The 124410-nt window shown below is 37.4% G+C and overlaps 5 protein-coding genes across 6 annotated transcripts; 2 read left to right on the top strand and 3 right to left on the bottom strand.

The window, feature by feature from the left end:
• Window positions 1–3189: 3189 nt before the first annotated feature.
• ptger2a (prostaglandin E receptor 2a (subtype EP2)) lies at window positions 3190–22627 on the bottom strand. Of its 2 annotated transcripts, none has more exons than XM_030157655.1 (4): window positions 22477–22627; window positions 22099–22177; window positions 19676–20597; window positions 3190–6417 (listed from the first exon to the last, which is right to left on the bottom strand). In XM_030157655.1, exons 3-4 carry the CDS (start codon window positions 20570–20572, stop codon window positions 6112–6114), a joined length of 1203 nt encoding a protein of 400 aa, XP_030013515.1. In that variant the 5' UTR covers window positions 20573–20597; window positions 22099–22177; window positions 22477–22627; the 3' UTR covers window positions 3190–6111. The 2 variants fall into 2 exon arrangements, with proteins under 2 accessions (XP_030013515.1, XP_030013506.1); XM_030157646.1 differs by having other exon boundaries at window positions 21964–22177.
• nid2a (nidogen 2a (osteonidogen)) lies at window positions 20163–96902 on the top strand. Its single transcript, XM_030157633.1, has 47 exons — window positions 20163–20231; window positions 27123–27573; window positions 28571–28756; window positions 30482–30598; window positions 39235–39336; window positions 40650–40789; window positions 41167–41299; window positions 41395–41733; window positions 43384–43495; window positions 44719–44758; window positions 44857–44966; window positions 45153–45286; window positions 45400–45511; window positions 46977–47177; window positions 49363–49590; window positions 58404–58550; window positions 59395–59523; window positions 61774–61899; window positions 63207–63343; window positions 63432–63537; window positions 63934–64061; window positions 64501–64606; window positions 64694–64818; window positions 64904–65009; window positions 67248–67381; window positions 67471–67576; window positions 67709–67842; window positions 67922–68027; window positions 70567–70700; window positions 70782–70887; window positions 72346–72479; window positions 72587–72686; window positions 73238–73371; window positions 74645–74750; window positions 74955–75094; window positions 75183–75288; window positions 76655–76788; window positions 76909–77014; window positions 81126–81255; window positions 81344–81444; window positions 82907–83079; window positions 84317–84446; window positions 84541–84712; window positions 89759–89916; window positions 90570–90693; window positions 90767–90879; window positions 95938–96902. The coding sequence occupies exons 2-47, from the start codon at window positions 27361–27363 to the stop codon at window positions 95946–95948; spliced, it is 6069 nt and encodes a 2022-aa protein (XP_030013493.1). The 5' UTR covers window positions 20163–20231; window positions 27123–27360; the 3' UTR covers window positions 95949–96902.
• A 4442-nt stretch (window positions 96903–101344) lies between these two features.
• rtraf (RNA transcription, translation and transport factor) lies at window positions 101345–105210 on the bottom strand. Its single transcript, XM_030158758.1, has 8 exons — window positions 105071–105210; window positions 104537–104661; window positions 103527–103626; window positions 103188–103268; window positions 103002–103090; window positions 102829–102897; window positions 102678–102726; window positions 101345–101997 (listed from the first exon to the last, which is right to left on the bottom strand). The coding sequence occupies exons 1-8, from the start codon at window positions 105129–105131 to the stop codon at window positions 101843–101845; spliced, it is 729 nt and encodes a 242-aa protein (XP_030014618.1). The 5' UTR covers window positions 105132–105210; the 3' UTR covers window positions 101345–101842.
• Window positions 105211–105861: 651 nt separating this feature from the next.
• On the bottom strand, window positions 105862–108199 carry sap18 (Sin3A-associated protein). Its single transcript, XM_030158819.1, has 4 exons — window positions 108005–108199; window positions 106675–106784; window positions 106467–106589; window positions 105862–106157 (listed from the first exon to the last, which is right to left on the bottom strand). Exons 1-4 carry the CDS (start codon window positions 108074–108076, stop codon window positions 106001–106003), a joined length of 462 nt encoding a protein of 153 aa, XP_030014679.1. The 5' UTR covers window positions 108077–108199; the 3' UTR covers window positions 105862–106000.
• A 4775-nt stretch (window positions 108200–112974) lies between these two features.
• LOC115436085 (gap junction beta-2 protein-like) lies at window positions 112975–118026 on the top strand. Its single transcript, XM_030158806.1, has 6 exons — window positions 112975–113094; window positions 113762–113933; window positions 115647–115799; window positions 115896–116041; window positions 117577–117783; window positions 117884–118026. The coding sequence occupies exons 2-6, from the start codon at window positions 113763–113765 to the stop codon at window positions 117978–117980; spliced, it is 774 nt and encodes a 257-aa protein (XP_030014666.1). The 5' UTR covers window positions 112975–113094; window position 113762; the 3' UTR covers window positions 117981–118026.
• Window positions 118027–124410: the final 6384 nt, after the last annotated feature.

Raw genomic sequence — 124410 nt, forward strand, 5'->3', positions numbered from 1 at the left:
AGAAACAGAAGAGCAGGAAATTAAAAAAAAAAAAACACTTAATGAAGACAGAGTCATAGGATGTGTATTCAGTGTCTAATTTCTGGTCCTGCTAATTAATCCATTAAGTGTCTGTTAGAAGCTGTGTTGACATGAACTGTAATTTTCTACTAGTAATCTGAGTAATACTCCATTCACAGTAACCCATAAAGACCCAGTGCTACTTTTGTGGCATTTCCCAAATTAATTTTTTTTTTATTTTTAACCTTTCTTAAGTGATTTGTCACCATAATTGTAATATTATCTTCTTTATCGTGCACTTATTTCAGTGAAAATCAGGTATTTTCCTACATTTCATTTTACTGATCATGTAGATGTTCATAAAAGCTCAGAGTAAAGTTGGAGGTTATTATATCAAAACAGAGAAAACTAAATAAAAAGTGACTTTTTCCAGCAAAAATACCAATAGCTGAACATAGAAACAAGTACCTCTATCCACTGTCATTGATCCAACACCATGGGTTTTACTGGTGAATCAGTCTTGTAGAAGATGACAGTGTTTCCACGTTCACATGAGTCATATCTGATGACCATGAAAAGATGACAAACTGTATTTTACACCAATTATTTACATGTATGATAGGATTAATGGATCAACAGATATTAAACATTTTACATTAATAGATGGTTTTGGTTACTGGTGGATGTTTGGGCCTTTATGGGTGAAAGATGTCACATGTAACCCTATCAGTCAGAAGACTGTCTGAGACTTTAAGGATTGTTGAATTACTGGATGGTGAAAAGGCTCAGAACCAGAGATTTTTATGCAAATTTATCATAAGACAAAATAATGGCAGGAACAGCAGGGGTGTAACCAGTGGTAATTGCAAATTCACATATTGAAAGACCTCCATAAGGCAGTTGGCATTCTCTATAAAAGGCTCTCAAATGTGAAACTTCTTTGTTTGTTTTTGTTTGTTTGTTTGTTTGTTTGTTTCTTTCTTTCTTTCTTTCTTTCTTTCTTTCTTTCTTTCTTTCTTTTCTCTACTAAAAGCCTGACTAAAGACTGGAGATGGAAAGTAGCAATAGCTATGTCTTTATGTGAATCATCAGTTACTAAAGCTTGTTTGTAACAGGTAGAAGTTTTACTATGTACTTCACTTTGTCCCTATCAAATAAATTTTATAAAGAAATAAATAAAATACAGATGCACCGGGAAATTCTGTCCTGATGCCAATGCAAAATAATTCAGCCAATAGTTGATGATGACACTGATACTATTTCCTGTTGAACTCACTTTTTTGTGCCACAGAAAGAATGAAATCTCCATTATAAACAAACTAACTGCAGTCTGGCAAGCCTCCACTACATTGTATTTGAATAAGCACAAAGTTAATCTTACAGATCTATGTAAAAACCTTTACTATAAGTTAGTGGATAAACATTGGTACTGTCAATGGTGAAATGTCAGCTGTATATTTTGTTAGTCAAATAGGCCAAAACTGTTGATACAGACGCCAGTACTCAGTGTCTTATTTTGTACATACTAATACATCAGCACTTTTACCCCCAGCTGTGTGTTTCACCTCCCAGTACTTTTATTCATATATTAGACAAAAGTCAGCAATGAAACACTGAATTCAGGTTTTTCTCTGCTAACAGGGCTGAGATACAAAATAATAATGACAAAAGCAATAGAATAGAATAGAATAGAATAAAACAGAATAGAATAGAATGCTTTTATTGTCATTATACATATGTACAATGAAATTTAATTTTTAATGTAATTTTATTTTGTGACAACTATTGCCGTAAACATTTCTGTCTCATCTTTAGTGTTTTATCATCTAAAACGCTTACTAAGTCCGTCAGATTGTTATTTAAATTGTCTTAGTTATTCTACATCTAGATTTCTGAAATATTTATCATATTCTGACCATAAATATATTGTTTCAAACCATCAAGTAACCATGTGTTTTCTTCAACTCTCACTCAGGAAGAAAAATCAGCCTGTAAACTTAAAAGAAATATTGATTTGACATTTGTCGTAATAATTATTTACAACTGACAGGAACATTTATATCATGATAATATTTCAAAGCAACAGGTATATCAAGTCCTGCATGCTGTAGGTGTGACATGTCCCAATATTTTTGTTCATATTGTGTATTTGAGTGTGTATTATGTAAGTGACAAACAAACTTGATTCTGAGTCTTGATTGTCTGATATATCTTTACATCGGAAAAAGTTAGTTATATAATTGTTGGAAAAGATAAATGAAATGATTAATGAAAAAAGTTGCAAAACCATGAGTAATCTGTTTGCAGCTAATTTGACCCTTAAGCAGGTAGAAGCACTGTGCATGACAAAACGGTCAAAAAAAGTACATGTATCGAACCACTTATTATAAGATGGAATATCTAATTACGATGATTTTAATTATGTTAGAGGTATATTGTTGACATCTACTGTGGTCCAAAACTGCATAACTACATTTCAGTTTTACAAGTGGGCTCTTCACTTCCTGTGTGCTGCATTTGTCTGTTGAAATGCTACAAGTTCATGTTTATCACATTGGCCCGTATGGTTGAAAACCACAGAGCAGTGAACCTTTGTTTCAGAGTACTGTACAACATGGCATGAACAAAGCAGCGAACTTCAAAACATCGTAGAGGGAGTAGGTGTATGGCAGCAAACTGGTACAGAAACTGTAATTTAAAGATTGTGCACATTGAGTTTTCTGCACATATGGAACCAATTGACACAGTGTGTGTGTGTGTGTGTGTGTGTGTGTGTGTGTGTGTGTGTGTGTGTGCGTGTGTGTGTGTGGAGGAAAAAGGGTTAAAGCAGGTCAGACAGAATATTTGAGGGATGAGATGTTTATTTATACAAGCACTCACTCACTCACACACACACACACACACGCATACATACATGCTCACACACTTCACCGTGCTCAGTGCTTTTAGGTTCTTTTACAGTACTTTATAAATACACAACACAACAGGTAGCATTCTGGTTTAACATTGCATTTCAAGGCTGCCTGAGACCCACAAACATACACATACACATAATAAAACACATCAAATACACAGGAAGTCATAAGTCACTGTCGTAAACACTGAACATTCAACAATGTACAACAACAGCAGAGCCATTAACCGGCTGTTCTCACAACACAACAGCCCAACAATGTCGTCAGTTTTGTATTTTTCTCTGACTTGTTTTACATTTTGTTTTTCTTTTGACAGCAAAATTAATGAAGAATAGCTGAGAACTTCTCCTTTTTCACACATTTCCTGGCAAAACTTTTTTAGCTGAGTCTGGGTCTCTACAAGTCCCTCCGGATTTTTAGGTGCTGAAAGATTTACAGCTAAATACTCCATAAAATCTGTTGTAGCTTTTTTTTTTCTTACCACAGAGTTGAGTCCTGCTCGGATTTGATTTATTTAAAAGGAAGAGGCACCGTAGTGGTTCCTCATAGCCCTGTGTAATTTAGCTTTGTCTTGTGTGTATCAGTGTGCATCGTAAAACAACACACTACCTGCTAAGTGTCTCTCGCCCAATGTCAACAGCTCTCTGGAAAGACCTGTCCTAAAAAATGCACCGTTAGAAGTTCCATTGTGAAATAAGGCTGTTCTATGCTGCACTGCCGTAGATTTCTTCATTATAGCAAAACATGGTCCATTTTATAAGGTACACACATTTTACTCTGAATCTCCACTTTACTATAGCACTGCCCATACAAAAGAGTCACAAATTAGGCTGTAGACAATTTATAAATCATCACTAAGCCATTATAACACATTAGAAAAAGGGCAACAGTGGCCTCTTCTTTGCCAAACTGTGTGCCCACATTATTTTTACAGTACTTTGTTTTTACTTGCGCCTCAAATTTCATTGGCTACTGAGAGTATTTTGGCTCCAACAGCAGCATCAGCTTCATCTGATGAAGATGAACCACCGTTAACATACATTAACAGTCCAATATAACATTCAAAATCAGAAAGTCAGTTCATTCACTATGGCACAAGATTGTGTTTTTTCCTTCACAACAAGGCTCTCTTTTTACAGTTGTAACAAAAAATGTTTCAACATGTTGACTGGTAAATGGATAAGATAAAGTTTGCTAAGCAATTATCAAGAGTTGGGATTTAATAAAATAAATCAATAAAAATGGTGGTGATCGATAGTACTGGTCAAATAGTGAGCCCCTGCAGATCTACTTTACTCACATGATCAAAACTGCGTTACAACTTAATAGCCTATGATGTATTTACAACCTAATTAGCAACTAAATGAATAAAACTATTTAATTGTACATTCATTTTTTAAAGTGGAACCAGTTGGGACTTTAATGTCTTACTCAAATTCACTCTTACCACTCCTGATCACCAAACCACTGATTTCAGCGACAGTATCAGGGAAAAAAAGAGCATTACATGCACTTGATGTCCAACACAGACCCAGTGTGAACTTTGTTGTGACAGGAGGTAGTATCTGCTCTTTAAGTACCAACAACTACTTCCTACTTCAAGAGTCACAAACTTTACAGTTAGATCCATACTGGGAAGAATACATATGAACTCAGCTGCTGTTGTTTGTCCTTATATCATATTAAATGCTACACTGCACATGTCAATAGAATTGAAATGTCTTTTTTTATGTCTTTCCCTTCTCCTCTTCTATTTTGGTATTTGTCTTTCCCTTCACGACCCTGAGTAAAGCCTTCTGAATATCTTGTTTACCAAAATTCAGTGTGGGCTTCTTGCCTTTTGACCTTTTTCAGTGGGATTTTGGCAGGAGTGGCCAAGGGGAAAGCATACCAAAGGGCAAAGAAGTCAAAGGTTTAGAGGGGCCAGAGTCGATAAGATGATGAGCCATGACCACAGAGTTCACAGAACAGTCAATGCCGATCTGAAGTATTTTTAACCTTGAAATCCCCAAGAAATCAAATTTGATGTCTTTTTGTCATATGCTGGGTAATATGTCCCTTACCCCAACATCAAACCCAAATATGACAAAAAGCCAATTTGTCATTGATCTAAGTTTTTGAGTCCAGAATGCAATACATACACACCTCATTCTGCACTAAGAGACGTGCAAATTTTGCCTCCAATTACACAATTATTATTTCCACCACAGAGGATATATGATCTAGCTAGCAGTCACGTGTCATCACTGGACCATCAGTGCTCCACATGTGGAGCTGACCCGTCAGAGCAGGTTGGCTGCACCAGATTCCTGTTATTTCATAACACAGAAGTATGCAAACCAGCTATTTTGTGGGGATGTGAATCAAATTTATAAGCCACTTGTGCATCTGTATCTGACTCGGAAAACATTTCTTTATAGTAAAATGACCAGTAAAAATCTTATTCACCTGTTCTTACTTTAGCCATATGGTACCTGCTGTTGTAATTGTGTTTGATTGTTCGACATGAAAATACAGTTTTGCTTTCTTCAAACTGATTTCCATGAGGGTTTTTTTTTCCTTTACATGATGACTCTCTGTGATGAGATGTTTCATATGTCTCATCATTCCCAGGCTCTTTTAGGTACCAACATCAGATCAGCAAGGCCTTCAGTCAGCCATGAGCAAAACCTTCACCTTCATTGTTTGAACTGGGTGGGACACATTTCCATCAAGGTTGAAGGGTATGCTATCTTCTGTCACGTCTCCTTGAGCAAAATTCTCCAACTGGTCAGCTTATATCTTTCTCTTGTTGCCGTACAAAGCAAGTGTTTGCAGTCGGTTTGTCCATTTAAACTCAGAGGCAAAAAGGAGTGTCTTTCTCCTATTAGCACTCTTTAGCTTCAGGTCTTTGTTCATTATCATAAAATACAAGCAGCAAGTGAGGCAACGTGTTTGGCCATAAAGTCAGTATGCATTGACATGCATGTACTTGTTGAAATGCTAGAGATGAAAGGAAACCACCACTATATGGCAAGAGACAATCATCAGCTGATACTAAAGGTCGGTGTTTTTTCATAAAAACACCAAAAATAAACACCACCTACATGGGAGAGATGTTGTGACACATGAAACACATGTGGGTGTAACATGCTATCCAATCCTCAAGCTTTCAAGAAGTCCAATAAATACTATAAACAGTTAGGTGGTGCTAAGGTCATAGATTGCACACAGTCTGGGTTGTAACAGGCTCAGTGCATTCCACTGTTGGCTGAGTTAGATCTTGTTGAGCAGGAGTGTTCTCTTTAGGAGCCACAGACAATTTAAACAGTGAACCCCTGGAGCCTCCCAGGGTTAGTTTGCAAAGTGAGGACCAGAAGCAGTGCACCACATTGCGGGACAGAAGGATGAAGACCCAGGGGTCAATGATGGAGTTGACAGAGATGAAGCGAAGGGCAATCAGGTCCAGACCATGGGATTCCTTACGATTTACATCCCCTGCTGAGTTGATGTACACCCGGACCTGGGAGACAGAGAGTCACAGATAGAGAGAGCAACAAAGAGGAAAGATTTAAAGTTAGATTAGCGACCAAGCAACTGGCGTAATCCTTCAGCTAACACCCTCCATGACAGCAATAACACACATCCTTGCATCCTTGCTAACATCCTGCTCATAAATCCAACACTAAAGCCAGTCACAGCAGTGACGCATAAAGATGAAGCTGCAGCATTGGACGTGTTTAGAATAGGGCCCATTTTGCAGCTTCATGAGCAGAAAATGAAATGCATGTGAGAAAAAAAAATGTGGGCAATCTTGCTAACAGCTCAGCTTGCAGTTGAAAGATTAACTGCACAGCTCCAATCATATAATTTGCATACCACAGTAAATGTGAATTAGAGTATTTGAGAGGTGACCTCTGCAGCAAAAAAATCCCTCAAATGGATCTTCTCACATAGTGCAGCTGTCCCTCTCATTTCAGTGTAAACAGTCCTTCACACACAGGATGTTTGCAGCAGACAGAGTGGAGTTTTTATTCCAAGAGGATATTTGAATTACCCAAAGACCATCACTGTGTTTGCTTTTCAAACTGAGGCCAACACTGGCGGCTCATAAATATGTGATGCGTACATGTGTGTATTTTGTGGTTTAGGAGATAGAAGTGCCCTGAAGCTAACACTACTTCCCATGTTGACATTCAGCTGAAATAAAACCACTTCAATTCACAGGAAGGCTTCTTTTGTCATGTCATTTGCTTTTCAACAGAATTAAGCAGATTGTGTCACTAAATACACAGCCCTGCTGTCAAACCTTTCCTGTGTCACAGATATTCATTCTAACAGCCACAGCACCAGTGCTTTCATAGTAGTTTATGGAGAGCATTGCATTATGGCTGAACTGTAGCTTGAAGTACTAATGTTGCTAAACTGAGCAGTTTTTAGAGTCCGTCATTGTTCAGTTGGTCCCCTTTAACCTGCTGAGTTTGTATATTTTTTGCTGCCACAGAGGAAATAAACGGCAGTAATGACGCTTTCAGAAGAAATGACGTACAACATTTTGTTAGTGTAGATTTTACACAGCTGTTTTACCAAAGCATGTTTTTGGAAGCCATGGTGGTTAGGCAGTTGAAATGTTCAGAAACCAGAATATTAAAGAAGAAAAGATTTTGAGAAGATCACAGATACACATGAATATTTTACTATTGTATAGTAAGTTTAACAAATAGTATATTTCAGCAGTAGATACTAATTCAGAAAAAAATGTGAACAACTATTTCAGGATGTCAAAGATTGAATAAATCTGCAAAATAAGATGAATCTAGTTTTGTGAATTTGTATCCAATGTCTTAAAACATGATAATGATGTGCTGAATTTGTTGAAAGATCTGAGACAATGTCTTAAGCGGACAAAATTTTTGGATATTATACTTAATGGATGAGTATTTACAGGCAAAACTTGTCAAAAATCAGATGAGTAAAGTGGCAGATATTTTCTGTATACTTTTACATAACAGTGTGCTGCAAGAATGATCTTTTATGTTGATATGAAAAGTGAAAAAATATTTCCAGGGCATTATAAAACTCTCAAATTGGACTATGGTGTTCTAGAACAGTGTAGGGAATAAGTATCGCTGTCACATGATCAATTAGAAAAGTGTGGACATGATGTTTACTCCATCAATGAGCAGCTTCTTCAGCCAATGTCTAAACATCGGAATAATATCTGTCCAAAATGATGCAAAACTGCTGAGTTTTTAGTCAAATAAAAATGAAAAAAATCCATTACAACACTGACAAATCCTTCCAAACCCTTATAAAACTGGGGTTCTACCTCAAAAACAAAATCAGATAGTTTCTATGTTGATACATACTAAGTAAACCGATCGCTTGGAAATTAAGGGGGAAAAAAGCATTCATAAAAACTCGTTCAGTGTTGAAATTAATGCACTGGAATATTGTACGTGATGATTCGACAGAGCACCCGTGAAACTGCAAATTTACAGCCTTTCACAGGATCTCTCATAATAATCACTGTAACTCTTAGTAGTCTTTGGTTTTGTTCTCTGGAAAAAGTTTTACAATACAACTTTATTTGCACATGGAGTCCCGGAATTTGTAGCCAAGGCATGGACGTCCCTGGGAATAAGGTGCAAGGTTAAGAATCGGCGCATTAATACAATCCATGGAAGCTGTGACTCGTCCACAGGTTGAAATAGTCCTGCTTATGATCTCTCTGGGGTCGCAGAGGAACAATATGCCGTTGAAAAGCAGAGAAGTGACCTTACAAAAGCCCACTGAGGAAATCGTCTACTTTTACAGACATGGCACTGCTCCACTCGCTCCCTTCTCTCAAACTTTCCACCTATTATCGCTCTGTTTCAACCTGTTTTCTGACTGTTTGGGGGGTGTTTTCTCTGAATTTCTCATCATCTGCTTCCTTCCTTGTTCACACTCTAACTGCTTTTTTCCATTGTGAATTGGCTCAGGTTTAACTCCTTTAAAAATTTACAATCCCCCTGCTTATGTAAAGTTCCTGTTGCTTTATCATAGTTAATCAATTCACACCGGTATTACATTTCAAGAGGACAGAGCCCTGAATGAGAAGCATCCAGTAGATATTGGCCAAAATTTCTATGTCATAATTTATAGACTGGCTTATGGCTTTAAGTACGCTCTCTCTCGTCTCCACTGCATGTTTTTGTCGAGTCTCTTCACCAGGTTTCACTCATGCATAAACACAATTTTAGGCTCATACAGAGGTCAAAGCAAGTCTGGGCAAGTCACAGATGAGTCTAGAGGAGGAAGAGCAACACCTTCTGTCAAATACAGAAGTATTTGCCCACACTTTGGATTTTTCAAGAGACAATTTGATAAGACTCTGATATTCTCTGCTGTTATAAAGACGACAGAAACACTATTAGTTAATGTATATTTTGCAATGAAGGCTTAATTTGTTCTTATTGTTCCTTTACTCTCAACAGCTACCAGTGACCAAAAGTATCTACTGATCTGAAAAGTTTAATAACATCTGAACCATTAACCCTATTAATACATGTAAATAATTCAGGTAAAATGCAGTTTCTCAGCTTTTCATTATCATCAGATACAACACATTTGGGTTTTCAGAGGCTCCGTAGTGAGCATGAAAACACTAGGGGTGTAACAGTGCATTAATTTGTACCGGACTGTTTTGGAGGTGTACCAAACGAATGTAACCTGTAGCCATGTAGCCTATGTGAAGAACGCAAACACTTGCCTTAAGTTTCCACACGAACTTTTAAGTGGAACGCATACAACATGAGCAGGGTGGCTGCAAGCGGAACCCATGTGCAATATTTGATATCCTAGACTGATGTCTGAGCAGTCGACGCACCATACTCATGCTGAACGTGAACCAGCAGCTCAGAGCAGTGTCACAAGTACAAAACCAGAGCTGGAAGACCCTCCATGTTCTCTAAGGTCTCCGATGTGGAGCATTTTGGATTCCCTGTCAGTTATGTCAATGGAGAGAGACAAATCGACAAAGCAAGAGCGGTGCGCCGGCATTGTTTCGTGACGACCGGTTATCAGTTACGTCTTTTTTAAATGAAATTGGTCTCCTTCACCGTACCAAAAACGTATCGAAAATGTATCGAACCGAAGACCCCTGTGCCGAAATCGTACCGAAATGAAATTTTTCTGTACCATAACACCCCAAGAAAACACAGTCATCTTCTGCAACTTTGATTCACCAGTAAAACACAAGTAGTCTGACAAATGATAGTGATTTAAGCTAAAAATGTTTTTTTCTGTTTTGAAAATATAACCTTTGAATTTACTTTATGAATGAATCTACATGGTCAGCAAATTAAATATAGGAAAATATCAGATTTTCACTAAAAAATGCAAAGAGCAGAAGACAAAATTATAATAAATGGTGATAAATCACTTAGGAAAGGTTAGATGGAGAGCAAAATTCATCTGGAAGTCACCATAAAAATAGTTCTGGATCTTTAAGGGTTAATTTTTTTCACTGTTGGCTTTAGTTTTAGTTTTGAATTGTACTACAATAACCCAGGATTGTGTTGAATTATTGGAAATGCATATGCAGCAGTGATGGAGACCTTCATTCTTCGTCCCTAAATAATTGTTGCAAAGACTGACCATTGATTCAAAGCTGGTCATTAAGAATGTTGCTTCAAGGCACATCAGCAGAAGCTGGTTTGATGGATAAGAAAGTGTAAGAAAGTGGTAACACAAGTGATTACATAATCCCCTTTGGGAAAGTTATATCACTGTAATAATAAAATCTGAACTTATGAAAGAAAGAAAACCAAATGATGTAAACCTGTTTTTTTTTTCACACTAAGTCATGCTCACTACGATTAGTAACTTTCCATCCCATGTGTGGAAAACAAAAACAGAGTGGTTGGAGGGATTGTGTGTGCGTGTTAGGGCAGAGTTTTCAGTTTTTGCCATGAAATGCGACTCACACTCTCAGCCGCTCTCTTCTGTTCTCCAACAGGAAGTGTAATAAAAGCGTTAATGTGAAAAGTCTGTCAGCTGCTGATGCAAAGAGAACAAAACAGACTGCTCTGCCAGCATGAAAATCATGGCAGGAGTAGTGGATTTTAGACACATTAATGAGTTTTGTAATGTGAGAAAGCCTTTTACAATATATGTCTGGGCTTTAACTTTAACACCTGTTTGTAATTTTAAGCTTCCACCCTTTAGCGTTTGTTGAATAGTGCATCCTGTTTTGATATATTGCCAAAAATACCATACCATTGGCATTTCCTGTGCTCAAATACACGCTGCACTCGTCTGGTCACCTGTTAGATAACCATAGCAATACCCTCTGATGTGAAGTGAATGCGTTTGGAAATCTATCTGTGCTGTTCGACGTCTCTTTCTCATTCACCTGCCTCTACCTCCCCATCATCATTTCTCTCTTGTCGGTGCCAAATGGCTGCTCTGTGGCCTCTTCAATTTTTAAATGCAATCATAGATAACCGGAGGCACATCATCCACCACCACATCATCAACCCACAGTTTCATATCTGTACAAAAATGCACAAAAATGTAATGTGATCTCGCTGTACGTGTGTGTGAGGTTGTGTCTGTGTGCTTTCCTGACCTCAGGCTGCGGTATCGCATTGCTATCGAGAGTGTTTATATAAAACTCTTAATAAATTATGCATTCACAGTAGTGTTTTGTGTGTTCCATAAGAAGGTTGTTGAGATGTTTCTGCTGCGGAGTTGGTTTTTCTTTTAACATAAAATATATAAATTCAGTTATTTCAGGTCAGTCAATCAAAAAAAAATATTAAAAAACCCAGTACTGAGGTGGTGTTATGAAGCAGTGGGGATCATGGGAGATATTTTCATCAACCTGCAGTTCCAAATCTCATATGACTCAGATGAAAATCACCTTTAGAGACAAAATATTATATACAAGTGGGACTTATATCCATGATTTGTCATGTATTCTGATGAAATAAACACGAACAAAATTAAATGTGAAGAATAGTAATGTCATTAACAGGTGACCAAATGAAACAGGCTCATTATTAGTCATTAATTGATATTTTAATGCTATTTTATATCTTTGAAGTCAAAGGCCAAACTCCCTCAAGCACATTCACTTAGTATGTGCGTTGAATGATCTATGGTAAAAGGTTTTCTACATCCTCCTGCAGGGCGACACATGGAAATGTCTGCCAGAAAGTGAATGTGGCCATTCAGAGGAAACATGAGAAGACTGGGGAGATGAATGTGACAGCCACAAGGAAATAACTTCAGAAAGTTTGATATATTTATCCTTATATTAATAGAAATCCATCATAGAAGTCTGAAAAGTCTAAATGTAGCTTCTATTGTTTACGGAATACATTCATTTTATTGCTGTTTTCTCTATTATGTTGCAAATGAGGCTTTTCCTCCATGTTTCTGTTTTCTGATCAAGGTTGAATGACTTAATGAATATGTTAAACCCTGAATTTGGCCACTTTTCAAATATAAAGGTGAAGGTATACGATTATAGAGAAGGGACAACATTAGCCTCAGCCTAATACCCTTTTGCCATTTCACTCTCTTTCACTGTCTGTCCTTGTTTATCCTTCCTGTACATGACTCATCTGTTTTATTCCACCTCCTGATGAGGCAGTGAAGGAAGCCAATGTGGTGAACTGATACCGACGTCCTTTACTGAGACGTCCTGACTAATTGTCAGCCCGTGCGCAACATAAGCCGCAGACGTAAATGCATTCTTCACTGAAGTACAGACCTGCATTCTGGATTGTTTTGTCTGTGCATATGTTCGTCACAATATGCACAGACAGACTAAAGTGTTGTCTTATTTTCATATCCATTTAGGCTGCGGAGACAACAATAAAACTAATGGATAAGTCCCGTTAAGTACATAAAGTATTTAAAGTAATGAGTGTTTGTCAGGAGTCGAAATTACAGAAAAGAAAAACGTTGACAGTAAATAAACCTGAAAACTGTACTTAAATGCAGTTATTTCCCACCTGAGCATAATTACATATAGACAAAAAGATGAGAGATATGAATGGCTGTTGAAAACACACTTTTATCTGTAAGCATATTCTAAATATAGTTGAAAATGCATGGCTAGTTCATGAATTGTTAATCATGTTTTAATAGCTGTAGTAAAACCCATAAATGTGTTGTAATGGAATAAAAGCTAAAACCAAACTGTAGACTTTACTCTGATGAGAACTGAGTCGTTTTGTGGTCTGCGTTAGATTAGCGATGCTATTAAAGCTCACGAGACAGAATTTTGGTAAGCGCAAATGAGGGTTATGACTGCAGTTGAAGCCACAGTCAGAGTACTTTAAGCCTTTACTGCCGTCTAAATGCGGCGTCACATGCTATGAAGGACCTCATCGATTTCCTGTTTCGATGCTAAAAGGTCAAACCCAGGTACATCTCACCTAAATATCTTCGCTCTGACTGTCCTAATGTATCGAATGCAGTCGATGTCGAAGTTAGTTATCGAGGTTATCAGATTAAACATCCCAAGTTGAGATCTCATCAGTCTCCAGGATGCAGCTCTCTCTGGGTATTCTGCTATACGGGGGTCAATTTCATTAAAATGTCATTGCTGTCCATCATCTAATAAGGATAGTTAATGTTTATTAGATTCATCTCCAAATTAGGCATCAATCACTGATAATATTTTTTGTGGCAGCACAATTTGAACCTCATTTATGATTATAGTTTCGTGGCCAGATACACTTAATGTCTCCTTATTTCTGCTCAAATTGTTTCCTGGTGTTTCTGATCAATTTGTGATATTCCAGGGTCATTAGTGGTTTCACATAGTGGACATACAGTGTAGTGTTTGTATGGTTTCACACAGGCATCGGAGGCTCTAACCCCTCGTCCACATGCTGGGTGATAAATTCTATATCAGGGTTTTTCCTAGGTTTATAGGGGGGTTAGTGGCTGTGGTTGTGGTGGAGAGATTAGTGTGAGATTTAAGGGTCCAACCCAAAGAAAATGTTATGTTACTGGACTATAAACATTATTTTTTCCATTTTTTAGTTGTGTTCATTGACTGTCTGTCTGTCTGTCTGTATCTATTGTAGGATAGATATGTAATAATATGTAATATGTAATTTAAACATTAACAATGGGGTATCTGGTGTAATTTTGTCAGTTTCCATATTGGTTCTACTTCAATTTGCCTTCTGTCATGCCTAAAATGCCCCAAAAACTTTACAATGACAGAGAAAACCTTCCTTTATTGATAAAAAAAATTTAAATCATGTAATTATTAACCACTTTTAAAGGAGTGATATTATGCTTTTTTAAATGGAATTATGCATTTTAAAACATTTTCCCTGTGGTCTACATAAACTGTAAATTCTATTCTTATTTAATTCAGCTCCACAGGTCCATCTTCAACCCTATGTCTGAGTAATGACACCAGAAAGGTCATTTTGAGTGCTGGCCCTTTGAATGCAAATGAGCCACTTCACTCCCCACCCCCTCCAAGCTGTTGACCGTGCTTTATAATAATCGGTAATTGGCTCAAAGTTTGGACATATTTTCAATATGGACTACGTCGGAAGTCTTGATCTTATATGTGCAAATGTCATGATGTAACTAGTTAAAAAACATAAATTAAGCAGGAATTAAAATGGGTTGTAGAAATCCACTCGATTTTTGTCGTAATGAACATAAAGATAACTTTGCAGCACACTTTTTGAACTGTTAGGGTCCCCAAATTCAAAAATAAATGTGCCAAAGACAAATAAAAGTGGGTTTAGTAAAATATGACCCCTTTAAGAGTTATGTGACATGGTATTACTGCGGTTCTGAAATGAAAATAAAACTCCTTAATGCTTTTTTTGAGGGTTTGAGCATACACAGGAATTTGCAGTGAGTCCTAAACACATCACTCCATGTTACTAGTGTCATGTAGCCAGACCAATCTTCGCACTTTGTCTTAGCGCCGTGCCAGTGCTGCAGACAGCTCCATATGAATCCATTATTATCATTACAGAATTGGGCAAAAGCCACTCCGACTCATTTCTTATTCCTTACACCAATCATTTTGGGTAGCGCTAAGCCCAGGGTGTAATGACGTGAGGGTGCCAATATAGTGAAGAATGTTGGATTATGGGATGTAGGGAGATGAGCGCTCGCATAAAAATGGCAAAATCCCCTTGAAAGAAATCAAGTAGACCTGTGCTATTGTCTGTCTTGGCATGAAAGCTTTGAGGCTGTTTGTTTTATAGAGGGGAAGGAAAAGGCGTATTATTGGTCCAATAGATGAATTATACTACTTCCTGTGAGTCAGTTGAACATTAGCATTCATTTATCATGTTCATGCCTGTTCTTCGAGGGCAAAACACTAAATATTTATGTTTTCACATCCAATTTCTTCACTTAAATGTCGACCTTTGAGTGCATTTATTGTAAAATTTTGATTTATGTTTCAGCCTAAACTCACAAACTGGACAAAACACGTGTAATCTGAATATACAAGCACTTTTTTTAAAACCAGGTCTTACACAGTCATGGTGTGATATCTATATTCACACAAGAAGTATCAGAAATAACCAGCTGATCTGCTGTGAATGGCACTGATATTGCGTTTCCTGTGTGCGACTTGGCATCAGAGCAGCCCATAGTCTATTGTATTATTCATGAATAGAGACTTTTCCACTAAATGCCACAAGTGAGCTCAGACAGACAGAGATCAGATGGCATAACATTTATTATGTTTGCTCTGTGTGATATTATGGCTTTTTTCTGATGTTTATATCAGTGGAACACTTTTAGCCGCAACCTGCAGCTTTATTTTATAGTTGCAACATCAACTCATTCACTGTATGTTGAAAATATCAGAAAGCAAAAAGGCTGATGGGTCATTCCACCTCAATTCAACAAGTGCCTCCTGCTTGACCATCTTAGATTTGCTTGAAATTTTTACCATGTAAAGTTCAACACTTAAAAACACCTCAGCCAAAATTTCAGATTGATATATCAAATACATTTGAAGAAAAAAATTCATGAACAGGGTACCCCTCTTGCCGTTTTTGGTGCATTTCGCGATTGTCTTAAAATGTAGCAAATTTTAGAGTGCAATATCTCAGTAAGTTTTCTAGCTAAATGCATGAAATTTTCAGCAAAAAATGACTACCACATATAGATTGCATATGTATATTCTCAATAACATTGTCTTTATTGGGACTGTGGTATGACCTTGTGAAATCTGGAAAATAAACTTGAAACTTTTACGAACCCCTATATTTATTGACCAATTAAACACAAACCAAATATGATGTATTGCAAATAATTACACATCCTTTTACATAAGTATATAGAGTAATCAGATCAGCATTTATTAATGGGTATGATCCTTTTTTGTTGTTTTTGTCATAATAAAATCGCAAAATAACATTTTTCATTAATTTTCACTTTCAAATACCACAGGTATGACAAGGAGTACCAACCAAAAGAACTTATTTTCTGAAAGACCATCACATATGCTTACAAAATGTAAAATTTCATGATGGTTCTAGGACTCCAACCTAGAACCATCGTGAGTCCTAGAACCATCATGAATTTTTTTTTTTTTCATGAGTCCTAGAACCATCATGAAATTTTACATTTTGTAAGCATATGTGATTATGTGATTGTGTTTAATTGGTCAATAAATATAGGGGTTCGTAAAAGTTTCAAGTTTATTTTCCAGATTTCACAAGGTCATACCACAGTCCCAATAAAGACAATGTTATTGAGAATATACATATGCAATCTATATGTGGTAGTCATTCTTTGCTGAAAATTTCATGCATTTAGCTAGAAAACTTACTGAGATATTGCACTTTAAACTTTGCTGCATTTTAAGATGATCGCGAAATGCACCAAAAATGGCAAGGGGGGGGGGGGGGGGGGGGGGCACCTTCAAGAATTTTTTTCTTTGGATACATTTGATATATCAGTCTGAAATTTTGGCTGGGCTAGTTTTCATGGTTGAACTTCACATGGTAAAAATCTGAATCAAATCCAAGATGGTCGAGCAGGAATTTTTTTCTAAACCCGTTGAATTGAGGTGGAATGACCCTGATGTCTCTTTAAAGCAGATTTTGACAGATTATTGACACTAGATGTTATGAACTGGACTTGTCTTAGCTTCGAATCTCTAAAAGGCTTTTGTGAGAACAGAGTTTATGAAGTTCCTCTCATTTTGCCGACCACAAGATCTGTGATGTTATTGATGTTATTAAAGTGTGCAAGGCAGAACTGAACTGTGAGCACAAATGAGAGTTTCAAGACACAAGTGAGATGAAACGACTTTTTCACAGTAGTTAAGTACTTTAAGAAGCTAAAATAGGCATGAGATCACAGGATTTCCACAGAATTTCTCAAACGAAACAAGTATGTCTCAATTGTTTGTTTCGTTTTAGTTCTATTTAAAACTGTGTATGTGTCCATTTATCATGCATGTTTGTTCATACTTAACCTTGGGTATAATAGGTCAAACTAAAGCTAGAGCTGCAGAGCATCTGTTTTATATGATGTTTTTAGTCAATTACAACTTTATGGACTCAACTTACAACTACACAATTAATCTATTTCCTCTTGTTTTAACTGCCCTCACAATGATATTTGAGGGTGTTAAACATTACTCTGTTACTGTGCTGACTTGTATTTAACCCTTTCATGCATACTGGTCACTCCAGTGGACTGCTATTCTACATCTGTTCTCTTGTATATTCATGGGTTTTGTTGTTTTAGTTCCATATCAGCCGACACAGTGGATGTTCATGCACCATCCCATAATAATACACTGACGTTCACACCATCACTGTAACTTTGCTGTTCGTGATAAACCTGATCTGCAGTAATATGTTTGAGTGTGAATCAATCACTAATAAAAATTGGGAATATGATAAAATGTTAGAAAACATCAGATTAGCTGCATTAAAAATGTTTTGATTTTATAGTTTTCACACAGTATATCACTTTCTCATATTGCATTCTCTGCGTCAAAAAATTAAACGCATGGTGTCCAGCGGATTGGACATTATTGGAACTCCACAAAAAATTATGAAAGTAGATTTGTTTCTTTATTGCTTTAACCAAAAAAAATATTTTCAATAAAAAAAACAAAAATTTTAATCAAAAAATAAAATAAATAAATAAATACTTAAAGCAAAAAAAAAAACAAAAAAAAAATGTTTTCAATCAAAGAAAAAAAGTGTTCAAAGTAAATTTTTTGGATCGGAAACTTTTTTTTTGCATTCAAACACTTTTTTTTTTTTTGCATCCAAACACTTTTTTTAATTGAATTTTTTTTTTAGTTAAAGCAATAAAGAAACAAATCAACCTTCATAAAAAATAGGTTCAAGAAAAAAATTCAATCGCTTTGTTTTTTCATGCCTAAAGAGGAATAAAAACACAGGAAAAAAATCTAGACTAAGGTTCTCATCATTCATGCATGAAAGGGTTAAGTTTCTGACAACTCCAGTTTTATTCTCAACATTTTAAGACAAATATCTATAGTTTCTATATGTTCAAAACAGACATGTTACTTTAGTTTTAGTTTTGTTTCCCAACTTAAAGACCATTTCCAAATTACATAGGACAAAAACATGGAGAAGATGTATATCATACGACACAAAAACAACCTAGAGACGTAACAGGATGAATCAGATAGCAAGGAAATTACATCATATTAGTTTGAATCTGTCGCTGACGTTGAAAGTTGATTTGCACATTGTAGTAAAGTTCATGTTCGTTATTGTTTATTTTAATTGCCAGTTTAATGGTTTTCACTTCACTTTGCGTACAGCCAATAGAAAGGCCCCCCCCCCAACTGAACAACCACCACCCATGGACCCTGTCAGAGCAGTACCCACCTTACCTCAGTGCAACACATGCACCTTGTTTTTCTTAATCTGCCCTGTACATATCCTATATTACCCATATACAACCTTATTTGTTGTAGAACAGAGTTAACTTTTTGTAGATTTCAGTAGTTCTAACTGTATTTTAATTTTAATAGCATATGTATATTTAATGTTTTATTCTGGAGCTTTTGCACATGCCTACATTTTTCGTCAGTATTTTGTGTGATATTTTTATACAGTCCTATTTGCACTGTTTTTGCTGCTAAATACAGTCGCGGAAAAAATTATTAGACCACCCCTTGTTTTCTTCAATTTCTTGTTCATTTTAATGCCTGGTACAACTAAAGGTATATGTATTTGGACAAATATAATGATAACAACAAAAATAGCTCATAGTAATTTAATTTCAGAGCTGATATCTATCCATTTTCCATGGTTTTCTTGATAACCAAAATTACTTCAGTTCTTACATCAATATCTATGGTATTGTACTGCCAAAAACAGTGCTTTTAGGCATTCTGTGTTTTCTTTCTGTCAGTTTTAGTCACATGATACACACAGGAGTTAGTACTTGATTGCATAACCACTGTTTCTGATGACTTTTGATGGTCTAATCATTTTTTTTCTGACTAGAACAGAGCTGCTAAACTGATTTTCATTGTTCCTGTGACAATAAAGATCTATTCTATTCTATTCTATTCTATTCCATTCTATTCTATTCTAAATATACCAACCCTTTTTACACCATGATTTGAACTTATACTTGAGTAAAGAATAAGTCTACTTTTATCACCTCTGAGCATATTAGCTGAAAATGACCAAAAGTGATGCAGCAGGATTAGCTCAAAAACTACAATCATGTGAGTGTGAATGCATTTGTGATCTGATGTGTGATATCTGCTGTGATCTTACCACTAGGGGTACTGTGCAAATGATGAAGATGATGGTCATGAAGACCAGCTGAATGAGATACTCCACCTCCTCGGCCATGGACGTCACCCTGCGGTCACTTCTGGGTCTTACGTTTGCCATCGCAGAGCCGCCGTTCCTCTTGCGACGCTGGTACATCTTAAACAGCTGGTACACCACAAATAGGTTGCAAACCACAATGGCCAGCACCAGCCCTAGCATTATTGTGGCATACACTGTGGCATAGATCCGGTGCCTCTTTTGAGTTGAGTTCATGTCAAAGAAGCACCATGTACCAGGGCAGTATTGTACAAAGTCACCGAAATTGAAAATGAAAGGAAGGACACAGAAAAGTATAGATGCTACAAAAAAACATCCAATTATGATGCAGCCACGCTTTTTGGTAATATACTGACTGTATTTGTAGGGGTACCCGATGGCCAAACACCTCTCCGCTGCCATGGTGAAGAGGATACACAAGGTGGTCAGGCTGAAGAATGTCATAGTGAAGCCAAAATATTCGCACAAAAACCTAGAATCAGGCATCAGCCCCACCAAGGTAATGTTCAACGAATATGACAACTGCACCACCGGGCTGGTCATGCAAGTCCCAGATAGGTCTGTAACCACTAGTATTCTGATCAGCACGTGAAACAGTCCATACATCCGCGTGCCCCCAGCTTTCATGTCTCTGCGTCGGCGGATTTCCAGTATCACAAGAGCAGCCACGTTGCCAAAGATGCCGAGCGCGAACATGGCAGCGCTGATGGCCGGGCTCCTCTTGGAGCTAACATGGTGCTGGTCATGGCATATGTCTTCAGGTGTCTCTACTGGGATGTTAGAGTTGTTGGACATGATTGGAAAATAGTCCCTGCTTTCAAAAGAAGTTTTAAGAAGCATTCATACGTCGTTGTCTCCTGCCATCCTGAGTAAAGGAAAAGAAAAGGAGAGAATATGTGAGATGATGAGCTTTTTTTTTTTTTAATTCAAGAAAGGAAAAACAATATATGATGTATTTTAGATACAGTGTCTTGACTTGCTACAAAATGCCCTTTCTCCCACCCTTCCCACATACATGCAAACTACCACTGAACATGGAAAACAAAAAAAAAAGGGGGGGGGGGGGGCACAATAAAATAAATCATGATATGGGTAAATTAAATGAGGAACACTTTAATGCTTTATTTCAAGCTTACAGGGTATATGATGCTATGGAAGGGTGTTGGGCCTATCAAAATACAAAATGATGATGACTTTTAACACTCTACATTGTATTACTAACAATCGGTATCACTTTATAACAAAAAGTTTATTATAACAAGATACAAAACAAAAAAAAAAACATGTAATCTGTCTTTTCTGGCCTGGTGCACTGTTGACCATAAAGTTGGAATAATTTAGTTTTTTCAGACTCATTCCTCTTTTTATTCCTATTTATACACATCAGTAAGCACCTTTGTCCAAGAGTCCCATAGTTACATTTTATCTATCAAGAATAAATCACATTATCACAATCATTTCTGCATATAAAATCAGCTAAAAGCAGCATCTGCTTTTAGTAGCTCATCTATAGAAGTACACTGATCCCATACAAAAACCTTTTAAGGCAAACAGAGGATGTGATCTTATAAGAGATGATACTGACTGACGCAGCTGATGAAGTGCACCAGCCCATAAAAATCACTTATTTGTACAATTTTTGCAACCTCTGTGTTCATGTTACCCTCAGAGCTTCACTAAAGACTTGCCAGTATCAAAAATGAGTTGAACATCACATTTACAGCAACACATTTTCTCGCTCGCATAATTAGTTGCAGTGCATGTTTCTAATATTTCATCTGGGAGCAACTTTTGTTTGTACTGATTCACTTGTGCAAAATGAGATGTTTGTTAGCTTCTCTTTGCAACTGTGTCTGTGTCTAAATGTGCTGATACATTCCTCCTCCTCTTCTCATAAAAGGGAACAGTCAGTCCTACACAGAAAAACACATACAAATCATACTGAAACTCAGAATTGTTCCTGTTTGGTGTTTTGCGGTCTGCAGAACTCGTGGCATTCTGACAACCAGCATGATCCAAGTTCTCATGCTGAATTTTCTGCTCAGCTTGGAATCCCCGCTGAATCACCAAAAACGCAGCGTGACAATCATCTCGTTCACTTTATCTTACTTTCACAGCAGCTGTTACATTAGTCAGAAACACGTGGGTCCAGCTACATGACGCTCCACATCTGCTCCAGTTGTGCGACTGTATGTGTGAACGTATGCGTAAAGATCGGATTAGTGACTTACCTACTGCTCTGTCCACCGTACCACCTGTCCTCTCTTAGTCAAGCCTGCTGGGGTCACCGGATCGGACGTAAAATCCAAAGAAAAACACGTAGGGATGATATACTATCCGCTGGCTGCCGCGAAACAAAAACTAACCTTTGGCAGATGTTTCCCCGTGTCGCGTCTGTGCGCTTTTGTGCAGACTTTGCGGGTGGTCAAACTGATCTAAAACAGCCTGTTAAAGTAGATGAGAAATAAAAAATAATGCAAATTAATGTTAATCTTACGAGTTATAGTATGATAATGAGCGCATGACTGAGAAAAACAAAGCGTCAAAGTTAAGAAAAATGACGTAGATGCTGTTTGATGTGTTTAATATACGCTGAGTTAAAGCCTGAGAGTTGGAGACATAGAATATTCCACTAAAGTGTCCAAAGTGGACCCAGTTTACAGCAAAGAAACTAATTAAAGTTTTGCGTCAGGGTAAAAATGCGCGGCGCGTCAAACCAACTTTACGCATCATGACCCGCTCACCTTTGGCTCAAGTCGCTCCCTGGAGTGTAGACTTTTGTGTCCTTTTATTTCCAGTCCAGTCTAAGTTACATGTCGCGGGGATGTGTGGCAATCCGTGGCGTGCTTTGTTGGTGAAGCCGGACCGGTGTGGAGGTGAGCTGCGCAGAGGGCGAGGCGCACGGAGCAGTGAGGACGCGAGAGGCATGAATGGACTGATACGAGCAGGGTGGCCATGACGTCACACGGCATGCGCACACCCAACTCCTGCATATTTAATGAATGTCACCTATCGAAAGTGCGAGAGATAAGAAGAAAGATGCAGAAAAGTACCCAGAATGCTCGGAGTAGGGTTTGACGACCTCTGATCCTTATAGGTGGATGGATGGATGGATGGAAAATATTTAATTCAAGATGGAAACACACATTTTTGAAGTACGATTTTCTACCCAAACCAAGCCAGCAGCCAACCATTGAAGTAAAACAAGAAAAAACTCATAAATTAAGTATTATTTTTTGTTAATTATTAAAGATGCTAGGACTATTGTTTAACCAATGTCATTAAGTGATAATTATTTTTTTAAAGAGCATAAAAATATGAGCTCAGGATAAAGTGGACACCTCATCTATGAGCATGTTTGTTTCAGTTTTTCTTGTTCATATATTAGCATTATGGTGAAATCTGCCATATGTGTGTGTGTGTTTTTTTCTTTTAGAAATATTATCATGATAGTAGCAAAAAAAAAAAGAAAAAAATATAAAAACAGGCCAGTTTTTAGATCAGTAAGGTCCAGTCCCTCATATCTGATGACCACACAACCCTTTGACTGCACCCAAGCAAAAGTCACATATTTAAGCATATTGTGTATTTAGAATTCACTGGCATTAATCACCTTGTATCCTGTATTAGATGATTTTAATTGATTTTCAGTAATTGAATTCAACCCCATAGGTCTTTGTTGTAATGTAGATATCATTTTATTCCACTGATTTACTACCTCCGAAAAACAAACCTTAATTTTGCTATTTTTTTGGACACTGACATGTTTTCCTCTTGGATTTGGGGCTTTAGCCTTTCTAGCTGTGTTGCCACTGTAATGAACTGAGGGTGTTTACAGTGTGTGTCTCCATGACCTCCATTCTGTACCTCAAAAAAAAAAAAAAAAGTATTGATGAATATCTGGAATATGTAGGCCCTCAGAGAGGTTATACATCAACCTGAGGTTGTTAGCAAAATTGCTTTCCACTCTATATTTCCACAGACAGTTATTCTAATAATAATATTTCATCCTTTTTCAAAAATAGAATAAATGATGAACAAGATCCTAAAAGGGTTGTGATGTATCCTGAAAGCCCTGAAATGACAATTACACTTGAGTGCTTTTATTCAGGTCCATTAATGTACTCCTAATTGTGACATATTGCTCCTTTGCCATCACTTATTCCTCTCTGGTTCTCTCATCAGTCCGTCTTCCTTGCCATTTATGTCTCCCTCCAGAATGACCTCAGTCTTGACTGACTCAGATTTGATAAACACCGCTTTTCTGAGCTGAAGCAGTCAAAAAGTTGCATATATTGATTTTTCAGGTTGTTTTTATGTTATGTTACTCTCTAGGTCCTTTCCTTTTTACTTTACTGACTTTATTACTTTCCTTTCCATTATTCCTCTCCTCTGAGTTCTATCCTTTCTTAACAAGGCAGTAGCAGTGGGTGTTTACATGCCGTTAGCCTCATAGAATAATTGCCTAAGTCATATTTTTTTCAGGATACAGCCAATGATGCAAAATGAAGCAGCAGTGTTAGGAGAGTAAAGTTACACAAATGTCACAATTTTGCCAAAAATATAACTTAGGCAATAATGTGAAGAGGCTCATGTTTCGATGGAATTAGTTCTGTGACTTTGTGTTAGAATGTAAATAGTGACACATTATACATATTGGTCATTGATTTTAGGAAAGTGTCCCTTCAATAGAAATGAATTAAATGCAAAAATCCATAGGTTAAAATTCAGACAACAATCCAACCCTTTGAAGCCCACTGATCCACTGTGAGTATTGATCGAGGTGACAGGGTGACGTTACCTCTGTTCTTTATTTAGACACAGTGCAGTTACACACAAAGGTTTGTACTGTATAGTCTGCTCTGCTGTAAACAGCCTTTGTTGAATGGTTGTCAAGAGAGAAAGGGATGATGAGTGCTGTTTTCATTGTTAATGCCGGGGTCTCTCATTTTTAACTTCTTTATGTCAACAAAGACAGTTGTGTGTATTGTACATGTGTGTATGTGTATGTGGACTCTGTCTGAATCACTGATGAGGTCACAGATTTGGATGAACTGAGACTTTATGTCACAACTATGAGTCTAATAACATCTTATAACAGTATGGATTATAAAATGAAGCAGTGACTCACGGATTGACACAGATGATTGACTGTAATTATACTGTTATTCATAATATAATTGATATAATAATTGTATACTTGTTTATTTATTACTGTATTCTGCCTCTTATTAAAACCACACTCATATCATTGTGAGTGTGCCACTTACATTTATGGTATGTTCACTGATCACGGTTCTATTGCTGGATACTGATGGTGTAAGAGAGTCTGAACAGGACTGTATGTGTTTTATCAGCTGATTTAAAATGTTTACAAAGTTATTTTAAGAATGAGCTCAAGTGTCTGTACTCTCTGAGGAAACACAATTAACTTTACACCCAAAACACTTACACCAGGGGTGCCCAACCCTGGTCCTCGAGGGCTACTATCCTGCATGTTTTAGATGTATCCCTCTTCCAACCCACCTGATTCAAATGATAGGCCTATCATCAGGCTCTGCAGAAGCCTGATAATGACCGTCAGGTGTGCTGGGAGAGGGATACATCTAAAACATGCAGGATAGTAACCCTCGAGGACCAGGGTTGGGCACCCCTGACTTACACACACAGTATTTTGTTGTGATTCTGTTTGTTTGATTGAATGATCGCCTTTCCTTTGGGTCCACCTACTGGTTTTTCTGTGTAAGTGCAGCTGTTTGATGCACTTTGCTCATAAATGTTACTAACTACTTTTTCTCGAGTACCATACAGCTTCACTATGAACATTTTACTCCACATTAGGCCTAGTATACTTATATTACACCTTATTAGTATTATTTGAGCCAGCCACAACTATTTGGCAGAATTATGATATTAATCATCTGTTTTCAACTATAAGAAAACAAAACAAAAATTCCATATTTCCGTCATTTTCATCATTTAAAAACATCTCATTGCAAGATTCTTCACATCTAACAGATCATGTTGTTATTAACAATTTTTTAATATTTGTAATAGTCAGCAATAGGATTTGTAAGTTTAATATATTTATCTAACAATGGTGATTTCAGTTTCCAAAATAAACTAGAAGCACTCGGAGAGCGCAGACCTCCGCCAAGGCTGATCAGTGGGCCCCCCCCACCCCCGATCACCCCCAAAAGTTAATAATTTCTTCCTTATCCCATTTCCAACAAACCCTGAAAATTTCATCAAAATCTGTCCATAACTTTTTGAGTTATGTTGCACACTAACAGACAGACAAACAAACAGACAAACAAACCCTGGCAAAAACATAACCTCCTTGGCGGAGGTAAAAAAAAACAAGCATAAATTTCCATTTATATATTCCAGTGTTCACTGACCTTAAATGGTTCGTCATTCTGTGTATGATTGCACTATTGCTCTTATGCTATACATTTGACATACAGTGCAGAAAAAACACTGATGACTATATTTGACTGAAAGTCATTGTGACAGCCATGCTCTGTGTTACTTTGTTTTACTTTATACTTTTACTGCATTACATTTTAGAGTGAAATATTTTATTTTATTATTTTATTTTATTTTATTTTATTTTTTACCAAATTGTAACTTTTTACATACAAAAGCCATATATACTCATAGAATGCAACATACTATCCCATTAATGTACCACCCTAATTGAAAAAAAATGGGATTCTGTGTAAAATTTTAATGAAAACATGCCACAATATGCAAAATTAAACAACTTTGGGGTTTTACACACTGCATAATATTCCTGTGTGTGATTGGTTTTTCACAGTGGTATCATTTAACAGCATTTCAGACCTGTAGACATCCTGGAAGGTTTTGACTTCAATCTGGTTCTCAGATTAGGAGAAATATTTCCTCAGTTGATTCGGAGTCAACTGTCGGTCTCCAGTGACCAGGAAAAAAAATCTATCTGGCCTCAAAGGACTGAAAAAAAAAAAAAAAAAAAAAAAAAAAAAAGATGCTTCAATTCTCTTTACAGACACTAGATGGCGGTGTACACAAGGCGAAGACTCGGAGTGATGAGCAATGTATAACTCAAGAAAAACGACATTAATCAAACAAAATAAAAATTAATTTAATGCGGAAAAAGAAAAGTCAAGGTTAATTACATATCTGGATTATTCACTACAACTTAACAGAACTTGATGACTAACATAAATATCTATCTTTTTTTTTTTTTTTTAAAGAGCAATTATGGTGCATATCTGTCTTATATACGTGTCTTTGTGGCTGTGTGTGTGCAGAAATTATACAATGTGTCTTTTTTATTGTTGTGAAACAGATAGAGTTACATCCGGATTAAAAATGCTCCATTTGTCCTGTCTCTAATTGGAGCCAGATGTTACCTCCAGCGTCGACCTGCTGTCACTCAACCCACCTCTGGCCAATCAGAGCAGGCTAAACTCCGCCGGACTCCGCCCCCCTTCCGTCCCTCCGGAGTATGAGCGCAGAGGAGGAGTGTGAGCCGGACTTCTTCTCCCTCTTTCTGCTGCTGTCTCTGTCTGAGTCCATCTGTACCCCTGTCCTTCTGCTCTCCTCTGACCGCGCAGAGCTGCAGGAATCAGGCCGGCTCTACAATGGAGAGAGGGCGACTGTTGGCCGTGGCTGTGCTGCTGTGCTGCTGCTCCTGCAGCCTGCGTGGGGCTACAGCCATCCAGAGGTCTGATATGTTTCCATATGGCACTTTAAGTGGAGATTTAATATTGGCAGAAGGCGACGATGAGACCTCCAGAGTGCTGTCCCTGCCCAAACCCCTGTACTTCTACGACTCCTCCTTCACCCAGCTCTATGTAAGTACATCTTTATTAGTAGGAGCATTAATCATGTGCATGGTTGGAATTAATGTTAACAGTTTAATGTCATCATATAAGCCAGTGTTTGTGCAGGAGGATGCATTAAAGCTGAAATAAAGTGGAAGTTATTTCCTTATGCAAACATTTACACATTACAGGTGATGTGATGCATGCCTCTGTGGGCTTATTCTCCATAGTGGTGTTAAACAAATGGGAGTAGAGGATAGTAAAAATGAAAAAAAAAAAAAAAAAAAGGAGGCCAATAAGTTCATTTCATAATATGATGTTACTCTTTCCATTTCTCTGACTTCTGTGTATTCCAAAGCTATACAAATTATCCCCGTTATGTTTGCGTTATATTTCAGCAGATTGCGCTCCTATTGCGCCAAACTAAACATATTCTTCCACTTCAGCATGTATGAATATAAACATTTCAAGCGTGTTTAATGTTTAGGAAAAGATATCGCAACGCATTAGACGCAGAAATCAACAGATGTTGGGCGTCAAAGGCATGTGAGGGGGGGTCATTTGACCTGGTGGATTCTATATATCTCCATAGAATAAGCTCATATGAGGCTGTAATGGGAGTCTGAAGTGCTGGAAACACTAAATAGTGACTATGAAACATTACAATCCCAGCTTTACTTTACATACAGTCACTTTTTTACTGTAATAATAATATATTAAAGTAAAGACAAGTGTGTTTCAGTGCAGGCTCAGAGATCAGTGAAGGAGCCCTAGAGGGTGTTGAGGAGGTTCCACTTGTTTATGGGGGGATTCTACAGGTTCATTATGTGGTTAATGGAGTCCATGCTGGGGCTCCAGTGGTTTTTATTGGAGGATAAAGGTTCATTAGGAGGACCCGTGTTACTCATTGGTGGCTCAGGTATATTTTAAGTGGTTTCTTGTGGATTTAATGTCCAAAACCTTGTGCTGTGATCATATCAGGGATGTGGTCCGATTACTGATCACATCTCTGTCTCTGTCTGTCTAGGTGGCCACTAATGGCATCATATCAGCCCAGGACCTGCCCATGGAAAAGCAGTACGTGGATGATGGATTCCCCACAGACTTCCCTGTGGTCGCGCCGTTCCTCGCTGACATCGACACCAGCGGAGGACGGGGACAGATTTACTACCGGGTGACGGAAACCCCCAGTGTGCTCAACAGGGTGGCCCAGGTTTGTGTCTAGTAGACAGAGGAAAAATTCACATCTACACCAGACATTCTGGTTTCACCTCAGAGACCCTCACCTTCACCTACATCAGGAGTAGGCAACCTGCGGCTCCAGGGCCACATATGGCTCTTGGGCCCTTTTCCAGTGGCTCAGTGTAGCTTTGTCAAAAACCATATGGAAATGAATAACACTTTTTTTGTACACATTTTGCCATAGCAATAAAGTGATTCTGATGTTATGCAGTTGTAAAAATGTAGACTCTGCTCCAAATAAATTTAAAAAATGGTAATAGTAGCAAAAGTAGACTATTTTTTAGTTTTACTGAAGGTATTCATCTGTATTCACCATTAACAAGAAAGCCTTCACTTACCAGTTGATTTTTGCATCAAACAAAAATAATAACAAATATCCCTAGTCACTTTTCCATTGACCCTCAAATTGTGTGAATATAACTTGTGCATAGAAATTTAACAAATGGAAAAACGACAATTTCGCCAAAACTCTCGTTTTTCGATTAAAGGTTTTTGCACTGACAAGAGGTGGTTTTTCAGACATTACAACAAGTGAAGAAGAAGAGTTTTAAAAGAAACATGATATGTGTGGACACACCAGGAGACCAAATCATTTTTAATTTAGTACTGGATACAGGGGTAATGTATAATAATAAGGAATATATCTGTAAATCAACACAATATTTACCTTCGTGGAATGATTTCTCGTGTCATCTTGCGACAATAAATAAACAAATCATCACATTTGTGATTTAATGGAAAAACCGACATTACGCACTTCTGTTTTTTCGACATTTAGTAAATATAGGTAAAGTTTTCCAATGGAAAAGTGACTACTGTTTTCTTTTGTCATTTCTTTGTGGTTCTGTAAATGCACCGAAACTATGATTTATTCTCCACATGTTCTGTACAAACTAACCCGAAAGAGCTTCTTAAACAGTCACCAGTTTGAGGAAAGGTATAAGGGTATCTTTTGGCCCCAGACAGTTTTGTTTTTCTTTTTCTGTCCTAAAGTGGCTCTTTAGAATGCAAAAGTTGCCGAGCCATGACCTAGATACTGAACTGTAATGTGCATGTTATTAGGCTTAAATATGCTAGTTACTCTGTTGAATATTAAAGTGAAACACAATCTCAACTACAAACATGGCTCATAAGTAACCCGAAAACTGACCGCCCAGAAGGATGGAGCAGGAAAGAAGATAATAATTAGACAATTTATCAAAAAGGGGTAAAACATTTGATCATTGGACGTCCATAAGTAGATCCTCCACAGCCGTTTAGTCTTGATTAATTAATTGTTCAATGTAGAAAAAGTCAGCAAATGAAAATTATCTTAACATGACATCCATTAATTGGCTTGTTTGATCCACAACCTGACTTAGACAGGAGTAAATGAATCAGAAAATATGACGCGAAATCAGTGAATTTAAGATTTCATATTTCAGACATTACTCACTTCTACTTCATTTTCTGTCACTCTCTTGAAACTGTGGGTTTGATCGGTCACTGTCCAAATTTTAAGAGAATCTAATCAATCAGAGTGATAGATATGAATGAAATTGCATGTGGTTAACTATAGATCTGGTTTCTTCTCTTTCTCAGTTCTTCATCCATTAGTTCAATCCAATGTAGACCTCCTCCTCCTTTTTTCTTTCCTTCCTATCCTCCTTCATTCATTCACTCTTTCATTCATTCATTCGTTCATTCATTCACCCAGGAAATCCATCGGGGATTCCCAGATGCACGGTTCACACCCACTCACGCTGTGGTGGCAACGTGGGAGAACGTGGCAGCGTATGAAGAGCAAAGTCGGACCACCGGACCTACAAACAAGGTAAGATGGATAGACGGATGGATGAGGGATCACTGATGAATAGATGAACAAACGAAAGGTGGTGTTTTATTTTATCACAGTGTCTTGTAAACAGCCCACATATCTGTGCTGTGGTTCAAATTCCTGGAAACTGTGCATCACTTGTAATCTCCCTGGGGTGGGGGGCCTATTTGTAATCCCCCTTCCCCTCCTAATCTGCCTCTTAACCTTTGCAAGGGGTCAGAGGTCATCTTTAAAGGTCATCAAAGTGCCCCGTCATCCGTCTCGTTACCCCCTCCTCCCATTCACACGCATGACACACAGGTAGATGCAAGCCACAGCATTTCACACGCCTCTGGACTTCACTCCTTCCTCCCACAGTTACCAGTTAATAATTCGGTTTCTCCATTAAATCCCTCAGTGATGCCGCTTCCTGCTGTGTGCCTGTTTATCGCTTCGGTGTGAATGCGGCGCCTGCAGCTTTGTATAAGATTCGGAAAGACCCCAAGCAAAGCAAGGCGCACAACTTGTCGATCAAACGGGGCTTTGTTGTTCCTGGTTTGTAACGTGTGGGATGGAGGGATGAAGGGAGTGGTGGGTTTAACAAAAAACCCCAGGGGATCTCTGTTTGCTTCTCCCTACCTCTTATCTGTGTTTGGCTTTATTTACAGTCTGCTTTGTTTAATAACAGCCTCTTAATTAGTCGTTGACTAAAAGCTGAGCATTAGTTTAGTTAAGTCATCTTCTATTATCTATAAGAACGTCTGTCATCTGCTGGATACAATTAAACTGAGAAAAGCACTCTTTCTTTCTTTCTTTCTTTCTTCTTTCTTTCTTTCTTTCTTTCTTTCTTTCTTTCTTTCTTTCTTTCTTTCTTCCTTTCTTTCCTGCTTTCTGCCTGTCTTTGTCTTTCTTTCTCATTCTTTCTTTCTTTGTCTGTCTGTCTTTCTTTCTTTTTTCAATTTCAGTGTGCTTTCCTGTCTGTCTTTGTCTTTCTCTCTCTTTCTTTGTATGTCTTTCTTTCTTTCTTTTTCTTCGTATGTCTTTCTTTCTTTCTTTTTTCAAATTCAATGTGCTCTCCTGTCTGTCTTTCTTTCTTTCTCTCTGTCTTTTTCTTTGTCTTTCTTTCCATCTCTTGCTTTCTGTCTGTCTTTGTCTTTCTCTCTTTCTCATTCTTTCTTTCTTTCTTTCTTTCTTTCTTTCTTTCTTTCTTTCTTTCTAATTCAGTGTTCTTTCCATGAATTAAAGGACAAAAATTACAAAAAATTCCAGACATACAGAGACAAAAGAAAGTACAGAGTAAATAAGACAGGTAAAAGAAAACTATCATTAATTATTGTTTAAAAGAAAATACAGAAATGACGTAGCGATGCAACTGAAAGCACAAAAAAAATATTTTTCTAGCTCAGTTTGAGTCCTGTTATGCCTGACAGTCTAAATCAATGTCAAAACTGAGGTTCAAATATTAGTCACATTATAGCCTTTGCATTTGGTCCAAATCAAACTGAACTAGAAGCACTCAGAGAGCGCAGACCTCCGCCAAGGCTGATCAGTGGCCCCCCCCCGTGGGCCCCCCCACCCCCGATCACCACCAAAATTTAATCATTTCTTCCTTATCCCATTTCCAACAAACCCTGAAAATTTCATCCAAATCTGTCCATAACTTTTTGAGTTATGTTGCACACTAACGGACAGACAAACAAACAGACAGACAAACAAACAAACAAAACCTGGCAAAAACATAACCTCCTTGGCGGAGGTAAAAATACATTACATCTACATAAAGATCATCTAGATTTATAAAGGTAAATATTTGAGCTAAAGATAAGTTTTACTGACAGTTTGCATCAGAACAACTACATGTGGCTTCACTGTGTTCAGTTTGACTTTGCTCGCTGAACTGAGTCGACAGATGTAAGAGTCTTACTAGTTTTTAAATATATCAGAGATGGATAGAGGTGTTTTCTGGACTTAAACTAGAGGTAGACCACATTAACAGGCTATTTTACAAACTATCAGTATTAGCAGAACTTGGCTCTAATAGTGACCGATGACTAGTATCAGTATTGTCAACAACATCTCTCTAGAATTACTGTTATTTTTAATGTTTACTTTGACATTCAGTGGCAGATTTATTCGTTTAGCTATTTATTACTTTGACTTGGATGTTTAGTTATCTTATTTCTAATAACATCAAAAATTGTACACTCTAAAAATTGCTGAATGTTTCTTTAGATTTTCCTTAAATGATATTAATTGCTACTATATCAGCCTGTATAAATCCTTTTGGTCAACTTTTGCACTCCAAAATATATATAGCAAACTGGAAACCCATGAGGGATATGTTCTCTTTGTGATAACTCCAGTCGTATTCTGAAAGACCTTCATCTGTTTGATGATGAAGTCTAGTTAGGAGACCTGAAAACATGGATGAGCTTCTCCTCTTCATCTTTTTAGGAAACCTTTCATTGTGGTTATACAAATATTTTACTTGTGATTTATTTACCTGTGCTTAACTACCTCTGTGAGGCTGTTTCTACATGTGCTGAGAGGGGTTTGTTTTGTTATTTGCCTTGTCAGATCGCAGCAGTCTGGGTCAGGGTCTGGGATTTGCTTCAGTGGGTCTCCCTTTGGACTGATAGCATCTTCCTTTGAAGTGATTAGCCAGAGGTGCTGGATGGGGTGCGTGGGGGTGGACTGGTATGTGTGTGTGAACTGATTAAGTTGAGGTGTGTGTGTTTGTTGCTGGGGTAGCATTTTTTTCTTAAGGGGGAGGGGATCGGACTGCATGGTGTTTTGGGGGTCCCATACGGAGATGAGAGGAGCGGCGACAGGAGAAGAGATTGGTTCACACACCAAATCCATGTGTTTTTCTTCGAAATTAGCCTTAAAGTGGCTGCTATCATCATTTGAGAGCAATTACTACTTCCCTTTAAAGCTAAAACACACATTCTGTTGTATCTCCTACCGTGTAGTTCAGTTTCCTAATGACCAAAGCCATTTACCGAGACTGTCACCCTCTGTGTGTGTCATCGGAAATGTTTACAAGATTCAAACTTCACTGTGAGCAACATGTGGCTAATTCTTCACATGATGATATTTGCCACTCCTCTGTGCTGAGCACAAATAACAGTCTGGGGTTGTTCAGGTTCGTGAGGCAAATGAGTCATTGCACAGCATTTACCTGTAATATTTGGCATCGACAGCACAATGAGCTGACTTTGCAGATATTATGCAATGATTTGAGCCAGGTGGTATAATCAAGATGGGTTTTTATCTTGTAATTTTAATTCCAGGAGTATGCAGAACAAAAAAACATTTAAATCCCATCACAAAATAATATAAATGATGTATTATATGGAGGAATTGGTATGCATAAAACAGTTGGGTAGCAAGTTTTATTGTGCAAAATGCAACATAATAAAAATATATTAAGTAAATGTGTCAAAATTTAAAAAACAAAAAACTTGACTGTTTCTGTAGTTCTTCTGATACTCCTTGTATGATATTAAAACCACTCTACTGTTTAGTCTGGTGTCTATACCATACAGCACCAGTATAAGAGAGGAAAAGTTCATACACTGTGGTTATTTTCCATAATTAGTAGTTGAACATCACAATGATTTTAATGGTGGTTCTTTCATATGTGACACTTCTGTATATGATACTAGTAGTACATATTATAAGTAATTTTTTTATGTCATTTAAAGCTGCCGGATTTGAATTTATGGGAACACACACACTTTCCTTCTGTAGCTGTCTCCTCTCAGTCCAAATCAAAAGACTAAATATAAAAACACCAGACTTGACATTGTTTCATGCTGTTAGGGAAAAGTAACACAGTCTAATCAGCGATTGGTAATTCCAGCTGTCAGTCATTGAGTTAACCCTCCTACCTGTTTGAAAATCTGCATCAAGACATAGATTTTCTGTTGCCTGAAAACACAAGAAAGGAGTAGATGTAAGAGTTTTACAATAAAGGTAAATAGGGAATTTTACGCAATGATGCTAAAAACTATCAAGTGCTGCAGCTTTAAGATATAATTTGGCCTAATTTTTCCTGTTTGGCACTTCACTTTTCACTTAAGCTTGTGTCCAAAGTAACAAAAAGGAAAGTGTTTCAAGTTGAATAACGCGTCACATGTCTGCTGTGATATGCTGACTAAGGTTAGAAGAGGCAGGAGGAATTAAAAAAGGTTTCTCTGTTGGAGTTGACTTCTCTTCTCTTCTCTTCTCTTCTCTTCTCTTCTCTTCTCTTCTCTTCTCTTCTCTTCTCTTCTCTTCTCTTCTCTTCTCTGAACACAATAGGAACTTTTGTTTGTATAAGAGATATTTGCTGTTTTTGGGGAACCCTTGCAGTGACCCCCTTGAAATGTGCTCATCAGGGTTCAAAGCCGACTCTGTTTACTTCTTCTTCAGCTTTTGTAACAGAATCTGATTTTCATTGACCATTGGTCTTAATTCATACTGCTTTCATAATAGCAGCCCAGCTAAAACCTCACTAAGGCCACTTTATGAGTGTTTAAGTTGGGTACAAAACCAAGCCTTAGGAGCTTGATGTCATCACTAATTACTAGTACAGTCATCGTCATCTGTTTTGTAGCAGTGGGAGAGCCGCTCATATTCACCAACTTTTAAGAGTCTAAGAAAAGCAGCTATGGTTTTAGTCACCATGTGCCTCTGAGATGATCAAAAAGCGCTTCAAAGCCTCCATAAGCCCAGTTTTACAAAGTCCTCAAGCTTTAGAGAAGAGCTGGGGATCCTTTTTTGAGCCCAGAAAAGTCACCAAAGTAAGAGATTTTCATATGACAACAGCGAAATACTGACAGGGCTGCTGCTGGCCACAAGCCTGGGCTGTGTGTGTGTGTGTGTGCGCCTGTGTGTGTTTGTGTATTTGTGTGCCAGTTCCCACGCTGTAGGCAGTTCCGTTTGTAGCACTCTGGTGAAACTGGCAACTGGACTGCAGCTGCTCTCTGTCTCTCTCTCTCTCTCTGGCTCTTTTGCAACTGCATTACTGCCAACATGCTGAAAAAAACCAGCAAACAAGTGTAGTACATTTATCTTAACCACCATTTTTTGCTCTCTGTGAGTCTCTTTCTCCCCATTTTTTCCCTCTCCTGGATGCTTCCCAGAGGGGGATCCAGGTCTAGATAATTATTACATGATTCAGAGCATTTGTTGGAGCAAGCTGAGTCATATATTCAAAACCCAAATGGGATAGAGAGTTCACCAAACAGACTTCAGCTCAAGTTATGTCCGGTATCGTAGACTAAACCACATGACACTGGAATAAGCAAACCTAAGGAGACAAAAACAAGCGGAGGTGACCCTTAATGCTAAACAAAACCAAACTCTGCTCGAATATGTAGAATAAACCGAACAAGACAGTAATAATGTGTGAATGATGATGCTCCGTCTGTTTTCTTTCCCACAGAACTGAATCCACGCACGACTGGATGCATGTTTGTATTTGCTATACGGAAAACAGAATTATAATAACGCTTTTGTCAGTTTATAAGGTCTGTGTGGTTTCCTGCAGCCTGTCTGCCACAACATAAAGACCACGCAACATGCTTAAAGGCCTAAAACCTTCCATGTGTGCTCTCCTCTGACCACCTGAAATAGAAATATAAAAAGGAACTGTTTAAAAGAGTCCCGTGATTAATTTAAGAGTAATTATCTGCATGGACTTCCTCTGTTTTCCTTTAATCTGCGTGGTGTTTTTAGACTCTAGCCCCCCTATTGTGCAGCAGTCAGACTTAGCAGACTGATGTTGTTATCACCTAAGCCTCAAAACCAGTCCGGACGACAAACATTTGCTGGTCTCAGAAACAATCCTGATGCTGCCAGACGCTGCCTGTGCGAGTGTCTGGCCGGTGCAGGAGTGTGAGGACGCCCTTTAAAAATAGGTGTGACAAAATGCCCATGGGGGGATTCTGAGGCAGGGGATGGAGGGCTGGGCGGTGAGGTGTGTGTGTGTGTGTGTGGGGGTCCTCTCTGACAGGCTTTGATGTGTGTCGGCTGCAATTTGTTGTCTTCCAGCTGCGAGTCTATAAAAGCACACCAGGAACACTTTGTGAACACACACACACACGCAGACACACAAATGACCACACAGATAGGACACATCATTTCCAGGGATGACAGTGGAAATGTTCCTCTCGACCTTTTACTGAGCTGTAAAAGAGCAGATGGAAAAGATGTTATCATGTCTATGCGTCTTTTCATTTATGTGAGTTATGACATAATAAGCAAGTGTTTACACAGGTGAAATTAAGAATGAAATGAAGAACTGATGAGAGAGTGGACAAAAAATGCAGAATATATAGACATAAGAGTCTAAATGTAAGAACAATAGGGATGCACAGATATAGTAGAACGTGGAAGATTTATCTCTGGACCTAAAATATCACCAAACAAACTAAATTGATAATATCAGCCAAATTTTGAAATATGACATTGTCCAGAATTTCACACTTGGTTCCTCTTATCCTCTTATCTTTCTGTCTTCCTCATTTTTTTTAAAGCTATTACTACTTATTCCCTTTGCTCTTTACGCATGTTCTTGTTGAAAAAAAAAATAGCTCAAATAATAAATAAGATTCGAATGAAATCCAGTATCCTTTATCCTATATTTGTAGGCCCTCCCTCAACAAAATGTACACTTTTCAGTAAAAATTAAGAATGTTGCATCATATAATTGTACAAAAAAACACCAGATTATCTGCAAAGATTATCTGCAAGTTGGAGTAATTTTGTTTTCAGATACATTCCCCTTGACCTGGTGCAATGATTAAATGCTGAGTCCCAGTTACACTTTATTTGTCAAGAATAAATCACATTGTCACAATCATTTCATGAGAAGGAGTAAAAATGGTTTATTCCAATTTTATAGGCAACAATGTATAAATACTCAAAATATAAAAAAACAAAGCTTAAAGTTAAAGAAGTCCACCATGGACCCTTAAACTTGGCGAAGTAATCTAGTTAGTTTTATACTTCTTTACGATAATTTTAGTCAGAGGTAGTAGGTGTAATGAGCTATAGCTTCAGCCTACACATTTCCACTCAATATTGTTTTTCCTTTCACGCCTGTAATTCGTGTCTTGTTGATTTCTGTTTGCATAAATTCCCATAGAGACTGAAATAAAGCTTAGATCCAGATCCAGATCCAGATGAATGTTATTAATGCCAAGAGGAAATTCACTAATTCAGACGCTGCCTGAAATGGTGTGATTTTTATAAGTGCTCAGCTTATAAGTTAGTCTCACACTATTATAGAGAGAGTAAATAATTGGAATACACAGTCTGTGTAGCGCTCTCTCTATTTCATGTACATTTTAATGTTGGCTTTACTTACAATGTGTGTAAAACATTGATAACAGAAACACCATTAATGCTGTCACATTTCATCTCAATAAGTGTCTGATGAAAGCACACATTTCTTTTTGTTTTGTTATGTTTGGATGGAAACCCACCCACTTTTCTGCCTCCTATTGTAAACCAGTCCTATGGCCTCCCATTTGCGCCAACACCCACATCATTTCATCTCAATATGTGTCCATACTTCTCTCCCTTTTCACTCCCTCCTTTTTGACTTCTCAAGGATGTAAAAAGTTTGCAGACCTACAGGCGTGTACAGTATAAGAGATATTTCTGGCAAAGAATAAGAGCCAATTCCCCATTTACTTCATAGTCTTCTCCTCCCCTGAAGACCGAGAAAAAAAAACACACACCGAAAGACCCCCTCCTCACTAATTACAATGTGCCTGTAGGCTACAAAGAGCTCCACGCCCACAAACAAGAAGATAGTTTAAAGATGTCGATGTAAACAATTAGAAACACACACACATATGTTCACATACGAGGAGGGACATCTGTGTGTGTGGTTGTAATTGCACGAGTATATGTGTGCGTTTTTCAAGCCAGACATCATTACAATATCAGACATTATTGTAATGATGTCTGGTTTACACATTGTAACATCATCATGAAAGAAGCCCAGACGCACAGGAAGACAGCTGTGGAGATCCACATCTGGGCTGGGGGTTGAGACACAGAGGTGTGTGTACATGTCTTGGTCTGTGTGTATTTGTGTGTAAAGATAATCTGACTCTGTCCCTAAGGAAAACAACATCCCTTCTTTCACTAAATCCATGTTTTAAAGTGCGGTTTGGGTTGTAGAGCAGCCTAAATCCCACATACAGAACATCTGTGCCTCAATCTACATTTAAAAATGATGGCGAAGTTATAGAAATGTTCTTTTTATTCACGATGAAGCAGCTTGGACTCAGTTTTTTCCTTTAAAGCTGTCATAATATGTGTAAAACTGCTGCTCTAAGAGCCAGATGTTCAGGTCAGTGTGTCAGTAAATGGTGACAGTGAAGAGGGAAGAGGATTTGAGGGGTGAGAAGTCTTAACACGAGTCCCCACAGAGCAAGAAATGAGGAGGAAGAGGAGGAGACGAAGGGAGGAGTGGAGCGAAGGAGGTGTGAAGTTTAGTGTTAATAGATTTGACGGGTGCTTGAGCAAAGTCGACTCACAGGGGATGACACAAGAAGACCTGAAAATTAGAGGCGCCTTTTTGTTTTTTTTGTTTTTTGTTTGTGTGTTTTATTTTTTCTAATGAATGACACTTTTCTGTTTTCTCTCCATAGGTCAATACGTTCCAGGCTGTAATTGGCTACGACGAGACTGATTCCTACGTTCTCTTCCTCTACCCTGAAGGAGGCTTGAACTTTTTTGGGACCCGACCAAAGGTAAACTTGTCGGATGAAGGCCTTGTGTGTCGTACATATATAAGCACAAACACCATATTTATCAGGTGAAAGGGAAAAAGTACTCACAGTATTATCAACATTTTTGCCGGTTATTTGTTTGCAAAACTTCGTGAGCATCATGTCATACTAAGATTATTCAGAAACCATAAAACTATTTTAACTTCAAATAAAGAAAAATTATATTTAACCCTTAAAGACCCATGCAACAACCAGCAACCCAAACCATCTCATGATCTAAAATGTTTAGTAACTGTTGATTCACTTATCTAATCAATACATGTAAATAATTGGTGTAAAATGCAGTTCATCATCTTTTCATGGTCATCAGATATGACCCATTAGGACGTTCAGAGGCTCAGTGGTGAACGTAGAAACACTGTCATCTTCTACAACTTTGATTCACCAGTAGAACCCATGAAGTTGGATCAGTGACAGTGGATGGAAACACTGGGTTTATTTATTTTCAGTTAATGATATATTTTGTTGTAAAACTCACTTTTTCTTCAATTATCTCTGTTTTGATATTAGAACCCTTGAATTAACTCTGAGTTTTCACATAAACGGAAAATAAATATAAGGAAATACATGATTTACAGTGAAAAATGCAAAATATAGAGGATAATATAATAATTGGCGATATATCACTTAAGGAAGGTTAAATAAAGAGAAAAAATCATTTGCAAACTGCCATAAAAGTAGCACAGAGTCTTTATGGGTCAAATCAGTTCTTAATGTTACTACAGAACTTGACATCTTATGACACCTTTTCTATTTCTTCTTCTACAGCGGATACGCAATGTATTATACTTTCTTTCTGTATGTTATTAACATCTTAATTTAGGTCAAAACTGGTCTTGATGTTCGGAAGAAGAACCGCAATGGAAAATAAGTTGACTCAGATGTGTTAAAAATAAACTATTGTGCCAATTTTATGAATGCAATGCCCATTCACAAAATACAACCTGTAGACCTGTGGTAGTAACTTATAATAATGGTTTCTGTCTTTCAACAGTTTCTTGTTAGCAGTGAACCTTGACAGCAGAACTGGAGAAGAATGTCAGTAAATTCAAATGAAAAATGGACTTTGCTTTTCATATGGGTTAGGGTTAGGGTTAGTATAATTTCCAAATCACCAGAGGTCTACAGGTTTCACCAGTCTGTGTGAATACGACTTAAAAAGCAGAAAGTACAGATTTGGTGTCAAAACATATAAAGTTAAATGTTGAAATCTCCAAATAAAATACATTGTCACTTCTGTAAGTTGATTTCTTTGCTACTCTGTCCATTTATAGGAGTCTTACAATGTTGAGATAGAGCTTCCTGCAAGAGTTGGCTTCAGTAGAGGAGAGGTCACATATCTGATCTTTTCCCGAACTGAGGGTCCTCACTACAGTGTGACGAGTGATGAGCAGAGTGTTAAAAACCTTTACCAGTAAGTAACCTTTCCCAGTGAGCAGGTTAACCTTCGTGTTATGTTCCTATGGACCATGCAACTTTTGTATTTGCAAGTAAAAAAAATCACAAATTACATCTGTTTTTAAAGTTGATGGTCTCTCGTCCTCATTTACATAAAATGAAACCACTTGTTGGATTGAAGTTTGCTTTATGTGATATAACTGGGTTATAAATTATACTTAATATACAAAGCCAAATCACAGATTGTAAATGGTATAGATATGACATGTAATAATGAAGCATACTGTGTGATTTTTGGGTAAATATATGATAAAAATTTCTGAAACTGGGTCAAATTTTACACCAGTTGGGTTAAACATTTGTGACCATCTGAATGTGTTTCCCTTTGTCTAGGGTTGGGAATACTGGAATTCCAGGTGTTTGGCTTTTCCACACTGGAAACCGTTACTCTTTTGACAACATCGTTCCTGCATCCATCGGAGGGGTTCTTGCTACTCCCCCTTCTCGAAGGCATGACATTTCCCTGGTAATTAGGCTTTTCTGTTCACTTTCTATTTGGTTTTCACAAGTTATTTCAGTGAACTAGTGATTAAGTTGAATTATTGCTGTTCTGACTCCAAGGACACCACCACCCCAGAGTACGCTGAGTTCGAGGAGTATCCTGATAATACCTTCAACCCAGAGAGCCAGGATGAAGACGACGATTACCCCCTGACAGGAGGAGACCCTGAGTTTCAGCCAGCGCCTGTAGGGGATAACCACCCAGAGTCCCTCCAACCAGAAAGACCTGAAGCCCCCTCCTCTCCAACAGAGGATTCTAGACGCCAAGATGTACCGCTGACCTCCGAACCGAGCCACGGTTCACAGCCAACAGAGAGACATTACGCTCCCCCACATTCTCCTGAGACAGTGAATGCACCGGAGAGGGTTGAGCAGCAGAACCAGGAACAGCAACCACAGGTGACTTGTTCCAGAAAATGTACATTTTTGACAACTGTGCATGCATGTAACAGGGATTTCCTGATTGTGTGGAGGATTAGGCACCATGATGTTTTTTATGTCACTGATGCTTGGCTAAAAATTTAATATTTTTTTCATTTTGGGCATATTTTATTTACTAGGCCCTGTGCTTAACTAGCTCTTGAACCTCCATGACCCTCACAAGGACTAAGCAGTTCAGAAAATGGATGGATGATTATATGCAATATTTTTAAAAATTACTAAAAATTGATGAATTCACAAACAAAATTTCAGTTTTCAAAACAAAAGATGCTGCTTTGATAAAGCTCATGTCAAGAAAACAAAAACATGGTGCACACTAATATGGTGTCTTAGCTCAACAGACTTGTTTTCACCTTATGTGCTCTGAAAAATCAGCCCAACAAAAATTCACAGAAACTAAATTTTCCTGCGTGAAGCCTTCAGTTTCCTATTAAGGAGGGGTCATTTTATGAGAAAAATGTCAATATTTCAAGCATGTTTTGCTTCTTTCAAGCAATGAAACACAGTTATTTAAGACATATTTAATATTGTTAAACAGAACTTATGGAAGTGGTTTAGCTCTTAAAATAAGGAAAACAGTCTTGTTTATCAAGAATGAAAACCATTGTTTTAACTTGTTACTGGCTACATCCAGTTCAACATTAGCTGGAATGTTATTTAAACAATGTTGCTTAGTCTTTCTTCATATTAGATTACTTTTGGTAATGAAAAACATGCTTGAGATTATTTTCTTTTTAGAAAAAATAACTCATTTCTCAGAATCAAGGTGTTTTTTTTTTTTTTACTGTTTCGTATTTTCTGTTATGGAACAATAATATTGAAGGGAGTTGGCACCAAAACAAATGTCACAACAGATTTATACCTCAATACTATTGGGCATTACCAAACATTTATAAAGCTCAAAATCAAGATGTAGATCAGTACAAGTTGGAATATCTTAGAAAAACAAAATTAGGAATATTGTCTTAATATGAGAATCATTTTGAAATGGAAAATATGTAAAGAAAAAAATGACTTGCACTTTTTTGCTGCACCCAAGTCTTTGAATAAAGGGGAAAACCCTAAAATCACCTGCATAACTTAAATCTAAAGACTGCATGTAGAAACATCTTCATGTATTTGAGTCTCATTTCACCTAATTTTTCAATTCTACATAATGTTTTGTTGTTAATGCTACAAATTGCTAAACTAAACACATTGCAAACTGTTTTATGTCATGTGAACGGGCCTCATTAGAAGGCCCACAACAATCCAATGCAGCAATGTGTTTTACATTTTCTTAAAAACATTACTTATTGTAGTGGCTCTGAAAAAAGAGAGGAATTTAAATTGGCTGTATTGTCAGTCCTGTCAGAGTTTTGTAATAGTGATTTGAAACTATAGTCGCTTTTTGTGCAGTTTGTGGTTCTATAGGAATGCTTGTTTGGAGTCGGTAATCGGACTGTCATCACAACGCTGGCAAAACTGCAAGTCATGATACCCTGCGTACTGTATACAAATACATACATGGAATTCAGTACATCTGGGCAGAATTAAAGAAAAATTAGCTCGGTTTGTTTGGTGATAGAGAAGCGTAATTGAGGTTAAGCATGGACTTTTTGTGTGTAGGTTCCTTTGGAGGTGGTGGACATTTACCCTCCCCACAGAAACAAGCTGCCTCTTTCCCCCGGAGGTCACGTTGTCAGCGTGGACGAGGATGACGTTGACTTTGACACAGGAGGTAAGAGACAAAGTGTGTGTTTATATTTGTCTTCTCAGTTCATAAAAGTCTGATCACTGCTGGGAGCTGAGGGTAGAACTACCTAAAGCGCAGCGGTCGGCAGCACAGCAGCTCGGCAGCTGGCAGCACAATACCGCCGTTGTACTGGGCTGCTCCCAGGTGTGTGCCTCCCCTGCTCCCACTCACTCCCACAGGCTTTTGCCGTAAATATGAAAGTGTTCTCAGTCTTTTGCCTGGTTACATAATAGTCAAAAAGTCTGTGTGTGTGTGTGTGTGTGAGAAATCGTCTTATTAAGGTAATTAGTTCAAGTTCGGAGTGATGAAAAGTCATTTTTACACAGGATGCAAAGAAATATCTGTCATCACATTGAGGATTTTCCAGAACTAAATGTTTGTGGAATAAGCTGTTGAAAAAAAGTGTCCCTGTGTTGTGTTTTGTGCGTGCTAAAGCCTGCAATTTCTCTCCTGTGTATGTGTAGTCACTGAGAAAATATCCTAACATCCTGTGTGCTTGTGGTGCCCCTGTGGGATGATAGAACGCCGTTTGCCAAAAAGAGAAAGACGGAGAAACAAGGAGAAAAACTGGAGATAGTGAAGCGCTCACTCAGTTATGCAAGTTGCATGTGGTCATCCGAGTCCACTAAAAATTGATGGTGAAGAGAAGTGGGATTTCAAGTTGTAAATTTCCATTGATGACTCACTTTTCATAATGAATGCTTAGTTGTTTTTCTGTTAAGTCTAAAAAAATCCAAAATAGAGCTGTGCATCAGAGGATCTTTCAAGGCAAATGTGTTTTATGAATTGCTCTGAGTAGGAATAATAGTTGAAATACTTGCCACTAAATAGTACTTTATCAACTCTGAATGCTGTGGGAGGTCATGAGGCAACAAAGGGTGTGTGTGTGTGGGTCAGTGGGGGTGGGATGCACGGCTGCAACAGCTGGTTTTTCTCCAAGCACTGCTTTGACATGTGTGTCTCTGAATGTGCGTTTATGTCCACTTCAGTCTTTATCTTGTCCACCTTTTTTCTGGCCGGTCTTCCTTCTATATGAAAATGTTGTTTGCTAAATATGCTCGTTTTGGTCAGCATTTACATTGAAATGTTTGTTTCAGATTGAAGGAAATGCATGTTAACTTTGCACTTGATATCGAATGACTGTCCTACTGGAATCATAAGTATCTCTTAAACTAATGCATTTCTCATATTCTACATATCTTTCTCAGTGATTCAGTACACTACAGAGAATAAGGAAACATGTTCCAGGTATGTAAACACTATATGTCATAAACAGTGGAAGTATTAAATAACGTAATATTCAACTTTAATATGTAACCTCTGTGTTTTTCTTTCTCTTGTTTTAGATTCCAGCAGCAGTGCTCCCAGAATGCATTCTGCTCTGATTACGCTACAGGTTTCTGCTGTCATTGTCAGCCTGGTTTCTATGGAAACGGACGCCACTGTCTCCCTGATGGTTAGATTTTTAATCCTCAGACATTGGATTATTGTCTAAAACCAAGCGCTCATTTTCCTCTTAATTCTGATCACACATAACACTTACTTTTAACGTAACTTTATCAAGGCTTTTTCTTCACATAAAACTTTCAGTATAAATCACAACACTGCAGCTGTTCATAGTTTAACCCCTGTGCTTCTGCAGGTGTACCGCAGCGTGTCAGTGGTAAAGTGAGTGGTACAGTGACTGTGGGTTCGACTCCGATCCAGCTGAATGAGATCGACCTCCACGCGTACATCGTCGTTGGTGATGGACGAGCGTACACTGCCATCAGTAAGGTACGAGCCAGACAGAAATGTGAACTTACAATGAGTTTAATGCATATAAAACACAACTCATGACTGTGTTTTTCCTCTGCTTTGTTTTTGTAATCTTTGCACTAATTGGTCAGGTACCTGAGCCAGTGGGTTGGGCTCTGATGCCGGTCACACCAATAGGAGAGCTGTTTGGTTGGCTTTTCGCTCTGGAGCTACCCAACAGCCAAGCAGGATTCAAAGTCACAGGTGAGTATTGTTTGAAAATGAGGAGAATCTTATCATAAACATACAATATCTGCTCAAATCATTTCTGGGACCTTCATTTACCTCTGCTGTAGAGCATACCAACCCTTTATTTGACGCATATTGTGTTAGAGCTACGCATTTGTTTCCAGTCTCCTCTAGAATTGGTCGTTTTAAGTAAAAGCCTCATTTTGATTCACTTCGGTTTGGGCTGTTAAAGTTGCTGCGTTGTGTTCCAGTGACACGTCAGACTAAAAGCCATCTAGTATTACAGATGAAGGAAACCAATGATTACTTAACAGGGCTTTTATAAAGCTATAATCTGTACCATCTTGTGACCTCATATAAATTGTCAAATTAAAGCAGTGAAAGTATATATAATATGACAGGCACTGGGAGATTATCCATCTTTATTTTTTTCATGGCTTGTTCAGGGTCCAGTTTTTATTTGTTTGGGGACACAGCTTTTAACTGACTCCTGTAGATGCTACATTGGCCCACATGTCAACTCTGGCAAGATCAGAAATGCTTAAATACAGAAACAACCCACTGAAATCAGCTGATTAATAGTAATATTAAAGAGGCGGACACATTTTTGCTGTCTGGACTTTAAAATAGGTTCTTAGAATAGTCTTAAATCTGAATTTGTATGGTCACAGTTATTCATTATCTGTCTTCTGTGTGAATGTTCATATTCCTGTTGCAAAGTTTGAACCTTCAACTGAACATAATACTGTCCTCTGACTTTAAATACTTGCAAGTACCTCTTTGCAAAAAAGACATTGGCCAACCCAATTAACATACTTTAGGCCCATATATATACTGTATACTACTTACCTTTATGTTACCTGCAATACATGAATAAAAAAATGACTGAAACATGATCCAAACCTTATATTTGCTCAAAAATTAACAAAAAAAAAAACCTGAAAAAGTATTAAATGTGGGTGTTTGATACCTGTGTGTTTTATGTCTATGGGACTGTATGAATAGTTCAGCGTTGGTTCAGTTTTTAGTTAAGGTAAGGGATGGAATGCCAATGTCAATAAGCATCTGTGGGTGTACAACATTTGTAGAGGAATGAGGGAACTCCTTTGCAGCGAGGACATCTTGTGTGTGTGTGTGTTTGTGTGTGCGTGTGTTTGTGGTTTAGTGTGTCTTCTCGGTCTCCCAGCCAGCTGTATTGTCTCCAGGGATGTGATGTGATATCAGGCTTCCACCTCCCCTCTCCTAATAGGAAGCAGCTGTGAGTGTGTGTGTGCGTACGTGTGTGTGTGTGTTCAGTACAGATGTAACCTTTGCAGACAGACCATTTTTTATGGTATGTAACTGCCGCGTTGTTGGCCTGTCCGCAAATATGCACAATGAAAATAAATATAATATAGACAATGTGGGATTACGTAATTGACTGGCTGTTTTTTTTTTTGGATTGTTTTGTTTTTTTCTGATTGGTTGATTGTGTTACCAGGGGCGGAGTTCACTCGTCATGCAGAGGTCGTCTTCTACCCGGGTAATGAACGCCTGACAATCATCCAGACAGGACGTGGTCTTGATGACAACAACCACTTCACGTTGGATACTGTCGTCAACGGCAACGTGCCCTTCATCCCCCCTGGAGCAGAAGTTACCATGGATCCATTCAAGCAGACCTACCAGTACTACCCATCTGGTAACCATAACAACCACATAAGACACGTAATGACATAGTGGACACTTCATACTACACAGGGTATACATATACTAAAAACTAAAGAAAAGGAAGAAAGGTTAAAAGGTTAAAGTTTATCTTGCTTCTAGAATATTCTCAAAGGGCTCATTAGTCATTTAAAGGTCCTGTATGTGTAATTTTGGGAGATTTTAGGAGCATTTAATTTTAGTAATATCAGAATCATTGTGCTACCATGTTCCTACAGTAGCACAAATTGTACTTATTTTTCATTTTTGTTTTGAAGTGATTGGCAATGTGAAGATTGATTTAACCCTTTAAGCGCCAAAGTCACAATATTGTGATAAGCAGCATAACTGAATGAAACAGACAGCTTTTTGAAATCTTGAAATCAAAATTGAATTAAAAAACAAAACAAAAAAAACTCAGGCACCTAAAGGGTTAATATCCCTTTAACTAAAAAATCCCAGAACAGACGATAGACATGAAGTGACAAGGGGCTTCTGCATGTTATGTAGCCACTGTGCATGACAGATGATGGTTCCAATCTACAAGTTTACCACCAGATTTCATTAAGTATCACACATTGAACCCTTTAGCAGCTTCATATGTTACACAGTCACACTATCAGCGAGGACCAATGGCACGTGAAAATATATCCAAACTAATATTTTTGGATTTACTCTTCTAACCACAACTCACTCAAACAAAAGTACAATTCCTGCTTGTTTTTATCAGTATCTTGCCACTCAGAACACCCAGGATCTATTACTTTGGACACATGTATTTACCTAAATCCCTGTGCAATCTAACTGAACTCATGATTTATAAATTTCATGTAGCTGCTGAATGATCATTTCTCACTCTCATCTTCTTTTTTGGTTTAGTATATACACATTTTTCCATACAGTTGGGGTCATTTTGTTTCAGACACATTTCACTTGACACAGTACAATGATTATATGCTGAGCTCCAAGAATAAATTACATGGTCACAATTGTTCCATGAGAAGAGGTACAAATATTTTATTCCAGCTTTATGGGCAACAGTGGACATACAGTTATGGAAAAAATTATTGGACCATCAAAAGTTATCAGAAACAATGGTTATGCAATCAAGTACTAACTCCTGTATGTATCATGTGACTAAAACAGACAGAAAAGAAAATATGGAATGCCTAAAAGCACTGTTTTTGTCAGTACAATGGTTACTATCAAGAAAACCATGGAAAATGGATAGATATCAGCTCTGAAATTAAACTCTTATGAGCTATTTTTGTTGTTATCATGATATTTGTCCAAACAAATGTACCTTTAGTTTTTACCTGGCATTAAAATGAACAAGAAATTGAAGAAAACAAGAGGAGGTCTAATAATTTTTTCTGTGACTGTATACCCACCATACACGACATGCTGCATCCTATATTAGAATTCAGTGCAGTAAAAATTAATATATAGTCTATCTAAAATCCCATATTATGTACTACATATACAACATCTTAACTAACACTTAACTTAACCTTGGGTTAATAAACTGTTGAATGTATCTTTCCAGATCCGATGCTTAGGGTGTGAATACATGTCATTCACCAGTTGGGGTTACATAACCTTGGCCTCACCTCTACCAGCATGTGTGTAATGCTACTTAATACTAATACCACTGGGCCTTCTGTAATAGTCCCTTTTGCCACTACTACATTACATTATAGTCCCTTTTTGCTGGCTGTGTCCAGAGCTATAATATTGTAGCATTCACCTGAAAACAGTTTGCAATTTTACATAAACATTTGCAATATGTTTTTACGAGGAAATCTGCACTGATCAGTTGAAGCAAATAAGATCAATCATGTCATTATGTCATTATCATCGTTTCTCAAATCCCGTGCAGCATATGGACATTTTTGACTAAAATTTCCTTGCTCTACATCCAGGAAAATGTAAATAAATGACAAACAGTGGGCCACACTCCAGTATAGTAGGTAGTTGTAATGCACCTTAAACCATTAAACAAAAAGAAGAATGTAATGTGTGATGTATCTGAGTCTTGGGAATAATGTGGACATTCAGGTTTCCTACTTTTAGTCAGTTTGACAGTAGTAGGTACTATTTCAGTTCAAACACAGCCATCTTGTGCATAATCATGCTCTAACTGGCGTTTTGCTCTAAATCCGCTCTCTGTGTGTCTGTAGTCGCCACATCCACCTCTGTGCGGGAGTTTTCCGTTGTTTCGGCAGAGCGAGGCTCAGAGTCCTACTCCTTCCAGCTGAAGCAAAACATCACCTTCCGTGACTGTCGACATGACAACCGTGCCACTCTGGAGACGCTGCAGATTACCATGGAGAGGGTGTTCATGATGTACGTCAAAGAGGAGCGGATCCTGAGATACGCCATCACCAACAAGATCAGCCCAGTCGGAGGTGAGTCAAACTTGGATTTGGAGGATTAAGTATCAGGCTTTTATTATAAACCAGATGTTGTCCAGTCAGGGCTGTGCAACTATGATGCGATGGAAAAAAGATTTATTGTGTATCAGCAGTATAATCTTAAACCATTTGTCTCACTCAAAAGCAGTACTTTGATCAGAATCGTCTTGTGTATTTTGTATTATTCATCCTATTCTCCTCATCATCATTCAAATAAAGTGCAGACATTCACCATAGCCAATAGTCCATTCTTATAGTCATTCCACAATAATATTGAACTGCAAAACAAACTGTAAATCATGCCCTGTTTCCCTCATTTTTGCCAGTTGGTGCCACTGGTTAGTTTAACCAACTGTGACTATGGTAAGAATGGTTCGAGCTCAGATTCATGTGTTGGTATCAATAGGTGGTTTGTTTGTTTTTTTTTATTTTATTTGATAGTTGTTATTCTAATGCTATACAGATAAAGATCTTTTCATGTTCCATATGCTTGCAAAAATAAATCAGAGCAAAATAAGAATAAACAGGGAATCACCAGACTTAGGTATTAAGATTCATGGCAGTGTGGATGAAGGATCCTCTGTAATCTGATGACCACATGATGTTTTTGTTGTGAACATTTATATTTTTGTCATTTACAACCTCCATCTACACTACTCTGGCATTTTAGAATCCCTAATATTAGTGTCTAAACTCACACACTGCGAAATACACTGTGAAATATGGATGAATACTGCCTACTTGGGTCCTACCAACAACTACATATTGAGTGAATCCTTATCTTGTGCCCCTTTATGGAAGAAAACATCAGCCTTGACTACCATTTTACTGATGAGTCTGTCCTAAAGGCTGTTTTATCATGATAGTATTCACTATATTCACTACAGTTCTGGCAATTTAACAGAACTCAGTGTCCAGCTGTATTATCAGGTCCCCTTTTCACATTACACATTTGAGAGATGTTAGAATATTCTGATATTATGTCTGAAACGTTTCTGAAATTCTTGGAGAGAGAGCTCAATTTTGCTTTCAACTGCTGTGTTGAAACAAAAAACATATTAGTGTGGAGATAACCAACGTCAGCCTGAGGGTCTCTAGTGTTAACATGAGAAACCATCCCAGCCTCAGCCCATTTTTATGAATCTGCTCCAAAGTTTAAGTGGTTCATCCTTTCTCTGCACTTCCACCAAGGTTCATGGAAGTTGATGGAGTAATTCTACGCAATGTTGCAAACAGAGAAACAAACAGGTGTGATCACATAATCTCTATAATCCAGGTAGTTGTTGGTCATTGATATGTACAGTGCATAGAGTAAGTGAGCCAATATATAATTGAGGGACTTTTTGAGTTACCTTTATAGGGTAACATATTTGACAGGTATAGTTGACATTTTTGCTGTTTCCAGGCCTAAAATCAACATAACCAGAACACCACATGGTATTTTTACAGAAAGATTCTTCTAAATATCATATATACAATTGAGTAAAATTGAAATTGAAGGTTGTTTATTCAGATATTGTAGTAACAGTGTTGACATAAAAGTGCGATAAATACACACTTGACTCACACACTGCTTTATATTAAATAACTAAGAAAGTGGAGAAAGAACATATCTTGGAGTTTTGTCAGTGTTTTCTTCAGGAGGAAATGACATCATGTGAAGCATGACGTGATTTGGAATTAACACACTTCTTTGAGAGGTGTTTTTGTAGTGGGTAACTTAGTTGAACAGACACAGAAACAATTTGTTATTTTTCGTACAAAATTTGATAATTGCCAAAAAAGAAATATCTGTCATGATTATCTTAACTTAATAAAAAGATCACAATCAAAACATTTTTTGAACAGGCTCGTTTTATTATTGTTTAGCTAATTAGAAGGTGGTTGTTATTAAATTTGGACAGTTATTTAGTTGACATTTTAGTATATCTAGTCATTTATTAATTATTTATTAGTCATTAATCAATAAGTAATTGTTTCCTTAATTTAAAAAATATGGAATTTTTAAAGACATGATCATAATATACATAAGAAACCCTCTTTTTGTTCAAAAGTAATAAAATAACATTAATGCACCAATAGCAACTGAAGCCACAATAGCCTTTTCTGTCTTATTTTCATAATCATGTGTATTAGAAACAAATCATATGGCCATTTAAGTTTTTGTAAACTCTCTGTTCCTACATTTCGACTGACTTATTCGTGTATTATTAGACTTAGCTTTTGGATGTTGGTGAACTTGACCTTGGATGAATTGTTGCTCAGATTAGTGTAAAGAGTGAGACGTCAGTGCCACACCTGCACTGTTTTCGCTCACATTCTTGATACTTAATGAGGCACTCAACCTTCATGTCATATGTTTTTTTTTAGCTGTTTCAAGCAAAATTTCCACAGGCTTTAAATGCATGTTTTGGGGCTCTAAAATGATCTACATAAGAGTTGATTATGAAGTGATGAAGTTTGAGGAGGGTTTAATCCCCCTGGGAGACTAAAACTGCAATAAAAGTGGATAAAAGATAAAAGTAAAGTAAAGCTTAATTGCTCCTGAATGGCAATTTGTCTTTCAGCCAGCGGGTCATTAAACACAGGCGCAGGACAAAGGCACTGTTAAAACACATCAAACCTAAAAACAACATAAAGAAAAACAGCCCTGAACAGAGTGCTCTGAATAAGAGCATGTGGATCTCATAAGAGCAATTAATTCAACAGTATTTGTACTGCATTTTTTAGTAAATGCTCAAATACAGGATACATGTGTTTATAGGTGTCCAAAACTAATGTCTCTAGTGTTGATGTAAAATAAATATGAAATATTACATAATAGTGCACTGTTGGAATCAGAGTCTTTAATGTGTCATAGTAGACAGGCTGGGGTCAGGGTTGAATATACTTGGGGGAGACGACACCGACCGCTGATGTCTGGCTTTTAACAAAAAGCTGTGTCGGGATCAGGGTGTCTGAGTGATGGTCTAAATTGTTCCAGACGATCACTGTCAGTCTTTAAGTGGTCAGACACATTGGAGGGGCTGAAAACGTGAGGTTTTCTGTTCCAAACCCCCAACCAGCAACCAGACCACCTAGTAATTGTTACAATACTGCCATAGAAACCTCAGCCAAACCACGGTGCGGAGTTGGACAGAGCTCAGCTTTAAACACACATGCTTCAAGCTGATGGCTTATTAAACATCAAAACCATAGAAAACAATGTTAAGATGTCTGTATTACCTCTTTTTAATGGGCACCTAAGGTTGCAGGCATAATACAGATCCTTAAGCATTGTTACAACCGCAATTTACGTCACAACTTGGAATATTCATGTGTTGGTTTACTGTTGCAGATGATTGTCATTTATTACCTGTAGCTGGTCAATGAAATCTGAATGTGAGCCAAGGATTTTAGAAAGAAAAACAAATAAACTGGTGTAGGAGTGTGTAAAGAATGAACTCTACCTGGTTTGGCTTTGGCTTGGTTTTGTGTTCTGTTACCACAAACCTTTGTGGTATTTAGTTGTAGCAGAGCACAAAACCAAAACCACAGAACTCTTCAGACCAGACTCGTTTGGTTCCGTGGTGGATTGTGTTTCTTAGATTATTCCAGTCTATTTTAATACAAGAGATATATTATTTTAACTGGAAGAATGTAAAAATGGTACCTCTGTACATGGTTACAACCGTGCATATGGTTTGATATAATGTTTTCATGGTTATAAAGTCTTCATTGCACCCTAGAGGAAAGTGAATTCAGCACTCCATAAACCCCTGCTTTCCTTTAGATGATTTTATTAGAAGCAAGTCTCGTGTCTTCTTTCCATCTTTCAACTGTTCTTGCATCATTTGTGCTTTTTTCCTCCTGAAAGATACCATCTAAAAACTCTACAAAAAAGGAAATGTGCACTGCGGAAAAAAACATAAATATGTGTCGTGTTCTTTTTCTATCAGCACACCGTGGTCATACCTTCTTTACCCAACCTGTGTGATGAAAGCCAGATAGAGACTAGAGCCCATGAAAGATGGTGAGAGGAAAAAGGGCCAGTTTGAGAGCCAGAGGCTGCGCTCTCCCTGTTTTTGACTCAGGACCAAGATTCTGTCATTTAAACGTCAACACGTTGATTAAAAAGGTTATGATGACACATCTCACACATGGACGTACACGCACATGCACGCCTGCACACACCGCTGCACTCGCAGCACAGCTGGAAGAGCTTTGTGGGATCAGGGGTTTTGTAAACACGGGTTAAGTGGTGTGTGTGTATGTATGACAGAGACAATGTGTGTGTTTCTGTTCAAGGGTCTTACACTTTCTGGGAAATAATATCCTAGCCAATGACAGATTTTCTCGCGGGGGGGTTACTGGGTAGAATGGCTGCCCAGTGATGTCATGAGAATCAGGGATCACAGAAAAACTCAAGATATCGAACTGATTGAAAGAGAGAGAAGGAAAAAAGTTTCTTGAGATGGCAAACATCCCCTCATTGTTTTAAATTAACCACTATGTTTTCAATTCCTTAACCCTCAATGTATATTGTCCTCTTTTTTTTTAAGTATGCAGAATGTACTGAATATGAGTTGTTACTGGGCTCACATTCCTTAATCATGTACTCGTACAGATTAAATACTTTGATCCAAATTAGCTTCATGTTAAAGACCTAAATAACCACTGGCGAACAAAAGCATCTACTGATCTAAAAGGTTTATTAATTTCTTAACCTCTAATCATATTAATCCATGTAAATAATTCAGGTAAAATGTAGTTTCTCAGCTTTTCAGATCAGATGTGATGCATTTGGACATTCAGATGCTCCATAGTGAACATGGAATCATTGTCATCTCCTGAAGCGTCAATTCACCAATAAAACCCATGTAGTTTGATAAATGACAGTGGTTGTAGACATATTCAGATGATATATTTTGTTGAAAAGTCACTTTGTCTTTAGTTTTCTTTGTTTTGACATAATAACCTTTGAAATTACTCTGAGCTTTAATGAATATCACCACAATCAGTAAATTAAATGCAGGAAAATAAGTGATGTTCACTGAAAAATGCAAAATGCTGAGGATAATGTTGGAATGAATTATGATAAATCACTTAGGAAAGGCCTTAAAGGATAAATCTAAACCAACTGGGCTTTATACAATCTATTTCCTGTGTCCAGTGAAGCTTTTTAACTGGACATTACAGTATTTTGACCTCTCACTGGGACCAGTAGCCACATACCCTCATTCTGTCGTTTGCGTTTTCTAACACAGTGGTATTTCCAGCTTTAACGCCTGCAAAGATGCTGCTTTTAGCACTTTAAACACCGCGATCTGCTTAATTTCAGGCCATTTTGTGTCAGTAAAAGTTGCTGATGATAGATAATTTACTGTAACTCTAAGGTTGGTCCGTCAGATTTTTCGGGGCAGCCAGTGCACCTTGGTCATAATGATACAGTTACAGCTGCAGCTCTGCGTGTGTGTGTTTGTGTGTGTGTGTGTGTGTGTGCATGCGTGTGTGTGTGGATGGCTTTAGTAAAGAGCAGCAGGTGGGAAACTGCTCTCGTCGCTTTGATGGTGTGTAGATCCTCTGTGTGTGTGTTTTTGTGTATTTATGTGTATTCCCCACCCCTCTCTCTCTCTCTCTCTCTCTCTCTCTCTCTCTCTCTCTCTCTCTCTCTCCCTCCCTCCCTCTCTCTTGCTCGCCCTTTTCCCCCCTCTCTCTCTAATTATCCCTCAGTCTTTTCTCCCATCCGTGTGGATCTCGCCCTCTCATCTCCCCTTCTTCTCGGCCACATTCAGGACTTTGAAGAGTCTCCCTCTCTTTGATAATGAGCCAAAATTGGTCTCTGGCCTCAGGAGATGGAAGCAAGCTGTGCCTGTGTTGTGTGTGTTTGACTTTGTTTAGGTGTAAGTGTGTGTTGTTTATCGCGGAGGATGCTCCTTATGGTAAAGAAAAAGTCGGAACTCACTCCGGCATCGTTGTGAATAGATATTCCTACGTGGTTTTCTTTCCCTATTGCTCTGCAGGACCAGACATTCCAGTATGTTTATAGTGCCTGTCTCCAAATGTCTCATTCTAACTTTATTATCCTTAAGTAGACGTTAAACTATGCACACATTAAAACAAATGAAATTACAGTGTAAAAACAGAACAATTACAAAGAGGCCAAACACTCATAAATATAACCCAACTGTCTTGTTTTCAGCAGTAATATGTGGCAAATTCTAGCATACAAAACTAGAAGGAAAGTTTAATAAAAACAGGAGAACAACACCAACATTTGACTTACAGTTTTTTAAGATTAAACTGAGAGGCAGTGCTAGTGGTCTATAAGGAAAATAAAGCTTGTCAATCTAAGCTATTATTCAAAGTATTGTTTTAACTTGTTACAGGTTAAATCTAGTGCAATATCAACTGGAATATTTTTTTAAATTAATACAAAGTTATACATTTTTTCAGAAAACACGCTTGTCTTTTTCAGACAAAAATCAGACTCATTTCCCAGAAATAAAGCTTTTTAACTATCTTAACTATCTTTAACTTTATCTAACACCATGGAGTTTTTTACACTATAACAAATGTCACAACGTATCTAAGTACACTGTTGCCGTTAAAGTTGGAAAAGTTTAGTTTTCAGACTTATTCCTCTTTTTATTCCTATTTATTCACATCAGTAATGACCTTTGACCCAGTGCAATGATTACACACTGAGTCTCAGTTACACTTTATCTATCAAGAATAAATCACATTGTCACAATCATTACAGGACAAGAGGAAAACATATTCTTTTCGATCTTTATAGTCACTGGTCTACATTTCATAAAGATCCATCCAGCTCTGAATATTACCTCTGTTTATGTTTTGCTTCCTCTGATTAGTCCACGCTGATGTGCACTCCTGAGGTGCTATGAGGGGACTGAGATAAGAGCATGCAACACATGCCATATGTGGACTCACTTTCACATTCTTTGGTAATGATTTCCCATGGTTTGCTGTTTTTCTTTCTGGTTCTCCAAAAATGAGTCTGGAGGCTGTTGTTCAAATTGTCTTGTGGCGTTATGAGGAAACCCTGAGCACACATCCGCTCACTCATCCCTCTGTCTGTACGTCGCCGCCGCGCTCTCTTATGTATATGTGTGTCTAACCTTATCCATATGGAGAATATTGAGAACATGAAGGCAGTCACTTCCTCAGAGGAAACCATCCTACGGGAATTTGTCTGGAGTGATTTTACATGTGTATTTGGTTAGGCTACCCTGTAATCATCGCTGTAATCATGGTACTTTTAACGTCAAATAATCCAGATCTCAATTAATCTCAATTCAGGATGTTGTGAGTGTTGCAGAGGTTGTCCTTTTGTACAGTTGATTTTTGTTGCCATGTGTGTTCTGCAGTGGTGGAATTTTACTCAAGGACTCCACTTAAGTACAAATTTGTACTCAATCACAACATTATATTTCTACTCTACTACTCCTATAAGTTGAAAACACCTCTGTTTTTCTTAGCTTTTGGATAGTTAGTTGCCTATAAAGTTGTAATACTTTTATTTTCAGACACATTCCTCTTTTTAGTCCTATTTATACACACCAGTAATCACCATTGTGCAATGATTACATACTGAGTCTCAGCTGCACTTTGTCTATCAAGAATAAAGCCCATTGTCACAATCCTTTCATGAGGTAAAAGTATATTATTCCAGCTTTATGGGTAACAGTGTATATAAGACAGAGACCATTTGTCTGCACAATGACTATTACTTTTTGTACTAAGTACAATTTACCAGTAATACCCATGTGTTTTCCCCTCAGTTACTGTAGGCTTTGAAAGCAGAACTTTTACTTGTATTGAATATTTTCAGTTTGCTGTTAAAGGTTACTCAAAGAATCTGAATGCAAGTATTTTCAGTTGAAATGTTTCTCTGATTGGACAGATGAATTAGTTTCATTCATTCAACCATCAACATATTATTGGTAAAGATCCTAAAATAATAGAACATGAATAAACATCCACTCAAAAGCAGAGTCATTTATGATGGCAGTTTTTAATTGATCTATAGGTACAATTGTGATGAGTTTTAATATATGTTGTAAAATGTTCCAGGTGTACGCAACAGAGAGACAAAAACCTGTGTCCACCAGTTTAATGTTCGCCTGCAGCTTTCAAGCACTAGCCGATCACTTGTTGTATAATGACTGTGGGACCAGTTAATTAAGGAAGTGATGGTATGTCGGGGTATGTTTCCATTCAGGGCTTAAAGGTGTCTGTCTATACTTTTATATAAAATGCAAGAATTTATTGAATCTAGATGATGCACTGCTTAAAGCATGGGTGTCAAACATACGGTCCATGGGCCAAAACCAGCCCACCAAAAGGTCCAATCCAGCCTGTGGGATGAATATGTGAAATGAAAAATTGACGCTGAAGATATTAACAGTCATTTTAGTTCAGGTTCAGGTTTAGTTCAGGTTCCACATACAAACCAATATGATCTAAAGTGGGTTGGACCAATAAAATACTATCATAATTATCCGTAAATAATGACAATTCCAATTTTTTCCCTTTGTTTTACTGTAAAAAAGTAAAATTACATGGCAGTGTTTACTTTTACAAAGATTTTCATAATGTAATTTTACTTTTTTCACACTAAACTATAGACAAATCTTTGGAGTTGACATTATTTATAGGCTATTAAGCTAGCGTTTTACTGGTCTAGCCCACTAGACACCCCTGACTTAAAGCATTGTAACTACAACACCGGTGTCTGTGCTCAAAGTCTTGCACAGACAATAAGATACATGCTCATTCCATGTATTGTCTTTTCCTTTGTATAGTGGAGCCAACAGGTCCAGAGTTGGTGAACCCCTGTTATTCTGGGACTCATGACTGCGACACCACAGCCCAGTGCATCCCACTGGAGGGAGAGTTGTTCCAGTGCCAGTGTGCGACAGGTTATAGAGGAGACGGACGCAACTGTTACGGTATTTCAGTCTTTGTGTCTATAGTTGTAAACCATGTCTTCGTACTTTACATGGACTTGTATCCTCCAGAGTGGGTTGTTTCTCAGAAACAGCCCGACAACATGACAGTGTATGTACATTACAGAGTGCTTTACGCAGCTTAACGGTTGTCTTTTCTCAAACAGACACAAACACATGCAGACAGAGTTAAAGACAGTTCAAGGCGATGCAACTGTGTTTCATCAACATATGTCTATCCAGTGTAGAGGGGTCAAGAACAGGCTACATGGAAGAAATCATCTGTGCTCTCATCTGTCCCCCTTTAGAGTTCTACTGGATTTGACTCGACTTTTTCATTTCTTGATCTTACATTCCTAATTTTCCTCCACATTGTCACCTTTTTCCTTTTTAATTTACCCCCCTTCTCTAGTCCTTTTTCCCATTCGGCCCCTCCCTCCACATTTTCAGGTTAATTCTGGACTTAACAGAGACATCCAGGGGGTTCGAGCTGGTGTGTGCCCTGTCATTAGCCCAGCAGCGGGCCTTACTCTCCTGCTGATAGCGCTATGAAAGCCCCAGGCTCAGCCTTGGTTCCCATGGCTGGGCCTCACTTCTCTCTCTAGTCACAGAATTTGTGTGTGGTTTTGTCCTGTGTAGTGCACAATATATTCATGTATTAAGTCAAGTCCAGGTGTGGGTACAAATAAGCACAATATGAAATAAAAGCACCAGTAATGAGGCTTAATTATAGCTTTTACACTTCCTCACACACATACAGCATGTTATATATCAGGTGTCCATAGTTTACAGTTTTATTAGAAACTCTGTCCCACTCTCTCACTTCGTGTATCTTCTCTGACTGCAGACATAGATGAGTGTGCGGAGGGTGTGAGTTCCTGTGGTGCACATGCTCAGTGCATGAACCTGCCGGGAAGTCACCGTTGCCAGTGCCAGAGTGGATACGAGTTTGGTTATGATGGACGCACATGTGTGGGTAAGTTATTAGTGAAATGCATGAAAGACAAGCCTCTGTGGACTTTATTAATAGCTAAGAAGTAATTCATCCAAGTAACCCATTCTACTTCTGTGATGGTTTTCTACTGGATCACCCTGATCCAGAAGCAGCATTTTCAAGATGAACAAATTCAGATTACCTTCACTATATAAAGAACTGTGTTTTTGTTAGAAGAGGCTGGAAACACCTCAGTAGAACAATACAAACATCCATTTTCAGTTTCTGTTAAAACAGTCAGACCCCTTATCTAACCAGTCTAACTAACTGATCACACACTGATAAATGAATTACAATTCAATATATTAATAATGCTTGACATTGATAGCTGTTTGGGGGGAATGCTTTATAGGTAATTTTTTTTTATTTTTATGATAAAGAATCACTTAACAAGTAGCGTAATGTTGATCTGCTTTATCTACTACTTTATATTCTTTATTACCGTTTAACTGGTTAACTGAAGTTACTTTCAGAATCCTTTTCCCTCTTCAAACAACATTTTAAAGATTTGATCCAATCTTTTAACTGGTCCCTGATTCCCATTTAAATTTGTGCCTCCTCTAAGGACGGATATTTGTAACTTTCTGATAAAACTGTGGTGCAAAGTCAGCCATGAACATGTCTACAGGATCCAACCATTAAAAAAGCTAAACTTCTTTGTTATTAATAATAACTCTGCTCCGTTGGGAGCATTGCACTTATATAAACAGGCATCCATTGATAACCCTATCATCATCATCATTAGAACCATCTGTGTACAGCATACGTCTACTGGATGCCAAAGCTGTGTCTTAATCAAGTACTTTCTTTGTTTATTATGGTTTGCTGTGTTATATTTCATTTGTGTTTCGTCATAGTGTAGTTTACTACTCATACACAGGCTTTCAAGTGAACTACTAGTGGAAGCCAGTTTGCTGAAAAAGCGTAACATCAGTAGCTCAAAACCTGTTGTCGACAGAAATATAGCGTAAAAGACTTTTGATATAACAGTGGCTAAACCGTCATTTCAACACCTGTTAATTATTGAAAATGAGTGATGAGCCTTTTGCTGTTGCGTCTTGTTGAGCCAGGTTCTATGACACTCCATCATTTAATTGAAAAAATAACACGTCAACAAAAAAATAAGCCAAGCCACTAAACATAAAAGCTTAACTGTTGAGACGTCAGCTGTAACCACTAAGTATTCTGCTTTCTGCTTATTCAGTTCATGCTCCTCACATGCAAATTAAAATCATCCATCGTGAGCATGTGTTCTGCACGCAGTAGAAGGTGTTTTGCAGCATCTTGCGCTGCTTGCTCCAAATTTGAGCCAAATATTTGGAAGACGCCCACGTATTTTTCCAAGAGAAGGCACGACATTTCTTCCACAGCATTAATGCACAGCTGCAAGAGTGAGGAAGCACAGGGAGATGGGAGGATGGGTGACAAATGTGAGGATGAAGGGTGAGTGAGATTAGACAGGAGAGGGGTGAAAGTGAAAGACGAATGGAGCTATAACACAATGAGTGTTGGAATGTGTGTAGGAGAGAAGTCGTACTGGTGAGTGTGTCCTGCTTTCACCTATCTGTGTGAACTTTTGATGAACTTCCTCTAAACTCCCCCTACCCCCCCTTTTTACTGCTAATGTCTTACTCTATGTAAGGCTTTTAAATTCAATACAGGCTCAGTGCAAGCACAGATAAGACATTGGAGAGCTCACTTCTTTTCAGCCAGATAACAGTCATGATTTTATGTATGATCATAACTTTATTGGGTTGTACACAAGCCTCCTTTGCCTCCTTTTTTCATATCTGACAACCATAAAAATCCATTGTCCATGTTTCAGTGATGCCTTGTAAGGAAAACCTTGACTGAGACTTGTGACTTGAGATCGAAACATAAGATCCACAGTGAGGGCAAAGGTGCACAAAGGCCTGAAATCCACATAAGGAAGTATGTGAGAAGATCTATTTAGGATGTAAAGGGCTAAAACCTAAAGTTTATACTGTATTTCCTCTGTATTGTCCATATTATAATCTCTCAACCAATGTTCACCATTACAGTAGCATGAAAAAACTCCCGTTCATCATCCTACCTAAGGTCCTCATTCTAAGTCTCTGCTCCTAATTAAGTGGTTTTGCTGAAATTGACAAATGACACTAACCATTCTTTATCTTTCCAAAACATGCCCTGTTAATATCTGTGTCATATCTGAGTAGTAATAGATATATTTCCTTCATTTTGTGTTACCAGATGTAGATGAATGCAGCACCTCACCTTGTCATATCAACGCCAGATGTATTAATGGTCTGGGCTCCTTCCAGTGTCAGTGCCAGCCTGGGTTTTATGGTGACGGATTCTCCTGTTTACAACAGAACGGTCAGTAAACTCACCCATCATACCTGTGCACAATAGAGGCCTGATTGAAACACACGATATATCGAAGCATTGTAGCTGTACAGTTGATCTGCGTGCTTGTGCATCTATTCTACAGCAAAAAACATAGATAAAGTAAATACTAATTGTATGCTGCCTGTATGTTAAAAAAGGATATCTGCAATTTTATAACCATATATTTCTGAATCCAGTAAATGAAGCTTAAGATTTATGCTAGGATAAGCTATACACAATTATTAATTTGCAGCATTAAAACGGCATTAAAAGTACTAGTTCATTCATTCATTCATTCATTTTCTGAGCTGTTTTGTCCTTGAGAGGGTTGCGGAGGTGCTGGATCTTATCCCAGCTCCCAAAGGGTGAAGGCAGGGTACCCTCAAATTATTGAATCATGTAATTTTTTTCTTTAACCCTTTAATCCCTGAGACATTATTCCAGATAAACATGCTGCTGTGAATTTGTGTTTGTTTTAGTGTCATAAAAACTGCTGTGAGTATGCACTTGTGTTCCTTTTCTTCAGTGGTTTTGTTTTACTGTGTGTTTTAGGGTCAAAACAGGGTGGAATAAAAGAAAAAGACTAAGAGGAATTGAAGTTTGACAGGTTTTTACTAAATAAGGCACTCAGGATGTACATCAATAAGAGATTTAGGATGCTTAACATGAACTGTGAACTGGAACACACTGAACAACATGTATGTGAATTTTGACCCAGTAGCTTTTGTTTTGGGGCTCATTTTTTCCTTAAAGGAGTCCAGCTGCTTTTTTACACCTGGTTGAACTCCAAAAAGCAGTTACACGGTCAACAGTCGGTGAAAGCACAGTTTAAAAAAATTATAAAGGAAAATCATCACAAACCATGTAAACAACAGTAAAAACAAAAACAAAAAAAAAACGACAAGGAAAACAATGTAAAAAAAAAAAAAAAAAAAAAAAAAGCCCAAACCGTCTATTTTTATAGTGAGTCAGTCTCATTCACTGCTCTATGTTTTGCCCCCCATTCCACAGGTGGCAGAGGGGTGCACTGAGCATGCTCAGATGTCTATGGAAAAAACAAGGTCTATTCTATCAGTGAATTTGGAATTTTTTCTTATCTAGCAAATGGTTGAATTTTTATGAATATCTCAAATAAATCATAAATTCAGAATGATCACCACAGACAAGTCAGGGGTTAAAGGGTTAAGTCAATCTTTGTCCACCTTTCCAGTAAGAATTTATCTAATCTTTTTGGTCAGTAAAGTCCATTTAGGCTCCTTCAGTCCTCATATTTGATATCATTATTCTTGCTACAGGACAAACAGGTCTTCCCAAGAGCCAGTGTGAGCAGCACAGAGACAGTCTGCAAAGCGGATCAGACCACGATGGACGGCCGAACATCGGAGCATTTATTCCCCAGTGTGACTCTGATGGACGATACCGACCACTGCAGGTGGGACAGGACTTCAACAGTAATGAAGATGATGGTTGATGTCAGTGAAGTAATGCACCGATTAAAAAAATATCATCTTTCAATACAGTGTCATGGTTCCACTGGACATTGTTGGTGTGTGGACAGTACGGGACAGGAGAGACCGGGAACCAGGACACCACCTGGTACACCTCCTGCTGAATGTGACAGACCAGGTGAGATGCAGAGAAAATACTGATACTGAAACTCTTGCCTTTGAATTTAGTTTTTAGGAAATGCATTACAATAGCATACTGTCAATCTGACTCATAGGAAGTTGAGGATTATGTCAGTCAGCCTACCCCCTGTTTTTCTGTTAAACAGAGATCTCAGAGCAAACACTAGATGAATGTCACACAATGAAAACGCAGTTATTAGCGAAAAGATTTGGATTGGGAGGGCTGTGTGGCATTTCCTTAATGCCAGGGCTCACCATAAAACAATTTTCTCCCACCATGTTTGCCAGAGCATTACTGATGATTATGGTTGGTTGTGGTCTATTCCATACTGATAGCAAGTTCAACCAGGTGCTTTATGCGAAAATCTGTTTTTGTTCACTATTGTCGTCCCAGATGAGCGTCCTAAAACTCACTGTCAGCACCACAGAGACAGTGTCCAGACCACCAGTCCAGAGGGGTATCCTATTGTCGGAGCTTATGTTCCTCAGTGTGATGATAATGGACAGTACACACCACTGCAGGTACAAAGAAACATTTTATTTGTTTGGTAAGATTTGTTTTTGAAGGCTTTAAATTGTACAGATTGTAATTAAAGTAACATAACGAATTAATTATATTAGGAACAAAGATTTGATTTATCTGTTGTGGGTACCTTGGACACCATAATTGCTCCCTGTTCAGGTCCACAATCATATGCTGTATTCTGACAGTAGTACTCAACATCTGGAAGGACTCGCATGGATTCAAGCACTGATTTTAAATGTACCTTTTTGTCTGTTTATTTGATTGTTTATATGGTTCTATTTTGTATATATAGCCTCTAAAAAATCTCAATAAATATATTAGTGAAAAAAAGTAACATAATGAGCTTTGGTATATTTTTATTGTAGTTCTCAGTAGAGCCAGAACTGATATTGTACATTATTACAGTATTAATAATATTGATGTTACGAATTGCAGTGTCATGGCTCTACTGGACAGTGCTGGTGTGTGGACAGCACAGGTCAAGAAAGAGAAGGAACCAGGAATTCACCTGGTTCACCACCTGCAGACTGTGATAGACCAGGTAAGGAAAGCCCCACTGAAAATGAAGAGGTGTTCTCTTCTTTTCACTACTTGGCTTACGTGTTCTTGTTGTTTATTTCTAAACCAGAGCGTCCTAAAACTCCCTGTGAGCACCACAGAGACAGCGTCCAGACCACCAGTCCAGAGGGGTATCCTATAGTAGGAGCGTTTGTACCTCAGTGTGATGGAAACGGACAGTACGCTCCACTCCAGGTCAGCTGACAGACTAAACACGACTAAATATAAAGCAAAAATGTCAAATTTACCGCAGAAAATTTATTACGATGAATTATTTCAGTGCCATGGTTCCTCTGGACATTGTTGGTGTGTGGACAGCACAGGACAGGAGAGACCAGGAACCAGAACCCCACCTGGTACACCACCTACAGACTGTGACAGACCAGGTGAGAAAGATAAAAATAAATCCCAGCCGTCTTCAGCCGTCTGTGGGAGTGTTTAGTGATCTGCCCTAACAGTATCAGTGTCAGCAGGTGCATTATGTCATGGCCCTCCAAGGCCTTCTTGCAAAACACTGACCTGTGACCCCCCCCCAATTCCTGAAGTCAATGACAAGTCAAACAGACGGCACGTTTAACATCAGTGTGTGTCTAACCTTGTAAGTGGTGCACCACGTGGGTCATGAGGTCATAGCGCTGGAATGCGTGGAAAAACAGGTGATACCACAGGGAGACTGTGTGAACGCAGTGGAGACTTAAAGGTACTGGGTACAATTTATACAGCCACTTACATTCTTTTGTGACCTTGAGCCCATTTACGAGTGCAATCTCAAGTTTGAACGAGTGAGAAAATAAACAACCCTCCAGTCAGTGCTGTAAAATATTCCTTTTAAAGCACATTTGTGGGCTCTTCTTGGCGTCCACACCTTTAAAAGGGCATCTCAGTTCACATGCAGTGTTTATTCAAGGGTAGTAGTGTATATTAAAAGGAAACAGATACGATGGCAATTTAAGAGCTCATACAAATGTGTTTTGAATTTGTGCATAAAAAAGCAGAGTGAAAATGTACAAAATCTCAAATTATTGATTAGAATAGGTGGAAAATCAATGTATTAATAAAAAATAAATGCAAATAAGTGCACTGGACTAATTTAACACACTTAAATATCATATTTGATGGGAAACAGTAATGAGATGCCACCATGAATGAAGAGCTGCTGAAGCAAAAGTCACATAAAGGTCTTGAAAAATCTGGGAGGAGGTTGAAAAAATGTTGCAGCAGCAGGAAGTGTCAGACGTTACACTAGAGCATAGGTGTCAAACATGCGGCTCAAGGGCCAAAACCGGCCCACCAAAGGGTCCAATCCAACCCCTGGGATGAATTTGTGAAATGCAAAAATTACACTGAAGATATTAACAATCAATGGTGTTCAAATAATTTTAATTTAAGTTCCACATACAGACCAATTCAATCTAAAGTGGGTCAGACCAGTAAAATAGTATCATAATAACCTATAAATAATGAAAACCACAAATTTTCTCTTTGTTTCAATGTAAAAAAAAAAAAAGGAAAATCACATGAAAATGTTTACATTTACAAACTATCCTTTTACAAAAAAATTTAATAACCTGAACAAATGTGAACAACGTGACATGTCTTGGAAGTAAATGCAATTTTAACAACATTCTGCCTTTTACTAAATGTTTTGTGTATTTGTAATTATAATGTAAGTTGTAATGTACATGTGTAAATGAGCCAGAATATTGTTAAAATTGCATTTATGTTTCTTCTTCTCATTTCAAATTGTTCATAATGTAATTTGACTTTTTTTCACTGTTATTATTTTACCTGGTCCGGCCCACTTCAGATCATATTGGGGTGAATGTGGCCCTTGAACTAAAATGAGTTTGACACCACTGCACTAGAGGTTCAGAGGCTAAAGCTAAGACCAGCTTACAAGTGACAAAGACTGAAAAAACACTTCAAGGGTACTCTATGTCACAATAAATGAATCTGTTTTATGTCCTATTTTAATCTATGAAGCTGTAGTCATCTCCCTGTGTGTATCCAGATATTTAGATGTTTACTAAACCCAGGCACCATGTGCATGTACCATGTATCTAAGCATCAACATGCATAACATACCATATACAAACTTTAAATAATCCTTCAAGTAAACTATAGCTGTGGGAGCTGAAGCCCAGGTTAAAATTACCAGAATATGCTTCTATAATGAATAATAGAATCACGTCAGGTCATGTCTTACTGAATCTAATTAGTGATCAGTAATGACAGCCGTCAGTCTTGTATTTAACCTCCAAATTTAGACAAAAATCTACACCAAAAAAACTGTCACACACTGCAGTTTTAAATATGTAAATACATTTTTTTCTTACTTATAAGTCAAATATGAAACTTTAATTGATAAAGCTCATTAAGGTTCTTTGAATAATGATGAGTCAAAACTCAGCTACATAATTATTGATAGTTTTTTCAGTCTTAGCCTTTTCAATTAAATGTACAGTTAAATTCAGCACCTACTGCATACCACCGTGAACCAACTTTAAATATTAACCTAACAGTAGTGGACAGAAACATGCATAAATTCACACTGTATTGTATTTGGATGGATCCCTGATAAAAGCCTATCTTTTCGGTCATCATTTCCATCTTTCTCAACACAGGTTCACAGGTTCGTCCTAAAACTCACTGTGAGCTGCACAGAGACAGTGTCCAGACCACCAGTCCAGAGGGGTATCCCATACCAGGGGCCTTCGTCCCTCAGTGTGATGCAAATGGAGAATACACACCTCAGCAAGTAAGATTCTGTTAAAATGGAGCCTAATAGCATATGCCTGTCTTGTTTTTTTTTTGTTGATTTTTTTTGCATGTATGTGTTGTATTCAGTGCCACAGCTCCATTGGACATTGTTGGTGTGTGGACAGGACTGGACAGGAAAGACCAGGAACCAGAACTCCACCTGGGACACCCCCTAAAGAATGTAGTCAACCAGGTGAGACACTTTCTAACTTACTAATGTTACTTGCTAACCTACATTTCACAAATCAGAAACTGTGTGGGTGAAAACAGACAGGTAGAAGCTTTTGCATCAACAGTCAAATTGTGGTTCACGTTTGTTCCACAGATGAACCCATTCGTCCTAAAACTCACTGTGAGCACCACAGAGACAGCGTCCAGACCACCAGTCCAGAGGGGTATCCTGTCGTTGGAGCGTTTGTACCTGAGTGTGATGAAAATGGACAGTACAGGTCACTGCAGGTAAACATCAGTTGCAACTTTTTATTAGCTTGACATGAGTAGACATAATATTTATACTACTTTTCACAATTTTTTCCAGTGCCATGGCTCCACTGGACATTGCTGGTGTGTTGACAATGTGGGACAGGAGAGACCAGGAACCAGGACCCCACCTGGTACACCACGTAAAGACTGTGACAGATCAGGTGAACCAGAATGTCCCAACCTCCCATGTTTCCATTAATATAACATACATAGTAACATAACTGTATGGTAACATAACAATTCAAGACAAAGCACAAAAAAGTCACCAAAATGAAACTTGTTTAGTATGTGAATGAATTATACTTATATTATACAATTAGAAAACAGCATTCAGGTGCTTATTCTGATCCTGACGGTTTAATAATTATTAACCTTCATTTCACAATGAGGGACTTACTGAGCTTCCTCTTAATCAGTATACAATCCTGGACAAAAGTTTTGTCACATGTACCAATCACATTTATAACTGCTAATAACTTAACTGCTAATTGACCAGTTGGAGTCATGAATAACTCATAATGATGCTAAGCATCTGCACTTTATTTATATTCAACCAAAGTGAAATTTCATAGATTTCATAAATATTTATTGCTTGATAAGGATAAACAAATCAATTTCTAGAAGTACAAAAGTTTTGTCACAAATTATAATCAATCAAAATGCAACTTCATCACCTGGACCTGGACTTCAAGCGCTTGATGATTAACACTTTGATCTCTGAGCAGATCTTGGGCATGTTGTCAGAAGAGTTGTTGCACTTGAACTGTAAATCTTTAACAAGCTGTAAATATTTAAATATTCTTTGAAATTTCAGTTTGCTCACTTGTAAGAATTTCTAGATCTTTGGAATTATCTTGAGTCATTGCTGATCTTTATTACGTAATAAGGAGTTGAGATATTAGATATTTTCAGTATTGTGTACTTATGTGACAAGACTTTTGTCCAGGACTGTAGGTCTTCATTGAATCCTGATCAGTTCCTAAGTCAAAACAGGTGAAGTTTTTGTCTTATAGCCCAATATCACAAATCATAAATTTGCCTCAAAGGGCTTTAAAACCTACAAGTAGCTGTAAATCTCTGAATATCCCTCAGGAGTAAAGGTTGCAGTATTGATAAAAGACTTTAGTGTTCCTTGAATTAATACATTGTACAGGAAACCAACATGAATACCTTATCAGAGGGGAAACAGGAACAAAATGCCATCCTATATAAAACAGATTTTAGACTTAAGGCTTTGACGAACTGTGGCAAATTCTGAGAAATAAGAGGACTTTCTGCCTTTGAGGCGGGAAAAACTCTACCAAAGAAACCTTTGATGTGGAAAAAATGGAAGGAAACTCAGGAAGAGCTAGAGGACGGATGCCTCTTTGAGTTTTCTGTGTGTAAAGCATCAACACAACTGCTTTGTTATCTCTGAGTCAGAACACAGTCAAATCCCTCAATACTATTATCTGCCCGGTCATTAGCCCACGGATAATAACATTATACATTCAGCTTTGTTTATATATATACGGCTACAGGCTAAAGCTGCAGATATATGTTAAGATAAAGACATACATTTGTGCTCAAAAGTCTTTGACCACCATTAGGTTTGTTGTTTTAGCAAAGTTTTAATGACTACTTAATGTAATCCTGTGTTCAGATCAAAAATATCTAAACATGGAAAGCATTAAAAACAAAAGCGTCAGAAAAAAATGGCCTTTACAAACTTATTTTCATCTTTTGTTCAATCAGTATGTGATTTACTGCATTAATTTTATGTTTTTAAGTCAGGTTTCATTCAACACAATATCGTGTAGTTATTGTTTTCTCATGGGAAACGAGGCCACACAAAATACTGACTGTAGCCGATAGAAGCCTTTTAGTTCAGATCCACATCTTTATTGTCTTATCTGAAGAAAAGCCAAGAAATAGAATATGTATGTTTTTTTCAACCCTGCAAAACGTGGCATACAACTTTTGCACAGTACTGTATTTCTTAAAGTACATCTTATTTTAATATATTTGTCCTAAAACAATAAAATAAAACCTATACAGACAAGATTCTTTTTTTTTTTTTTTTACTTGTATTCATTCGTTTCATTTTTGAGATTTTACAACACAAACATTTAGAACACACCATTTTGACCATGTAACTGCTTTTTGGAGATCAATCAGGTGTCAAAAAGTAGCTGAACTGATTTTGAAGAGCCCCAAAATAAAAACTACTGGGTCAAAATTCAAATACTTGTTGGTCAGTGTCCTCCAGTTCATGTTCAACATCCTAAATCTTTTATTGATGTACATTCTGAGTGCCTTATTTAGTCATAACCTGTCAAACTTCAGTTCCTCTCTTTGTCTTTTTCCATTAGTCCCCCCTTTTTTGACCCTAAAACACACAGTAAAGCAAAACCACTGAAGAAAAGGAACACAACCACATACTTACAGCAGCTTTTATGACACTGAAACAGATAGAAATTCACAGCAGAAATAATGTCTCAGGGGTTAAAGGGTTAATGCATAAAAATACCAATTATAGGTTCTGTTGTTTGAGGAGGGGGCTATAGACAGTGAATTAAGATGCTCATAGACATCCATTTCTAAAACTAATTTGGAAGTTTTTTTCAATTCTCTAATCCTCATGGAGTGTTGTTGCTTTGGATTGACAGTATTTACTAATGTTTACATTTTCTTAAGTGAAAAATATTCTAAAATCCTCAGATGAACCAGAGCGTCCTAAAACTCACTGTGAGCATCACAGAGACAGCGTCCAGACCACCAGTCCAGAGGGGTATCCCATACCAGGAGCCTTTGTCCCTCAGTGTGACGCAAACGGACAGTACTCACCTCAACAGGTAAAAAAATATGACACAAATGGTTTCTTACATCTGTATATTACCCTGCACTGTTATGAATAGTCTTTATGTCTGCTTCAGTGTCACAGCTCCACTGGACATTGTTGGTGTGTGGACACCACTGGACAGGAGAGACCAGGAACCAGAACCCCACCTGGGACACCACGTCAAGACTGCAACAGACCAGGTGAGACTGTAGATTGATGATGCCTTGTGTTGACATGGATCAACTGTGAGTGGTTTGTTGTGGGGTTTTTTTTAAACTATGGTATGTTGGATTAAGAAATGAAATATTGAAACACATGAATTACTGATAAAAAGTTATGTTGAGGTGATGGGACCTGTCTTTTCTTCTCTGGAGGGAACAGCTGTGTTGCATAAGAGAGGAAGAAAGATGGAAATTAATGACCACAGGAAAAATGTAACCCATAAAGACCCAGCGCTACTTTTGTAGCACCTCCCAAATGAATGAATTGAATTGAATTGAAATGAATTTTTCTCTTTACATAATCTTCTTAAATGATTTATCACCATTTATTGTAATATTATCATTTGTATTTTGCATTTTTTCAGTGAAAATTTGGTGTTTTCCTGTATTAATTTACTGATCATGTAGATGTTCATAAAGGCTCAGATTTAAGTGAGGGTTACTACACCAAAAACAGAGAAAACTGAAGAAAAAGTGTTTTTCAGCAAAGTTATCACTAACTGAATGTAAAAACAATTGTCCACAACCACTATCATTTGTCAAACTCCATGGGTTTTACTGGTGAATCACTGTTGTAGAAGATGACGGTGTTTCCACGGTAACTACGGAGCCTCTGAACGTCCAAATGGGTCATATCTGATGACCATGAAAAGATGACAAACTGCATTTTACACCAATTATTTACATGTATTGATTGGATTAGTGGATCAACAGGTATTAAACATTTTACACTGGTAGATGGTTTTGGTCGACAGTGGATGTTTGGGTCTTTATGGGTTAGACAAATAAGTCCAGTCTAAGTAACGGTATATTACAACCACTATTTTTACATTTCATGCACAAAGTGGCCATTTTTAGTTCTGAAGCTGATGTTACAGAAGTTCCTTTGACTTTCTGTGCTAGAAATCTGACTTCTCGTTACTATTCCAAATTGAGAAATTTCAACTTCCCAACTCAAATGAAACACTTAACTGATCTCTAACAGGATTAGAGGATCATCAGTAGATGATTTTGGTTGCCAGTGGCTGTTTGGGTCTTTGAGGATTAAGTACTGATAGATAGAGCTCGATGATATAAATATACCTGCAAATGCTTTTAGTTGATTGATTTGGATCCACAACAGTGACAAAATATAGAAATAAAATAGATTTTACATGTGTAATCTACAGTAAACTCTACTGACAAGGGTTTGACTGTAACCATCATATCACATATCACTATATTACACAATAATTTTAACACTTAAAGGATTTAAAGCAGAGGTTGGTTGTAAATATAAAAGGTAGAATTGAATAAATCAATAGAAAATGTGCATATATAGCAAATGCAGACATTGCAGTTTACCTTGAAACCACTGCAACCCCTAATAATGACACAACACAGCTTTAGTAAAACTGTTTCAAAAACCTAAACAAGTCAAATAAATATTTCCTCCAGATGAACCCGTTCGTCCTAAAACTCACTGTGAGCATCACAGAGACAGTGTCCAGACCACCAGTCCAGAGGGGTATCCTATATTTGGAGTCTTCGTACCTGAGTGTGATGAAAACGGACAGTACACACCTCAACAGGTAAAGCAGAACATACAAATGCATTGCTTTTAATTATTTTTGCCCTTCTTTTTATTTTAAGTTACAGTATTTGTGTTATTAATATTATTTCATGTGATGCATTTTAGTGCGGTGATGGATATTGTTGGTGTGTGGACAGCACAGGACAGGAGAGACCAGGGACCAGAACCCCACCTGGTACACCACGTGTAGACTGTGACAGACCAGGTGACATTATTTATCAGTGCTCACAACAACTGATACTGAATTAGACAAAACCTTGTGTATTCAGGTTTCAATATAACACATAGTTCTAACTAGGAAAGAGCAATCTAATCTATATTGTAATATATATGTATTAGGCAATAATGTAATAAAGACTGTCCAGTAAAGCCCATAGATCAAAGCTTCTGTAGGTAGAACTTAGGGAAAAAAGTGGAGCCAAAATATCACAGGTGGAGGGAAATGTTAAATCACTGACTTGATTTTGTAAATCCTATAAATGGAGCCAAGAGGAAGTATAAAAATCAGGTTGAATTACAGTGTGTTTCAAGGTTATTCTGAATTTTTTGCCCATTGATGGCCAAAAAAACTGTTTACTGAAGCTTTAAGATTTAACAAGGTGACAAGCCAAATGATTGAGTTGATTAGTGTGTTAATGAATTTTATCCTGGATGTCATAATAAACACCAGGCAGATGTTTTTTGAATACTTTGGGCTGACAGTATTTACTAATGTTTATGATTCCTTATTTTAAAAAAAATTTCTAAACTCCTCAGATGAACCCGTTCGTCCTAAAACTCACTGTGAGCACCACAGAGACAGCGTCCAGGCCACCAGTCCAGAGGGGTATCCGGTAGTCGGGGCTTATGTTCCTCAGTGCGACGAAAACGGACAGTACACACCACTGCAGGTAAACAGACAACAGAAACTTCACATACCCACATGACCTTATGAAAATCAGTTTAGGTGTGTGCTGTGTTCGGGATATTTTCACTGCTTCTTTTGCCCCTTCTGATGGAGAAAAGAAGCTCTGAAAACCAGACTTATTCGTAAAATTAGTAATTTTATCTTATTTTATTGTATGTGTCACTTTGATGTTTTAACATGTTGCCTCACATCCATATTAACAAATGATGTGATTGATTGACGCTTTCATTCTGGAAAAAAATGTAGAGAGCAATACACAGCTTCAGTTTCTCATTGGAAGTCGAACATAGTTTCACATCTTCCCACTGAACAACACACTGGTCCCACACCTCTGACTATAAGGCAGTCTCATTTATGTTTTGTACCAAGTTCATGATTTAGAAAACACCCAAAATGGCAAATTCTATGACAGCATCAGGATCACACGGTTCAGGATGTTTTTAAAACAGGAAATGATGTATTGAGTTATTTTCACACATGAAATGACTTCCAGCTGCAGAAGGAACAAGGCCTTTACTTGAAGGAGGTTTGTGTTTTGTAAATTCTGATGTTGCTTAGAGTAGAAGTAGTTGTAATTAGCTGGATCCACTCCTGTTTGTGAAGTTAAAAGTATTGGGGTTTTCTTCTCTACAAAGGCCACACTGTCCTAACAGTTTCAAATTACAAGTCCTTTAGTGTTTTACTGCATAGAAACCATTCATTCCTGTTATACTTGTTGTCACCAAATAAGGCACACACACATGTGATAAATGAAATTGGACAGTAACATCTCAGATGAGTGGACCACAAAATGTTGAAAAAAAGCACGCAAGTATGCAGTAGTGGTAGCAGTATGGAGTAGTAGTAGAAGTGGTAGTTTGCAGTAGTAGTAGTAATAGTGGTTGTAGTAGTAGTAGTAATAGTAATATGCAGTAGTAGTAGTAGTGGTAGTATGCAGCAGTAGTAGTAGTAATAGTGGTAGTAGTAGTGGTAGTAGTAGTAGAAGTAGTATGCAGTAGTAGTAGTAGTAGTATACAGTAGTATGCAGTAGCAGTAGTAGTAGTAGTAATAGTAGTATGCAGTAGCAGTAGTGGTAGTATGTAAATTGTGGACTGTATGCCATCAGATGAGCTGTGTGCAGTCGTCCTACACCAGACATGTCTGTTATTTGTCTGTGCTGACCTCGTCCCCTGGTCTTTATTGGAGACCTGGCTTGTAACTGACACCTGGTTTTTCTTTGAGGAAATTCCATATTCATCCTTGTTTTCATTCATCAGTGCCATGGTTCCAGTGGACACTGCTGGTGTGTGGACAGCACAGGACAGGAGAGACCAGGAACCAGAACCTCACCTGGTACACCTCCTACAGACTGTGACAGACCAGGTGAGTCCTGTTCATTATGCGTTCTCCTTTTCATTGGCATAAATCATTGTAAACCATAATAACTAAAGACAACACAATCCCTAATATCTGTGATCTATCTGTAACCACTGACTCTATGAGAAGCTGTTTGTATTGAAACGTCTGAGATGAAATATTTACTAATGTTTACATGGTCTTACTCATAAAATCATCTCAAATCCTCAGATGAACCAGAGCGTCCTAAAACTCACTGTGAACAACACAGAGACAGGGTCCAACCCTCTGCTCCAGGACAGTACCCCATAACAATAATTGGAGCGTATGTCCCTCAGTGTGATGACAATGGACAGTACATCCCTCGACAGGTAACAATGTACAATAAAGACCTGAGACACACTCTAACACTAAAAGTAACTATAGTGGAATTAAAGCTAACTTTCATGTCATTTTTAGTGTCATGGCTCCACTGGACATTGTTGGTGTGTGGACCATGCAGGACAGGAGAGACCAGGAACCAGGACACTACCTGGGACACCAGCCAAAGACTGTGATAGACCAGGTGAGACTGGTTTGACTCTGAAAGTGAACCCATGTTTTGTAAAGACTATTATCAAGGCTGCACAATATTAGAAGTATTTATTCTTCTGTGACATATCTGTGTACCAATATTAAAATATACAGGAATTTTCAGGAAAAGCTGTTTGTGAACGATAAATCCCCCAATTTCACCAGGTCCTAATCATGTTTTACTGGCAAAAGCAGATTTTTTCCTAAATACTAGACTACTATGTAAACACACAAAAATATAGTAGCTGAACACCATTTAATATGATGTTCTTAAGATGTTTTTTTAACAGCTAAACATGTTTTGCCCTAAACAAATACTGGACATGTCCAAAGATATGGGAATGACTGGTGCTTATGTGTCCACACTGACACTGTCAGCACCAGTGTTTGACTGGTTTTGTGTGTTTCTTCTTCTCCTGTTCTCCTTTGAGAGGCCTGGGGTGTTGTTTTTTTGGGTTCGGTTTGTTTGTTTCTTTGTCTGTTAGCACTTTAGCAGCAGAACTATTGGTTGAACTCATACCAAACTGGGTTTATTGATTACCAGTGACCCAGAATAGATGTCATTACATTTTGGGAAAAGTAGATCAAAGTTCAAATGTTTTATGAATTTTTAAAATCTTTTTTCCCCATTTACTTATAATGGGCAAAATTTCAAATTGTTATAAAGATGTCGATTTCAACTCAATTTACTTAAAACGTTGCAGAACTATAGAGATTAATTTTAGACATCACTCAATAATAATCAAAATATCTAAGTGATAACTTGTTTTTGAATTTTTTTTGTAAAGTCTTTTAATCTTTTTCTTTTCCCATTTACTCATAATGGACAAAATTTCAAATGTCTCTAAAAACATAAATTTTGTTTCAATTTACTTCAAACTTGGCTCATAAATAATTTTTATAGCTAACAAATATTGAATATGGATGAAAGAGTTGAGTGATGCCAAAATACACTACAATACTTGCGAGGGGCGGGGTTTGTTCTGCCTGGCACCACTTGTTATGTTTGGTTCACAAATAGTTGATCAAACATGACTGGGGGTTTTACTGTGCACATGATATTCACCTGTGATAAACTGTGTCAAAAAAAACATTAAATCTGACAAAATTAGCTTAATTCACACAGTCTTTTCTTGTATGCTAGACATAAATGAGGTTTGCATGACATGTTAATTGTAATGTTAATTTACTTTATACTGCAAGTCCAACAATATGTAACTACACTTGAAGACATTGTATTACTGAAGCAATATACTGTGCAGCCAAACTTTATAAAACTGTCTATTATAAAGAAAAATGACGCTGTACAGTTTGGATTTAATTTCCTTATAGCTGAAGTAAATGTTTGTGTTCTCCAGATGAACCCGTTCGTCCTAAAACTCACTGTGAACATCACAGAGACGGCGTCCAGACCACCAGTCCAGAGGGGTACCCTTTACTGGGAGTCTTCGTACCTCAGTGTGACGAAAACGGACAGTACACACCTCAACAGGTAAAGCAGAACATACAGATTCATGTTGTTCTTACCATTTGTTTATTTAGTCTACATTTCAAGTTCTGGCCTTATGTTTGATAATAGTGTGTAAATTATTATTCATGTGATGTGTTTCAGTGTCACGACTCGACTGGATATTGTTGGTGTGTGGACGGCACCGGACAGGAGAGACCAGGAACCAGGACTCCACATGGAACACCACGGGTAGACTGTGACAGACCAGGTGAGGTTTTGATCAGAAAAGGTCAATAGATTTCTCCATTTGCATGCAATTAAATCACATTAGTATTATTTCTACCATTACTTTACATTTTATACCTGTGTATGTGGCTATGTGTTTATTTGCCTTTGTATTTTACTTCTGCTTTTCTTTCTGCTAAAAGTGCTATATAAATAAACTTTATTAGGATTATTACATCTACATTATTTTAGTATTGATTACTTGAATTTCTAGCTCTGGAAAAGTGTTTGCAGTCCAGATTCTTTCATATAAGTTTTTTAAAGTATAAAATTCACAGTTTTAACAATAAATCACTGGATAATGTATTTACAGAATAGACATCTTGGTATTTATACTCAAAATTATTTATAAGTCTGGAAAAAGTATGAATTTTTGAACTGGAACTCAGAACTCTGTTTTAGACTCTCTGACCTTGGTTTTTTCAATAAGTAACTAAAATGAGTAAGATTTTTATGAAACAAATATTTCTTCCTCACTCTCCCACTCCCACTTTAACATACATACACTGTCCACTCTGTAAACTCAGTCCTTGCTATAAATTCCATTTATGACCATCCAAACATCTGAAGTGGTCATTTCGTGGTCAGATGATTTTCCCGGCTGTTGCCAGGCAACCGGTGCAAAACAACACAAGCTGCCCAACCAGCTGAGTGACAACAAAGTGTTACACCCACCCAACACATGCTGCACAGACACACAGAAACACACGTGTATGCAGTTATTTACTGTTTGGATCTGCTGCTGGATGCCCATGTCAGCCCACAGGATTTATCACACGAACACCCACATGTATGTTCTTCGCTGGCTTATCTGAGCTCATTGTCACCGTCTTGCTTAATGTTGCACTCGCTCAAATCTGGAAGCTGCGCTTTGCGACCACAGTCTTCTCCTCTTGGCCGCTCAGTGCAGCCACAGTGTTTTTTTGGCAGCTGCTGCACTGTAGCCTTATTCAGGAAGACTTCAGCAGGAGAGGAGAGCATTTCCTGCTCATTTCTGGGTCAGGTTTTACCGTTTAAATAAAACCAAAAGCTGTGAGAAATGAAAGGAATGTTCGTCCAGGTTGACAATTTAACAGAATTAGTTGAATGGCACAGTTTTTTTATGAAGCGGTATCTTTGAAATCTTGGAGCCAATGCATTTAATCCAGTGGTTTCCAGCCTTTTTGGGCTCGTGACCCCATTTTAACATCACAAATTTCTGGCAACCCCAGACATTCAAAACTGAGACATTTTTTTGCTAAAAATTTGTTTTTGATCATATAATAGTTTGCTATACTATGTTGCAAATAAACATTAATTTTAGATGACATTTAGTCTATATAATGTATATTATTATGGACTGAGGCAGAAAAGCCAGGTGTAGATTACTGCACAAAATGAGAATTTTATTTTCCTTGGTCAGGATATGTACAGTCAGTCCAGCTTGGATTTACAAGGCTGACAATTAATACCGAACAAACAAGAACTCAAACTATGAATTATGAAAGAGCTGCAGCATCTGAAACCAACCACAATGAACATTTGAAAGATAAACAGAACCACAGTGCTTCAATTTCAGCTTCACAGTTTGTCATGTCTTTTATTTATTGGGATTGTCTCTCTCAACTCACCATATATATTTTTTTTTGTAAGTTGTGTTTTTTTATCAATTACCAGAAATTTCAGGTGACCACATTTGAATTCCAGGTGACCCTACATGGGGTCCTGACCCCAAGGTTGAAAAACACTGATTTAGCAGGTGTGTCAAACGGACTCAGACTCAGCTTTAGTCGCATTTGATCAATGGTACATTCATTCATTCATTCATTCATTCATTATCCACCGCTTTATCCGGGGCCGGGTCACGGGGGTAACAGTCTAATCAGGGATGCCCAGACTTCCCTCTCCCCAGACACCTCCTCCAGCTCTTCTGGGGGGACCCCGAGGCGTTCCCTGGCCAGCCGAGAGACATAGTCTCTCCAGCGTGTCCTGGGTCTTCCCTGAGGTCTCCTCCCAGTGGGACATGCCCGGAACACCTCCCCAGGGAGGCGTCCAGGAGGCATCCGAAACAGATGCCCGAGCCACCTCAGCTGGCCCCTCTCAATGCGGAGGAGCAGCGGCTCTACTCCGAGCTCCTCCCTGGTGACCGAGCTCCTCACCCTATCCCTAAGGGTGCGCCCAGCCACCCGACGGAGGAAACTCATTTCGACCGCTTGTATCCGGGATCTTGTCCTTTCGGTCATGACCCAAAGCTCATGACCATAGGTGAGGGTAGGAACGTAGGTTGACCAATAAATCGAGAGCTTCGCCTCTTGGCTCTCAATGGTACATGATAGAAGGAAATACAGTTACTCAGGTCTCGGTTTTGTAGTACAGAATATAAAAGGATGAAATATAAAATAAAATATATAAAAGGTAAATAGGGTAGAATAAAACTACCATAAAATGTGCAAACAAAATAAAAATAATAAAATAACTTCTTAATTTGTACAAAATCTGAATCTCACAGTATGCAGCAGCAGTACAGTTTAAAGTGATGGTGCATGTAGCAGCAGCAACTGAATGTGCATGCTGAATTTTACACTGACTGTTTTTTTTTGTTTTATGTTATTTTTTTAGTGTGAATGGTTTAATTTTTGGTTTACAGCCACACCATAATCAAAACACCTGATCTGATCTGATCTGATCTCACAAACTAACGAGGGTAGAACCTGGTTTGTACTTGGATGGCAGACTGACATTTGAGAATAACAGATGCTGAAAGCTTTAACCCTGTGATGAACTGGTGGCACGTCAAGAGTGTACTCCGCCTTCACCTCCACCTTCAGTGGCAAGGATAGGCTCCGCCCCCCCTCCCCACACTCCCTAGGAATACACAATTCAGAAAATGGATGGACAGATGGTTTATTTTCACAAGTACTAGTTTGCGGATGGTGCTTTGTCAAATGATGATTTGTGAGCACTGAAAAACCTGTAACTCAGTGATTTGGAAAAACATTTAGAATCAGAAGATGAATGAATAGATATAGTTAATGACGTACACATTATGGAAAACATTAGTACTGTATCTCAGCTTGCCTGCAGATTAACTTAGATTAATTTAGGCTGTTACCTATTGTGTTATCCAGCCAAAACAAGGACTTTAATGTTTGATATTGAAAATATAATAAAATAAAATAAATAATAAAATAAAAATAAAAATAAAAATAAAAATTATAATATAATATAATATAATACAATAAAAAATAAAATTCCACATTGAAAACACACCCTGAAACTGAAAAAAAGAAACACTGGCATTGAAAAACATGTTTTGTAAAAAATTGTAATGGCATCAAAGCAGGTATTGACATTGATAACTTTGAAAATCATATTATTTTTAGTTGATGTCACGGTTTTATCAATGACAGTTTATAATTTCGATGATGTTTTTCTTTTTCAATCACAGTTTTTTTGGGCTTACTGTGGTTTTTTAAGTTTCATCTTTCTGTCACCTTTTTGGCATATAGGGGAGGGGCTAGGATGGCATGATTTGCATATTATTTGCAGATTTAAAACAGCGACACTCAGCTCAGTCGGCTGGACCCCGCCGGACTTACTCCTCATTTTGGCTCCATATTTTGTCAGCCTGTTTTTAGGTTACCTGATAGTCAGTAGAAGTATAAAACTACAGAAATGTAAATTGGTCTGTCTGCCACTAAAATAAATGCTGAGTGAAGGTGTAATGGGTCATGAATATAATAGTTCGGTTAGGTTTTTTCTGTTTTTATCTTTGATCTGTCACAGTGCAGATGTTTCTCTTCATTTTAGCCTAATCTCACTGTTCAGTCTCCCTCTAGAAAACTAGAAGTCTGAAAGTCCAGCATAAACAGCACTGGAAGCCTAAAATGGTTTCAGGTTTAGTTTTAAAGCTCTCTCATAAATTGAGTTACAAAGAGGATTTTACAAGATAAACACTTTTGACACAAGTGAGATATGTGTGTGTGCTTCTTTAAACACACCGCTTCCTCACACTATTAATCAAACACTGCACTGCGAGTTAGAAAATACACTGAGAATATAATAAAAATGCTCACAGTGTTGGGTTTGTTTGTTTGATTTTTTTCTTCCCTCAGTGCCAGTGGTTCCGACTCAGCGTCCTGAGAGTGTGTGCGAGCGCTGGAGGGCCAGTTTGATCGAACACTACGGCGGGAAACCGGAACCGCAACAATACGTGCCTCAGTGTGAGCACGACGGACAGTTCAGGTACGCAAACAACACCATATACGTCACGGATTATTCAAGTCAAAGAAGTGGTGTTAACATCTTTTCCATGTCCATATCTGTTCCTCAGTCCTGTACAGTGTTACGGCGAGACCACTTACTGCTGGTGTGTGGACCAGGATGGCCGCGAAGTCCCTGGTACCCGGTCACATGACGTTGTTAAACCTGCATGTGAGTATTTTTGCGTTGGACTGTTGTTGATGAAAATATACAGTAGATAGTATAAATACTTTACATGCAGCTTTGGTTAATTTTGATATAAAAGTGATGTGAGATATGCGTGGAAGGCATGTGGTTGGCTGTTGTCATGGAAACGCTACCATCTGACTGAAACATTGCAGACTAAGTTCACAGTGGCATGTGTAGGCAAGATGTGGAAGCACAAAAGTGACTCGTGAATATGGATTTCACACTGACAATAAAAAGGAAACCACGAAACCATCAAAATCATCTAGAATTGAAACTATTTCCATAAATGACTGAGTTAAATGGAAACAGTGCTTTGTAAGCCGTTATTTGTAAACACTTTTATGGACTTTATGGTGTTAATTTCATTCATATTGAGAATTAATAGCATGAGGTTCTGATGTTCATTATTAGAGTTATGTACTATGAATTCAGACATGAAAAGATGTGTATGTCTTATTATGAGCTATCAGACATGTTCAACAGCCTATTTGTGTTTTGAATTCTGTAAATGAAGACCCTGGTGCTAAAAGTACTGAAGTCACATTTTTGGACAATTCAAGTTGAGCATATAAACATGTTGCATTTGTTTGGCTAAGTCCACCGTAAATATTTTTAACAGACTTTTTTTGTGACCTCAGTACTTTTAGCACCAGGGTCTTCAAATGTGGGTGTGGGTTGAAATGAACTTGGGGAAATGTGGATTCCAAGACGAGTGGAGTTAAAAACAACTGGTAGAAACTGTAACAAAATCACAAAAATGAAAGAACTGCACAATTATTTTTCTCTTTTCAAGTTGGATTTTTCAGGGATAATTGCAGTGTTGTATAAATATTGTCAAACAAAAGTGGTTAAAAATTTTCAATCGATGCACTGCAAAAATCAAAATCTTATTTTCTCATTTCTAGTCAAAATATCTCATCACACTTAAAATAAGACATAATCACCTAAAGAGTAACCTTGCAGTGAGATATAAGAACTTACTTTAAGACAATAGACCTTGTAAATCTTATTTCAAGAATTCTTGCCAAGAGAATTTTCACTTGTTCCATTGGCAGATTTTTTTTTTTTTTGCTTAATTCAAGATATGTCTTGTCTTATTTTAAGTGTGATTAGATATTTTGACTAGAAATGAGAAAAATACACTTGGTAAAATTTTGATTTTTTCCAGTGTGGAAACAGGAAATGTACATGAAATAGATTACTATCCAGAGCCACATTCCAACACTACATTTATAGACAGCGCTCATTTCAGATGTTTACCACCATACAAAGTAATTCCTGATTATTTGCAGTCGTAGTAGTTTTTATCCTCTTCACTGAAATTTTCAGATGTAGAAGAAATATATGAAAAGTGATGTGAGGTCTACAGTTAGTCCAAAAAAGTCTGGGTTTTGGTTCATTTGTGCCACCTGATATCCTTGTTGTCCTTTCCATCATGTCCAAGGCCTTCCCTCAGTGGCCCCGCCCACTGTGCGCCCACTGCCCCGCCCAGACGTCACTCCTCCCACTACCATGGACGTCACACTGCTGTACGCTCAGGGCCAAAAAATCGGAGCGCTGCCTCTGAACGGGACCAGAGTCGATGCAAACCGAGCCAAAACACTACTGACTCTACATGTAAGACTTGAAGGGATACAGAAGTGTGATTGTTTGCATATTAAACTTCTTTTTTTACGTCTGAGAAAAGATTTTAATACACAAATTCTTCAATCCAGGCAATCAATTTGTGTTAATGTCCAGCTGTGGAATTTTTCTGATAGAGATTTCATTTGTTTCAAGCTTTTTTCTTTTGCTTTTTTAGCTTTGATAGATATTATAATGCATCATGAATGTTGTATTAAGTCCAGATTTCTTATTTCAAGTATCATATCATTTTCCTTTCTTTATATATTAAGTGCAGATAATGGACATCCCTGTTGTCTTACAGTTCAGTACAACACAGAACAAAGACAGTACTTTAATTAAAAAATTATATTAATATTTTTTTTTAGTCAGACAAATGTATTGTTTTTCGTTCTGGCCTCTCTAGTTTTGCATTAGCTGTGAGTTTTTAGACTAGTTTCTGACATTAACTATGTTTACTTGTTTTGTAAATTGCTGGTAAATTAATTTCTCCTTTTGTTGCCAAATTATGTTCCGTTTTTAAAGTAATATTTTCCCATTGCATACCCTTTTTTCCTCTTTTTTTGACAATTTCTGCACTTAATTCTTAACCCATAAAGACCCAAACATCCACCGATGACTAAAACTATCTACTGATCTAAAATATTTAATATCTGTTGATCCATTAATCCAATTAATACAGGTAAATAATTGGTGTAAAATGCAGTTTGTCATCTTCTCGTGGTCATCAGATATGACCCATTTGGACGTTCAGAGGCTCCGTAGTGAACATGGAAACACCGTCATCTTCGACAGCATTGATTCAGCAGTAAAACCCATGGAGTTGGATCAATGACAGTGGATGGACACACTTAGTTTATGCTCAGTTAATGATAGATTTTGCGAAAAAATGTCACTTTTTGTTTAGTTTTCTCTGTTTTTATATAATAACCTTTGAATTTACTTTGAATTTACATAAACATATAAATTAAATGCAGGCAATTAAATATCGGCAAATACATGAGATACAGTGAAACATGCAAAACACAGTGGATAATATTAGAATAAATTATGATAAATCACTTAAGAAAGGTTAAATAGAGCAGAAAAATTCATTTGGGAACTGACACAAAAGTAACGCTGAGTCTTTATGGTTTAAGATGGACAGATAATTTTACATTTGGGGTCAGACACTGAGCATCTTCTCTCAAACAGCCTGATCACCTCTCATTGTGTGTTCTCATCTTTACAGGGTTCTATCGTTGTCGGTATCGCCTATGACTGCAAAGACAACCACGTTTACTGGACCGATTTGTCTGCAAGAACAATCAACAGAGCTTCGATGTCACCTGGAGCTGAGCCTGAGATCCTCATCAGCACAAGTAAGACCCACACTCCAACCACTTTACGACTGTAGTAAACGCTCGTCCACACTTTAGCGGCCTGAGTGAACTGTCTGTGTGGTCTCTCCTGTAGACCTGGTCAGTCCAGAGGGTTTGGCTGTGGATGTCAAACGCAGGGCGATGTTCTGGGTGGACTCAAACACAGATCTGATTGAAACGGCAAACCTGGACGGCAGTGGGAGGCGGACGCTGTTTGACACTGACCTGGTCAACCCCCGTGCCATCATAGTGGTCTCATCCACAGGGTAAGACCTCATTCTACCCCACCCACATCCTGATATTTAGGCTTCGGCCCTGATTTCTCCTCCACACTGAATCTTCTAGCCCAGAGGTGTCAAAACCAGCCCTTCAAAGGTTCCAGTCTGGCCCGTGGGATGAATTTGCGAAGTGTAAAAATTACACTGACGTTATTGACAATAAAGGTTATCGAAGTCATTTTAGTTCATGTTCCACATACAGACCAGTGTGACGTCAAGTAAAATAATATCATAATAAACCTTTAACAATAAAATGTGAACAACCTGAGAATTCAGTGCAATTTTAACAACATTATTCCTGTTACTGAATGTTTTTTGCATTTGTAGATCCACTGCAATCTGTAACTTCAAAATTTTAACTGTTACCAACTGTTTGTGTAACGTGTGTAATGCACATGTACAAATGATAAGTTGAGGCATAATATTGTTAAAATTGCTCATATTTTTCTGAAGAAATTTCCTTTTTTTCTGATTATTCACGTTTTTCATGAAAGGATAGTTTGTAAATGTAAATATTTCATAATTCAATGTTTTTTTTGCATTGAAACAAAAAGAAAAATGTGGAGTTGTCATTATTTATAGATTATTATGCTATTATTTTACTGGTTTGACCCACTGGAGATCAGATTGAGCTGAATGTGGCCCCTGATCTAGCCCTTCAAGGAAAATTTTTACTTAAAACATAATTTAAGCTGTAATATAAATGAATAATTCCAAGCAAAGTCACCTTAAATTTCATCTTTTTTTCCTGTTTATGTCATGAATTTTCTTGGAGAAGTTCATGTTTATACTTCAAATGTGTTTATGGGACCTTTAGAAATACTGCAAACGACTTTTGGAATTACTTTTTGGAGTCTGTGTTTTGTATGTGCAATGGATTTTAATGTTTTCCTATTTAAGAGTTTTATTCATTCATTCATTTTCTGAACCACTTCATCCTTGAGAGGGTCGCGGGTGTGCTGGAGCCTATCCCAGCTAAGTTTCTGGCAAAGGCGGGGTATATCCCAGACATGTCGCCAATTCATCACAGTTAAGAGTTTTAAAGAAGTACCAATAACCGCTCATGGTAAAATATACAGTTAAAATACAGTAGGTTTCATTTTGGGTTTTTTTGCCAAAGAAGCAATATGATGCACCATTTAACAAATACATTCTAAATGTGACACAATTTTAAATTACACAGAGCTGACACTTAAAAAGTTTAGGAACATAGTTATTAATTTACATGAATACATGTTGCAAAATTATCCAGGTTTTGTCAATTTTTAAAACTAATTTCAACCCCAAAAAACTGCACAGAAACTGATCAAACATGACCTTTTTTTACACGGTACCATCCCATGATAGTTGTGCAATATTACACATATCCTTGTCCTTGGGCATGAAGTTACTTGAATGTAACAAACAACAGTATTAGTATGTTTAAATGTATAAATATATTATCATAATTATCTACTATTTGGCAAAGGAAAATAGCTGCACCTTATTTTTACATTGCTTTGGAGTGAAAAAACTTTTAGGACGTCAAACCTAAATTAATTTTGTAGAAGTTGTTAAGTTGAGTTGCTGCTGTGTTTGCTATGGTAAAAAGTAAGTAAAAAAAGTAAAAAAGAAAGTGAAACTCAAGGAATTAACCTTAAAAAAACGCTCTTCCAAAGCCTTGGCACAATAAACAAACTTCTTCTAATTGATATCCTCAGGGTGCTCCACTCCAGCCTTTACTGTATCGTATGTGATTGAGAGTGAGAGGCAGGCGCAGATGGTTTTCAGTCCATTAGCATGAGCATGAAATCAAAGTGTTTTGGCTGCTGAACTCCTCAGACACGCTATGAGTCACTCAGGTTCATGCCTGCTTATTTACTACAGTCCACATTATATTTGTAAAGCCATCATGGATCCAGGATTCATGTGGAGTCTGGAGTCTGGTTTGGGTGACCTAAACATGACTTCATTAGGAAATCTATGAGATTTACATTTTAGGGTGTGGTGGAGTATCTCTTTGGTTACACTTGTTTATAACTTTGTCATTTAAGTGACTTTTCTCTGTGGTTATGAAGCCAAAAAACTGCATTAAATTTACCAATACTATTAATCCTGACACACACACACACACACACACACACTTGAGAGGCCTTCATTGGTCAGCTCTCCAGGAATAACATCTGCTTTTCATCATTGCGGCTAATCACATAATCAACCAGCATACGTGTGTGTGTGTGTGTAAGTGTGTGTGTTAATGTGGTTGATACAAACAATTAAACAAAGCAGCAATAACCAGACTCGTAAAACCTCAAATGTGTGCTTGGCGTTATTGGTTTGACAGTTTGAAGTTTGTTTTCTGTCTGAAGGCCAAATATGAGTGTGTGTGTTCTGACAAAAAGCCAAGTCCTAAAGGTAATTACCACTTCACACGGGTACACTTATGATTAAGCATGTGCCCTGTGATTTCGGCACATGTCGTCCTTACACACACACACACACACACACACACACACACACACACACGGACGTAACCACACACAGCGCTGCAGACACACGTGTATGAACATCTCATACACTGACATCTGCTCGCACATACCTTCATCAAATTGTATAACGCACACTCATAAACACAGTATGTGTGTGTGTAAGCTGATTGCTCATGTGGTGTGTATTACCTGTAGTTCCCAGTGGACTGTCCACATGTACACCATCAGCTGCAGATGAAAAGCACCGTGGCGTCACAAGCAGCCCACACACGCTCAGCCGCCAGGAATTTTATGACTTTCGAAATGCTGCACACGGTAGAAAATAAATTCCAAAACACATTTTTGCAAAATGCGAAGCGATTTGTTTGTTTGTCTTCTTGAGTTTCCCACTGCTGAGTGTATTTCATAATGTATAAGGAGGGAAATATGTCCTGGAGGTGGAGGGGATGGTGGGGGGAGGAGGGTGGGAGGTCAAAGGTTGCACGTTGCTCATAGTAACCTGACCATGACCTCATCAGTATGAGACAGCTGGTCCCTGGAGCCCTGTCCTCTATAGCATATGTATGTATGTACTGGCACATGGATATTTGTGGTTAGTGGATACTTATGTGTGGTTTTCCTGTTGTCTCTTTATATTAGACAGATCCTGGAGCCAACATCAAAACAAGTCAATGGAACAGAAAACCTGGGATTAAAATGAAAAACTGCTTTGAAATATACAGTCATGAAAAAATGATTAAGAGCTCATACAAATGTGTTTTGAATTTGTGCATAAAAAAGTGTGAAAATGTGAAAAATCTCAAAACATTGATTAGAAGAGGTGAAAAATCGATGTATTAATAAAAGATAAAGCGCAATGGGCTGTTTTAACACACTTAAACGCCATATTTGATGGGAAACAGTAGTGAGATGTCACCATGAATGAAGAGCTGCAGAAACAAATGTCACATAAAGGTCTTGATAAATTTGGGAAGAGGTTGAAACAGTGTTGTAGCAGCAGGAAGTGTCAGACATTACACTAGAGGTTCAGAGGCTAAAGCTAAAACCAGCTTAGAACTGACAAAGACTGAAAATACACTCTAAGTGTTATGTCACATCCTATTGAGGAATGGGGTTTTAATCTATGAAGCTGTAGTCATGTCCCTGTGTACATCCAGATATTTAGATGTTTACTGAACCCAGGCACCATGTACAAAAGCAATCTAAACTTACAAACAAACTAAAGGAGCCAAAGACGGTGAAAAACCTGTTCAGCACTAGTGTCTTATTCTACCCAGTTCCAAGCTCAACTACGTTACCGACTTATATCAAGTGCCAAAGAATAGAAAGAAAAAAAAACTAATAATAATAATTCTATACCAGTATACATAAACAAGGTGAAATTCAATACACATTAATGATTAATTCATTATCTAAGCATCGACATGCGTAACAGACTTTTCCTATCTCTCATCATTGAGCAAATATCGAAAATTCATAAAAACTTCAAAACAACTTCGATTAGCTTCCAATTTGATACACCCGTAGCTTAGAACATTATCTTGTATCTGGCACAAAATTGTCCACATCCACTTTGGAATGTGGACTCTGTGGACATTTCAATTAATCATTGAAAATCCCATTTACGGCACATTTTTCATTATAACTCAACAAATATTGATTGGAATTGAATAGAATTTGACATACACATGACTGGTACCAAGCTTCAATTTTTTCTGCTGCATGGAACAACCTTGAAACTGTTTAGTTTAAAAAGAAGTAGTCCATCCACACATGCACACCGTTCGGGGTGCTTGGCGGAGGTTTGCGTTCTCTGAACACTTGTTTTTAGTTCAGTTTGTTTGTTTCTTTGTTTGTTAACACTCTAGCAACAAAACTATTGGTTGAAGTCATACCAGATTGGGTTTATAGATTGCCAGTGACCCAGAATAGATGTAATTATATTTTGGAAAAAGTAGGTGAAAGGTCCATTTTTTTATGAATTTTTAAAATCTTTTTTTCTTCCCCATTTACTTATAATGGGCAAAATTTCAAATGTCTATAAAAACAATCAATTTTGTTTCAATTTACTTCAAACTTGGCACATACATAGAGGCAATTGATAAGTTGAAATCAGCACACACATAGATATGATGACATCAGCTGGATCGATGCCAAAATAAGCTACAATACATGCGAGGGGCGGGATTTGTTGTGCCTGGAACCACTTGTTATCTTTGTTCCTATGTTTAAAAAAACTAAATCAGTATCAACTTAAAAATTAGAACAATTTGATAAAGCAGTTTTTTCAATATTGTCGTGGAATGATTTACCTGAACACATTAGAACTTGTTACATCTGTTTTAAAGGAGAAAATAATACTCTTGGTTAGTGTGAATCATTTGTTTAACTTGTCCTTTATTAATTCTGATCTTCCTTTATTTAACATAACCAGACGTTGTGCTTGTTTATTTGTAGTACATGAAAGATGTTTTGTTTTTAAGGTTGAAAAGACTTTTGTTTTTTTTTGCTCATTGAAGATTGTGTATTGATTTGTGCCTAATCTCTGTCTCCTGTCTCTCTGCAGGACTCTGTACTGGACAGACTGGAACCGAGAATCTCCAAAGATTGAGTGCTCGAATGTAGACGGTCAGAACCGCCGGGTGGTGGTGTCTGATGGGATCGGTTTACCCAACGCGCTAACCTATGATTACTCAACTGGACTGATCTGCTGGGCCGACGCAGGTAAAAACTGAAGTGTTTTTAACCCTTTTCAGACTGCCATCGTAACAGGCCGCCGAGGTGTCTGCATGCTGTCTTTGCAATACAAGTGTAAAATGTATTTTTTGCCTATTTTTTTGCACCTCTGTTTTCAGGAAGAACTTAACTTTAAATATTTGTCCATTAATTAGCGTTATTATAAATAATAAATGTGTTTTAGTAAAAAAGAAAAAAAACGGACTTGAAGTTTTTAGTATATTTGTTATCAGAAACAACTGTAAATGCTCATAATGGAACTTGTTGAGATTGCAGAAATAAACTTTAAAGTATTTTACATCTGCTCAAACATGCTTTTGGTCTGGAACATTCAGTATCCATATTATGACTTCATATTTGTTGTTATTTCCAGGCATTTTTTAGCCTGTGTGGAAGTCTCTGAAACAGTTCCCTTCTACTTGTAATACAGTGATGGAAAGCTCCAGATCTCAGCTTTCTGATGCCACTGAAATTTTTTGGATAGTGCAAATGGTTCAGAAGTCACAATAACTGCATTGAATGCTGTGAAGTGCAAAATACAGTGGTGTGGAGAGTCTGCCGTCGTTTAAGGGTTTAACTGAGGGTGGAAGTGAAATGGATGGAATGTATAGATAAAACTAATGTACGTCTGTGATTTTCAGGTACAAAGCGTTTAGAGTGTATATCTCCAGATGGTTCAGGTCGAAAAGTGATCCATCCGAGCCTCAGCTACCCATTCAGCATGATCTACTACAGACACCACTTTTATTACACTGACTGGAGGAGGTTTGTGTTGACTTTCTTATTACTGGATCCTTTATTCACGCCTGATCACTAATCAATGACCCAATATCCACAGGGACGGGGTGATCGCAGTGAGCAAAGAGAGCAGTAGGTTCACCGACGAATACCTGCCTGACCAGCGCTCTCACCTGTACGGCATTGCCATAGCAACCACCCAGTGTTTATCAGGTGAGATAACAGCATGCCAGCTTTCACTTATTTTTCTCTGGCTTAGCAGACGTCGTTCAGACATGTCGCTTTGACTCAGTAATACCAACCAAACGCCTTCGCTGAAGTCACACTGATTTAAAGGCGTCTCAGACAGTGAGCTCATTGGTTTCACTCCCAGCAGATGTCACCTTCACCCTGAAGGCTGCCTTACAGGCACAATCATGCATTCAAGGCTGCACAGAATGACATACTATGTTGAGCTCATTGGTCATAAACACTTTTGTTCTTAACCCATAAAGACCCAGTCCTACTTTTACGGCACTTTCCAAATGAATGTTTGTCTCTATTTAACCTTTCTTAAGTGATTTATCAGCATTTATTATAATATTATCATCTGTATTTTGCATTTTTTCGTGAAAATCATGTATTTTCCTGTATTTCATTCACTGATCATGTTAATATTCATAAAAGCTCGGATTCGAGTTGATGGTTATTACATGAAAAACAGAGAAAACTGAAGAAAAAGGGACTTTCTTAAAAAAATATATATAACAATTACTGAACATAAACAAAGTGTTTCCATCCACTGTCATTGATCCAACTCCATGGGTTTTACTGGTGAATCCATTTTGTAGAAGATGACAGTGTTTCCACGTTCACTACGGAGCCTCTGAACGTCCGAATGGGTCATATGTGATGACCATGAAAAGACGGATAACTGTATTTTACACCAATTATTTACATGTATTGATAGGATTAGTGGATAAACAGGTATTAAACAGTTTAGATCAGTAGATGCTTTTGGTTGGCGGTGATTGTTTGGGTCTTTGTGGAGTAAAAGCTTCCAGAACATACACCAGTCCACAGTATCTTGAAACAACAAAACCCCTTATGTGTTTGCAAAACTCAGCCTGAGTATAATAGCACATAACACATAAGTTCTGTGGATACATACATACATACATACAGTATATTGCATGAAATACATCTTGTTGTTAAATAAAACACAGGATTTGTTTCTTAACATTATTTTTTATTCGGACAAAGGCCCACGACCCACTGAAAATGAGTTTGAGACCCACTTTTGGGTCGCAACAAGCTGAAGGACGCAAGAGACACTTGCAGATATTTTTACTTGAGCTGAACTTTGAGTTTTGAGGTGAAAAAGTTTGTGAATTTACAGATCTATCTAATGTTGAAAATTATTTTTACTGGAAAGACATTGAGTGTCCCTGTTTCAAACCCTGCTATAAACGCAGCCTTTATCATGTGATGAAAACCCGCCTGTGCGTTTCATCACTCTGCAGAAAACAGTGATCAAACAGCTGGCTCCGACCCCCTCCTCCACCCCTCCCTCTTCCCCTGTGTGTGGTGACTTCACTTAACACACACCCACCAAATAGTCACAAGGACAATGATTACACAGCTGTGCGCGACCCTCTATTTGTGTGTTTGCGCACACGAGACCAAAGAACAATGATTACACAGCTGGATGCGACCCTCTACCTGTATTTTCTGTGCATCTGTCATGTTTGATGTGTCGATGTCTGCAGATGGTTTCAAGTGCATCCGAAGCCTTTAAAGTACAAAGTAGGCGACTAAACACAGGATAATCCCTAAAGTATCACCTTGGCAGGTGTCACTGTCAAAGCAACGCTCACACATCTGCAGCGTTGGTAAAATCTCATCTGAACATCATGATGGAAGAGTTTAGAAAGTCTGGAAGTCACGCCACACCGTTGACCTGGTGCATTTGTGTCTGACAACCAGCGAGTATTGAAGCGGCCGCTGTAAATGTCACGTCTGCGCGTCCTCAAACACACTCCAACCACACAGCGTCGAACTAAATACCAGCCGCTTACTTCAAAGACGTCAGTGCGTGGTGTAATTCTGACCATGATGACAGCTCTGAAACACACTTGTTAAGGCTTTTGGAGCTGGTTGTAAGAGGCTTAAAGGCTATTATTGTTGAATAGATGTATACATACGGCACAATAACACACTCTTTACACACTTTACGCAGATGATTCTGGGTCAGCTCCAGTATGTAAGTGTAGGGCTTTGTTCAGGATGCTGCATCTGTTCGTTCTGTCATTAGTCGGGTTTTTATGAAAGCTTTTCCACTGCACAGGAAGAGAAACTGTGACCTTTGACTCCTAATTTCCACCTGAGTGTTTAAACACAGGAGAAAATAGCTACTTGCACAAGATTTTTATTCAAAATGTGATAAAAAAAATAAGCCATTTTGCTTATGTTATTAAGAAACAGCAGCAAGAATAAATCTGTTTTTCTTCAGAAATTCAGCTTTTTCAGTCAGTTATACGTAATATTTAGTTATTATGATGCAGTACAACACCCCATGTGTTTCCATAAATGTAATTTTGTGTAATGTTACTGCTGAGAAAACGAGGACTGTTTTATTATTTGTTTTATTTTATAATTTTTTTGTTTTGAGCAGAGGAAAAAACTAAACTTATGTGTGTACAAGGATCTCAAAGCAGAGCAAACAAAATGATAAAGAGAGGTGATCAAGACAATATAGCAATTGCTATGCACACTTGTCATCACACAATAAATTCAATATGTATTGCTTGAAAAGGAGTGGGAAGAAGAAAACTTATTAAATCCCACTCCCACCTCTCATTTATGCAACATAACACATTACTTTTGCTTCCTTAACGAGAAGATTACATCTGTTTATAGCCCTAATAATGTAAAAAACAGATGGTAAACAGGATTTCTGCGGGTCATTAAAAAGCATTAAAAGTCATTAAACAGATTTTGTGAAAATTAAGGCCTTAAATGGCATTAAAAAACATTAACTTCAATGTCCAGAGGCATTAAAAAATTAAATGCACTTGATGGAAAAAAAGCATTGTTATTCATGATTTATTTTCATCGTATAAACATTTAATAATTTTGATCAGAAGTATAGTGTGATGATTGACAGGTGGAACCCTTTAACCCTTTCATGCATGAATTATGAGATTTTTTTCTGACTATTTTTATTCCTCTTTAGACATGAAAAAAAAACAATGTGATTTAAATTTTTTTTATGAACCTATTTTTCATGAAGTTACAAAAATGTCCACTCAGCTGGACACCATGTGTTTCATTTTTGAAGCGACATACTGTGTGAAAACTATGAAATAAAAACATTTTTAATGTGGCTAGTCTGATATTTTCTCACATTTTAACAAACTATAATACTAGCTATTACACACTCAAAGAATATGCAAAAAAACAACATGTTTTTGTTTTTTCAAAAAAAAACTGTTAATTACAGTCTAATAACAATTAGCAGTTGATTTATACTCACATATGTCACTGCAGATCAGGTTTATCAAGAACAGGAAAGTTACAGTAATGGGATGAATTACAGTGAATGGGATGGTGCATAAGTGTCCACTGTGTTGGCTCATATGGAACTAAAACAACAAATCCATGAAAATACAAGAGAACAGCTGGAGAATACCTGTCCACTGTAGTGACCACTGTGCATGAAAGGGTCAATTGACTATAGTTTACGGCTGTTACACGAATGCAACGTGCTGTGTGTGTGCTCATGCTGTGGCGAAAGAGCGGAGGGAATATTAGCAAATGTCAGAAAAATGGGAAAATGCACATTTCAGCAGGAGTGATAGGAGGAGGAAGTATTCAGAACCTGGTTAAAGCCTGTCGACTGTAAACCCTAAAATTATATAAAACTGTATGTGCAGTTGGACATAGGCATTAAATTTGTTTAAAGTGGCATTAAAAAGGGCATCAAAAGGCATTAAATTAGATTTACTGATACCTGCAGAAACCCGGGGAAATCTGATGTACATTACAACTTTCTACCTGATAGTCTGCGTAACTTTTAATACAATATATTTCAACAGTGATTACATATCACCAGTGGTAATGGAAGTGACACATACCGACATGGTAAACAACGACAAGCACATACCAACAAACTGTGATAATGATGTGACCTTTACAGACTCACTAGATACAAAAACCTCATTTAATCACAGTAAACATAGAGTATGACATGATGATCGAAGGCTACAGTTGATTCCAGACTGTGTGGACTGTGTATCACTCGTTTAAAACTGCTTCATCCAGTTCATTTCACTAATAACCACCTCAGATCCATGTGTACACTTCAGTGAACTCATAAAGACCCAAACAGCTACTGGCAACCGAAACTACCTACTGATGTAAGATGTGGAAGAACTGCAGAAACACTGATCCTATCGATACATGTCAATAATTGGTGTAAAATACAGTTTGTCATCTTTTCATGGTCATCAGATGTGACCCATTTGGATGTTCAGAGGCTCCGTAGTTACCATGGAAACACTGTCATCTTCTACAAAATGGTTTCCCCAGTAAAAGGTTGATAAATGACAGTGGTTGGAGACACTTGTTTTGACATTCAGATGTTGATATTTTTGCTGAAAAAGTCTCTTTTTCTTCAGTTTTCTCTGTTTCTGATAAAGCAACCATATAGCAGCCATTTTAATCATTTTATATGAGATTTTTTAATTTATTTTATTTATTTATTTATTTTTATGTTAACAGAATCAGTAGGGTCTTTTTTCGTCTTTTAGTCTGCATTGGTATTTATTCATTATTTATTGTTGACTATTTAAAGGCATTATTCGTAGTTGCTTTCAATGATCTGTATTAGTGCACTGATTTATTTATGTTTGTCATATTGCACTTTGGATGTGGGCTGGTGTCTGTGGTAAGCTGCAAATGAATTGTCCGTATGGGATAAATAAAGTTGTCTGAATCTGAATCTGAGTAACACTCAACTTTAATCTGAGCTTTTATGAAAATCCACATTATCAGCAAATTAAATACAGGAAAATACCTGATTTTTATGGGGAAAAAAACACAAAACACCAAAGATAATATTATAATAAATGCTGATAAATCACTTAAAGAAAGGTTAAATAGAGACAAAATTTCATTTGGGAAGTGACATAAAAGTAGCGCTGGGTTTTTATGGGTTAAATAACGCATCCATTCCGACCTTCAAGCCCTTTCGTCGGTTAAGCTTTTAATTGATCATTTTCTCGTTCTCAGGGATTCACTAACAGCAGACCGCCAACCACACGGTCCTTTTGGTGCTAATGTTCTGTGGCCATTCTCAAGCGGAGGGCGGATCCACCCCACACGGCGCCCTACGCAGCGAAACCCCAGAAGAAAGGACGCTTTTGAAGAAGCGAGACGGCTTCCTGTCTTCCACGGCAGATTTCCAACCCCTCCTCACCGACCCCGATGTCTCACCTTAAAGATATAACCCCCAAATAATGTTTTGTAAATTTGTTTTATACCTCAATTTTAGTTTTTTTTTTCTACTGTATTTTTGTATGTGAGTTGTTTTAGTTTTTTAATATCAGTTAAAGCTACAGGAAATGAAATCGATGTTAAAACGTTAAACTGTACAAGTGTATTTTTCTGTCCTTTTGAAGCCAGAGAGCTGTAAAACACAGATGTGTTTGAGCCAAAGCCTGAAATGAACCAAAGAAATAGCTTTTTTTTAAACCAGATGACCAGAGTGACTACATTTTATTTTTATTATCACAGTATTTCACAAGCTATTTAGTCTCTAAGGACAAAGAAACAGGTTATGCACATAAAAATAACGTCACTGATGTAACTTAAAAACCCTGCATATTCAGAAACAGAGGCCTTTACATTACGTACCATTACTGGTTATACCCTACCTGAAAATGTGGTAAAATGTGATTTACTTACACAGAAACATGTTCTTTCTGCCTATAAAGTAAAAGGGAAACATCGCTATTGTTACGAGGTTTATGTGATGAATCGTGTCATATTTTGCGCCTCAGTCCTGTGTGCCAGAATAAGAAGAAACCCGTTCTCCTGTGCCATTTCTCTGCACTACTAATCTGTATTTCACACAATTTGAGATGACATTACATTGCCAAATACTATTTTCTACAACTACAGTACGTTTTTTCAAATCTTTAACTTTTTATAAGATGTGATATTTATAACAATAAAATGTGATTTGGTAAATGACAGATTGTTGTGATTCATTTGTGTTTTTTTTAATGATGCACTAGGTAAGCAAACAAAAACACCTGAAAATCCACTGGAAAATGAGTCTGAGATGCTATAATACAGTAAATATGATAATAAATACTTGTTTGTCTGCATGTGTCGCCTAAACCTTTAGTGCTGTATCCTCCTGAGACCCAGGAAGGTAAAGGTTTTGACTTTTTTATGTTAAATAATTGTCTTGATCAGATACAGCATGATTCAACAGTTTTCCAGATAAATTTTTCTTTTTGTTTTTTAAAGGAATGTCCCTTGTACAGAAGAGGAATAGTGCCACTGGAAAAAAATAAATAAAATTAAGGTCCAATATATTTCTTTGTTATTATTATGAGGAAAAACTCTGAATCCTGAGATTAAAGTCAGAATTGAGACTTTATTTCTCAGAATTCTGACTTTAATCTCAGAACAATAACAAAAAAATATATTTAAAACAGTCAGAATTCTTACTTTTTCTCAGAATAATAATAAAAATGTATATATTGGACATTAATTTTTTTTTTTTTCCCCGGTGGCCCTAATCATCTTCCATACCTTTCCAATGGACAGCATTTTTTTGTTTGTTGTAAGTAAAGCTGTGAAACTCTTGTCCACTAAAAAGGACAAAAATGCATTGCTGGTTCTCTATACTTTATCTACCAGCTATGTTATCATTACAATGATTTTTATCTCCAATATAAACCCTGAAGTGGATTAAAGTAAGTAAAGTAACACAGATTGTCCCTGAGGGTAAATTTGTGCAGTTTGTTGCATTACAGAAAATGAACAACACAATAATATTTGATAAAATACAAAAACCAGAGTAGCGATCAACATGCATTAATTTATTCATTACAGTATAAAAACAATTAAAAACAGACAGAATCCAAATACTTTAAATGTAAGTGCTTGGGTATAGATCACAAACAGCTTCTTCAGGTCCTTTTATTTGCACTTTTGCACTCTTGAGTCTGTTTATATTCACATAACACATAATGTTTGGCATCTGATACCGTTGTTTTGAAACCAACGTTTTTTCTATAGACTCAGTTTTTCATTCCTGTGACCTCCACATCTGTCAAGTGCACAATGGTTAACCTGATTGTTAGCTGCATTATTATTTTTTCCAATCCACACAATAATATCATATCCTGAATATGCTCTGGTAAATTAACAAATGGATCATAAACAGCAAATGTCTTCTTTTTCTTTATATTGAGCTGGAAAAAATGTTGAAGCTTCCATACTTAAAAAAAAAAAAAAAAATCTGGATATAATTGTAACATTAATCCATTGAAACCTCACCTCAGGCGACCTCTAAAATGTAAGAATTCCTAAAAAAAAAAAAAAAAATTGAGAGAAAAACTTAAAACAAATACCAATGTTTTCCAGAATATTTATTTCTCTGTCAGATCTTAAAAGTACGTAGTAGGTTGATTGTTTTTCTTTCTACTGCTTTTAATTCAGTTCTGTTGAATTGTAAAAGTAGATTTTCTTTTTCTGTTTTTTTTTATTTCCATGAATAGAATTAATAAACTAAACAAAATGTCAAAACAAATGTCACTTAAGATCTTGCATCTGGTCTATGCGAATTAATTTGAAAGTAATTTTACTGTTTTTCCTGCTTAAATAAATGAATTCTACTACTGGAACTGTACGTGACAGCAATACTACAATCAATACTGAAATTATTCAACTTGACATGACTCTTCAGTTTTGTGTCAGATAAAGCATGAATTCTGAGCTGAAGGCTGCTCACTGGCTTGTACTCGTCCTGTGTTGCAGTACCTACTTTCCACCACTGGGTGTCGCTGTCAGACTGGTATCAAACGGGATCATCCACTGTCTTTGTCCACACAGAGGTCAGAGGTCAACTACGGCTGGTGAACACATTCAAGCATATTTTTCAGCTTTTCTGCACTTCTTTTGAATATTTACAGTGTTGTTTACTGCTTGGACCCCAGAAGATGAAGATGCATCATAAGGTAAAGAAAACAGTTCCTTTTTTTTTTTTTTTTTTTGTATCAAAATGTGAACAGGGAAAGAAAACAAAAACCCAAATTTAAAACCCTAATTGAAATAGTGTATTATTCGAGTCAATGTATTCTCATCTGCTTCCAAATTAAATACAGCTGACTTAAAAAGGTTTCACACGTGAGCATTAAGTCACAAACAAAACTGAAGTCTACAAGCTTATCCTTATGTTTTACATCTGTGTTTTCACTAAACTATTTTGTGATTTATATTAAGCTATGGAAACATGTTTTGTCTCTTGTTTTATTCTACTGGTAGAATTCCTCCATTATTTCTGAATGATGAGCACGTGCATCATCGTGCACAGGTGTTGCAGGTGTGGTGCTGCGTTCAGGGTCCGTTGGAATATCAAGATTGATGAGAAACTATCCCTGAATGCATCTCATTTAGAAGACAGTGATCTGTCAACTAGAAAATCTGATGCATCTGTTCAGAGGATTTGTGTTTTAGGGCAGGGACACAAGATATTTTAACATTTCTAATTATGGGATGTTTTCAAGAGATTCAGTTCAGATTAGATCTGTGTATGAATATGTATTTACATATATGTGTTCTGGTATTATGTGTTTATGTATATCATATTATATTTGTTCATAATAATATAAAGCCAGAAACCTAATTATTTACTAGTAAGTATCAGTCATATTATGGCATAGTGTATAGAAATGATTAGACTAGGAAGGTTATTATTGTTATTAATTATATAAGGAGAAGGGGTGGGAGTTTATAAGTTGTACTTCTTCTCACTCCTTTTCGAATATGTATTATATGTCTTATGTTTAAGTGTTTCATTTATTTATTTTCTTGTTTGACATTCAAGTTCGAAATAAATACGCCAATCTTATTTATTTATTTATTTATTTATTTATGTATGTATGTATGTATGTATGTATGTATGTATGTATGTATGTATGTATGTATGTATGTATGTATGTGTAGCCGTGATATAGGAAAATCAAATGCCCCTAAAATCCACTTTCTATGAACACATGCTGTTTATTTAATTCTTCATATTAAACATCTCAGCTCACAAGTGCTTTACTGGAACCAACAGGAACATAAAATATCATTCCGAACAATCAGCCTGTATTTGAGTGAATCAGCTGATTAGGGTACAGTAAAAAAGGGCCTTTTTTTTTTTTTTACCTACTCTGAATTGGTTCTCATATGGGTCAGGGTCCTACATATGTGGACTCATGTAAGATTATACACAGCTATGATGGAGCAAATTCATGTCAGAGTTTTCTTTGTGTTTTTAGCCTCAAGAAAAATATCAAGAAAAACAACAAATAGAATGAAATTATATCATAAATTGTCGTAAAAATTTATATCCAAAAACCTACATCTTAACCCTTACTTACTGTTTTTTTTTTGGAAATTTGAGCCCCACCACCACCACCACCACCACCAAAAATAAAAAATTCTTGGCCCTTGTTTTATTGACTGTTGTTTTCTGTATTGTTTATATATATATATATATATATTTTTTATTGGCGATTACTTGGTTTTTTTGCTCGTTTTTTTTTTTTTTTTGTCTTCAGTATTAAAAAAAAACAGCCCAGCACTGACAGGGAAATGCTGGGATCAGGGACAACTCCTAACTCTGAAAGTTTGTTTTTCCTCATTCTTCTTCTTTATAAGCCATTCCTTTCACAGTCTTTCACTAGAGGGCCTGGCCAAACAAAAGTGAACATCAGGGTCAATTTCTTTTTTCTCTAAAACAATATTTTTGATTACTCAGCATTGAAGACATATATCTATAGTTTCTAACACTGTGTTTATTTAATTTGTACCTGAATTGCAATTGGATATATAAGAAAATATATGAGAATACAGTGTAAATTAAGAACAGTAAAGGTTGTAAATGAATGTAAACAGCATAAATTCAGAATGTAAATAGCAATGTGTACATAAATGTATTCAAAATATATGCCTGTGAATAATCTTACATTTCACAATAATCAAATACTATAATGATTTTGAATATTATTATTAAAAAAAAACAGCAGAAAGATGTGTATTAAATATAGTTATGAAACATATGTGGCCAAAGACTGATAATTTTGTCAGTAACAAAATAAAAACTTTTATTATTATTATTCTGGTGCATCAGTTTCATTTTTGGATATAATGTACTCTCATATATTAAGAAAAGTGTGGTATGCTAAATATTTTCACTTTCCTTGAACAAGAGCACTTTTTGGTATTTTTTCCACACCTTCAATAACTGCTGTATATTTTTCCTCATTCTGTTACTTTATCAATGATGATAAATTCATGTTTTTTATTAAATATTTGTTTACTCTTCCTTAATGGGATGTTAAAGTACTGGCTTAGAACTACAATTTGAGCTGTTATAATTGAACTCATGCAGAACTCATCACACAGACACCAGTTCTCTTCAGCTGCTCTTTTATTTCCCCATAGAGCATCACTTACACTAGTCAAACTAAACCTTTTCCAGAAAAAAAAAAGTTCTCTTATAAGTGAAATCATACAAATACACCAGTCAGTTTCTTGCCTGTTTTTTACAGCTGACTGGTCAAGAACATCCAGTCTCCTCCTTGTACAAATAAATTTTCCATTCAACAACTTTACTTCATTAGAGGAAATGAAATTATGACCAGAGGAAATGAGGGTTTCAATGTTGATCGTTTGACCAATTACAGAAATGTGACCTGTACGTTTACAGTACATGTAGCAAATATGGTTTTTGTGTAAACTAGTCTCTGCTGCTGTACAAAAATAAACCACACTGACTGATAATTTGGCATTTGCTCATGCAACAACTGAAAAAAACCAACTCAATGAAGAAGGCGTTTCCTTCAAAGTCCAATTAAACCTCCTGTGGTTCATTCTCCCTTCGTCCATCAGCCCTCGTCCTTCTTTAGTCTCATCTGCCGACCTTGCCCAGCCTGTGGTCTGTCTTAGGGTCGGCGATAATGGCCTGAACGGCTACGATGGCCTCGTTGATCTTGGTCTGAAGCTCCCGGAGCTCCTCGATGTGCAGCAGACGCAGGATTTGAGCCGCTTCATTTAGAGTCGCATCTGATGATAGAAAAGATTTTCAGAGTTGAAGGAACTAACTGCCAAGAGTTTTGACAATTAATTAATCAGTTTGTGTAATTCTTTAAGAAAACTCAAGATTTTCTGATAGACATCCACATCTGAATCCCATCTCTGTATCTAAACCATTTTATGAAACACAACTAATTGATTTATTCACATAAAAACTGACAAAGTAATCTGAAGCCCCATTAGTTTACTTTTCTGAGGTTATACTGAATTAACGCGTCACTTTTCAGTCACATCAGTTCTGGCTTTGTGCAAATGTCAAGTCTAATCAAGCCCACAATGTAGTCAAAGATTTAAGGTATTTACAAATGCAATTGAAAACCCATTTGTCTTGTTGAGCAAGATTGCACTGAACCTCTATCAACACCAACAATTCAACTTATTATTTCTAGAGGTTGGGGTTTTTTTGTATTGTTTTGTTTTGTTTTTGGGAGGAGAGGACATGCCATGTTAGCCCAAACACACATTAACTGGGTGTGCTCTGGTATGTTCTGGCTGCACAGTTTGCATTAGTGCCAATTGGTTTCATTTTGTACTTCGTGTTTTGTTTTTTTACAACCTGATCGATAACAATTTCCCTGAAACATAGATAATACTTCAACTGAATGTTACCATCATAACCATTTTTAATGTACTGTAGTGTATTCACTGACCTCCTGTGTCAAACCCCAAGATATGCTTGTCCAAAGCTACAGGAACACCCTGGAAGAAAAAATAAAGCATCCCAAGTAAATAAAAAAAAGGAATCGTTTAATGTCATGATTAAAAGTGTTGCTATGTGTGATCAGGCACATCTCAGTTTACCTCTCTTGTCTGGCTGGCTTTAGAGATGGCCTCTGGAGAGAGTCTGTCCTGGATCAGGATTCGGATAGCCTGGCAGGTTCAGACAACAAACAAAGTAAGTAAACAATGCTATTTCTTCTAAATAGTGTAAAGAAGCTGGTCCGTGAACCTCGCGCTCACACCCCCACCCTCACCTTGAGCATCACCAGGTAGTCGTCATGGCGTTGAATCTTGAGGATGTTGGCTAAAGCGGTCACTCCTGCTTTGAAATCTGGTGAATTACCTGATAAGAAAAACCATACGAAGAGCTCTTTTATCTGGAACAGAAAGACACAAAACTAGAAAGTGAGAAAAGACACCCGAGTGGGGTTTCTACTTACTATCCAGATTTACCAGAGGGTCGGAGGGTTTGTCGCTGTTGCTGGAGGCTGCGAGTGGTTGACAGTTCTTATACTTCTCCACTAGGGACAAACACAGGAGAAAAAAAAAAAAAAAAAAATCACACCTCCCGCAAATTAAACTGCAAACTGAGGGAGTGACTTCGTAAATATGCAAGAAATGAAGACTTCTGAGCCGTCATCTCCTGAAAACATTGCGTTTATACTGTCTCCATCTAGGGGTCATCAGCAGTATTTCAACTAGTAGTACTGTCACTGTGAGCTAAATGTGTTTCTGTACTCAAAACCATTGTATTTATCTCATATGTATTGCCATCTTACCGTTGTCTCCATATTCATATCTCACAGCCAGGCCCAGTAACCAGTCCAAACCCTCATGTCTCTCCTGGACTCCAAATGGACAGCTCACATCCTGTAAGTACTGCACGCAACAACAAGAAGGCCCTTAAATCCCATAAAGATGAATTTGAGAGAATGTGTTTGAGGAAATTCAATAGTGCCTCCCAGTTCATGGATTTTCTTGAAACATATTTGTTAAATTCAAAAGGACGATGCAAAATCCTAAAGTTCTGCTCTTCATACTAAATTTTATCATTAATGTGTGATTCAAAGCTTCAACCATTGCTTGTTTTTCTGCTGGACTGAGTTTGACTAAAGGATAAAAGCAATGAAATATAGTTAACATTTTGTTGTATATCTGTAATTAATATAAACACTTTGCTCCTTTTACTTTTATCCCAAGTGATGTGTGTTCAATGTTCTGCCTCTGAAAATAGATCTGTGCCAGTCAGTTTCTTGTGTAAGACTAACTAAGAATGAGTTTTACATGTGATTTGATTATATTAATACTACACAATCAAAATTTGGTTACAAGACAGAAAGAACAACAGCAGAAGCATATTATTTTTGATTACTAATTTGCTTACATCATCATTCATTTACAAATTCAACCCAAAACAACGAAAAAGGCAAATGATGAAGCTTAAAATGTATACAGTAAATGATTTGGTTTATTTCTTATATATTATAATATTAAAATGACAATTCTTCAACATCCCTAAAATGTTGTTGATGATTTCTGTTCTATTAAATATCTATTCTGAGCTCATGTGCAGTGATGGCTTCACATTTTCATATTGCACTAAATGGTGAAGGTGAAAACTAGATCCCAAATGGTACAAAAATACTGAGGACATCTCAAATCCTGCTCCCCAAAACTTAGCACTTACTTACAGATGAAAGGGAAAGAAATTTTAAGATTAGGTTGTTTTTTGTTTTTATTTCAGAAAGTCCTTGAATGTGGAAAACCACTGAGGTTTGAAGTGTGTTACCTTCTGGTAGGCCTTTGGCCAGTCTGAGCTGGGGATGTTCCTCAGGTTGCCTCTGTCCTCTATCTTATAATGTCGGATCTTCTGGTCCTCCAGCCAAACAATGCAATTTCTGAACTGTGTTTCATCTGAGAACAGGACAGACACGGATAAATGCAGAGTAAATCATGATTCCATCAGCTAAGTGTTGCAGTGTCCTGTTGTGTGATACCGGAAGTAAATAAACAGGTCATTCTAGAAATAAATGATTGACGTGTTAGGTTTTTGTAATGTTTGGCTCATTAGTTTAAGCACATTTCATTACCATAATCTCCTAAGGAATCAATATTAACCTAGTAGTTATTTCACCAAATTGTGGCCAAAAGTGGTAAATATATGCCAATAAAATGTATTAAAAAAACCAAAACTCTTATATGGTCAGACATCTGGTATTTCGTGCAGTGCCGAACACATACGTGCATACATGACGCTAGCTAACCGGCTCCAACATGAAACCAACCAGGCTGTTCAAAAGCCCCCAAAACCGATTTTTCTTACCTGCGCAGTCAAATCCATTAGGGTTATGATAATCTAGCGCTGTCAGCTTTCTACGGAACATTTCAGAGACGATTTATTGTGAAATTTAATGCTTAACAGGGCGACCACTGAAAGAGCTGCTTTTCTATTAGCCGCAAGAATGACACTACGCATGTGCAGAAGAAGCACGCGTTTCCGGTTTGATCTACCAAAATAAAACTTTTTTTTTTTTTTAGACATTTTTTTTGTACCGCAATATATAACGGTCCTTCCTTTTGACAAGTATTATATCTTGTCTGACATGAATAATTTGAAGTAGTTTCGGATAAGATTATTTCGTTTTATTATTATCATGCTAATTTATTATTCATTTTGTTGGTAATGTTTACTGTATTTCCAGTGCAATGCAAAGCGTCTTACTCCGCCTCTCCTGCAGTATCATTTTAAAACATAAATTAAAGTGCATAATCAGCATTCTGTGTATGTTAAGACAAAATTTACATATTACTAGCACAGATTAAATTTGGTATGTGCTGTGCTCTGATTTTGAACCTGTTTATTCTGGTCAAAATACTGTGGGATAGTTAACACCTAAATCTAGTAACTCCAGAAATGAAAATGTCAAACATAAAGCAAATTAACAATGTGTATTACTTGAGGTTTTATGCAAACAGGTAGTGTAATTGTTCCTGTTACCACAAATCATTTTGGTGTGACCTGCACTGCCTCATGTCTGAATATATTAAAACACAAACCATGAAACTATAAATTTAATTTCCACAACCCTTCATGTGAGACAAAGACAGAGCAGACACATTGGAAAAAAATGACAGCTTTATTAAACATCACATTTTATAAAATGAGGGGAAAAAATTCCAAGATGAAGAAAACAAATTGCAAACTTAGGTGATCTGGTTCATGTGTGAATGTATGTTGTGAGTTGGTGTATGCTCAGAAGGGCCTCATGCGTGTGCTTAGAGGCGGGGCTCTGTTGGGTGGTGTTATGGCTATATCCAGATAGTCTCCAATCTGGAACCGCTGAGACTGAAGAGTCATGGAATCATCTGCACCTTTCCTGCCAGATATAGTGCTGCCAATATCTTTCAACCTGAGGGGAGGAAACAGAAAACATGGTTGAGCTCATTCAGATTTTAATACAAAGTATGCACAATATGTAAATATTGACATGAACAATCGTATGTTTACATATATTCCATTCAAGTTAATTTGTTTCTAATTTCCTTGAACTGTGTTCTTCAGTTCAGCCTGATGCAGTGACAACCAGTTGAACTGCTTACCGTTTTCTTTTTGAGAAAATATTAACTCATTTCAAAAGTTTGTTCACACTGAGTCTTTGTAGATGCAGCAGTTCTGAGCTTCTAACCTGTTTCTGTGAAGCTCAAAGTGTGATACTGACCTGTACACTTTGCCCCTGGGGTCTGGGTAGACAATGGCAAAACTGAAGTGTGTGCCTTTTTTCCTGGCCTCTGGATACACTTCCTTCACCAAGCTTGTCAGCTCTTTCAGAGTAGCATCCATCCTACCGAGCACACAAACAGGGATGAGCTTTAGTGACATTCACATCAAATCATACTGCTAAAAACTGTACCAGACTTAAAACCCACCATGTGTATATCTGTAGTTCACTGGAGGGAACATTGCCCCTGGCAAACTCATCTACCCTGTGGTGTCGCCCACTGTTGGTGGTGAACACTCGCAGCAGGAGAGGGCAGGTCTGCAGCAAAAAAACAAACAAACAGATACACATGTATTGTTTAAAATGAGGCAAAAAAGTGTGGTTTTTAATCACAAAGTCATAAAAAACACAATAAATCAAACTAATTAGAAATTTGAGAGTGGGGATATGACGTATGACCACTCTAGCCAGATTGGTCCAGGTATGATTAGTCTAAGTAGCAATGCCTTTGGTATGGACAATATCATCTGGCCAAATTTGAAGCTCTCAAAGGAATTTTTTTTATGTTTTGCACTTTAAGAGATGGTAAAATATATATCAGCGGAGCATATTGCTTAAATTCAAGAAAATGAGATAGTGACAGTGTTTAATTCAGTAATGGTAACAGACTTTAGCACTTACTTGCCGACAGACTCACTATTTACTAATCCATTCTCATACATTTGAAAGTAATGTCAAACTACTTAATTATAAACTGCCTGTCAGCAAAAAAATGTCCCAGTCAATTATCTTCCAAAACATTATTATTGTACAGTTTCATCTTAGCTCTGAGGAATCTTTATGCCATAGGGGTTTTTATTGGGGTAATAATACCCAGGGTGTGAACTACTGTTTAAGTCAGAGGGGAGACACGAGCCCACCTGAAAACATGGTTTGTGAAATTTTGGGGGTGTCTGTAAAATGCTGAACATATGGTATTTTGCTGAGCATTTCTTTTTTTATGCATCTTCATCATCATTGATCAAATTATGACGTTATTATAGCTTGACTGAGGATCATTCACGACTAGTTTAATTTAATGAAAACACAGACACGATGATGAAGTAGAACCCATCTGCTGTCCGAATTCAAAGATTTTGACTTAATTCATGCATATAAATAAAACCTGCTGCCGTACTGTGGCCCTAAGAAGTTATCCTCCCGCTAACTGCTGTATTTTATAAAGGATATTAGAGACAGTCCCACACTGTCACTTCATTTTGGAGCAACAACTGCCTTTAGTTGTCCACAGTTTAATTCGGTTTCGAGTGAACATCTGGCGAGCTAGCATGCTAGCAAAAGTACGATTTAGACTAATACCGTTTCTTTATGTGTTAACCAATGTACAACTGTGGCATACAATAGTTGAAACCACTTCCCCGCACCTTGGACTGAGTATTTTTTTTATTTCTACCGAAAACAATCCAACATTAGTTTTAGCAACTGTTGCCATCCATTCATCGCTAGCTTAGTGTAAACAACGTAAAACCAAACGGCACCTTTTCTCGGTCAATCGGTTTCTCTGGTTCTTTCTTGATTTCCTCCTGTGTGATCCGTGACTCAAGAGCCATTGTTAATATTCAGTATTAGGTTATACACAAAAAATGGAGCTTTACAGCACCTAGATTCAATATTTTTATCGTAGCCGCAGAGCTACAACCATGCAACAAGAGCACAGGAGAGCGACAGACCTATTTCCGGTTCCGGTTTCATTGGCTGTAAAATTTCACCAATAGTGAACCTTCATCGCCCCCTACCGATGTGGAGTATTTAAGCATTTGTTATTAAAAAGCATTGGTCAGTGGAGTCAGGCAATTTCCTGAAAATTTGAGAGATGTACAATACATTACAAAAGCATAAAAATACTAACACATATAAACATACAGTAGTTTGTTTTTTTTAATTTTTTTTATTTAAAACATCTGTCCACTCATTGTCTTTGAATCCCAAATTTGACCATACAAGAAGTAGTTATTTTTTTGCAGACAGGGAACAGGTTGCCACATTAATGATTTGATTATATTCTGGTCATCAGGGTCCAAAATCTTACACTTAATAAAAAAAAAAAAAAGACAGAAGAAATTTGGGATTAAACTTAAATTTACACTTTAATTAGTTAAACAGTGCCTCTATCACCATCTGCTGTTATATGTATGAGTAGTCATAAAGGAAAGGCTTGGAAGTTCACGACAGAGTACCGTAACTATTGTGATGTAATTTGAACCAAAGTTTGAATAACTGTCCACTATACTGGATGTCATACAACCCTGACATGCATCTGAATTATGATGTATTTTAAATATTCATAAAAATTCAACTGTTTGTTCTGTAGGAAAAATTACAAAACGCGCTGAGAGAATAGATTTTGCAATTTCCACAGATATCCAAACATGCGCTGTGAACCCCTGCCACCTGTGTAATGGGGGGCAAAACACGAAGCAGTGAATGAAACCGACTCAGGGGTTAAAGGGTTAATTGTGCCACTGTATTAGGCATCATATCAAATTTGACCTCTCAGCTTTGGAAACACATCCCTTATTGTACCACACACACCTGCTCTTTGTCCCAGATTTGTTTTGTTAGGATTTAGTCTCTTAAACCTAAAGCACCTGTACATTTCTGAATATAATTTAAATAACATTCTGTATGTAGGCTAATTAACAGTTAAATGTAAGACATGATTATACACAGTATATAGTACTTCAGTCTTCAGAGGTATATTTGTTTGATATTTGCTTCCTTTTCCTCTTGTCTAAAATTTGACACATTGTACTTGTAATAAAGACAAAAAGTCCATCCAGACCAGCTTTAGCAAGTTTTAAACTCCAATAATGCTTTCTCTGTCATCACATGAACCCATTCCTCATATTCAGGTCAGACTTTACCTCTGTTTACCTCTGTCTGTTGTGACTTAAACCAGTGCAGATATGAAAATCCTGTGTAAATCCGGAATAAGGCTCTGAAATATCAAACAATGTAGACATATGTCACATCCAGTAGTACCTCTGTCTGTTTTTCATGATTTTTTTTTTTTTTTTTTCAAATTATACATATACAATACACCGAAACTTTTCCCCCCAAAGAAATATATTACATTATATAAATACTTATTTTCTCTAAATCAGTCTTTTTGTATATTATGTATATACTTCTAAGATGATTGATCACATGATTAGTAACACCAAGGGATTTGGGATATTTAAGATGGCTTCTCTGTATATATTTAAGGCTTAAGAAGAGCAGAGTTATTTGAAATCCCACGCCCTGAAGGAAACAGGAGCTGTATTAGTGTGAATTTTTTTCTTATCTTGCTTCTGTTACATTGTTTTTCTGATACTCAGCAAGATTTTTCACAATAGCGATGTGCTTATCTTGGCGTTATATTTTAAACGGATCACAAATACAGGTGAACATAGACTTTTCAATTGTTGTAAATGCTAAAAGCAGATGACAAACCCACTTTGCCGGAATAAGGAACCTTATTTATTTATTTATTTATTTATTTATTTATTTATTTATTATCTTGCATGGAATATATACAAATAAATACCTTATAGTTTGTCGATTTTCTTGTTGCTTCCCTTGCTAGAGAACATTTTTGGGGGACTAAAAGAAAAGAAAAAAAAAAGATGTCTTGTGCTTCCACAGACTTTGACAGAGGCTGGTCTGGGATCAGTCAGCCAAGTCCACCTACAGAACTGAGACCTGCTATTCGGTCACATGCTGCTCTCCCCCTCGCTCATTACAGCCTGTGTGTGTAGTCTTCTGGTTGACATGTCTACCATGTACAGTATGTGCCCATAGTACTGCAAAGTGTGTAGCATTGTGTGGCGCATTTTATGTGTGTTTGTTTTTCCAGTGCGTGGTTGTGTGTGTATTCTGACACTGGTCGTCTCTGTCCTCTGACTGATCAGGAGCTACTCTAACAATCAGCTCTATTTTACCTCTCTCTCTCCACCTCTCATCAGAATGGATGGCTTGGACCAGCTTGAAACAATCCGCCTGCCTTTCCCTCGTGTTTTTTTTTTTAGCCCTGTCCCGGCTGAAAGATCCAACAGTAGGTCTTTGAGTCCGGTCCTGACACTGATATCCATTCATTGATATGCATCAGCAATAAGTGTCGCTGTTATTCCCCTAATGACTCCATTAGAATCACAAACGCCCTCTCTGTCTCCTTTAACCCAGGATGTTTCCCAGGATGTTTGAGGTCACTGATCCTCATGTTGCACGTTAATATGGGCTTTTCCTAAATAAAAAAACCAAAAAAAAAAAAAAATGTGAGTAGCAAGAGTACAATATTTGCATCAAAATACCCCTAAAGTGTCCCTTTGCAAGGCAAGCTGTAGTTAAGAACATGTAGCATAATGTATGAAGTGCATCATAATAGAATCAGATTTAAAACACAAGTAATATAGTGCAATGAGGTTTTATTTTCAGTTCTGTAAAATCCCCAATTTAAAAACATTTTTAACTAAAAGTTGATTATGTTTTGTATTAAATTATGCAAAGTACAAGTCAAATTGTTGCAGTTGCATAAAATACAGTACCTCAAAACTGTTCAGTGCTTTAGTATTATTTTGAGGTATATTCCAACATTAGATATAGGCTATGAAATATGATTCTGACTGCAAAATCCACATTTTCCAGATTCAGAGTTTCCGAAGAATCCCGAATGTAAACCGAGGAAGTTGTTTTTGCTCCCACTCTTCAACAAACAGAAAAGCTCATCGGTCACAGTCATTAGCCGGACACAGAGCTGCACTGTCCCGCTGCCTGACTGTCGCCAAGGGATTTTTTGGTTCTGAAAAGACACACTGAATCTGTACCTGTGTCCAGTTACGCAAATGCACACACCTCACTTTACACAACAATGCGACATTGTTCCTTCAAACCCCTGACCTGCACACTGAGAGGTGCACTGTCCACATCAGAAGCATTGGCCTCAGTGTAGCGCTGGGAAACATTCATATGTTAATGGGAAAAATGGGCACTTTGAGAGCACTGACCAAGGCCAGCCCACTCTTTATCTCATTCAACAGTATTATAAAACCACAAACCACAAATTCTGACCTATTTTGTTCCCTTTTGTCTGTTTAAATGACTAATCCCAGGACATTGAAGTGTCAGTTATATGTAAGGCCTGCTTGTAAACAACAGCACCATTTATCACCATTATAGTTTCACATGGACGTTTAGGAAATCTTCATTGAAGAATAAACTGATGGTCAGACAGCTGAAAGAAAAAAATGGTAGTGAGAAGCTAAATATAATGAATAAGCAAAGAACTAAGTATTGCCAAGAACTGAAACTCAGTTTTGTGTTAAGTTGCAACAGAATTTTTGTGAAACGGGTAGTTTTCTGACATTACTAACTGAAAGCAGCTCTCAAAAAGCTCCACAGTTTTGTCTTTTTCCTATAGTTTCTGTACTCTTAACTCTTTAAAACCTAATGTATCATCATTGACACACCCTGCACATATGCAGTTTGGATGGCTTTAAGTTTTTCACTCTTTGCGTAATTGGAAAAATTCCAGCGGTTTCTGAAACCTGAGACGTTGCACTTTATCGTCTTTATTGGATCTTTATAGTAATTTCACTCACATTTGTACTAGAAGCTGGAGAAGAAGCCGTTTTAGCAGAATTTTAATATGCAGTAAATTGTAAATGATAGCTAGATTTTGAAAAATCTTGGGAAAAAAAGTGTTCTGGAAAAATGAGCAAACAGACTCACTCACAATTTATTTTCTAACCTATTTATAGTCAAAATAAGAAAAAAAAAATCTAGATGGACCATTTTGGGCTTAGGGTTTAAAGGGTTAATTTAATAAGAGGTGAAATGTTAAGTTAGTTTCTTCTATTTCCACCATTTTGGACTGAAATAAATTGTCAAAAGAGTTTTTTACCACTTTGCTTCTATAATCTAAAAGTAAAAAGAAACATACAGTTAATGGATGGCTGCAGAAGTAATCTAACAAATACTTAAATACTTTGGTAAAGGTATGAGTAAAAAAAATTGGTTAAATAAAAGATAAAATACCTCAATTTAGTTCAAATAAAAGATAAAATACCTCAATATGTGGCTAAATATCAGTCATGGATAAATAGCCAGAAAAGCTGGTTACTGATCACCAGTTAAAACACTTTGCTGAGGCATTGAGTTCATCATCAAAATGGATACAAACTGTAATACATAGGAGTGTTTGGGGTCTTTATGTCTGGAAAAAAAACATTCAACATTGCATTAAAAATTATATGAAAGTCTACACTGTTTGCGTTGAGTTCTCCTACAAATAGTCTCTTTCTTTCATTATTGGTGTGTGAAACACTGCTGCAGCCTGGCTATTAATTTGAAAGTGCCCACAGGAAATGATCACATGTTGCTCCAGTGACTTGACATTGGAGACACATCTTATATTTCATGCAAAGGAGGCAGAAGGTGCAGGTTTGTTTTTGTGACTGGTGAAGTAGATGCTGATTAGTTGGATTTCGATGATGCCGGCACTGATGTGAATGTGAGCTGTCACTTTGTTTTCATCCTGGACACAATGCGGAATATTTGTCTGCAAGTAACCTGACTCTTCACACCCAAGGTAAGAATACTATTACTTATTATTCTGATTCATAGTGATGCTTTTTTTTTTTTTTTTTTTTTTTGAAGAATTATACATTTTATGAGCTATCTTTTTAAACATTGTTTTTTTTGGTGGATTTGTACATTTGTGAACCTCTACTTAAAGAAAACTGCTGTTGAAATTATTGAATTGATATCAAATACGTAACATATAACAGAGTAAATCATGAATTCATTGATTAATCAGTCAGGACAGAAGTGATTGATGTGAATGGTGAGGTTTTTTTGTGGATTGTAGTAGTGTGGTACACTACTGTACAGTGGTTCAGTGTGTTTTTACTTGAGTGGGCTTGGTTCAGTACAGTCCACAGTGGGCAGAGAGGTTCATCAGTTCACATGAATGTTGGCTCCGGGCTTCTCTCCTCCTCCTCTTCATTTCATTCCTTTTCTTCCTCTTCCTCTGTCAAACTTGTCTTTTGTTTCATCGCTTGTCTCCGCTTTCATCTTCTGCCACTGCCTTGTGTTGGACTTTTCTGTTTCTGTCAGATCTGTAGCTCAAAGGAACCGACCGGACCTGGCACAGTAACCGCAAATCAGAAATGTATCTGCACCAGCAACTTCCAACATTTACACTCTTTCACTTAATATTCTTGTTTTATCCCCACTTTTTGTTGTGTGTTTTACAGGATGTCCTGGCCTGCTCTGTACACTCAGTTAGTGGGGGCGAACCGTCACTCCACCAGCCTGGGCAAAATATGGCTGTCTGTGCTGTTTATTTTCCGGGTTATGGTGCTGGTTGTGGCTGCTGAGAGCGTCTGGGGTGACGAACAATCTGACTTCACCTGCAACACACTCCAGGTAAAGTTAATCCCAGACAGAGGAGATATCCTTCTGTACAAAGGTGGATACACCCACATTCTGGAGTACTATACTTGATATTTTTATTATTATCACTGAAATTATTGTCTTTATTATTAAATCTGACTCACAATTAATGTAACCACAGTTTTGGCAAAATAACACCAACACAGGGTTAAGATTTTAACCAAAAATGACCATTTATATGGAGTTTTCTTTGTTTTTATAGAGGTAATTCAGGTGCTGCATGATCAAAATATGACAAAGTTGAATGGAAGAATATTTATTGTAGTATTAGTAGTACTATCCTGGTTAAAATGGAAGTTTGTGTGTAAAAAATAATCATCTTCTATCTTCATTACGGAAGTTCAGCCCATACACAATAAAAATCTGGTTGTATAATCGCCTGTAATGTCATAACTTTTTTTTATTACAGACTCTTACAGTTTTTCACTTCAGCGTCAGGGCTCTAGAGGCCAGTCTAGAGCACTGCCTTGAACGGGTTGTTTTCTTTTCACAGTCCGAGAAGAAGCTAAAACTAATTGGTGTTTAGAGCTAGTATTCATGATTTCCTCCTCCACCTTCAGCTCTGGTTGAAGAAACTCAGCATCATCTCCATGTTTGACTACGTTCTTTTGTAATTAAAGCCAAAAACCTGCATCTTGGTTTCTTCAGGTTTGCAGGACTGGACTGAATGTTTCTTCAGAATCTAGAAGTGCTTTAAACTCTTCTTCAGGAGATTACAGGAGATTGTTTTCACATGTACAGTAAGGAGAAACCTGCACCAAAAAGAAGCTCCTTAATCTCCTTTACTGATGCCTCAGGCCTATTGGTGCCTTCACTGACCAGTTTTTCCACCTTGTTTCTTAATTTTGGAGAGACGTCCTGCTTTTGGTAGCATCACTATAATGAAATATTTCCTCCACCTGTTGATAGTTGTCGTACCTGTACACTATAGGATATCTAAGACTGTGGATATTCTGGATATCCTGACCAGACCCTGTTTATGCTTCATCTGTTTGTCGTGATAATCCTATGTGTATTTGAGATTTCTCACTTTGTTTGTTCTTAAGTTCAAATGCATAATAAAGCAAAAGTGTGGTATGAGTTACCTTTTGTACAGTATTTGTGTATTTTGATCTAGTCGGTATTTTATTCTTTTATTTTTGTTTTAATTATTCTTCTGTATAGCAGTTTGGTCCACTGCGGTTGTTTTAAAGTGCTTTACAAATAAAGTTGGATTGGATTGGATCTTGATTTAAAAACAGGAAAAGCAAAAAATACTGTTGTAAATAAGCAGTGTGTAATTTTGAAAAAAGAAGCCATGCAAAAAAAACCATAAAATAAAACAACCCAAAAGCCAGGAAAAAAAACATTTGAGGCGCTCTGATACAAACATAAAAATGTTATTATGACACTGTCACCAATGTGTTTCCACTGCAGACTCTCTGTAGGAAATAAAGGATTTTTATCACTGTATCAGAGTACCTTAAATATTTCTGGGTGTTGTTTTTTTTTGCATCACTTATTGTTGATTATTTACAAAAGTCTTTTTCACTTTTCTTGTTTTTTATACCTCTCCCATCCCTGTTGAGCATCTTTATATACATTTACATTTTTGAGCCAGTGAAGCTTTTCCATTTGACTGAGGTGACACTCCTCAGTAGTTGACCTTTGACCTCTGTTTCTGTCTTCTTTTTTTTTTTTTTTCAGCCGGGCTGTGAAAACGTCTGTTACGATCAGTTCTTTCCAGTCTCTCACATCCGTCTCTGGTGTCTTCAGCTCGTCTTCGTCTCCACACCAACTCTCCTGGTCGCCATGTACGTCGCTTATCGTAACCATAAGGATAAGAAGAGGCTCCTACAGGTCCACCTCACACATATAAACCTTAGATTTGTCATGTATAATCTGGCCACATCACAGCCTGTCTTGTTCTGATATGTCTTGTCATCTGTGTGACAGGGTTCCAGTAGAAGTTTTCTCTCCAGTAAGGATCAGGATGCAGAGATGGAGACTCTGAAGAAGCGGAGGCTTCCCATAGCTGGCGCCCTCTGGTGGACGTACGCCTTCAGTCTGGTGTTCAGGCTGCTGTTTGAAGGAGGCTTCATGTGAGGTTTTATCTTTTATCTGTGGGATGTTCTGCTGAATGGGTGCAAAGTGTCTCACAGTCCACAAATCTTAGATGTTTACTATCCTTCTATTATCTATCTGTAATTTGCAATTCTCTCATGGTAATTAGAGTTGGTTGTGACAAATTATGGATCATCTGGAGCCAGGCTTTTCAGCACAATTTCTCCAGAAATTCATATTAATATTCTACTAAAATGTTACTTTCTATTGCAACATTCAAATCAAGTTTTCTTGTTAATTTCTAACTTTATTTGCTGTTGTTTTAGTCTTATTTTTGCATTTTTATTGTTTTTAAATGCAATTTTAAAGACTGTGAATTGCCCTGTGTCTAAATTAATGAAAATACAGTATGAATAAATTGCCTCATAGACTATATTACACATAAAGTGCATATACCAAAAAAATATCAGGGCATCCTCCTCTAGCTACACTGTTACCCATAAAGTTGGAATAATTTAGTTTACAGACGTATTCCTCTGTTTATTCTTATTTATCCATGTCAGTAATCACCTTTGACTAGATGTAATGATTACATAGAGAGTCCCACTTGCACTTAAGAATAAATTGCATTGTCTCAATCATTTCCTGAAAAGAGATACAAATATTTTATTCCAACTTTATGTGCAACAATGGGCTGGGTCTGAGAAAAACAGCTTAATTTCAAAACACATTTATTCTGACATAATGTGTCATAATTGCATGCATAGTTTAAAGGCAACTGCAGCACATTATACAGGGTTCTCACGGGGTCTTAAAAAGTCTTGAATTTATAAAACTGCATTTGATACCTTTAAAAAAGTCTTTAAAAGGTATTAAATTTAACATGGTAGGCCTTAAGTTATGTTGCCATAAACCAGAAACAGTATGGACTTCCACAATCAAGCAGTTTTAGTAAAGCAGATCCTCACACTCTATATATACACACACACACACACACACACACACACACACACACACACACACACACACATACACACACACACAAAGTAGGAGTCACACATTTTTTGCTGGTATGGCCGTGAAATGGGCATTAAGTTCTGTTCTAAATAGTCTTAAAAATGTTTTAAAAAGTCTTAAAGTCAATTTGTAGAAACCTGTAGGAACCGTGATTGTAGAAGGAAGTATAAAGAAAGCACATGTGATTTGGAACTCAAACACCTGAAGCATGATGGGTACTATCTCCTCAACAAGCAGCCATAAAGAGGAGGGATGGAGGCTGATATTCTATCTAAAAATGTATAGCTGTGGATAAATCCGTCTTAGCACGTCATCACAGCTACAGCATTTACAGTTCTCATCTTCTATCTTAATATTAAGTGTTTTTCAATACATAATAGAAGGATCAGCCTCAATATGCAACATTTTATTGTCATTTTTGTTCATTTATTTAAAGAATGTAATTTATGTTTTGTAAATAAACATATAATATTTGCAAATTTAATTCATTTATTTTTTTGGCTGTGGATCTGTGGTTTAATATGCTTATTCATTTTTGGCCTGTGTTGCCTCTTAGGTATGCCTTGTATGTGGTGTATGACGGATTCCAGATGCCACGGCTGGTGCAGTGTGACCAGTGGCCGTGTCCTAACCTGGTGGACTGTTTCATCTCACGTCCCACAGAGAAAACCATCTTCACTGTTTTCATGGCCACTGCGTCCTCCATCTGCATGGTCCTTAACATGGCCGAACTTGCTTATCTAATCGCCAAGGCTGTCACTAGGTAGAAGTATTCATCAGTTCAGACAGTCCCACAGCTTCTTCTACATCTGTGTTGCCTCACTGTAGAGAGTCTCAAAGTCCTTGTATACATTTTTTTCCAGAGCCCTCTGTGGTCAGAGCGAGAGGAAAACATCCAGCAAAGCCAGCAGAGAGAGAATGCAGAATAAAACAAACCAGAAGTTGCTTGTCTCAAACTGAGGAAGAAAAGACATTCAAAGACACTTTAAAGCTACGTTAATAAAAACACACCCAACAAATATGTAGATTTGCCTTAAAAGTGGACATTTTCTAGGATATCCAGTCCTGGGTGGAGAGAATGGAAGCAACAACTCATTATAAACAGTATTTTTTTAATGATATTTGTCTGTTTAATCATGTGAAAATACATCAACATTTTGTATTGTAATTTAACTGCAGAAACAGACTAGATTTTAAGTATTACTACCATAGAGGAATTCATATTTTTCAATGTTTTAATGAGTAACAATACACTAAATAGACAGTCTCATTTTCCATCTTGTTTAATTCCATGTTTTTCCATATCCTTGTCAGAGCTAAACTGATTTACTGTGAATTATATGTAAAATGTGGCAGCGTAAATGTTAAAGCACACTTCCTCACACATCAAGAAAAGTGTCAAATCAGAAAGAATATATTTGCAGTTTCTACTTCATGCCTATTGATTAGGCTGTGTATAAGAAAATGTTGTTCATGTTACAATTACAGATTGTTTGCCCACTGTGACTGATTTTAATTGCAAAGTATGATGGTTTTAGAAGCAACAGATGAACATGTTTGTCGACCTCTGCTGGTGACGAGCAACAGCTTTGACAGCTCTGTGGTTTCTCTTCTTCTTAAAGGAACAGTCACTAAAATAAAATAAAAAAAAAATACAATTACGACATTAATGTTTCATAGCATGCAATGTGGAGAAAAATCACACAGTGTCCTATCATTACTTTGACCACAGGCTGTTGCTGAAAAAGACAATGATAAAAACTATTGAATGATCCTAAGGACACAAGATCTGCAATTTTATCTTTGGGTCCAAATTCATGGTTTTATTCACATTGTCTGTTTTAACTTCCATACTTCTATGGACTCAAATACAGATTAATCCTCATGGGAAAATTCAATGTGTTTAGCTTAAAAAAAACTACATAAATAGTAATAATAGTAATTAAAGTAGGTATTTTTCTGACAATATGTATCAAATAGTGAGATTTTTATTATGTTTGGTCTATATTCTCTCACACAGTGGTAAATATTTTACCCTAAACTCATCCAGACCTGAAACTGACAAAAATCAAATATTCCATATGTAAACCAAACACACCTATATTTACATTAGTTAGAAACCTGAATATATTTCCCTTCCACCATTGAAATAATGTACATATATCCCACAGAGAAATATAGTTACATATACAACATAATAAGTACAACATTTTGTGACATTTTTAGGCATAAGTGTTTCTCATAAGTGACTTAAGGGTTTTACTGCTGTCAACAGCCAGATCAGGTCAAATTTGACTCAGTATGTAAAGGTTAAGAAGGAAAATGTGTACATAAAGCACACTTAATCCTTCAGTTTATCATAAACATCCAATACTGATGAATTTGGAGAGATGTGATTTCCTCTGGTCAGGAAGGGGAAGAAAATTATCATCTGAAAAGTAATTAAAGTCATAATTATAATATTTACCTCTGAGATGGAGTGGTGCTGAAGAATAAAGCTAAAAATACTGAAAAATACTGGAAATACTCATTGTGCAAGTATCTTACCTCTTTACTTAATACAGTAGGCCTATATTTGAATAAAAGTAACCTATTCCACACTAACACCTTTACTGTTTACAAAGGAGGATTAGAGCCACGCCAAGGATAAAAATGGGGAAAAAAAATTTTGAGAAAAATATTACAACAATGAAAGCTCTAAGTTTTTCAGAGGACAAAGCCAGAATGATATGAATAATGTAATTTTATGAGTAGAAAGTTGTGTTTTTATGACAAAAAATAAGTGTCAAAATAGCCATCTTATCAAAAGTTTGAAACTTTGTCTACCTAAATGTTTTGTTATTTGTGAACATTCATTTTTTTTAATGCAAGTAGCAGACTGTTCCTCTGATATTTTACATTCTTTATCATTTACATTTTTAATTTTCATTTATTTAACCTATATTTAACCAGGTAAAGATACATAAGGACGAAGATCTCATTTTCAAGGGCAACCAGGCCAAGAGGTCAGCAACACACATTTTAATAATAAATACATGTTAAAAGACAGATTTCATACTATAAATTCAAATAAGAAATAGAGGAGTCCAAACAGTTTTAATATTTAATGTACAGTTGTTGTTGCTGGTGGTCATAGTATCTTTCTCAGAAAATTCCAACCTCATTCTCTTAACTTTCTGACTTTTTTTTCTTGAAATATTCCTAATGTATTCTTGTATGATCAAAACTGTGACTTTATTCATGAAATGACCATGATCCTTTGTAACTTTAATGTTTATAATTTCAAAGATAAAACAACACCTAAATGTTAATTTCACTATCCTTCAGGATATTAACTCAACACTGAAACAGGTACAGTTACTTACTCCGATCCTAACGTTATTACAATGAGTAATTATTATTAGCTTACATATAGCCTGGTACACAGGTGTCAAACATGCGGCCCGGGGGCCAAAACTGGCCCGCCAAAGGGTCCATTCTGGCCCCTGGGATGAATTTGTGAAATGCAGAAATTACACTGACGATCTTAACAATCGTTGTCCTGTTGGCCTCATCGAACCTGGACCTTCAGCGTGCCCTGGGGCGGTTTGCAGCCGAGTGTGAAGCGAGCGGGATGAGGATCAGCACCTCCAAATCCGAGGCCATGGTTCTCGACCGGAAAAAGGTGGTTTGCCCTCTCCGGGTCGGTGGGGAGTCTTTGCCCCAAGTGGAGGAGTTTAAGTATCTCGGGGTCTTGTTCACGAGTGAGGGAAGGATGGAGCGTGAGATTGACAGACGGATCGGTGCAGCGTCTGTAGTGATGCAGTCACTGTACCGGTCGGTTGTGGTGAAGAAGGAGCTGAGCCGAGAGGCGAAGCTCTCGATTTACCGGTCAATCTACGTTCCTACCCTCACCTATGGTCATGAACTTTGGGTCATGACCGAAAGGACAAGATCCCGGATACAAGCGGTTGAAATGAGTTTCCTTCGCAGGGTGGCTGGGCACACCCTTAGGGATAGGGTGAGGAGCTCAGTCACCAGGGAGGAGCTCGGAGTAGAGCCGCTGCTCCTCCGCGTCGAGAGGGGCCAGCTGAGGTGGCTCGGGCATTTGTTTCGGATGCCTCCTGGACGCCTCCCTGGGGAGGTGTTCCGGGCATGTCCCACCGGGAGGAGACCTCGGGGAAGACCCAGGACACGTTGGAGAGACTATGTCTCTCGGCTGGCCTGGGAACGCCTCGGGGTCCCCCCGGAAGAACTGGAGGAGGTGTTGGGGGAGAGGGAAGTCTGGGCATCCCTGGTTAGACTGTTACCCCCGCGACCCGGCCCCGGATAAGCGGTGGATAAGGGATGGATGGATATTAACAATCAAGAATGTTAAAATCATTTTAAGTCAATTCGATCTCAAGTGGGTCAGACCAGTAAAATACTATCATAATAACCTATAAATAATGAATACTAAAAAATTTTCTCTTTGTTGTAGTGTAAAAAAAAAGTAAAATTACACAAAAATTTTTACATTTACAGACTAGCCGTTTGCAAAAAATGTGATAATCTGAAATTTCTTAAGAGAAGTATGTGGAATTTCAACAATATTCTGCCTCTTTCTAAATGTTTTGTGTATTTGTAGATCCACTGTGATCTGTAAGTTGTGATGCATATGTATAAATGATAAACGACAGTGTTATATTGTTCAAATTGCACTTATTTTTCTTAAGAATTTTCAGGTTCATATTTGTTCACATTATATTCAAGTATGGCTCATAGACATAAACATTTTCATTACGGAATTTGACTTTTTTTCACTCAAAAATAGAGAAGAAAAACTTTGGAGTTGACATTATTTATAAGTTCTTATTCTATTATTTATATTATTTTACTAGTCCAGCCCACTTTATATCATATTAGGCTGGATGTGACCCCTGAACTAAAGTGAGTCTGACACCCCTGGCCTAGTATATGACCCTCGGTTTATCTCATCATATTTTATCTGGTGCCATTGTATCTGATCATACTATTTTATGTCATTTCATCTTTAGAGGTGTTAAAGGTGGGGTCTGAGATCTTAGAAAAACGGTTGGAGCTAGCTACATTTTGAAAATACTCAGTTCGAAAGTCCAAACCCCTTTCTTCAGACGTCCCTCCGAAGCCACACCTCCAGAGTACTGGCACGTGCAATGCTTGTTGCCGAGGGTTCACGAGCGCTGCACAGCAACAATTCGCCGGCTGCTGCTCCGGACCCGGGTTGGGCTCCGTCTACAGTCCGGTCCGGCCAAACCGTCTCTGACACCGGCTGAGGCTCCGTTCCCTGCTTCGCTCCCGTACGCCTCGGGCTCCTACCCTGACTATGGCCCCGGCTGAGGCTCCGGCTCACGTATCCATGCATAGCTCATTCAGTTTCCTCTAACACCCCCGCTCCCACAGAACAGCCCCAGTTCAGACCTGTGTGACTAATGTTACATTTCCTAGTGGTGTATGTTAGTGACTAAACAGTTTGCCGGTGAACTTTCCATCTTAATATAACTAATATAGCCAGGTTCTGGCTACGCTTCCTGTATAAGCGCTCCAGCCTGTGGGAAGGCGAAGAGGGGCACGCGCAGAGGGGGGAAAGGGGGAGGGGCTGAGTTTGATAGACATATCACCGTTCAATCATTTCGAGCGGGCGCTCAAAATGATTGGATGGTGGTTTTTTTTAGTTCTGCCCGTTCCACAGGTGACTGATTTTTTAAATTTTTGTGTTAGAGCATTTAATTAATTAGTTGTAATCAGGGTGTGAAGGGGATTTTAAGGAACATAATAAAAAAATGCTCCAGAAAAACATCTCAGACCCCACCTTTAAAGTCATCTTTTGTGTCTGTTTGTTGTTTCAGACATGATGGACTGGACTTTCCTCGGCCTCGTGCCCCTACCCACAAATTCCCACACGCCCGCGTGCGCGCACACGCATACCTCCCCCACCGCCACCCCCCTCGTGCGCCCCAAACAGGGGGACACCCATGTGTGACAGTGGCGGTTGGCCTTGGCCACGCGGGACGCAGCCGCTGCGCTTCGCGGGACAGGTTCCACACGCGCCCTTTTTTTTTAGACTAGACTAGCTGCGCGTCTTTTTTTTACTCCCTCTCTGTAATTCTCTCTCTGTGTCTCTCTCCTATCCCGTCCTCCCCATCTAATCTCACCTGCTCACCCACCCGTGGGAGTTTAAGAAAGCAAAAGAAGATCAGAAGAAGAAGAGGAGGAGGAGGAGGAGGAGAAGAAGCGCGCCACCGTGGGGGGAGACGTGTTTCAGAGGAGAGGGGTAAGCAGGTGGATGCAGGAGTCAGTGATGGTGTTGCATTCAGGGGGAGGGAAGAGGAGGGATTATCATCCTTCCACCTGCTGGATTATCCAGCACCTCTCATGCTGCGTTCACTTCCCTGTGGGAAAGACGCAAACAGGAAGCTATTAAATCTGATCAAATAGGAAATGCAGGCTTTAGTTTTCTGATTAGAACTCAACATAGGACATCTGAAATCATGCTGCGGTAGTGACACATTGATTGTTTTTTTTACTACTTTAGGAATAGAAGAGTGAATCTTCCAATTTTAAAAAGACGCAGAACATTAACTTCAAACATCTTTCATCAGTAATACCGTTTCATTCAAATTCCAAACTTAATCTCTTGTCAGTTGACTTTCATTGTGGTTTCATGCAAGATTTGGTTTCCACCTCAAATCAAACAAAATGTATATGACTTTAAAATTTTCCCACTGCATTGGAAGAGTTCATAGTAAAATATGTAATCTAACATTAACATGCATATGCTTCCTACATAGTCTTTTTTGATCCAATATGGCGGCACACTATAGCATTAGCTGTGTGTTGGAATTTCAGTCTTTCAGTCTAGTCTACAGGGTATCTGCTGTTTGAGTACTTAAAAAGTATAGTTTATGAAGTTACAAAATACTTTAAAGGTGATTATTGTAATACTTATTTGAGCTGTGAATACTGAAGTTGCTCTTCATAACCATACAGTATTTTATTCTGCAATTTAGAGTCATCCTTTCATTTTCTGGGGCTTGAGTCCTGAGTTTACACAGGTGTTTACACTTAATTTTCCTCCACTTTTTATTTTATTTTATTTTTTTTTTACTTATTTGCAATATCATTTACCTTTTGTACCACAGTATACCTGGTTTGCACACTTAAATCTATCTTTACACATGTTGTCCATGATTTTCTTTACATATTTGCACTATTAAACACCATTACATACATTTTTGTAATGTTATGCACCTGGATGTACCTTTATATTAGTTAGTTAGTTAGTTCTGTTACTTATGCATTTAGATGTATTTTTAAGTTTGTTTTACACTATTATGCAGTGCTGACCACAGTTTTGTACCGTTGCACACTTTGTATACTTCTTATATATTAT

The sequence above is a fragment of the Sphaeramia orbicularis genome, chromosome 2 (assembly GCF_902148855.1).
Source record: "Sphaeramia orbicularis chromosome 2, fSphaOr1.1, whole genome shotgun sequence".
Taxonomy (NCBI): Eukaryota; Metazoa; Chordata; class Actinopteri; order Kurtiformes; family Apogonidae; genus Sphaeramia; species Sphaeramia orbicularis.

Excerpts from the sequence above, each read along its gene's own strand:
- ptger2a (XM_030157655.1), bottom strand. The coding sequence starts at position 20,572 with ATGCTTCTTAAAACTTCTTTTGAAAGCAGGGACTATTTTCCAATCATG. Across the intron at positions 6,418-19,675 it reads TTTGCACAGTACCCCTAGTG|GTCCGGGTGTACATCAACTC; the intron begins GTAAGATCACAG and ends TCTGTCTCCCAG.
- nid2a (XM_030157633.1), top strand. The coding sequence starts at position 27,361 with ATGGAGAGAGGGCGACTGTTGGCCGTGGCTGTGCTGCTGTGCTGCTGC. Across the intron at positions 40,790-41,166 it reads AGTGTTAAAAACCTTTACCA|GGTTGGGAATACTGGAATTC; the intron begins GTAAGTAACCTT and ends CCCTTTGTCTAG. Across the intron at positions 72,480-72,586 it reads GACAGTACACACCTCAACAG|TGCGGTGATGGATATTGTTG; the intron begins GTAAAGCAGAAC and ends GATGCATTTTAG.
- rtraf (XM_030158758.1), bottom strand. The coding sequence starts at position 105,131 with ATGTTCCGTAGAAAGCTGACAGCGCTAGATTATCATAACCCTAATGGA. Across the intron at positions 103,627-104,536 it reads GGCCAAAGGCCTACCAGAAG|TACTTACAGGATGTGAGCTG; the intron begins GTAACACACTTC and ends TGTTGCGTGCAG. Across the intron at positions 103,091-103,187 it reads CCCTCTGGTAAATCTGGATA|GTAATTCACCAGATTTCAAA; the intron begins GTAAGTAGAAAC and ends TTTTCTTATCAG.
- sap18 (XM_030158819.1), bottom strand. The coding sequence starts at position 108,076 with ATGGCTCTTGAGTCACGGATCACACAGGAGGAAATCAAGAAAGAACCA. Across the intron at positions 106,785-108,004 it reads AACCGATTGACCGAGAAAAG|ACCTGCCCTCTCCTGCTGCG; the intron begins GTGCCGTTTGGT and ends TTTTTGCTGCAG. Across the intron at positions 106,158-106,466 it reads CCCAGGGGCAAAGTGTACAG|GTTGAAAGATATTGGCAGCA; the intron begins GTCAGTATCACA and ends TCCTCCCCTCAG.
- LOC115436085 (XM_030158806.1), top strand. The coding sequence starts at position 113,763 with ATGTCCTGGCCTGCTCTGTACACTCAGTTAGTGGGGGCGAACCGTCAC. Across the intron at positions 113,934-115,646 it reads TCACCTGCAACACACTCCAG|CCGGGCTGTGAAAACGTCTG; the intron begins GTAAAGTTAATC and ends TTTTTTTTTCAG. Across the intron at positions 115,800-115,895 it reads ATAAGAAGAGGCTCCTACAG|GGTTCCAGTAGAAGTTTTCT; the intron begins GTCCACCTCACA and ends TCTGTGTGACAG.